The 144179-nt window shown below is 45.9% G+C and overlaps 2 protein-coding genes across 3 annotated transcripts; one reads left to right on the forward strand and one right to left on the reverse strand.

Annotated features, from left to right (window-relative positions):
• Positions 1-32302: 32302 nt before the first annotated feature.
• KRCC1 (lysine rich coiled-coil 1) lies at positions 32303-97720 on the reverse strand. Of its 2 annotated transcripts, XM_082258505.1 has the most exons (8): positions 97523-97720; positions 50594-50700; positions 47669-47776; positions 45569-45601; positions 41074-41266; positions 40433-40699; positions 36429-36522; positions 32303-33400 (listed from the first exon to the last, which is right to left on the reverse strand). In XM_082258505.1, the coding sequence occupies exons 1-8, from the start codon at positions 97662-97664 to the stop codon at positions 32692-32694; spliced, it is 1653 nt and encodes a 550-aa protein (XP_082114631.1). In that variant the 5' UTR covers positions 97665-97720; the 3' UTR covers positions 32303-32691. The 2 variants fall into 2 exon arrangements, with proteins under 2 accessions (XP_082114631.1, XP_082114632.1); XM_082258506.1 differs by lacking the exon at positions 45569-45601.
• On the forward strand, positions 58784-70312 carry LOC309551542 (putative inactive tRNA-specific adenosine deaminase-like protein 3; the record flags this gene model as incomplete). The annotated part of the gene is made up of 2 exons (XM_082252167.1): positions 58784-58944; positions 69685-70312. 2 exons carry the CDS (start codon positions 58784-58786, stop codon positions 70310-70312), a joined length of 789 nt encoding a protein of 262 aa, XP_082108293.1.
• Positions 97721-144179: the final 46459 nt, after the last annotated feature.

Consider the following 144179-nt stretch of genomic DNA (forward strand, 5'->3'; position numbering starts at 1 on the left):
AAGGCTCACCAAAATTGGAAAAATGTAGCCTAGTCTGATTACTCTCGATTCCTGCTGAGGCCAATTACCAGATCATAAGTTAAATAAAACATCTTTGGGATGTGGTAGAAGGGGAGACTGGCAGCATGAATGTGCTATCAAGTCAACGCAGATGCCACAAAGAAGCTGTGGCAATTTTGTAAGCAAAGGGAGGCCCAACCCATTTTAATTGTTCATGATTAATTTCAGTGAATGTCAATTGGTCAAACTGTATGTTTATTGCTCTAATGTTTCAAAAAAGTGTTTAATGGGAAATTGCCCATGCTTTTTTGCTATCATATTCACCAATTTAACAAGTTCGAACGAAGTGAGAATAAATGCAATTGAATAAAGATTTTTGAATACATTTTAATCTGCATGGTATACGGAGCAATTGATTGTGGAGATAACCTTTGATTTTTGTTTACCTTCTCCAATACATTTTTGATATTTAAAGTGATTGGATAGATGTAGGTGTAGTTGCTACCTGTGCTCAGTTCAGAAACTTGATCAATTATCGGATCAATTGCACCAAAAAAAAAAAAAAAAGAATGATGCAAACCCAATACATGTATGCTCATCATATGTCTGTAGCGTGTCCATCAGACTAAATGTTTCTGGGTCATAGAATGATGTGAATGGTTCATTGCTCTTCATGAACTGTTGCTATATAAATTAAACAAATGGTAACATTAAAAAAAAAAATGATTATTGGCTTCAGAAACTGAATTTTTGCGAAAACATGTGGTAGTATTTCTCTCTATTAAACAAATTGCAGTACAATCCAACAACACATTGCGCTAAGGTTTAAATATTTATAGTCAATTGTGCTTTCAAATATATTTTTCATATACAGTACATGTATTGATTATCAGCCAGTGCTTAAAAGAGTCACATAACTGTCCTCGTTCCCAGCAGCATATAATATATTCACCTTTTTTCACTTCCATGCTGCTCTTTTCTGCCGCTGGTAACCAGAAAAGAAAGCCCTGTATAAGCTCTAAACTAAAAATGTACAAACAACTGATAACTATTAGATTTATTTTTTAAATTAGAAAATATGCCTTTTGAAAATAATATACCAAATGTATGTTTCCAGAGAATATAGTTAGGTAATTTAATTATAAAAATACCACTTGGATCCTACGAAAAATGTTCTGTCTTTGTATATAAGAAGAAAAAAAGTGTATTGTGAAATGTTCATCTGTGCATGACCAGCATACAAATGATGTAAATCAACAATAATGTATGTATGTAACTTAGACAATTCTTTTTTCTTATTTTAAGTAAAAAAGGAACAACTTTTTAACATTCATCTGTAAACCTTTTTTAAAATAAAATATTTTTTTAACAGAGTGATACACATTTTTTCCTTAGGCGCTGTACGTCACTGTTAAAAAAGGCAAATGTACATTATTTTTGTAATTTTTTAACTAAAAAATTATGAACTTCGGCACAAAAAAATTACCACAATCTTCAAAAGTTCTTGTACAAGTCCACGTTAAAACCACAGTGGTAAGTTGTTTGGCGTTAAATAAAAAATAAAAAAAAAGTAGTTTGTTAAGAGTGAAAACTTTTTTAAAAATCTTGCTCAGGGTAAACTTTTATCTTCACGGGCGAATATGCATAAAAAAATATATAATCATGAATTTAAAAAACTACAATAGTTAGAATATCTATGTTTTGTTCATGACACAAGGTTTAGCAAGCACAACCTCACCACAAGACATACCGCATATGCATCCTATTCAGCGTACATGCAGGCAGCCGATTTTTTTTAGATGCCCACACATGTTACATGTTGTAAATTAGTGAATCCATTTTATGTGTTAGTTTTCACCTTTTTGCATATATGTGCTGGTTTGTAGTATTTTGCATGCATGCTACTAAGCACAAATATGATAAACATATGTCAAATACACTGCTAAAAAAAAAAGAACACTTTGAAAACACATTAGATCTCAATGGGGAAAAATATCATGCTGGATATCTATACTGGTATGGACTGGGTAATGTGTTAGGAACGAAAGGATGCCACATTGTTTGATGGAAATAAAATTATCAACCTAAAGAGGGCTGAATTCAACGACACCCCGAAAATCAAAGTAAAAACATGGTGCAGCAGTCTAGTTCATTTTGCTGAAATGTCATTGCAGCAACTCAAAATGGTCCTCAGTAGTTTGTATGGCCCCCACGTGCTTGTATGCGTGCCTGACAATGTAGGGACATGCTGCTAATGGGAAGACAGATGGTGTCCTGGGGTATTTCCTCCCAGATCTGGACCAGGGCAACACTGAGCTCCTGAACAGACTGAAGTGCAACCTGGCAGCATCAGATGGACCAAAACATAATGTCCCAGAGGTTTTCTATTGGATTTAGGGTCAGGCGAGCATAGGGGCCATTCAATAGTATCAATTCCTTCATCCTCCAGGAACTGGCTGCATACTCTCGCCACATGAGGCCAGGCATTGTCGTGCACCAGGAGGAACCCAGGACACACTGCACCAGTGTAGGGTCTGACAAAGGGTCCAAGGATTTCATCCCCATACCTAATGGCAGTCAGGGTGCCATTGTCTAGCCTGTAGAGGTCTGTCCGTCCCTCCATGGATATGACTCCCCAGACCATCACTGACCCACCACTAAACCTGTCATGTTAATGATGTTACAGGCAGCATAACGTTCTCCATGGCTTCTCCAGATCCTTTCACGTCTGTCGTATGTGCTCAGGGTGAACCTGCTCTCATCTTTGAAAAGCACAGGGTGCCAGTGGCGGATCTGTCAAATCTGGTGTTTAATGGCAAATGCCAATCGAGCTCAACGATGTCGGTCAGTGAGCACAGGGCCCACTAGAGGACCTCGGGCCCTCAGCCACCCTCATGAAGTCTATTTCTGATTGTTCTGTCAGACATTCACACCAGTGGCCTGCTGGAGGTCATTTTGTAGGGCTCTGGCAGTGCTCATCCTGTTCCTCCTTGCACAAAGGAGCATATACCGGTCCTGCTGATGGGTTAAGGACCTTCTACAGCCTGTCCAGCTCTCCTAGAGCAACTGCCTGACTCCTGGAATCTCCTCCATGCTCTTGAGACTGTGCTGGGAGACGCAGCAAACCTTCTGTCAATGGCACGTATTGATGTGCCATCCTGGAGGAGTTGGACTGCCTGTGCAACCTCTATAGGGTCCAGGTATCGCCCTATGCTACCAGTAGTGACACTGACCCTAGCCAAATGCAAAATTAGTGAAAAATAGTCAAAAAGATTAAGTAGGGGGTGAAAATGTTAGTTGCCTCCACCTGTAAAACCCTTCCTGTTTTGAGGTTGTCTCATTGTTGCCCATATAGTGCACCTGCTAATTATATTAACATCAAAGCAGCTGAAACTGATTAACAACCTCCTCTACTGCTTAACTGACCAGATCAGTATCCCAGAAGTTTAATTAACTTGATGTTGTACTCTGATTACCTAGTGTTCCTTTGATTTTTTTGAGCACTGTATGTCAAATTTGCATTAACACAATCAATTGTTTTGTGTGATAGTGATCTGACCAATTTAACTGCTTGCCGACCATATAACTTACATATACGGCAGCAAGGTGGCTTTGCTGCACAGAATCACGTACCTAGTACATGATCCTGCACTTCCAGGTTTGGGGCGCTCATACTCACCGCTGGCTACCTGCTTTTGCTGTGATTATACTTGTCTTTGCTTAGTAAAAGCAGTTCCCACACAGAGCACAAACACTGGCTTGGCACACAGTTAACCCTTTGATCGCCCCTGATGTTAACCTCTTCCCAGCCAGTGTCATTAGTACAGACACAGTTCATATTTTTAGCACTGATCACTGTATTAGTGTCACTCGTCCCCAAAAAGTGTCAAAAGTGTCAGTTCGCCACCATTACTAGTGAAAAAAAAAATTTAAATATTCCCATAGTTTGTAGATACTATACCTTTTGCGCAAACCAATCAATATACGCTTTTTGAGGTTTTTTTTACCAAAAATATGTAGCAGAATACATATTGGCCTAACTTTATGAAGAAATTTGATTGTTTTAATTTTTTTTATTGTTGGATGCGTTTTATAGCAGCAAATAAATAATGTTGTTCTTTTTTTCAAAATTGACAGTTTGTTTATAGCGCAAAAATGTATGTTCAATCAGTTTTTATTTTCAGATATCCAAACAGAATCATGAACAATACATGGAGGAAAATAAGAAAAAAGAAAAATACATAGATGGTAAATAAATGGCTGTCAGTGAAATCCTGACAGCTAAGGTACTTGTCAGGCAGTTATAAGGAATTTACAGTAATATATCCTGTGTGATTATTAATCAAGTAATAAATGCAAAGTGTGGCATCCTCGAGTCTCGAGTGTGCCATCCCAACGCCCCAACAACCCCACAGGGTACTAGCTGTGTCGAGATCACATGGCTACACACAAGCCCCGATCTAAATGAGACGCCCAACCTAATCTAGATCGTAGAGCAACTGGCACACAGGGGAACCATCAACCGTAATATAGTAATAAAGTTCTCGGTAAACCAAGATATCAGAGTCTGAATTAGAGCAATGTCATGAGTACCTAAAGCAAACTAGGTATGGAAGAAGTAGATATGGAAATCGGATGATAATTATATATAGTAAAGTTAAGACATAGATAAGAGGATAAGAAAAGAGACATAGAAGGGATAAAGAAGAGAAAAAAAAGGGGGGGGGGGGACAAGGTTAAAGGAAGACTCTACCCTTGAGGATGGTCCGGGCCCTCTGCTATAAAGTCAGCAAAGGCTGAGGAGAATCGGAAATTAAGCTATACAGTCCACATAATGGAGTGGGCTTCATCGGAAACCTGTGTCCCATGAGAGCATGCGTTCCAGATGTTCGATGCTGTCAATTTCAAAAGGACAATCTGCCATTGAGGGTGTCAGTGGTTGCCTCCAGCATCTAGCAATTACAGAGCAGGCAGATGTCAGGAAATGTCAAATTAGGCTTTTTTTTTTTATTTGTTTAAAGGAGCCGGGCAACATGGACAGTATGGTTATACAAGGATCATTCCGGAACTTGTACCCCGTGTGTTTGTCATAAAGGCAAAGAATTTTATCCCAGAAAGGAATGATCCTTGGACAGGAGCTCCATATGTGTAACATGGTGCCAGGTGCCTGCAAAAATCTCCAGCATGTATCTGGTATGGTATGGTCAATTTTATGGAGGACACTGGGGCAACGATACCACCTAGATAGGATTTGGTAATTGCGTTCTTGAGCTATAGAGCTGAGGAGGGTCAGGGTGGGTTTCTTGTAACAAGAGCTGATATAGTTGGGATAACAAGTGGCCTGGTCTATCAGTTTGGGATAGTATTAATCCAAAGGATGTTTTGGTCTAGCGTTTGGTATCTTGCCCAAGAAATTAGCTAATTGGGTGTGTTCAGGCCAAGCTCCAGGTGGGTTCTGGCAGTCGGGAAGCAGTTGAAGCAAGGGGATTATTTTATCTTTACGAAGCGTGTGTCCCATTAAAGCATTGTCAGATTTCTGCCAAGACAGGAATTTAGTGCTGATATAAGTAGGGGAAAAGGATGCAACGCCGAACAAAGGGATCAGGGCACTAGGTTTAGAGGATAACAATCCCTTAGCCAGATATGTGTCCCATATATAAAGTGTGTTGGATTTTGCAAAAGGCAATAGGGCAGAAGGGGGTCTATGTGGCGGGTCCGTCCATGGAAGAGATGTGAGATCTGGGAGTATCAGATCATTCTCCAATATAAACAGAAGAAAGAAAAGAGGATGTACAGGAGGCAAGGAGAAAAAGAAAGAGAAACTTAGGAGCAGGAATATTTAATCTAAGTAGTATGGAATTCAATGAGGAAGGATTAAGAATTCTTGACCTGGGATTAAAATTTGCACCACCCAAAAATATTAATACATTTCAAGCTTTCATAGACTTAGACAAATTCGCTTGGTGGTAGTGCATCTTCAGAATTACATCATGGGGAACCTCTTGTGGTAGGAATAATGGTTTGGAGATTCTGTGGATTCTATCCATTGTGAGGTCAGCAGGAGTTAGTGGGGTTGCTGCGGCTGGAAAAGGTCACGTACATAGTGAGGAAGCTGAGAGGACGACACTGATTCTGGGATGCCTCTGACCTTTAAGTTGTTACGCCTTGAGCGGTCCTCCAGGTCTGCTACTTTATATTTTAGCCATGGGATTTCTTTGGCGTGAGCTGCATTTACATCTACCATGTCATTATAGGAATCAGTGCACGTTCCCATGGTGTCCTCTAAGTTGCTCACTCTGTCCCCCAGTTCTTGAACCTCTGCCACATACTTTTTGAAGCAGGCAAACATATCAGCTTGAAGTGATGACCAGAGGTACTGAAGCATATATCTTTCATCATGACATCAGATATGAGGCAATTGGATCTGTTGTTGTGAAGAGGGGTCACATACCTCCATACATGGACCATCCTGGGAATCAGGCTGTGAGTCTCGCCATGGGTGCGATTTGACAGGGCTCTGTGAATCAGATGAAGGGGCCGGCTCATTATCATTGTCTATTTGTTTCCCCCTCTCCTTCTGCAGCCTGTGGGAACACAAGGTGGCTGCCATTAGAGGTCCGTCTTCGTTCAAGCCTGAGCAGCTTCTGCCACCATTTTGGTGAAGACCTTTCCTGAGCGGGGTGAAAAAAGCTGAGAAAAGTTTCTGCAGCTGCATCTCTTCCCGGTGTCTGCGGGACATCCCCAGGCAGTAAGGAAGGCAGCGAGGTGTCGGATGGCCGTGGATGTGTCGCTGGGACTCGTGGATGGGCCGTTTATCATGTGGAGCATTGGAGTTATGCAGCCATCTCAGTCAGCGGGCGTCACAACCCCCCCCCCCCCCCGTATATATACTTTTTAATGTTCCAATAAGCCGTTTTACATGGAAGTTGCGCAATGATGGCAATCGTTTACTCTATACACATATGGAAGGAGATCTAACAGGAACAGATTGGGACTTAATGGAGCATTGCCATAGCAGCTGCAATGGGGGGGGGGGGGGCTATATGCAAATGCACACCACACTTTTTAGATATTTATTTGTAAAACATTTTGAAAACCGTTTAAAAATGTTTTATCATTTTCCTTCCACTTCACAATTATGTGCCACTTTGTGTTGGTCTATCACATAAAATCCCAATAAAATACATGTACATTTGACAAAATGTGGAAAATTTCAAGGAGTATGGTACTTTTTCAAGGCACTTTATCTTCTCCAAACACCAAATATGAAAAGGTGTAGATCAGAGATGCTATAGGGAACACTAACAGCAGAAATGCTGGTTCTTAAGCACAATAAGGAAACTTACAGAAGTTTTTTTATATTTTTATTGATTAACTAGATGGACTTGTTTCTTTTTTCAACCTAACTATGTAACTATGTTCAAGATTGAAGAACCAGGCCGGATCTAGCAGAGCAGGTCAGTGCGGAGCTGGATGGAGACATATAGGATTACTTGTGTATATTCTAAGACAAATCTACAGATAAGGAAGTATCATTTATCAGTTTACATTACTGGTGGAGGTAAACATTGTCTTGACACATGTCATTTGGGTAACTTTGCCAGCACCTGGAAGTCCTGCCTGGATCTCACTAAGAACAATGGCTTGGGTGAGGTGAGTTTTTTTTTAATCTATTATATGAAACATATGTGCCCACAATAATACAGACCTCCTGGTTGCTATTGGCTTGTTTTTCCCAGTTGGATATAATAAACATATGGCTCGCAAAACCCAGGACACACCCCTTTCGTCCGAGAAAGGCTATATTTTATTATTAGCCACTACATCAATGTAAACCTTCTGGTTAATGTCAGGAAAGTAGTGGACAGGCTGTTATACATGAAAGAAGGCATAATGGTTGACTGGATACAAGCCATAGGCTGGAAATAATGGTGATAAAGAGGTCAAATTCAACCACCTGGGCCTTGTTCCTTCCAAACTGGTGGCTACTGAAAATCTAAAGGATGACAGATCAGAAGTGTAGATGCGCATAATAATGTTGTCAGGACCCAGACTTGAACCTGAGACCTCCATGATGTCTGGTAATGACTCTACTCACTGAGCTACCTGGAATGCTGGACAGCTCCCTGGACAAATCCTTGAATGATCCTGCTGTGAATCTTTATTGCCTTGAACCTTGAACCCTTTGCTCCTCCCATGAACTTCCTGTTATAAGCCATGTCTTTTCACTTCCTGGTCGCCAGAATATTGTGCCTTCAACAGCCGATATCTCGCTTGTCTCTCCTGCTGCCGTCTGTATCTTTGCTTCCATCCGTTATCGACACTTGGCTTGTTCCTCGACTGCTCTTCTGTTTGATCCCAACCTGCAACTACTGGTTACCGACCTTTGGCTACTCCTTGACTATGCTTCAGCTTAATCCCTATCTGCTACTGGACTCTGACTTGCTCACCTCCTGGTGGGGCGATCTTGAGGACCGTGACCTGGTGCTAACACGCAGCAAAATCCATCTCCACCTTCAGGAGCGCTGGTGAAGACCGGTTAGTACTTAGACTCCGCACCTCAGGTGAGCCTGCGTCATCTGCCTGGGTGACCTGTCAGTGTTCCTATCCTGCTGGTTCCTGTGTGACCAGTGACTGCTATAGCTACTGGTCTTCGAGCCTGACCCCGGATCTTGACAACTGTACATTTGCAGACCACAGTAGCTGAGGGCATTCAGTATTTAGCAATGTCTCACTTGTCAACCAGATGATCTTTCTCTGATCGTCCAGGAGCAGAAAACATCTAGTTCTACATCATGGAAGTCATGCCAGCCATGACCTCCTGAAAGACAGAGCAGAAGTAAATGGAGGCTGGGCAAAATCTTTCCCTAATAAACAGCCTTGCCTGTATTCTGGAAAATTTGGAGGCCTGTAAGGAGGCTCTTGACAAACTGAGGTACCGTACATCAGAGGTTAGAGTGGCTAAAGAGGATTACTACCTGAAGATATTGAAGAATGTGTGCATTGAGAAAAACAGAGCAGAATTAGTCCAACACTTTTTTTTAAGGTTTAGCTGGTTTCTATGTTTTCTTTAACTAGTTCCCAATTCTCTCTCATGCAGGTCACTTCAGAGTTAAACTTACTACTGGTCAAATGAAGAACCTATCGATTGAGGTAGCAGGTGAAGAGGATAGTGAAGACCAAAATGTAAAGTCCTACTTCTGTTCTATTATTGGACTACAATATGAAAAAAATGGAAAATTCCTATCAGATACTTACCGTAATTTCCCTTTCCTGAAGGTATTTCAGCTTGCAGGCACAGCCAGTGTTCCATATCTTAGCCGAATCCAAGACCAGAGGGTGGGAACTCCGGCTGCCATGGAGACCATCAGGAAAGGAAAATTACGGTAAGTATCTGATAGGAATTTTCCGTTTTCCCGACAGTCTCCATGGCAGCCTACGTGTGGGAAATAACTAGCCCAAGCCACACGGGTGGGAATGCTTTAACAAAAAATTGACTTAAAATTATTAACAGACAGAACAGTCAAGCCAAAATTAACTGAAGATAAGGAGGCTGGCTCCACACAACAATGTGTCATAAACGTATTTACAGAAGACCAGGAAGCCGCTCTGCAGACTACTTCTGGCGCAACGTGATGTGAAGCCGCCCAGGATGTTGAGATGCTTCTCGTTGAGTGGGCTGTCACCGCCTCTGGAGGAGCCAAACCCTCTACACAGTAACCTCGTTGAATAGCAGACACAATCCAGGCTGCAATAGACCTTGACGAGGCCTGCTTTCCTCTATTTCTGCCTGAGAAGAGGACGAAGAAGTTATCTGATTTCCTGAAGGAAGATGTTGACTGGAGATATTCCGATAGAGTCTTCCCTACATCCAAGGGATGAGGTTCATTGTCCTCAGAAGATCGAAAGGTAGGAAGAACAATCTCCTTGTTTTCGTGAAAAACCAATGTTACTTTCGGATTGGAATTGAGCATCAGAATTAGGACCTATCGATCCGGAAAGAATGTAAGGAAAGGTTCTTTATGACCAAGGGAACTGATCTCAGAGACTCTCTTGGCTGAAGTGATTGCCACCAGAAAGGCTATCTTAATGGTAAGTTCTCTGATAGAGATGGAATCCGATGAACTAGTTCTTGAAAGGACGTTAAGGACAAGAGGAAGGTCCCATTTTGGAAACCTTGGTTTCCTCTGAGGTCGGAGTCTGACCGCACCCTTGAAAAATTGCTATACGAGTACATGCTTGGCCCAGGGGAACCCTGAAAACACAGATAAGGCTGATATTTGCACCCTGACAGTCCCAACCGAGAGAGATTTATCCAGTCCTGCTTGAAGGAACTTCAAAACTTCTTGAACTCCGATGAAGAATTTCCCTCTGGGTACGTGAATTCTAAGAACCTAGACCAGACTCTGCAGTAAACTCTGTTCGTGCTAGGTCTCTTGGAGTTCATTAAGGTAGGAATTGCCCCAGGAGGGCATCTGAGTGATTCCAACCCCTCCCTCTCAAGAACCAGACCGTTAACCGGAGCAGAGCAGGGCAGGGGTGTAGTGTTGTTCCCTGCGAGAGAAGGTCTGGTCTGAGAGGCAGGGGAATCGGGCTCCGATAACTGAGCTGCAGGAGAAGTGGGAACCAGGCTCTGTTTGGCCAATGAGGGGCCACCATGACGATCTCCACATCTTCTGCTTGGAGTCTTTGAAGAAATCTGAGGATGATGGGAAACGGAGGAAAAGCATATGCCCTGCTGAATTCCCATCTGTCGGTCAGAGCATCTGTCCCGCAGGATTGGTGACACCTGCTGCGTGTGAAGTACTGGTCCAGTTTGTGGTTGCATGGAGATGCAAACAGGTCTACTTCGGGTGAGACCCCTAGTGACAAAATCCACTTGAATGAGTCGATGTGGAGAGACCACTCGTTGTGATTCAACTGGACTTTGGAAAAAACCTGGACATTCTGTGGCCCTGGAATGTAGGCCGCTGAGATGTTGGACAGATGAGCTTGAGCCCGTGTCATGATTGGGTCTACCTCTTGAAGAAGGGAGAGACTTCTGCTTCCGCCCTGTCTCTTCACATAAGCCACTACCGTGGTGTTGTCCATTCGGAGAAGCACAAATTTGCCTTCTATCAGATGATGGAAAGCTTGAAGAGCTAGAAAAGCCGCACGGAGCTCCAGGATATTGGAAACCAGGGAGTGGGCTTGTGGAGGCCATTTCCCTTGAGCCACATCCGCCATGCAATGGGCTCCCCCAACCAGAGTTGCTGGCGTCAGTTGTAATGACCCAAGAGGTGGGAACTAGGGAATGGCAATTGAACAGGTTCTTGCGTTGGAGCCACCATAACAGGCTGCTTCTCATGCTGTGGGAAATAAAGATACGCTGCTCACGTTCCTCCGGATTCCACTGCAGAAGGAAGCCCCTTTGAAAGGGCCGCATTCGCCACAGTGCCCACTTGACCATAGGGGCCATTGAGACCATAGTGCCGATGATCTTGAGACACTGGGATGCCGTCAGAAAAGAGGAGGAGAGGGCTGGAAGGATCCTCTCCCGAACCACCGGGATTTTCTCTAGAGGCAGAGAAAGTGTATTCTGAACGGTGTTGAATTGAGCCCCTAGATAGACCAGATGTTGAGAGGGCTCCAGATGACTTTTTTGTAGATTCAACAACCATCCGAACTCCATGAGAGTTGTGGTGACCAGGTCCCTGTGGGACAGAAGTTGATCCTTGTTTTGTGATAACAGTAGAAGATCGTCTAAGTAGTGGTGAAGACGTACACGTTTTGTTCTGATTAGAGCTACCACAGCCAAAAGGACCTTGGAAAAACACCCTCGGGGATGTGGACAGGCCAAAAGGAAGGCAGATGAACTGGAAGTGCTGATGATCTATCGCGAAACGAAGGTACTTGTGGAAATTCACTGCTATAGGCACGTGGAAATGCGCATCTTTGAGATCTATTGATACCAGCCAGTCTCCTGGAAGCACTGCTTTCTAAATGGTAGATAAGGTTTCCATTTTGAAATTTTAGTTCTTTATGAATCTGTTGAGATAGGTAAGATCTATCACAGGATGCCATGATCCATTCTTTTTCTGTACTAGAAAGAGGGGCAAATATATGCCTTGGAATCTTTCTTGCACAGGCACCGGAACGATTGCGCCCTCAGCCACCCAAGTGCTTACATAGTCAAGAAAAACACTTCTTTTCTCGTCCTGAGAAGGCAAGCGAGTGGGAATGAACCTGGAAATGGGATCTGTCGAGAAAGTCCATGTGTGTCCTATGGACACTGTCTTGATGGTCCAGAAGTCTGAGATTGAGGCCACCCAGACACACAACGAAAGTGGAGCAGGCGCGCCCCCACCTGGCATGCCTGAATGGGCCCAATCTCAAAAAGACTTTGAGGATTCTGGTCCGGAAGTAGCTGAGCCTCTGACCGTCTTACGGGAAGATGTTTGACCTCCTTTCCAGTTTCTCCTGTAGTCTCGCCCAGGCCTGTATGAGCGGGCATCTCTTGAACGCTCTGCAAACTGTTTTCTTGGTTGCTGTTTCTTAGAGCCAAAAAGGCGCCTATCTTGGGGAAGAAACCCTGACTTTCCACCCGTCGCTCTGGTAATAGCGCTATCCAATTTGTTTCCAAACAAAGAAGAACCTTTAAAAGGGATCTTGCACCAAGCCTGCTTGGAGGCTGGGTCTGCCAGCCAGGGGCGCAGCCATAGAGCCCGTTTGGCTGTGACAGAAGACAACATGGTTCTGGATAGGAGACGTAGCACATCGATGGATGCTTCTCTAAGAAACACAGAGGCTAGCTTGAGTTCTTGAACAGGGGAACTCTCCACTGCATCTTCAGACACACTTCTCAGCTTCAGTTCGACATCAGAAACCCAGGTTTCCATGGCCTTAGACATAGCAGCTAATGCTAGCACAGGCTTACAAGCCGCACCGGCCGTGATATAGATTCTTTTTAAATCTAGATCCATCTTCCTGTCCAGAGGGTCTTTAAAGGAAACCGCATCGTCCAGCGGTAGGGTAACAGGCTTCGCCAGTCTGGTGACTGCGGCATCCACTAGAGGAGCCGATTCCAGATGACTGACCTCCTCTGATTTAAAGGGATACAGTTTTGCTAGTTTAGAAGATAGAGAGGCCTTGCCATCGCCTCTGCTCCATTCTTCCAAAATGATATCCTTTAACTCAGAAAGGAGTGGAAAATTTAGCCGCTCTTTCCCCAAATGTTTGAAAAACCTTCGCTGTTTCGTTTGTGGGGTAATGGGATCTTCCCATTTCAGAGCCTCCTTGAGCGCTCTGATGAGACGTGGAACGAGAGCAAAATCAAAGCCTCCAACTGCACCTTCCTCTTCTTCCGAATCCCTTTCTGAAGATTTCCCGGAAGTGAAGCTTGGTTGAGAGGGTCCTTGTTCTTCAGGAGCCTCAGCAGGAGAGCTGGAAGTAGCAGGCCCAGGTACCCCAATCTTCCAGGGATTGTTGAACAACCCGTTTCACCAGGGATTCCAATCTCTGATCTTCAGACTCCCTCTCACCAGAAGCACGAGCAAAACAGGGCTCACATAGGGACTTGTCCTCCGGGACATGCGCCCCACAACCCCAACAGGCTCTCTGGGCCGTATGGCTACTGTGGCAGTGTGTGCGGTGTCTGGAGGAGGAATGTGAGCGTCTCCTTTCATGTCTGCTCCCTGAAGGAGACTCACGGCATCTTGACCTTGAAGAAGATTCTCTTCATGGCCTGAAAGGGCCTCTTTCTTGACCAGACCTGGAGGAGCTGGAAGAAAGAGAAATCCAGGGAGACACAGGATTTAGCCATGAATCATGAGCCAGCATCTCCCCCTTCATATACCCCTAAAATGTACCAGCACTCACCTGTTGTGAGAGAGCTGGCCCCAAGGGGGCGGTGAAGCAGGATCCATGTTTCAGGCAAAACCACAGCTGACAAGGGAAATAGAGAGCATACAGCGGATCACTATAAGGAAAGGAACACTCAGGTGTCATCTCTAATATGCATCCAACCGCTCCCCCCCCCCCCTTGCACACCGCCAAAAGGTATACAGCATCCGGCCCCACATACCTGGATTCTCAAAGCATAATGCACCAGGAAGATGTCGCTATGCCCACAGTACTTCCCACTCGCACTGGGGCTGACAGGCTTAAATTTCACGCCAGGATGACGGCAGCGATGAACGGCCGCGATCGCGAGTGCGCATGCGCGGACCAGGCCTCGTTTCCGATCGCGGCGAAGTGCGCATGCAGAGAAGGGAGCTCCAGTCCCACACTGCACAGGTGTCCGCCGGACTGTGCGGGAGAGCAGGAAGGAGATGGCTGGAACTCAAGGAGCGTTCCAGCCGCCATTGGGCCACCAGGGATAGCAAAGAAAGTACTTTAAGACACACAAACATAACAAATACGCTGCCATAGAGGAAGACAAATCTTCAGACCCTGTCAGGATATCCGTCGGCCATCCGAAGCACCGCACAGTTATCAGCCAAAGGGGATTTTGAATGTCACTCACCCACCCGTGGCTGGGCCCTGGACATAGACACCGTCTTTCATTCCGAGGTAAGCCGACCAAAATTCAACAGGAAATAATCCAAATAGGGTCCTTGGAGGAGGACAAAAAAGGAACACTGGCTGTGCCTGCAAGCTGAAATTTATAGAGGGGGGTCCTATACCATTGGAGAGGAGGCAGGGTTAACCCACACGTAGGCTGCCATGGAGACTGTCAGGAAAGGGAATATTTCCCAATTATCATGTTTTATCAATTGTGTCACACATATATATAATGGGCCACAATATTACAATGTCTTAGGAAGTGTCCACGCTGCCCTAAAATCATCAAATTCCTTTAGGTCTGAAAGTACATAGGACAGGGTCACTTTAAAGCAATAGAGGGTTTTTCTTCCAGATAAACATTGGAATTAATATCTCCTTTTCCGTTACAGGTCCCCAGCTAATCTATGGGAGGTATGTGGGTAACATACAGGATCTTCACAAAGGAGAGATACACGGCTATCAATCAAAAAATGTCCCAACACAGTTCTAGCCAGAAAAAATACCAAAACTGACAATGTCTCAACAATTCACATCAAAATCTAGTTCACACCACATGCAGTCCAGTGCGATTTTTTTTTATGCATCAAAAAAGCATGGATAGTAGGTTATATGGTTTTCAAGAGCATAGTTCACACCAGTGCAGTCAGTTTCAGTGTATTCCAGTTCCAGAAAAAAAAGTAGAACATGTTGCATTTTTCTTATGCACTGAACTGTACTGAAAAGTGGTAACATGCATCAAAAACACACCAGAACGCACCTAAACGAACTAAAAAGGCACTGAAACACACGTCCTTATTTAAGGTGAGAAAAAAACAGGGGAAAAATGCAAAGAATGCATCAAAAATGCACCAGAATGCAACTAAAACACCCATACAAAAAAGCATCTGAAACACATTGGGATTGCATTTCTCTTGTGTGAACTGGCCCTAAAAACATGGGGTTTAGTTGCAAATACTGTATATGTAAAAGCCACAGTGCTGTATACTGCGTCCTGACTCTTTATTGCCCTCCATGCGCAATGAAAAAAGTGTACTTAATTGAGTTCCACTAACTTTAGGCTAGATTCACACCTGTGATTCTGTTCAAGAGTTTTTGTGCATTTTTAGGTGCGTCTAAGTGTGTTTTTGATGCATTGCAATGTTTTTCTTTTGCATTTTAATGCTTGGTTCTTTTTTGGTTTTGACAATAGGCAAGCTATAAATGTTTTGCTTAGTGACAGTAGAGTAAGAATGTATGCAGAAGTGCCATTTTAAAAATATACATAGCATATACATCAATCACCCGTAACATTATGACCGCCCACCTAATATTGAGTAGGACCCCCCCCCTCCAAAACAGCCCTGATCCATCGAGTCATGAACTCCACTAGACAAAGCATCAAACTGATTCTGCTGGTTTGCTGGCTTTCCATAGTGCATCCTGGTACATCTCTTCCCCAGGTAAGCAACGCATACACACTCAGCCATCCACATGATGTAAAAGAAAAAAACGTTACTCATCAGCCACCTTCTTCCATTGCTTTGTGGTGCAGTTCTGATGCCTTTGAGCCCATTGTAGATGATTTTAGCTGTGGACACAGATCAGCATGGGCACCCGGTCTGTAGCTACATGGCCCCATACACAACACTGCAATGCACTGTGTGTTCTGACATCCTCTATTGGAACCAGCATTAAATTCTTAAGCAATTTGAGCTAATGTAGCACTATTATTGCTTAGGACTACACGGGTCAGCCTTCGCTCCCCACATGCATCAATGAGCCTTGGCCACCCATGACCTTGTCACCGGTTCACTACTTTTTCCTTCCATGGACCACTTTTGGTAGGTGCTGGCCCAAGACATTGTGCTGCCTAGGTCCAAGAATAAAATGCCCCTCACCTGGCCAAAAAAAATAAATCACGCCCAACAAAAGGACCCCACATCCATTATTTTACATAAATGTAACATTTAGAAAATATTAGGTATACTGTTATCTTCTTCCATAACTCACCCCCGGACTGGTCCACCAAACACCGGCTGTCTGTCCGCAGTCCTCCTGTCACTCTTGCGTCTGCCGTGCCCACCCCCCTAGAAGATCCAGCCTGCTCTGCGTGAGATGGAGTGCGCTGATGTCTGAGGTCATTGCGCACACCACAATCACGTGATGTAGGTTCCCCGGAGGAGACACTCTGCCTCCTCATTCTCATCAGTTTGACACACAAAACTGCTGTAAAATCTTGGGAGTCAATTTGCTGCCCCTCTCCAATGTCTGCCTGGGTCCAATGGACCCAGTGGGAGCTATAGTAGGGCCGGCCCTGTACTGACCACTGCAGACCCAGACCAGGGACACCTCACAAGAGGTGCAGTTGTGGAGTTGCTCTGATCCAGTCATCTAGCCATTAAAAATTTGGCCCTTGTCAAAGTCGCTCATATCCTTGCACTTTAGAGCAGGGATTCCCAAACTACAGCCCTGCAGCTGTTGCAGAACTGCACATCCCATGAGGCATTGTAAAACTCTGACATTCACATACATGACTAGGCATGATGGGAATTGTAGTTCCTGAACAACTGGAGGGTCGTTGTTTGGGAATGGAAGAAAACAGCAGGAACTGATTTATATCAACCTTGTAGGTCAAGAAGTCTCTCTAGAGTAGATAGGTTTTTAGAGAGATGAACATAACAAGGTACTCAAAGATCCTAATAGTAACAGACTCCATGCAAAAAAGAAGAAAGAAAAATGGGTGGGGGAGGGGTGGGGGAGTATTCCACAAATAGGCTGCAAGCAACCTAGGATGTGGGGGACCCAAACATTCTGTATTATGTACTATATCCTTTACCTAATGGACTCAGAACACACAGGTCTGAGAAGCACTATAACATGGACCACAACATGCAAAGGTAACATACCAGGATACCTTCAAAATTTCTGGCGATAAATTTACACAAGAAATCATCAGAGAATGGGATAACCTGGAGCTCTACCACTGCTCTGCAGTTAACTGACTAGTACACACAGGTCAGAAAAGTGCCACATGCACAGTCGATTGCACAGATATTACCTACTCACATTGGGCGGTATACTTACAGAAAGACAGTAGTGCCTGTACTAGTGCTCTAAAACTGCTCTGCGGTTAACTAACAACGTACAAAAGGTCTGGAAAGTACTAAATGCAAAGTCCAGTGCCCAAAGGTCACATTCCAGGAAACCTTTGCCGCATCCATAGGCAAACTCACAGAGTGGTTCTTCTAGAAAGAAAAAAAAAAAAGAAAAAAAGAAAAAAAAAAAAGAAAAAAAAAAAAAAAAGAAAAAAAAAAAAAAAGAAAAAGAAAAAAAAAAAAAAGAAAAAAAAAAAAGAAAAAAAAAAAAAAAGACTTACTGGCTCGATTACCAGGGGAAAATAAAGGAAAAAGAAAAAAGGAAACAAATGCAACCACCGCACCCAAGAATCGGTTAGTTGCAATATAATACATTTTGTTTCTTGGTTAAATACTGCTTTAACCTTTTTTTTTTTTTCATTTTGAGAGTAAGGGCTGGCTCGCACTAGGAATCCGCTGCACGTTCCTGTGCAATTCACATGTGGTTCAGTGCGGTGGGAATTGAGAACATTTATTTTGAATGGGATCACATTGCACTGCACTGTATAGCACCAAAAGTAGTGCATGCACTACTTTAGGAAACACACTGCACTATGTGTGTGGTATTGTTATGTTAACATTGACACCCGCTGCAGATCACAACTGCAGTGCGTTTTAAACACAGTATGGAAAATGCGTATGGAACAGTAGGTGTCCTGCACTGCATTCTGGTTGAACAGGGCCTAAACATTCCTGTAGCTTTTAAATTTTTCGTGGCAGCTACTTCCATCTGTTAATTAAAGCCTTACACTACTCGATAAATAAACACTTAAAAAAAATAGTAAGGTGTCACAGCCGAAACTGCCAAAAAGGGGGAGCTTTGATTTGCCTGTAAATTCCATATCTTGGGAGTACAGTACAGGACACAGGCAAAGTATTCATAGACCCTGGGATATTGGCTTAAACCTTCAGGCGATTGGATACTGCTAAAGCTTTTGAGGACACGCCCCTGCATAACTCCCCTATCCAACTCTGAGAATCCTCAGTTTTGTAGCAAGCAATGCAGAGGTAACACCACCTCTCTCGTGGGACTACGTTCAGTTTCAAAGTTGGACCTTTCAAAAGGTCATACACGCATGGGCCCCTTTAAAGTCGGGACAAGCTTAATCTCCCTGGCGGTCTGATTATGTCAGTGTTTTCAAATGCCAAAGCGGTACATTGTTTTGCATGAAAATCGGTTTTATATTGTAGGCCTGTAATTCTTAGGAAAACAGTAAAAGTGAAATTATTTTAAAATAAATTAAAAATATTAATAAAAATAAAAAGGAATAAAACAGTAAAAGTGAAGGCAGGGCACTGGACAAATCACTAGGGACAAAACTGAGGTGAAATGGTTTGATACAGAAATGTAATCCTAACAGATTTTAAATGTATCAGGTCATGTTTTGTGTACTTTTTTTTTTTTAATTTTCCTCCCGGTTCCACCCTCCTGCATCGCGGCGCTTGCAGGGAAAGGAACCCCGGAAGATGGATGCCGGCATTGGCCGGAGGACACAGCGGGAGGACATCAGGGGATCGTAGGAACAAGGTTCAACTACAGGGTAACCTCAAACACAAAGTGATTAACTACAGGGTAACCCCGAGTGTGGCTCAGGGTTACCGCTTTTGGTACTGAAAATTAACCCCGAGCCACACTCGGGATTACCACCAGGGAGGTTAATGCAAGAATGCCAACAAAATTCCACTAGGTTATCCGCACTGGTAATTCACAAATCAAGTTTAAAGAAAAAAAAAATGCTCTCTATATACACAGTGCCTTGCAAAAGTATTCGGCCCCCTTGAACTTTGCGACCTTTTGCCATATTTCAGGCTTCAAACATAAAGATATGAGACTGTAATTTTTTGTGAAGAATCAACAAGTGGGACACAATCATGAAGTGGAACGACATTTATTGGATATTTCAAACTTTGTTAACAAATAAAAAACTGAAAAATTGGGCGTGCAAAATTATTCAGCCCCTTTACTCTCAGTGCAGCAAACTCTCTCCAGAAGTTCAGTGAGGATCTCTGAATGATCCAATGTTGACCTAAATGACTAATGATGATAAATAGAATCCACCTGTGTGTAATCAAGTCTCCATATAAATGCACCTGCACTGTGATAGTCTCAGAGGTCCGTTTAAAGGGCAGAGAGCATCATGAAGAACAAGGAACACACCAGGCAGGTCCGAGATACTGTTGTGGAGAAGTTTAAAGCCGGATTTGGATACAAAAAGATTTCCCAAGCTTTAAACATCCCAAGGAGCACTGTGCAAGTGATAATATTGAAATGGAAGGAGTATCAGACCACTGTAAATCTACAAAGACCTGGCCGTCCCTCTAAACTTTCAGCTCATACAAGGAGAAGACTGATCAGAAATGCAGCCAAGAGGCTCATGATCACTCTGGATGAACTGCAGAGATCTACAGCTGAGGTGGGAGACTCTGTCCATAGGACAACAATCAGTCGTATACTGCACAAATCTGGCCTTTATGGAAGAGTGGCAAGAAGAAAGCCATTTCTTAAAGATATCCATAAAAAACTGAATTTTTGTAAAATCTTACCTGTAAAATTCCTTTCTCTGAGTCCTCCGACAGTCGCCGCCTCTTCATATTCGTCACAATGGGGTATTAGACTTTGCTCCGAAGGAGTAGCTAGGCAACAGAATATGTTAACATTAAAGCTTTTAACATATCCCACCCACAGGGGGTGGTCCCCTCAGTCAATACCCTCCTACTTCCTGCAACCATATCTCAGTTTCAGTGGAATAGCAGTAGAGTATACAACCAAACCCCAAAAGAGGGGCGCGGGCGGCGACTGTCGGAGGACTCAGAGAAAGGAATTTTACAGGTAAGATTTTACAAAAATTCCGTTTTCTCTTACATCCTCCGACAGTCGCCGCCTCTTCATATTCATCACAATGGGGACGTCCCAAAGCAGTGCAAACATGAGGGGTGGGAAACGCAGCCGCGCCGTAAGGCAACGCAGTCTCCACATCAAAGAAAGGAACCTTACCAAAGGAAGGACACCAGCTGGGCAACAGGAAAAAAACTTGCTCAACAGGAGCAACAACCCAGGAAAAACAAATAACCCAGGGATAAAAACGTATCCCAACAGCCAGGGGTCCAAAACAAAGGACCCTAAGGAACTGCCGCACTAAGAACCTTGCGGCCAAAGGAAGCATCTGCTGATGCCTGAACATCTACTCTGTGGAATTTTGTGAAAGTGTGTACGGTCGACCAGGTCGCCGCCTGGGCCACAGAAGCCCCATGACGACAGGCCCAAGACGTACTCAGACATCTAGTAGAGTGCGCCTTCACAGGCACAGGAGGAACTTTTCCCTGCAAAGCATATGCCTGTTCAATGGTCTGTCTGATCCATTTGGCGATGGTAGAAGCCGACCCCGCCATACCCTTCCGAGGACCCTCCGGAAGGACAAACAAAGAATCCGTCCTGCGAAAAGACTCAGTAGATTTAAGGTAAACCCTTATCGCCCGAACAACATCCAAAGAGTGCAACCTCACCTCCTTCGGATGTTTAGGCTTCGTGCACAGCGAAGGTAAGACAATATCCTCATTGAGATGGAATGCCGAAACTCGCTTCGGAAGAAAAGAAGGATTAGGTCGCAAGACCACCTTATCCAAGTGAATGACCAGATACGGAGACTTGCAGGACAAAGCCGCCAGCTCCGACACTCTGCGAGCCGAAGTGATCGCCACCAAAAATGCGACCTTTTTGGACAACATGGACAACGAGATCTCCCTGATCTGTTCAAAAGGAGCACGTTGTAACACAGATAGAACGAGATTCAAGTCCCAAGGAGGCAGAGGTTCCCTCCTAGGAGGGACCAGATGCCGCACTCCTTAAACAAAAGTGGCAACCAAGGAGTTAGAAGCCACAGGACGTTGAAAAAGAACGGCCAGCGCAGACACCTGACCCTTGACCGTAGCCAGCGCCAAACGCTGGTCGACACCCGTTTGAAGGAAGGACAACACTCGAGAAACCGAGTACGTGCGAGGTGAAAACCCCCTGGACTCACACCAGGCAAAATAGGCCTTCCAAGTACGGTAATAGACCTTCCCTGAGGAAGGTTTCCTCACGTTGATCAAAGTGTGAATGACCTCAGGGGAGAGACCCCTATCCTTCAGGACCTCGGTCTCAACAGCCAGGCCATCAAAGCCAGCGACTGTAAAGCAGGATGGAATATCGGGCCCTGAGACAGGAGATCGTCTCGAAGAGGTGGACGCCATGGGGCATCGACCGCCAGATTCACGAGGTCTGCGTACCTGGACCGGCGAGGCCAGTCCGGTGCCACAAGAATCACCGTGCTGCGTTCCGAGTGCAACCTGCGGAGGAACCTGGACAGCAATTGAAGCGGTGGAAACGCATACATCAGTCTGTACTGATGCCACGGGGCCATCAACGCGTCTGATGCGTCTGCCCGAGGGTCGCGCGTCCTTGCCACGAACCTTCTCACCTTGTTGTTCAAACGAGACACGAACAGGTCCACATCTGGAAGACCCCACTTCGCGCACAACATCTGGAAGACAGCCGGGTGGAGAGACCATTCCCCCTGATCCAGGGTCTGGCGACTCAGATAGTCCGCCTGCCAGTTCTCCACCCCCGGAATGTGAACTGCCGTTATCGCCGGGACATGAGTCTCGGCCCAAAACAGAATGTCGGCCACTTCCCGAGCCGCTCGGGCACTCCTGGTGCCCCCTTGGTGGTTGATGTAGGCCACCGCCGTGGCATTGTCCGTCTGCACCCGAACCGGACAGCCCTGCAGTCGGTCCGTCCAGCGACGAAGGCAGAGATTTATCGCACGCAATTCCAGAATGTTGATCGGAAGGGAGGACTCCCCCTCCGACCAAGTTCCCTGGGCGGACAGAACGCCCAGAACACCACCCCAGCCCGACAGGCTGGCATCCGTGGTGATCACTGTCCATGAGATAGGACGAAAGGACTTGCCCCCCGATATCAACGGGGACTGGAGCCACCACAGAAGATCCCTTCTGGTGCGAAGGCTCAACGAAATTAGAAGATCCAGAGATTGGGGTCGCCCGTCCCACATGGACAGGATCTCCGCTTGGAGACCCCGCGTGTGAAACTGGGCGAAGGGAATCGCCTCGATAGCCGAGACCATCAATCCCAGACATCTCATGCACGTCCGGAGGGACGAGCACGGACTGTCCCTGAGGGACCTGACTTCCTCCTGAAGAGTCCTGAGCTTGTCTTCCGGCAGGAAGACCTTCGCCTGGATCGAGTCCAGGAGCATTCCCAGGTAGGGAAGACGAACCGACGGACTCAGCGTCGACTTTGGAAAATTTATCGTCCAACCAAACTCCTGTAGAGTTTGCATCGTGATGGACAGGTCCTTTCCCAGACCCTGGCTGGACGCAGACCGAACCAGAATGTCGTCCAGATACCCCAGGACAGAGATGCCCTGAGCTCTCAACAAAGCCAGAACGGGTGCAAGCACCGTGGTGAAAACCCGAGGAGCCGAGGCGAGACCAAAAGGCAACGCCACGAATTGGTAATGATCCTCCGCAATGGCGAATCGAAGGAACCTCTGGTGACCCTCGAGAATCGGGATGTGAAGGTACGCATCCTTCAGATCGATGGAGGCCATGAATTCCCCCGGAACCAGGGCAGCCACCACCGACTGCAGGGACTCCATGCGGAACTTGCGAACCCGCACAAAGCGGTTCAAAGCCTTTAAGTCCAGAATTGGACGAACCTTGCCCTCCTTTCTGGGCACAGTGAACAGATTGGAATAAAACCCCCGAAATCTGTCCCGATGAGGCACCGGAACCACCACTCCCTGAGCCCTCAGGTCCCGCACCGCTAAGTGCAGGTCCCGCAAACGCTCCGGAGACAGTTGAAGATTTGAGGGAAAGAATCTGCTCTCCGGCCGAGAGAGAAACTCGATCTTGTAGCCAGATCGAACGATTTCCTGAACCCACCGGTCCCGCACGCGGGCCAGCCAGGGCTGAAGAAAACCGAGCAAGCGTCCCCCCACCCCAGAACTGGGTGAGGGCGCCCCTTCAGGCCGCACTGTTATGGGCAGCGGGTCCGGACTTCTGTTTACCAGACCACGGCTTCTTTTGGGAGCCTTGACCCTTGAACGGTTTGCCCTTGTAGTGCGACCGAAAAGCACGAAAGGACCCATGAGGAGGCCGAAAATGAGTATGCTTCTTACCAGGAGCCCCCTTAGCCTTGGGGAAGTGGGGCAAGAGCATGCTCTTACCGCCTGTGATCCCCTTTATCAACGTATCCAAGGACTCCCCAAAAAGGCGAGATCCATCATAAGGCAGATTGGCTAAGGTCTTGCGCGAAGATTGGTCCACCGACCAACACTTCAACCAAACCAGGCGGCGAGACAACACCGCCACGCTTTGTACACGTGCAGCCAACGGCACTAAGTCCAAGTCCGCATCACACAGGTACATGACACCCTGATGGATTTGATCCACCATATCCAATGTCGCCGGCGAGGCCGAATCAGCCACTAGGACGCGCCTAAGCACCTGCGTCCAACTTGCGACAGCCTGGGCTGCCATAAGAGAGGCAAACAGAGCTTTAAGCATCGAACCCGTAACAGAATAAGTATGACGGGCAAGAGACTCCATTCTCCTATCCGTGGCATCTAGGAACACCGGGGTATCCTCTGCAGGAATCGCAGTGGATTTGTTCAAAACCGCAATTGCGTGATCCACCGGGGGTGGCACACACCACCGTTCATCAGTGGCAGGCGTGAAAGGATAACGCAGCCTGAACCTACTTGGCACAGCAAAAAGGTTTGCGTAAATTGCGCCATTGTTCCTTAACAGCGCGCTGAAAATCATCAGTGCAGGGAAAGACCTGCGATGTCTTGCGTCTTTTCTGCGTCCCATAAGCCGCCAAGGCAGCGGGAGGACACAGTTCATCCTGCAAACGCAGCGTTTGTTTTATAGAAGCAACCAATTCATCCATGATTGCAAGCTCTTCAGGCGAGCCAGGGGGAGAATCATCAACCCCTTCAACCTCAGCCTCCACCTCGGACCCCACGAGATCCAGGGAGGAACGGGACCCTGATAAGGAGACCCCAGCCATAGCAGCCCCATCACCTTCACCCTCAGAATCAGAGGAAATAGAAACTCTGGGTCTTTTAGTGGATTGAGCAGCCACCAGCATCTGCACCTGAGCAGCAAGGTTAGCCACCACTTCGGCTAAATCCCCCCCTGGGGGTGAAACAGCAGTCCCCTGGCTTCCCACCAAGGTGGCAGGAAATTTGCCCTCCTGAGAATCCATTTGCCCCAAAAAAATATGCCGGAGAATAAAGGGTTAACTGCCCCTTTAACAAGCGCGGCGAGCGCAGCCCACCGCACACACACACTAGCACAATGAGGCCCCCACAGGGAGAAAACTGAACACAGGCAATGGATATAGGAAGAAACAGAAGGATAAAACCTGAGGAGACCCCTGCTGCCGCCTCGATCGGTGCACCCAGGAAAGAGGAAGTGATGAAATCAGGGCGCTCTATTAAAGCCTATGGAAGGCTACAAGGAAATGGCTGCCCGCAGTGAAAACATGTGGCTGGAGCGAGCGCAGGCAAAATGGCGCCGTTTGGCGCCGAAACCGCCGCTCCCCCACTACTGTGATGCAGATAACACCACCCATGCAAAAAAAACATGGCGGATCGCCGCAGCGATCGCTGTATCGTGCCCCAAACATGACAAAAACATGCCCCACAGCACACAGCCCTTCACACTGTACACAGGCTGACACAGACAGTGCCACACAGCCCCCCCCTGCAGCCCACAGCATGCAGCCAGAGCGATAGGGAGACAAACAGTGTGAACAGAGGCAGGTTACACAGTCCCAGACTGACACCCCCCCCCCCCCCCCCCCGACAGACAGGTCCCCACATAGATACACTTACCTCTTAATGGCGTGGGGAACCCGCACAGGCGAACAAGCCGCTGCACATGAGGCAGGGAGTGTCGCATCCAGGACGCACAAAATCGGGGTTAAGAAACCGCACAGCGTCCAGTGAGGTAGCCACCTCACCAATCATCCCTGCACCGAACAGGGATGGGTCGTTCACTGCGCCAGGAGCGTTACCTGGCTGAACGCTCGACGGCAGGCTGGGAAGCCACTGACCCACGACCTGCGACCAGGGGGATCAGCCAGAGACCCAGCCCGCACGAATCCTCTTCATCAGAAGAACTAACTAATGCTGACAAAAAGAACAGCTAAATAAAGAGAGAAAAAACTCAAACAAAAAATCAAAAAAGAAGAGAAAGGCTGAGGCAAAAAGCCCCAGCATAGAGAGATCCAGCTACTCCTGACAAGCTAGACATTGAAACTGAGATATGGTTGCAGGAAGTAGGAGGGTATTGACTGAGGGGACCACCCCCTGTGGGTGGGATATGTTAAAAGCTTTAATGTTAACATATTCTGTTGCCTAGCTACTCCTTCCGAGCAAAGTCTAATACCCCATTGTGATGAATATGAAGAGGCGGCGACTGTCGGAGGACGTAAGAGAAAGTGTTGTTTAAAGTTTGCCACAAGCCACCTGGGAGACACACCAAACATGTGGAAGAAGGTGCTCTGGTCAGGTGAAACCAAAATCGAACTTTTTGGCAACAATGCAAAACGTTATGTTTGGCGTAAAAGCAACACAGCTCATCACCCTGAACACACCATCCCCACTGTCAAACATGGTGGTGGCAGCATCATGGTTTGGGCCTGCTTTTCTTCAGCAGAGACAGGGAAGATGGTTAAAATTGATGGGAAGATGGATGGAGCCAAATACAGGACCATTCTGGAAGAAAACCTGATGGAGTCTGCAAAAGACCTGAGACTGGGACGGAGATTTGTCTTCCAACAAGACAATGATCCAAAACATAAAGCAAAATCTACAATGGAATGGTTCACAAATAAACATATCCAAGTGTTAGAATGGCCAAGTCAAAGTCCAGACCTGAATCCAAATCGAGAATCTGTGGAAAGAACTGAAAACTGCTGTTCACAAACGCTCTCCATCCAACCTCACTGAGCTCGAGCTGTTTTGCAAGGAGGAATGGGCAAAAATTTGTCTCTCAATGTGCAAAACTGATAGAGACATACCCCAAGCGACTTACAGCTGTAATCACAGCAAAAGGTGGCGCTGCAAAGTATTAACTTAAGGGGGCTGAATAATTTTGCATGCCCAATTTTTCAGTTTTTTTATTGGTTAACAAAGTTTGAAATATCCAATAAATTTCATTACACTTGATGATTGTGCCCCACTTGTTGTTGATTCTTCACAAAAAATTAGTTTTCCATCTTTACGTTTGAAGCCTGAAATGTGGCAAAAGGTCGAAAAGTTCAAGGGGGGCGAAAACTTTCGCAAGGCACTGTATGTAAAATCATGTATTAAAACTTTATAAAGATGCACTCGTTTTAAAAGCAAATTATTTCACTTGTCAGACAAAGCTCAGGTACGGGAATAGCTTACAGCTCTCATCGCTACACTGCAGACACTGTCCAAGATATCATGGCAAGGAACCAGCCACTGCTTCTCTCGCTCTGTTTGATGTGCATGAATGGACTGACAGGTCTCAGCGCTCTGAGATAAAACTATGGAGTTTAATTATTGTTTGAAGGTGAGCGTAGACCCACAAGATCAGTGGTAGTAGGGTTTCACGCAATTTTACTGTTGAAGCACTTTTGGGGAAAATACTGAAGCAGGAAGAACACAGTTTATTTTGGACACGTAGACTGCAGAGATTACTGAACAGTGAGTTCCCATCCATGAGATTATCTGGCTTGCTTCCATAAAGGCTGCACGATGCCTGGAGCCCCCTTGGGGGCTGATGTAGGCCACAGCCCTGGCATTGTCTGACTGCACCCAGATTGGCTGCCCTTGCAGGAGGGTCCAGTGTTGAAGAGTTATTTGTATTGCTTAGAACTGTAGGATGTTGATGGGGAGTTTGCCTACTGTTTCATGTGTGACTATGTTCCCTGGACCGTAAGAGCTTGAAATTTTCCTCCCTAGCCTGAATGACTGGCATCTGTTTTTATTGCTTTCCAATAAGAGAAGATTTGCCTACTGTTAAAGTAATTGTAAATGTGTTTTTTTTTTTATAAACATGTTCTACTTAACATGCTCTGTGCAATAGTTTTGCACAGAGGGGCCTCAAACCTTCTTCTCGTGTCTCCCAACGGCGCTATGGGCTCCTCTTCTTCTACCAACATAGGAAGCCAATTCCTATGGTGGCACATGTGCAGGTTCAATTCCCAGCCGGGCTGTGTATTTATTTTTTTTGAGCCTGTAAAGCATTGCACCCATGATAAGCAGATTGAGGGTGCAATGCAAGGCTCCTGCAGACCGTCAGTGTAGCAGTCTGCCTGTACTTAGGGGGCAGGTGGTTACTGAATGACAGGAAGGATCAGTGAACTACTAGAGCACTCACCAATGCCCTGATAGTTCGAGAACTAGAAGCTGTCAGCTGCAAAGGCTGTCTGTACTTGTAGCTCATTCAAAGAGTTGTTCTGCACATACAGTATCTCACAAAAGTGAGTACACCCCTCACATTTTTGTAAATATCTTATATCTTTTCATGTGACAACACTGAAGAGATGAAACTTTGCTACAATGTAAAGTAGTGAGTGTACAGCTTGTATAACAGTGTAAATTTGCTGTCCCCTCAAAATAACTCAACACACAGCCATTAATGTCTAAACCGCTGGCAACAAAAGTACACCCCTAAGTGAAAATGTCCAAATTGGGCCCAAAAGTGTCAATATTTTGTGTGACCACCATTATTGTCCAATACTGCATTAACCCTCTTAGGAATGGAGTTCACCAGCGCTTCACAGGTTGCTACTGGAGTCCTCTTCCACTCCTCCATGACAACATTACGGAACTACTCCCTGGGACAAGAGAGGGTTAAAGGCATTCTGCAAATCTGACTGTCCTTGGGCATTTTTGGGTTGGTTTGACAGAAGAAAGTATTAAAGGAGGTAATATTTTGAACCCTACTTTGTACCCCTTTGAAACCACAGGTCTGGGATGTCTGTGACTCAGAGAGAGAAAAACTGTAACAGATGTCCCCTGACTCTTAGGAGTGAGGGTCTTAGAATGCCAAATTTTGCACTGAAAGAAAGGGCTGAACTTTTGAAGTTGAAGCCTGGGTAAAGCAGTTAGGTGCTCCACATTTTGAGGAGGCAGAGACTCCTGAGGAGGAGGGGGAGGTTGGAATTTTCTTCTGTAGAAGTAAAGCCTTCCTTTCTTTGAAATCTTGATGACTTAGTCAAGTGACTGCCAAAAGAAGACATCTGTCTTGAAAGGTCATACACGTGGAGGTGCTTTTTGCAGGCAGCTACAGCTGTCCAGGCTTTAAGCCACGTGATTCTGTGCATGTGAATGGAGATTTGAGCCATTCTGGAAATTTGTCTCATGACATTCTAGAGCACGTCAAACACAAGGCACGTGGCCGCCAGGCATTTTTTGGGGCCCTAACACCTCTCCTGCAGCTGCGGTAACCCCCTAGTTTCTGCCCCCACCTGGTCTCACCAGCCGGCAGCAAAAAGAACAGAATTCCTCCGCCAGATCCTAGGCTTTTACGTGCTGCTGCAAAGAGGCTCGTCTCCGCCTTCCCCCATCTCAGCAGTCAGCAGCAGAGAGGAGGACAAGACTCATCCTACAGATCCTGAGGCACCTCCTGGTTCCTGCTTCCCCTGTTCTCATCCTTTTGCTGACTCCAGTCCTCCTCCAGACCCTGCACTTTCTGCTTCCCAACTTCTTCCCAGCAGCAGAACAATGTAAGGGGGTGTACAGTCATGTAAGAGAGGGTAGAGGTCTTTTGACATCTGATTTAAGGAAGTGGTGTGGTGTTCCGGACATCTAGTCTGACAGATACAACCGCCCCTTTGAGGGCAACAATAATAATGATGCGGCCTGCGATGAAATTTAGTTTGACACCCCTGTTTTAGAGCATCCACAAAAGATGAGAGCAAAATGTTATTGCTCAATTAAAGTTGTTTATTGCCCTAGTCGAGTTAGCTGCAGTTCAACATACCGAAATTGCAGCATGGGCGTCCCATGCTTTCAATTTGCAAAATCCTTAAATGAAGAAACATCTTCTATAGGTACAGTGAGATGTCTAAGACCATGACTGCAGGATTAGCTACAGAAACAGATCACTATTTAGTGAACTCTTTTTCCACTGGATAGACCTGGGCAGAGATTTTTGGAGGAGTGAAAGACTTATCGTATTGGCGTTTTTACACGTGTTCATTACCTACTGCTTATAATATATAAACATTCATTATTATTTTTAATATATTACAATATTTATATTATTTATTTCTAATTATTTCAAATTGTATTCTTTTTGAACAGAACACGTGTCTATATAAAGGGTTCTAATCACTTTTTCACCAACTATCCCGGATCAGGCGTATACCCACTAAGTGCATCCCTACAACGGATAAATTCCTCATGCTTTATACTGTATCCCAGAGTTTTCCTAGTAACCTTCTGGTTGATACTTGATAATAATAATTTTTTCTATTTTGCTATGCAAGTATTCGACTTTTAGATTTGTCGTTACAATTTTTGGACAGTATCGGTGCAATTGTCATTTCAAGTTTTTGGATTAATTAGTTTTTATTCTTAGTCTATTCTATAAAGCTCCTAAGAGTGGATGCGACTTCCACGAAATGCGTACAGCTACACAGTACTCATATGGATCTGGACACGGACCAGGAATTATGCATTATGTGTACAATATGTATATTTGTGCCACTGTATATGTTTTAATAATAATATATTTATATCTATGCATTGTATTCATACATGATTTGTTATATATTTTGCGTTTCTGACCCGTGTCCAAACCTATTGTCATTTATTCATTTTATATCCAATTATTTATATACATGCTGCGTGACTGCCTTTCATCAAGTTAGCATCAATAAATCCATATTTATATTTTTTATATACCATCTCCTCTATTTAATATATGCAGCATCGACCTCACTCAAAGTCCCCATTTTTTCCCCTTCCCCCTTCTCTCTTTTTTGACTCGATATAGATATAAGGGACGGAGGTCCCTGCTGCGATGCCGCAGATCAACTTTTAATTTTTACTTTTCAAACTTATCTGGAGAGATCCAATCGTTATCGATTTCCCATTCTATTTGTTCATGGAGAGTGGAAAACCTTTCACAGCCTTCCGTGTCTGCCTCATTTAGGTCAGGCATATTGGGATCTGACTCGGGTAGAGACAGAGGAGCTGGAGAAGGGGCATGGCAAGTTGTAGCCTTGGACAAAGATGGCTGTATTAAAACAGTTATCCAAGGAATTGTGACTAAGAGGCAGAAAATTCTGCTTTTGTCAGGTAAGCTGCTTGTTGGGTGCCTGAAATAGAGCTAAAATGAGATGCAAAGACCGGTGTTAGAAATTGGTTCCTGCTCCAGTGCAAGGGAAGCATCATCACTGAGGTTGAGTGTTGTGTGGGCCTTCAGCATAGCGAATGTTCACCTGGTTTCCACCATAGCCATGGGTGAGGGTATTCCTCTATGGGGGTACTCAGAGTAGGTTATATGTGTCTGGAATGGATACGCAGCAATTTGGGTGTAGACCAGTGGTTCTCAACTCCTGTCCTCAGGACCCACTAACAGGCCAGGTGTGCAAGATAACAAATACCTCACAGGTGATCTCTTTTGCTGCTCAGTCATTGCAGGATTCTAGTCTGTATCTCCCCAAAGTAATACTTAAAATCGAGCCTGTTCGTGGGTCCTGAGGACAGGAGTTGAAAACCACTTGTGTAGAACCTCCTGTAAAAATCCCCATGGTTAAAGGGCAGTAGGAAGCACCTGAGTACCTTATAAGTGCTCTAGATGGAAATAGTGGTAAAGTGTGCAAACTGTGATGGCATGTCACACCTGGTAAGCCACCTTAAATGAAGCTCCATCAAGTCTGAAAAGTTTACAGTGTTACGTGAATATATGCCAAACATAGCCCCACTCTTACAGTAATGGTCTCTTTACCTGTCCATGACACTGGACTGTATAGTCTTGGCTTTGTCCGTTTTGATGGGCATACTCTCAAAGGGGTCTTTAGGATTTAGGTCCCAAAATGTTGACCAGAGCCCTGGACCTGTATAGTTCCCTGCGACTGACTACAATGCACAAGTGACAGAGTGAGCACCTTTGCAGTATCCAGTGCCTGAAGCAACATTACAGGCTGTCCCTACGGCATGGGGTCGTGTGAAGCTCCCTAGGTTTTACCAAGGTTGTGCAGATCTGGGTGCACTGCTTCTATTGTTGTATTAGAAGACAGTGAAGAAGATGATTCAAATGAATCCAAAGATAAAACAATAACATTTGTTGGGAAATTGGGAAAGCTCCCAGGGAACGTGACCTCAAAAGCTTTGATAGCATATGATAGGAGATCACACCTAAACACTTTAACTTTGCATGCAGTCAGGCAGGCCCTTGCACTACATAGTTGAAGTTAAATCATAAAGGAACCGAATAAGAAAACTGTATAATGTATGGCCAGCTTAACTACTACCAGCTATACCATGATCAGGATACATGATAACCTTCAACGAAACAGTATAACCTTCAAAAGCAGCAGACAGAGTTCACCCCAGGCAATAAAAAAAAACAAACAAAAAAGGGACACAATTTCTAGATGGCTCTTTTTACTGATAGAAAAAGTTGCTAACTTACTCATAAGAACATCACAAATTCATAAATTCTCTGTATAGCAGCTGAGAGACTTTGGAGCCTAACTTAAGTATAAAGTGTAAAAGAAAAATAATCAATCAGTTCGCTAAGAGAAAAAAAAAAAAAAAAAAAAGTTAAAAAAAAGTAAAATAAATTAGACGGCATTCTAGGGGAGACAAAAACCTGCCATATATGCCAGACGGTGGACTACTTTCTCTTGCTGACCTGATTCATATTCAGAGAAGCGAAAGATTGAATAATAAAGTTGTCCACTCCCAAGTTCCTCAACCTATGATTCTCTGAAGGATATTTAACATATTTTTTAATATAGTAATTACTCTAGAGGTGTTTAGAAACCCAAGATGGATTCGTCCCATAACAGCTCCTCCTCTGTTCGTTGGTCTGTCGGTTTTTTGGACTTTTTGTGTTTTTTACTCTCTTTATCAGTAGACGGCTTATCTTTCTTTTCTTTTTTGTGTTTGGGTTTGTCTCCAGAAGCCGCTGTTTTCTTTTCCTTTTCGCTGTCTTCTTTGCCTGAGTCCGTTTCCTCGATTTTTCTTTTCTTTCTCTCGCTGCTCCCATTTTCTCGCTTTGATTTGCTGTGGTGTTTCCGCACTTTGCTTCGGTGTTCCCCTTTATGGTGCTTCTTTTTTTGGGAGTCGCTGCTGTCATCTGAGGAAGAGTAGTCACTGGAGTCGGGGCTGGAGGGAGGAGGTTTTCTAGGTGGGGCTGTTTTCATGGGTATCCTTGACGGCTTTGGTGGCCAGTAAGCCAGCTCCCAGCTAGCCATTCTAGGATCACTGACAGGATGGGGATTAAAGGGCATGTACGGTCTGGCCTTATGAGCCATGTATTTGTAACCAGCAGGATTTGGGGTTGGATGAGTTGGTGCAGGTTCTGTTTCCTCAGCACTGTCTTGCTGATCTTTTTCTGGTCTAAACTGAGTTTTTGGTGCCAAGCCTCGAGCCTTCTGGACTTTTATATAATCTTCCAATTCATTCTCAAAAGAGTCATAGTTTTTCTTGGTTGTCTTCATTAAATGAGCCACGAGGTTTTCTCTAAAAAAATAGGACAAGACCATTTTTTTTATTACAATAATCATCTTAGCATTGTTTAAACCAGTGTTTCTCAACCTTTTTATCAGTCAAGGAACCCTTTAAAATTATGCACAAATCTTGAGGCACCGCATTCTAAAATGTACGACTAAATTAATAGTTCCACATATTGCAGCATCAATCACACATGGGGGCCACTCAACGTTAGAGGGGATTTCTTCCTCCACCTGACATGTATTCTAGCATTTCTCTTCTCCCTCAGTCTCTTTCACCCTTTCTACTAACATGACCCCAGTGCTAACAGAGAGGGGAAAACAAAGATGATGTGCAGGCACCCAGTGTCCTCTTCCTCAACCCATATTTATTATTGGTTGTTGGGATGCCATTGGCTGACCCACATGGTGCCCAAGATTGTAATGCTGCACAATAAAAACCTGTGTTTTTTAGTAACAAAAAGGTAGGTTTGATCCATTTGCTGGCTTGTTGGCAATTTTTAGGCTTTTTGCTAAGGTACCCTTGAAAAATCCAGAAGGCACCTCAGGATGCCAAGGTGCCCTGGTTGAAAAAGGATAGTTTAAAGAATGTTTTTTAACCAAGCATCCATACAATATATTGTATCCTCTATGCTGGGAGCCTTGAATTTCCTGGAGAAAGAAAATACTCAGGGAGCATTCTATGCTTCAATTATGTGGGAATAAGGGTGTCAGGACACCTGCCAAGCACAAGCTTTTTTCCCCAAGTCCATGATCCACAAAGTTTTATTGGCAGACAACCCTGGAGTCTGCACCTTCAAATGCAAAGATTGAATACTAAAACAACACAGGTGTTTAGACATTCAATAATAAATATAGATTTTCCTTACAAGGGACATTCAAATAAGGAGAAGTTAGTTTTTGGCTATTTATATCTTAAAATATTACTTTTCCAGTATTTGGATATGTTTACCTATGAAGAAGCAACTACTAGCATGACAGTTTGAGTCAAAACCTTTTCAAAGTTTATTGCAAAACAATCACATTATTATTTTTGGTTTACTCGGTTAATTAATGCAAAATCTAAAAAGCTATCTCTGTTTAGTATAAATTCAGGATTTTATTCACAAATCCAATGTTTAGGACTTCTAAATATTAACCAGTTGCCAACCGCTTACGTTATATTTACGGCGGCAAGCTGGCTCCTACAGACAGAACTACATAGGGCTACGTCGCTCGCCTGACGGCAGCTAGGGGGGGCGTGCTCCCGCCCCCGATCATCAGCGGGGAAGCCGATGCATGTGTCAGGCGGCTCCGATTGCCGCCTGACTTCCTCGATCTTTCCCCGCTGAGAGAGGACGACGGTCAGCTGTTGTAAACACAGCCGACCGTCCTTCTCCCTGCAATGATCACAGAGCTCATGTGACCCTGCTATATAGGATTGCATGTCTCTGATCATTTTACAAGTCCAACCCCCATACAGTTAGTATAGGTGATCAAGGGGTTAAATGTGACCCTAGGGGAGTGATCCTGTTAACCCCTTCCCTGCCAGTGTCATTATTACATTAACAGTGCATATTTATAGCACTGATTACTGTAGTAATGTCACTGGTACCCCCAAAAGTGTCAAAAATGCCAGTTAGGGGTGCGATCTGTGCGCCGCAATGTTGCAGTCCCACAAAAATCGCACAGGTGATCAAATATCACCAAAAGAAAGCTCTATTTGTGGGGAAAAAAAGGACATACATTTCGTTTGGGTACAGCGTCACACGACCACGCAATTGTCCATTAAAATAACGCAGTGCCGAAGCGCAAAATAGAGCCTGGTTATTAAGGGGGCAAATCCTTCCGGTCTTAAAGTGGTTAAACCTAGGCAGCACGCTAATGATTTTGTTAAGCAAAATTTGGCACAAAATGTCTTAGGAAGCAAATTAAAAAAGGTCAGCATCCAATTCTTTCAAATTTTTAATCCAAAGTGTATGAACAGCTCCAGATTATCATGCTAATACAATTACTGGATGTAAACCCTTTTTTTTTCTGTGCAACAGAGATTTCTTGTAGCCCTAATGGGGCATGGAGCAGTTTCTACCTTGCTACTGGTGTCCGTGATTAACAAATATAGAAAATTATCAGCAAAAGCTGGTGACAAATGATTCCGTGTGCCCTCCTTTTTTAAAAACGTTAAAGGGGGTTTTGTCTTTTTAAAAATGTCTATTGCCAGCATTGGTAGGTGTTCTGTAGTCCAGCAGATGAGAACTGGTGCAGGACTGACAACACTTCAGTGTTTTTACAAGACAAAAGATATGAGAATGGTGCATGTTTCGGAGAAATGTACTCTCTAGGTTTTTATTTAGCCCTGACATATACTAACATAATTCCACTGTATTTACAAAGTAAGTTTATAGCATACTACTTCATAAAATAATCATACACTAGACATGTTGCTGTTGGAAGAAAGGCTAATGCAAACTACCATAACGGAAAAGAAAATAGTTGCAGTAAAAATGTGAAAATTAAAATCCAAAAATAAAAAGCCAAATTCAAGTCTGACCTGCCACCTGCTGGCGACTGCTATTCTAGTAAGATGTAATTTAGGACTATATGTAACCAAGTAATTTTTATTTGGTTTTAAACTGGGAAATCTGAACTTGCAGGGGCTGCGAGGTCCTTTGTTGACTAATCCAAATGGCCACTGCCCACACCTATAATCCGGCCTTTACAGCAAGGAGCACATGGAAGGGTGATGGATGTCAAACAAAACCAAAGAAAATTTCCAGCTCAACTCCCTGACCAGCCTGCCAGGAATTTTAGCGTTTTTCTCCTTAGAGAAGGATAGATTCACCCTGCAGCTGTAAGTTCTGTTTCCCACCTGTTGTGAAATTGGAAAAGGCCAACTTCTCTAACATTGCACAAAATGTCTCCAAGAAAAAAGCCCATTCAGTGGAGAGGGACATTGATGAAAGCAAGTACTTAGCATTCTAAATTCCAGCTACCAAGCAGTGAGGAGCACCGTTTATTTCATTTAAAGCATTTCCTATAAGTGGTGTGAAATTACTTACTTGATTTGATGCTTGTTTCCTTGCATGTGGGATTGGTACATCTCTATGGAGGTGAGGGTAATGCTGCAGATTGGACACACATACATCCCATCTCCTGTTTGAGGGGAGAGAAACAAAAAGAAAAAAAGGGTAAGAAACATGCTGACCCTGAGTGGCTACACCACTCCACCACTGTATCTATAGAGGGAGCCATGGTTGTAAACCATACTAGACTTCAAACATATCAGCCTTTCTTTGCCTCCACACCTACAAGGGTTAAATGCTAATTTTTTCCTATAATATAAGCAAAAAAGTGCATTTACTTAAAAGTGGCATTTTACCCATAAAAACTTGATACAAATGTTCTTTAGCAAGGAACACACATTGCACATTAATAATTAGGCTATCAAAATTAGTGTGTGCTGTAAATTGCCTCCAGCATCACTCCTGTTTCTACTTGCTGGAGGCTGCCATTCCAAGTCTCATGCGAGGTGCGGAAGTCTCCCTCCATTGAGCTGTGGCTCCCTGACACTCGTAAGTGCCACGCAATATCCCGGCTGTCAGCTGTCAGAACAGAGCCGATGCTTCCTGTATGGTCCTGGCTCCGTCCTGTCACAGGCAGAGTGATATCGAATGCACCCCGCCTGTTTTACATAGCTATACCTACATAAAGAGGCCAGCCTGAAGTGATGTGTGGGGGAAGCCCAACTGCAGAGGTCGTGTTTTCAAATACTTCCAGAGATCAGCTATAAAGAAGGCCTCAGAAAGGGCAGAAACTGGCAATCAAGGAGTATTAAACATTTACTTGCCAATAAAATAAAAGGGCAAATACATTTACAAGGCAAAAAAAAAACAAATAAAACAATTTTAGTACGCTGTATCCCTGTTAGGGAAATGCATCCTATTTGTTATGTTTATTGTTATCATTGAAATTAAAAGAAAATCCCAAATTTTGGGTTGTCCCAAAATTAAGAATGAAACCCAAATCTTGTAGCTGGACCATATGACTTAGTGGACCCACTTGTCTTGCACCAGGGAAGGTCACAGGTATGGAAACCAGTGAAGACGTCCCCCCACACCCCAGGTACAGGTGAGGGCGCACCTTCAAGCTGAAGGGGCCTTGTCCTCGAGTCTGGAGATGCCCGCTCTTGACTTGCCAGACCAAGTTCGCTTGGATCCTCCTGAGGGACGAAAAAAACTTCTTATAAGCCAAAAAGGAGGTCCCACGTCTATGACGAGGGTCCTTGCCCTTAGTAGCCTGGGTAAGAAGGGTACTCTTCCCCCCCCCCCTGCGAGACCATTAATGATGGCATCCGGGGTAGCACCAAACAGGCGATCTCCTTAAACGGGAAGATCAGTCAAGGCCTTTTTAGAAGTATGGTCTGCTGACCAGCATTTGAGCCACAAAAAAAGACTAAGGACCACTGATGAAACAGAAAGCAGAGCCACTAGGGGAGCCGCATCCAAAGAGGCATCACAGATAAACTGCAGCCCCTGGACCAGCTGGTCCGCCAGCTCAGCAAAGGCAGGGAGGAGCAGTTCTCCCTCCAGGTCACAGTGTAAAAGCTTAGCCCACTCGGTCAGAGTCTGTGACACCAGGGCAATGGTGAATATCGGCCTCAGTGCTGAACCAGCCAGGGTGTAAATATTGCGGGCCACAGCCACTGCCTTCCTGTCAGCCGGGTCCTTAAAGGCCGGGGACTCTTCAACCGGAATCATGGTTGCCTTGTTTAATCTGGAAAACAGAGGGTCCACCACCAGTGGAACAGTCCACTTCTTAAAAAGGGACTCCTTATAGGAGTATTCCTGTGTCCTCCACCTTTAAGGTCTCACGCACAGATACAATCTGTACGTCCCCCAGCGCTTTTTCTTGTACGGTTGCAGAAGTGGAGGAATCGTCCTCACTATCTGTGGATTCAGGGTGCGTGGTCGCAGACCGATGCAGCGTGACCACGTTCGTGTAGGCAAAATCAGATTCAGGATTTGAGGGGACAGATGAAGCAGAAGGTGCAGGGGGGGGTGCGCTTTTTTTGCCAGCCCGTTGCCGGAAAGCCACCTCCACCCTGGACACAAGGACTTCAGGACCGCCATCAGTGCATCGATGGATGGATGAGACCCGGAGGGCCCTGCAGCCTCAGAGAGGGGATCAGGTGGGGAGATGTGCTCTAAAAGACTGAGTCACCAGGGGGACCCCACAAAAAAAAAGTGTAAAAGACTAATGGACACCCGGTTGCCAGTCACAGAACCCCAATCAATCCTCAGCAGAGAGGGAGAGGACCCCACCAGACTCACCACCCCACAGAAACCAGGCACCGCAGCCACCAGGGAAATCTGCACAGCACGTACAGTGATCAGGAAAAGAAAGGATCCAGGAGTCAGCACCGGGGATGAGGAGGGGTTCCCCCCGCCGAAATCGCCGCCTACGGTCCTCCACAGTCATTGCTGTCGCTGTTTTCAATGGAAAACCACCGCCGGACTACACGAACATGGCCGCTGTGCATTGCAGCACAAAGGTTACAAGAAAATGGCAGCCCCGAGCGGCACCACGACCCAGGAGGGATTCCTAGGCCTCAGGACAGGCACAGGAAGGATGGAGCTCTGGAAAGAGCCCCCACCAGGTACAACCCCCGACCGCACAGCCGATCGTTCAGTCCCCAGCGGTGCCCCCCCCCCCCAATCGCCAGAATAGCGCCCTGCCCCTGAGGGGATGCCTAACAGGAAAGAGGGGAATCTGGGGGTCCGACCGTCCCATGGAGGGGCCCGCATCCCCCCCAAAACTCTCCAGGGGTAGAGGGGGGGGACAGCTACTCAACATACCAAGAACAAGGCAGGCACTGCTCCAGACAGAACCCCTTGCCATCTTAGTGGGGGGGGGGGTTGCGGTCGGCCAGGAGGAACGCTGCGACTCGGGCTGAGACCCAGTCGTATGCGACCTGGTGAGGCTTTCAACTCACATGGTCAGCACCCGTCCAGTGGGGCTAAGTCACGGCCAACCTAGCGCCGAGCTGAGGTCTGTGCGCGCTCGCTGGCCAGACTGGGGTGACCACTGCATCTAGATTATCCAGCCCATCTCCCAGCCCGGCAGTTGATTGCAGATCTCATAGGAAAAAGCCAGGAGAAAAAATTCTATCTAAAAAGAAAAGATTGCCAGGACCATAGATCCCAGCAAGGAACTAGTTCCTTACTCCTGACTAGGCAGAAAAAAAAAACTGAGTAACTATATCAGAGAGAGGGCAGTATAACCCAATGGTCATGAAGATATTGAGCTGTGTCCCTCAATGAACGAAAGAGAAACTGCATTTTGTTTTACAAATTTTTTTACTGTTATCTTTGTGTAATATTAAAATGATCTGAAACATTTAAGTAACAAATATGCAAAAAAAAACAAAACAAAACAAAAAAAAAAAAAAAACAAAAAGTAGCAAATACTTCTTCACAGCACTGTACATGTATTGAGGACTGCCTGATCTGTGATGTTTGACGCACATCTCGAATTCCGATGGTCAAACATTACAGATTTGCAGACACAACCTGTGAATTAACTGACTGATCTTTAATATTTAGCGAACTAAAAAAAATGCAAGGAGGTACAGTTTTTTGAGTCTGTTCTGCCAAAAAACTCTTCCTTCTCTTAGCATTTTTTGTTTGTGTACATTCTCTTGTACAGTGCAATTACATATGCATCTATAAAATATAAAATGTAGCCAGGTGCTGGGACAACGCACACAAATTACATCAGTGACCCCTGAATGGCCAAGTGGGAAGGCTGCAAACCCAAAAGATATGCCGGAGAAAATGTTCATAGAAACCAACAAAATGGCATAGGAAAAGCACACAAACTGTTGGGGGGTAGAGGAGGGTAAAAGGCGAGTCCTCCATAATGTGCAAGTATGTTATGGCAAAAATTCCCTCTGCAAATAGTGGTTTAATTTGGATGAGTGCAAGTCTGTGCAATGTTTTATCAAACCCAAGTAATAGGTGTTTATGTAGAACATTGAAAGTCTTGTGGGTCCTTCCAATCTTACCCCCCGAGTCTACAGAGAGCCCCGTATCTTCCATCTCCTCCACCATTTTCCGTCGTAACTCATTGCGAGCATGTTTCTTGCCGTTGTAGTGCTGCTGGGCCACCGATGGGTTGTTGAACGAGGCACAGCAGAGCTTGCAGTACTTGTTTGGGTCACTGAGATCAATCTCAGTATCGGCAGGGGATGGCTCGGTGCTGGCTTCCTGCTGGTTGGATTTCTCTGGTGGAGGGGACGTGACATCGTCCTGCTCACTGACAGGTGGAACAGCTGGAATAATGCAGAGAAAGGCAAAGTAAACAGCTGAAAAGCAACTGGCACTACAGACCGTGTGATGTATACACAAGTAGGGTTACCTAAACAAGTCAACAGAGCTGGGAATCAACAAATGATTTAATTGCTTTCCAAAAATGTTCTCTATTGTAAAATACCATCAGTATTTGATGCACCCAGGTACCATCTGGCAAACCCCATACATCCTCTTCTTCAGTGCATACTTTTTGTCTCTCAATAATAAAATTATAAAACCTTGGAATATAAACTCATAAATGGCACTAATACATTCTCAGAAAAATACATTATGATTACTAACTTTTCTATGCAGTTAAATAAACCAAAATTTCCTCTTTAGTACACATTCTCACCTGCTTCATCCGGACCGATCACTGAGGACTCACTGACCTCAGCTGTCCACTCACTCGTTTCCCCGGACAACTGCCTCAGCTTTTTGCTGTGAATTTTCCCCACATAATGTGACTGGGCGACAACTGGAGAACTGAACACCATGTTGCACAAGCTACAAAACTTGTTCTTATCCTGGGCTAATTGTTGATCTGCCTGAAATCAGAAACTAGCGTTAGACACCTGTAATAAAGGGTTCCTATAGAAGAACAGTCAGAGTATAGATTCTCAAGCAGTTCTAAAGACTACCAGTCTGCAGTTTTCATTCTGTATAAAAAGGATTCTTGATTCTCTATCAGTCCCCCCCATGGCTGCTTTACCTTAAAAAAGCTGGTTTAACGAAGTTTAAATAGTTAATTTGGACCAAGCGGATATGAACAAACCTTCGCTAGCAGATGCAGCAGCTGGGAGCACTGTATGAACTACAGCTCTATGTTCCAGCAGTAGGATAGGAACTTCCTGTTCCACTTCTGGAACAAAATCGAGTCAGGCTGAGGAAAGTCTTACACAAGTAGGTTTGTATTCGATGAATAAATATAAAGCTTCCTTGATTGGCTGAGCCAAAGATCATGATGTAATTCACCCACCTCAGCCAATCAGAGGAAGCTTTGTATTTGGTACATAGAGTGCAAAGATCCCTGTGAATGGCTGAGCAGCACTCAGCCTGACTCTATCTTGATTGGGGAGTGGGATGGGAAGTTCCCATCCCACTAATGGAACACAGCGCTATATAGTGTATGTAGCTGAGGCTTCTTAAATTTAATACAGTGCTCCCAGCCGCACCATCTATTAGTGAAGGTAACAGTTCTTTGTACCACCTTGGACCAAACCAACTACTTAAACTTCACTAAAATCTGGAGAACAGCTTTAAATATGTTTTGTTCCTTCTGTATAGTAGGTGCTCCACCTCCTGACAATGATTAAAGTATAGTTTTTCCAGTCGAAGAACATTTTCAGCAAGTACAGAAAATACTTGTTGATTTTGCCGTCACTTCCTGCACAGTCAATTAGTTAGTATACAGTCAAGTCCATAAATATTGGGACATCGAAACAATTCTAATTTTTTTTTGGCCCTTTACACCACCAAGATGGAAACAAACAAGATGTGCTTTAACTGCAGACTTTCAGCTTTAATTTGAGGGTATTTACATCCAAATCAGGTGAAAGGTGTAGGAATTACAACAGTTTGTATATGTGCCTCCCACTTTTTAAGAGACCAAAATTAATGGGACAATTGGCTGCTCAGCTGTTCCATGACCAGGTGCGTTTTATTCCCTCATTATCCCATTTACAAGGAGCAGATAAAAGGTCCAGAGTTAATTTCAAGTGTGCTATTTGCATTTGGAATCTGTTGCTGTCAACTCTCAATATGAGATCCAAAGAGCTGTCACTATCAGTAAAGCAAGCCATCATTAGGCTGAAAAAACAAAACAAACCCATCAGAGAGATTACAAAAACATTAGGTGGGGCCAAATCAACTGTTTGGAACATCCTTAAAAAGAAAGAACTCACCGGTGAGCTCCGCAACACCAAAAGACCTGGAAGACCACATAAAACAACTGTGGTGGATGACCGAAGAATTCTTTCCCTGGTGAAGAAAACACCCTTCACAACAGTTGGCCAGATCAAGAACACTCTCCAGGAGGTAGGTGTATGTGTGTCAAAGTCAACAATCAAGAGAAGACTTCACCAGAGTGAATACAGAGGGTTCACCACGACCTTAGGAAGGAACGACTGACAGGGTCGCAACACAACTTTTGTCCCTGTGAACCACCAGGTAAGGTGACCGCCAGGACAATGCAGCTACATCCGACACCCTACGCGCAGAAGCAATAGCCACCAAAAAGGCCACCTTCTGTGACAGAGTGATCAGAGGAAGTTACGAATATTTTCAAAAGGAGGTTTCTGAAGTACCGACAGTACCAAATTGAGATCCCACGGAGGTACTAGGGATCGCACTGGAGAAGCCAAATGGCAAACCCACTGCACGAAAGTGTGAACCAAGGAATTTGTGACCAACGGCCGTTGGAAAAATATTCCCAAGGCGGAAATCTGGCTCTTGATGGTGCCCAGAGCTAAACGCTGATCTACACCTTGAAGAAATTTCAGCAGGCGGGACACGGAAAAGGCACGGGGAGAAACGCCCTCCAAACTCGATGATAGATCTTCCTTGAAGTAGATTTTCTAGCTTTTAACAGCGTAGGAATCAGTGAATCCGACAGCCCTCTGTCCTTCAACACCTGGCTTTCAATAGCTATGCCATTAAAGCTAGCGACCGCAAGATGGAAAATCCGTCCTTGAGACAAGAGATCATCTCTCAGAGGAAGTCTCCAAGAAGCGTCAGCTACCAGCCTTACTAGGCCTGCGTACCAAGACCAGCGAGGCCAGTCTGGTGCCACCAGAATGACCAACTCCTTCCACCTTGATTCTGCGCAGCAGTCTCGGCAAAAGTTGTAGTGAAGGAAAATCGTAAATTAGGCGATACTAACCCCAAGGGGCCAGCAGAGCGTCCGGGGCATCAGCCAGAGGATCCCGAGACCTTGCCACAAACCTCTGCACCTTCCCAGTTGAAGCAAGAGGCCAACAGGTCTACATCAGGGGTTCCCCACCATAGACACAGTTGTTGAAACACTTTCGGGTGAAAAGACCATTTGCCCGGCTGCAACACCTTCCAACTGAGGTAGTCCGCCTGCCAATTTTCCACCCCTGGAATGTGCACCGCAGAGAGGGCTGGAACATATCGTTCTGCCCACTGACACCCCATATACCACAACAGCCGTGCATCTGGAGGGGGGGACAGGTGAGGGCGACCAGTACAGGAGAACCCCGCTAGTGAGGGGGAGAAACCATGAGGGAAGGAAGGTCACAGAAGGGGCCTACCAACCCAAGTAAGAGGAGAGGGGGGACACTGCTCACCACACCTGGAAACCGAGGGAACACCACTCCTGGCAGTCCACCGCTCCATCTTGAATGGTTGTGCTGTGGGCCAGAGGTACGCTGCGACTCTGGCTGTGACCATTATCGTGACCAGGTGTTTCACTCGCCAGCCAGCCCCAGCCAGTGGGGCTATGTCGTGGCCAACCCAGTGCAGAGCTAATAGTTGGGTCGCGCTCGCAGGCCAGACTGGGAAAACTTAAGTATCTAGGATATCCAGTGCGTCACCTAGTCCGGCAGTTGACTGTAGTTCTCACAGGAACAGAAAGTAATAAAAGAAGAAAAAATTCCATTTAAAAAAGAAAAATCAACGCCAGGACCGCAGACCTCAGCAGGGAACCAGGTCCTTACTCCCGACTAGGCAGAAAAAAACTGAAGTCCTAGAGCAGAAAACAGATTTTAACTTGTAAACACTGAGTGTTAAAAACAGGCCTGGGGCTTAAGTGGTTAACATGCTTTAAAAGGAACAGGAGATATATATATATATATATATATATATATATATATATTTTTTTTTTTAGGGTTACAAATGCTTTAACTCCGCTTTTCAAAAAATATGTCAAAGTTCACACATGATTTAGCAACAAAGCGTTCCGCCCACTGTAGAATGCCAGAAACTTCCTGGACCGTTAAGACACTTTGAGCCCCCTTGGTGACTGACATATGCCACAGCCGTGGCATTGTCCGATTGAAACCTGACGGAGGGCCCCTGAAGACAATCCACCCAATGGATTAAGCAAAGTCTGATCACCTGAAGTTCCAGGTTATTGATCGCCAGTCTGGACTCCACCAGAGTCCAAGTCCCCTGAGCACTCCGTGCCCCAGACTCCTCCCCACCCGGACAGGCTGGCATCCATGGTGACCACCATCCAGTACAGGGAAAGAAAGGATTTTCCCCGTCGAAGAGCCCGAGAACAAAGCCACCAGATCAGGGATCCTCTCTCAACAGGATCAGATTGTCCAAAGACTTCGGATTCTTGTCCCATTTGGCAAGAATCTCCCTTTGCAGAGGTCTCGTGTGAAACTGTGCAAACGGAACCGCCTCGAAGGTAGACACCATCAGGCCCAGCAATCGCATACAAGTCCTGAGAGATGACCGACTGTTGAACAACAAGATCTGAATAGCCACCTGCAGCTTTTGGAGCTTGTTCCTTGGGAGAAACACCTTGGCTGAGGCCAAGTCCAGAGTCAGACCCAGATAGTCCAACCTGGTGGACAGAACCAGAACAGATTTCTGTACATTCAAATTCTGCACCAAATTCTGGGTGCACCACTTTTAGTATATTTCCCCCATTGTGCTCTAAAAAGATAAACATATAGATTGCAGATTCAGATTCATTACACACCAAGATTTAATACGGACAACACTAACAGATAGCATCTTATTATAGGAAATTTAATATTACTGAAGCACTTTACAATTTGGTAAACAAGCTATACACGATTTATTACATTGTAAAAAAAAAAAAAAAAAAACACAACAAAAGCAATTTTTATATCTCAGTTTAATGCATTTATACTTACTGAACTGCTGTTCTGTGATAGAGACCTTGCAATCTAAAGAAATATGGACAAACATGAGGGTCAAGAGCTAATCTGTAGAAAAGACTGGATAAGTCTAATTAAAAAAAAATATTAATAATAAACAATGTTTTATAAACTGGACACTTAGCTGAATACTGTAAGAATGATGTAAAAGTGCAGAGCACTGGCAGAAAGAATGTCCCGCTGTGGCTATACACACAACTTCACTGTATCTAAGGAGGGGGGTAATGGTTGAAATCCAGGCTGACCTTCAAACATGTCTGCCTTTGTTCATCAACATCAGGGGTCTTCAAACTGTGGCCCTCCAGTCGTTCAGGAACTACAATTCCCATCATGCCTAGCCATGTCTGAATGTCAGAATTTTTCAATGCCTCATGGGACTTGTAGTTCTGCAACAGCTGAAGGGCTGTAGTTTGAAGATTCCTGATCTACATTATATGGCAGTTGGTGGATTTAGTGGTTACACAAGATAGTAAAGTAAAGTTTTTGCTGTCTTTCAAGCACACAAGAAGTTGATTTCCTGCAAGATCAGCTGGTATTTTCTATATTTTTTGAAAATGTGTTTAACTTGAAAAAAGAAAATGAATGCAGCCCCCCCATCTGAGGAATGGAAAACTTCAATACAAGGTTTTTGTGTTTAGATATACATTAAACATTGTGTCTGAAGGCGGAGCACAGGCTATACACAAAAGTGAAAAAAAAATGGATCTGTTTAAACTAAAGCAACTGGGAAGGGGGTGCACTGTCATGGAACAAACAATTGGTAGTCACCTCCACTCAAATAACCTTGCAGTGCAACTTTGGTTGGGTGCAACTTGGATACGACTGACCAGTAATAATGGACAACTGTTGCATTGTATAACATTCAGGTAAGACGTTCATGCAAGTTTTGAGGGTTACCATTGAAGTCTATGGCCCTCAATTTGTACGAAAGTCGGACCAAAGAAGTACATGAACTACTTTGAATTCGCTGCAACTTTAAGTCGCCCATAAATGAATGGTTATCATTGGAAAACATGGAGAACGACTTGTCTCGCAACTTTGATGTCCAAAGTTGCATGACAAGTCGCGCAAGCCTCAATGGAGCCTAAAGGCCCGTACACACGCACAGATTGCTGGCCGACCGATCGGCCGTCTTTTGTCCAGTGTTATTTGTTGGTTGAAATGTGCTCTAGACTGCACTGGACTTTTGTTGGCCAACAAAAGCCAACTTCAGAAGTGATGTCATGTGCTGGTTTACTTTCCATGTGTTTTTTCTTCTCTGAGCATGCCCAGTCTTGCTCATCTGATTTTTGTCTGCCGAAATCTGTACTGACTGAGGAACAATCGGCCGTTCTGTTGTTGGCCAACAAAAATTTTATAGCATGCACACCAGATTTTTTTCGGCCGAAAATTTGCAGTTGGTTGTCGGAAGCATCATACTAACAAGCCTACAATCGGCCAATCGGACGTTGGCCGACAATTTACAGCCAACAATCTGTGCGTGTGTACGGGGCTTTACTTTGAATTACTGTTTTTCCACTTCTTGGTTGAGTGGGGCATTGGTGATGTAGCCCTAGCCTCAGATGCATCCTGTGAAGGCTATATCACCGGTGCCTCCCCCTTCTTACGATGTGCACTGTCACATGTTCTAGGAAGCAGATCCTGAGTTCCAGATAGTAAAGGGAGATGGATTTGATTTCCTTTCGTGAAATTTCAAAAGTGTCTTTGCTGTAATTTTTAACATAAGGTTGAGGCTAATTTTTTAGGACTTTCTTGCCTTCCACAAATGACAGTGTTTGGACCAAAACACAGCATCCTGAGAAGAAAGCCACATGTACCATTTCCAAGAGCACCAGCAGAGGGACGGAGTACAGCGGGAATGCATGAGGGTCTCAAAGCAAGGTAATTCTGCAGCTGCATTGCATGCCACACAGTGCTCCTACCCCAAACCCCTCCCCCTCTACAGCCCCAAAGATGCCACACAAATACCAACTTTTCTGAACTTAATATTCCCATAAAGCTAGATGCCGTGGCTCTCTTCATTGGAATACTAAATGAAACTCAAAATATGGAAAAACTGGAGAAAGAAAATCTTACACGAGAATGAATGCGCTCTGCTTTCTGATCGGCTTTCTTCTTAAATGCCATTTCTTCCAGTTCTTTATTTAGGAAGTAAAGGCGAACTTTTTGAGCATGTCTCTTACCCTGCAAAAAGAGTAAATCAAAACATTAAAGGAGTATTTCATTAATTAGATTATTCGTATCTAAAATTGACTACATAACATAACCCTGCTCGAATCCCAGAAAGCTTCTAGATGAGGGGAGCTCTGAGGCAGACGCATGTCCTATTGGGGGGGGGGGGGGGGGGGTTGGAAAGACGACAAACGTTGAATAATTCCTACTAAGCAGGTTTGGCCAAGGGGCATGGGATCAGGTTTGTTGATATAGAATCTCTTCCTGATCCGACAGGAAATATCTATATTGGAAAATGTTCTCTTACTCATGTAGCAACATTTAGGATATGTGTAGGCAGATGGAGGCTGCCTAAGCAACATTTGCATCAAGATGTGCTCAGATCATCATGTCATTTAGCAAAGTTATTTTGCAGTACAATGTACTTCAGTAGGAACAGGTCATTGTCCTGTTGGAAGATGAACTTTCACTCCAGTCTAGAGGTCCTGAGTGCTCTGGAGCAGGTTTTCATTAAGGGTGTCTCTGTACATTGCTGCATTCATCTTTCCCTTGAACCTGACTACCCAGTCTCCCTTGATCCTGTCTTGCAGTTCCTGCTGCTGAAAAAACATCCCCTCAGCATGATGCTGCCACCACCATGCTTCACTGTAGTGATGGTATTGTCCAGGTGATGAGTGGTGCCTGGTTTCCTCCAGATATGACGCTTGCCATTCAGGCCAAAGAGTTCAATGTTTGTTTCATGACACCAAAGAATTTTGTTTCTCATGGCCTGGGAGTCCTTCAGGTGCCTTTTGGCAAAATCCAGGCAGGCTGTTCTGTGCCTTTTACCTAGGAGTAGCTTTCGTCTGGCCACTCTACCACACAGGCCTGATTGGTGGAGTGCTGTAGAGATGGTTGTTCTTCTGGAAGGTTCTCCTCTCTCCACAGAGAAACGCTGGAGCTCTAACAGAGTGACCATCGGGTTCTTGGTCACTCCCCTGACTAAGGCCCTTCTCCTCCGATCGCTCTGTTTGGCTGGGCGGCCTGCTCTAGGAAGAGTCCTGGTGAATCCAAACTTCTTCCTTTATGGATGATGGAGGCCACTGTGCTCATTGAGACCTTCAATGCTGCAGAAATGTTTCTGTACCCTTCCCCAGATTTGTGCCTCAATACAATCCTGAGGTCCACAGACAATTCTTGGACTTCATGGCTTGGTTTGTGCTCTGACATGCACTGTTAACTGTGTGACCTTGTATAGACAGGTGTGTGCCTTTCCAAACCATTTCCAATCAACTGAATTTACTACAGGTGGACTCCAATCAAGTTGTAGAAACATCTAAAGGATGATCAGTGGAAACAGGATCAACCTGAGCTCAATTATGAGTATCATGACAAAGGCTGTGAATACTTATGTACATAGGATTTTTTTTTTCTCCATTTTTTGTTTGTAATAAATTTGCAAAGATTTCAAACAAACTTCTTCACGTTGTCATTATGCGGTATAGTTTGTACAATATTTAGGAAAATAATGAATTTAATCCATTTTGGAATAAGGCTGTAACATAACAAAATGTGGAAAAAGTGAAGCACAGTGAATACGTTCCGAATGCACTGTAGGCCATGGTTTCTAAACCAAGGTTCCATGGAACCCTAAGGTTCCTCCTGAGGTTGCTAGGGGTTCCTTGATGAACAATGAAAATGTCTGCCTCTCACACTGACACCATTGATCTTTTTAGCTATCTGTGAGGGAGTAAATCTTCCCAATGTCCACAAGTGTAAAACAGCATTCTCACAGTCCATCACACTAATGTATCATGAGTTGTAGATCTAGTCATTGTTAGCAGGGGTTCCCTGTGACAAGAAAGTCATTTCAAGGGTTCCTCTGTGCTGAAAAGGTTGCTATAGGATAGATAGTCAATTTAGTGACAGCTCCGAGTCTGCTAGAGCTTCTGACATCACATCTAAGATGGCCGCACCCAGCAGCAGTTTCAGAGGTTTTAAAGAGGAAGTAAACCCTCATAAAAAAAAATGAAAAAAAAAACCTGTAAAGACAAAGGCATAATGAGCTAGTATGTATCGCATACTAGCTCATTATGAAATACTTACCTTAAAGCGAAGCCCCCGCAGTGCCGCCCGCTCAGTGACAGGGCGGCCGACATGTCTGGCTGTCCTGCTTCCTCCGGCCATCTGATTGGCCGGGGGCGCGATTACATCACTCCTGCGCATGCGCGCAGGAGCCGCCGTTCACGGCATAGGGCTCTGAAGGAACGGCACGGGTGGCCGTTCCTTCAGAGCGCATGCGCCGATGACGTCATCGGCTGCATGCAATGTAAATATCTCCTAAACGGTGCAAGTTTAGGAGATATTTATAGCACCTATAGGTAAGCCTTAATATAGGCTTACTTATAGGTTAAAGACTTTAAGGTGAGTTTACAACCTCTTTGAATGTCTACACAAAGGAGGATTTTACAGGTAAATAAGCATAACATACCTTACATGCACATATAATCTATTGGGATGATTTTTGTTGAAATAAATGGTCATGAAATGAATGGTTTCGATGACGAGGCCTAAATTTAGTTAGCACTGCAGCGTCCAAAAAGAATGCAGAAAATACTGAGATACTCCATATGACAGTGCTCAGGCCTGGTGACTGGCTGAGCTAGTCCAGAGCACTGTCCTCCAGAAGCACAAGTAGAGTATCAATGCCATAGAATACCGTCATGTTTAGGATTACATTTTGGAAGACTACTGGGTGCCAGCCAAACTATTTTCCATTGTCATCCACTAAAAAGATCATCCTGGTAAATAATTAATGACCTGAATCAACCTTATTAACTAGTAACATACCTCATAATGTGCATTTCTGTGGGATTCAAATTGTAGGACTGCTCCACACACTCTACAGAAGGTGTCTGTGAAGAGTTCCTTTCTGGTTTTCTCATCCAAAACTATTTCTGTGAAGCAAGAAAGGAAATCAATTAGGAAAAAAAAAAAAACAAACAAAGCATAGCGCTATAGGGACTCATTTATTTAATTTTTATTGCCCCATGGGTGAAGAAGAAACAGAACAACGTGACAAGCTTATGCAAGAGACGGCACTGGTAGTGCAGCTGTGCATTGGCAAGGGAGAGTGTGGCGCTGTCATCCCAGGAGAAGAATAAGCCCAGATTTGCACATTATTGCAAGTGCTCCCCCTTGACAACCCACCCATCAGTTCCACTATAATTAATCTATCTCAAAGTGACTGAAAAGCTTTTTAAAAAAAAAAAAATTAAAGCAAACATGTTATACTTACCTGCTCCATGCAATAACTCACAGGAGCGGCCCTGAACCTCCTCTCCTGGGGTCACCTGCCGACGATCTAGGCTCCTCCTCTTCTCTTAAGTACCCCCATAGCAAGCAGTTTAGGCGGTGGGGGGGATGTGGGGCAGATTTTTTATTTTTTTTTAACCTTAAACTGAATGTAAAGTCTCGTTATTAAAAACAAACATGTTATACTTATCTCCTCTGTGCAGTTGGTTTTGCAAAGAGTGGCCCAGATCCTCCTCTTCTCGGGTCCCTCTTCGGCTTCCCTGGCCCCTCCCTCCTGTTGACCGCCCCCACAGCAAGCAGCTTGCTATGGGGGCACCCAAGCTGAGTCACAGCTCCCTGTGTCCATTCAGGTTTGCGGGGATGCCGATCCACAGGCCTGGCAGCTGCGATTGCCGTCCGGCACCCGTGATCGCTCCCCGCTGAGAGAGGACGATCAGCTGTTGTAAACACAGCCGACCGTTCTTCTCTTTGAAATGATCACGGAGCCCCTGTGATACTCCTATATAGGATCACAGTTCTCTGATCATTTCACAAGTCCCTCCCCCCCAAAGTTAGAAAACACTCCCCTAGGCTTACAATTAACCCTTTGATCACCCCTGGGTTAACCCCATCCCTGCCAGTGTCATTATTACAGTAACAGTGCATATTTTTAGCACTGATTACTGTGGTAATGTCACTGGTCCCCCTAAAAGTGGCAAAAATGTCAGTCAGGGGTCCGATCTGTCCGTCACAATGTCGCAGTCCCGCTAAAAATTGCAGATCGCCACTATTACTAGTAAAAAAAAAAAAAAAAAAAAAAAAGAAAGACATAAATTTTTCCCCTGGCTTGTAGACGCGATAACTTTTGCGCAAAATACGCTTTTTGCGATTTTTTTTATCAAAAATATGTAGCAGAATACAAACTGGCCTAAAAGGCAGAAAAAATTTGATTTTTACATTTTTTTTTGGGGGGGGGGGGGGATGTTATATAGCAGAATGTGAAAAATGTTTTTTTTTTTTTTTTTCAGAATTGTCGCTCTATTTTTGTTTGAAGCGCAACAAATACAAATTGCACAGGTGATCAAATACCACCAAAAGAAAGCTCTATTTGTGGGGAAAAAGGACATCAATTTTATTTCGGTACAGGATCGCACGACCGCGCAATTGTCAGTTAAAGTGACACAATGCGGAATCGCAAAAAATGGCCTGGTCATTAAGGGGGGGGCAAATCCTTCCGGTCCAGAACTGGTTAAAATAGGGATTGGGATGATCTTGGATCTTACACCTTCAAATCAACAGCACCTTTTAATGTTTCTAGTGTTGATAGTAAAGTCAAAGTAAAAGTATGAACTCCCAATTTGCATACATTTCTGGGATCAGGGACTTCGAAAAGTATTAAAGCCATCCAACTAGTAAAACAGCAAATCTAGGAGTTTTAGAAAAGGTCAGAACTGTAGCATCTGTATCTTTGTCAGAAAAGATGGTTCCTGTTAGATAGGCCCCAAGGATAGTGGTGGAGCCCATTGTGTTTACTAGGCAGCCCTCCTTTGTCCCATGTTCACTGCTACCAAATATCTGCCAGAACTTCTGAAATCCATAAAATGTGCATGACAGGGAATCCCAAACTTCCCTACAGCACCATCCCAAAATAAACATGCAGTATAGATCTACATCTAAAATTAGATTTCAGAAGAAATTCATATGGATTTCTAATCTTGTATTCTACAAAACACATTTAAGTGTGACTAACCCCCCCCCCAAAAAAAGTAATGTATTACAGCTTACCAGTCCTTAGATTTTATAGCTGCCTTATTTATTCATGCTTTTATCCTACGTTTTTTTTTTTTAATGGTGATCCTGCTTTGTAATACACTGCCTGTCCAATGGTGACAACACTCGCTCATTGCACCGCATCAGTGGAGAAGCAGATTTGTCCTACTAGGCTGCTAGCTCTTGATTTGGACTACAGAACTCCTTCCTCTCTCCTTACCTCCATAACACAGAAGCGTTTGTTTTGCAGCTCACATAGGTGAACTGGACAGGGCTGATAATAATTGAGATTTAAAGTGATATTAAAGGGCACAGATTTATTTTTTTAATAAACTAAAAAAGGTTACATTTACCTGCTCTGTGCAATGGTTTTGCACAAAGCAATCTCTTACAGGAGTCCCCCACCAGCGTTGTCTTTTTCTTATCTTCTCCCAGTGCCCCAAGCCAAGCTGTGTGCATCTGTAGATGTAAGTAAATACATATTCGCCAGCACAACGTGGCTCTTGCAAAAGCAGTCCAAAACTTTATTGAAGTTACGATCACATCAAAAAATAGTGCAACGTTTCGGAGCCGCACAGGACCCCTTCGTCAGGCAGCCAGGAAGGTGTGCGATAGGAATATGAACTATATGTCATCTGTAGATGTAGACAGCTCGGCCATGTCCCCCGCTCATTACTCACAGTATTTGACTGACTGCAGCAGGAAGCATAAAAAATTATATTATATATATATATATATATACACACACACACACACACACACACACACATGTACACACACACATTGTCAAAAGTATTGGGACATCTGCCTTTACATGCACATGAACTTTAATAGCATCCCAGGCTTATGGGAATGTTTGACCATTCTTCCAGAAGCGCATTTGTGTGGTCAGTTCCAAATCATTTGGTGGAGGGGGGATTATGGTGTGGGGTTGTTTTTCAGGGGATGGGCTTGGCCCCTTAATTCCAGAAGGGAACTCTTAAGCCGTCAGCATACCAAGACATTTTGGACAATTTCATGCTCCCAACTTTTGGGGATGGCCCCTTCCTGTTCCAACATGACTGCGCACCAGTGCACAAAGCAAGGTCCATAAAGACATGGATGAGCGAGTTTGGGGTGGAGAAACTTGACTGGCATGTGCAGAGTCCTTACATCAACCCACTAAGAACACATTAGAGATTAGAGTGGAGACTGCGAGCCAGCCAGGCCTTCTAATCCAACATCAGTACCTGACCTCACAAATGTGCTTTTGGAAGAATGGTCAAACATTTCCATAGACACACTCCTAAACCTTGTGGGCAGCCTTCCCAGAAGAGTTGAAGCTGTTATAGATGCAAAGGGTGGGCCAACTCAATATTGAACCCTATGGGACTAAGATGGAAAGCCATTAAAGTTCATGAAAAAGCAGGTGTCCCAATACTTTTGACAATAACAGCCCATTCAGACTGGCACGACACGACTTGATGGGGCGACCTGTGAAGCACTGCGACTTCGGCACGACTTGCACGGACGTCATAATTGAAGTCAGTGCAAGTCGCCCCAAAGTAGTACAGGACCCTTTTTCTAAGTCGGAGCGACTTGTGTCGCTCCTATTAGAACGGGTCCTGTACTATTCAATGGCGAGCGAACTACCGCGACTTATCAGGCGACCAAGTCGCCTGACAAGTCGCGCTAGTCTGAATGGACCCTTTAGTGCGTACGTACATATATATATATATATATATATATATATATATATATATATATATATATACATATACACACACACACACACATACACACACACACACACACACACATACACACACACTGTATACTCTGATTTACTGACTGCCCATCTAATTTCTTGACACCCTAAAATGCCAGGACAATACAAATACCCCACAAATTACCCCTTTTTGGAAATTTAGACAGTACAAGGTATTTTGTAAGGGGCTTGGTGATTTTTTTTTTTTAAGAAGTCTTTATTTTGATTTTCCCAAACATGAAGCAAACATGCTTAATGTTTGTGAGTTTACGTTATATATTTTTTTTTAGAAAATTTACTTTTTACAAAGTTGCCATTTTATCAAGTTACGTCTCGCACACAGCATTGGCATAGTTATACCAATACCCCAAAACACATTCTGCTACTTATAGTGGTATAGTGATACCACATGTGTGAAACTTGCACAGCCTGGCCACACAAAGGGGCCCAAAATCCAAGGAGCACCTTCAAGTTTTTTTTAGGGGGATAAATTATGCAACTAATTCCCTGCCTATTACATTTATGGGGGCCCTGGAGCACCAGGGCAGTGGAAATACCCACAAAATGACCACATTTTGGAAAGCAAACACCCTATGGTATTTTCTAAGAGGCATGGGGAGTCTTTTTGCCAAAAGTTTTTGGAAAATGCATCTTGTGTATCACACAAATCAACCAATGTACTTTAATGGTCACCTCTATACAAGTAGTTAGGGAGTATAGCTTTGTGTAGCATCACCTATAGCAGTCCCTGTTCCAATAAACCAAGAAAGTTAAGCCTACTGGGACGTGGCTGCGCCCAGGAATGCTATGTTCACTGGCTAGGAAGTACAGGTGGCTGAAGAAAGGAAGAACAAGAGTTTCTGTGGCTCCAGGAGTGCAGATGTCCTTAGGGGATGGCTGGGGCTGCTGTCTCGCAGGAACATAGACAGTCGAACGTGGAGATGGGTCCGTTCAGGCCGCAGGCAGAGACATGGTCAGCAAACAGGCAAAGGATCGGTCCAGGCAACAGACAGAAATGTGGTCAATAAACCGGCCAATCAGGAACACAGATTCTAGCTACACTGTGGCTGGTGATCAGAGAACTGTGAATGGCTGCACTATTAGGGCTCGTTCACTTGCGAGGTTAGGGGGCAGTAAAACCTCACAGTTGAACCGTGGTTTAAGCACCCTTCAACTGCTACCCCCTTTGGCTGCAGAAGCAGCGGCTGGGGGTGTCAACATGCCGTGGCTGTGATGCTTTGTTTCGCAGCTATTATACCCTCTGTACACCCGCTGAACATGACCCAATTCAAATAAAAGGGGTTGCTTGTGCGGGGTCCAAGGCGTTAAAGCAGGTGGTGAGGAGGCAGTACAATGACTCCTAACTGCCTGTCAAATGCTCTCTGAATAGTGATCTGAACATGGGTGGAAGTGCTTATGGTGATACAATGGGGTTGATTTACTAAAACTGGAGAGTAAAAAATCTGATACAGCTGTGCATGGCAGCCAGCTTCTAACTTCAGCTTGCTCAATTAAGCAAAGCCGAGTGGCTTACTATGCAGATCTGCACCAGATATTGCACTCTCCAGTTCTAGTAAACCAACCCCAATGACTGCTGAGGCAGTGATCAGGGACACTGGTGACAGTATGTTAACCCCTTGGAGCCTAAGCCTTTTTCTGACATATGTTGCTTACAAGTTAAAAATCTGTATTTTTTTTCAAAAAAATTCCTTAGAACCTCCAAACATTATATATATATATATATATATTTTTTTTTTTAGCAGAGACTCTACAGAATAAAATGGCGATCGTTGCATTATTTTATGTCACACGGTATGTGCGCAGCAGTCTTTTAAAATGCAATTTTTTGGGAAGAAATACCCTGAATTTAAAAAAAAAAAAATTAACAGTAAAGTTAACCCAATTTTTTTGTAGAATGTAAGAGATGATGTTACGCCGAGTAAATAGATACTCAAGATGTCATGCTTTAAAACTGCACGCACTCGTGGAATGTCGACAAACTACGTTACTTAAAAATCTCCATAGGCGACGTTTTAAAACATTTTAACGACTACCAGCTTAGAGTTACAGAGGAGGTTTTGTGCTAGAATTATTGTTCTCGCTCTAATGATAACAGCGATACCTCACATATTTTTATTATTATTATTTTATACCTCACATATGTGGGCGCGACTTACATATGCATTCTCTTCTGGGTGTGAAGCACAGAGGAACAGGGTGCTTCAATTTCTTTTCTTTTAATTATTTTATTTTTACGCTGTCCCTTAAAAAAATTTTGATCACTTTTATTGCTGTCACAAGGAATGTAAACATCCCTTGTGAAAGTAATAGGCAGTGACAAGTACTCTTTATGGAGGGATCTGGGGTCTGAAAAGCCCCAAATCCCACCTTTGCACTTAAAAGCATTCAAAACGCCAAGTTTGGCTGTTTTAAATGCCATCTTTTTTTATTTTTAAATATGGCGCCTTTAAAGGCCCGTACACATGATAAGAAAATCTGAAGGGAAATTTTGTCCGACGACCGATCTGCCGATTTTCGGATTGTTAGTATGGTGCTTTCGACAGCCGACTCCAACTTTTCGGCCGAAAAAATCCTGATGTGCAGGCTATAAAGTTTTTATCGTCCGTCAACACAACATCCAATTTTCGGCGGAAAAAAATCTTAAGAGCAAGACTAGGCACGCTCAGAGACGAAAGAACACATGCAAAAAAAATCCAACACATGACATCACTTCTGAAGTAGAATTCTGTTGTACGGGAAAATTTGTATGAAAATAACGTCTTCACTTTCCACATCAGACTAGCATGCCACAAAAAACGGACGACAAATCGTTCGATAATCTGATCGTGTGCACGGGGCTTAAGGCTCCAGGACTCGGAAATGACCCGATCAAAGCCCAAATCCAGTGGGATGGGAGACCCAGGTGAGCCGTGGAAGGAGGGAGGGGAAGTCTCCTCCTGCTCCTTGTAATGACAACCGTGTGGCTGCTTGGCCTCATCGGTTGTTATTACAAGAAAGCCGATCGTTGGCTCTTAACGGTACCGAAGTGATGCCTAGAGCTGCAGGAGTCAGCCCGGTACAACCCTCAGAAGCCGAGGCCATATATTTGCGTTCCGTTGGCGTGAATGGGGTAAAAAAAAAAAAAATGTATATTATATACACACATGTTTTTCTTACATACTGTCACCATAGTGCAGTGCCACCCTAGTGACACTGTACTATAAAGAGGTGATCTTGATTTCTTTACCACTTGCTTATTACAGTGATGACCACTGAAAAAGCAATGGCTTTAACTGTCAAGAATGGCTTACATTCATGATGCATTGTTTATTATTGTGATTGGCCACAGCCATCACGTGGTACATGGCCACTGAGATTGGTCTTGTACAATGTGATCACTGTGACCAATCACATAGGTCCCAATAGTAAACAATGCTTTCATAAATGGCTGCCAGAAAAGGTGGAGCACTCATGAGAGCATTCAAAGCAAAGTAATTGAGTCTTTTAAGGTTCTAAATAGCCTGTAAAATGCAGCTCAGTTTCTTCTCTGCTTCAAATGCTGCTCCCTCTCTCTTCTGCAAGGATTGCAACCATGTCCACAGACGCTGAAGCATAATAGGGATGTTGCACTGCATGTGACAACAGGGGGGGATGCCCACTCAGAAGCAGTGAGCCTATTGAATCTGGCTTTGAATGAATTACATTATAGAATTTCCATCCAGTAATGATCAGCTCATACTGTTTAAAATGGAGCAGTTTAAATTGCTGCGACTCAAGTCGCAGTGACTTTGAAAAAGATTTCTGCACAACTTGTATTGACATCTGTTAAATGTAGTCACACAGATATCAGCAAGCTGCACATGAAATCGCACTGCTTTGAAGTCATGAAACTTCAAAATCGCACTGGTGATAACCAGGGTGAAGCTTTATATATGGGTAAGCACACGTACCCATTTATAATAAATCGTTACATAATTTTTCTGTGCTGCGTCCCAACCGCAAACAAAGTAATGTTCTGAAAAGTGTTTAGTTGTCGCACACTCCACATTAATTTTACTAGGACACCGGTAAGTAGATGCAGACAAGCCAAGGTTAAATATCTGAAAGTTTCCAGGTGGTTGAATTTCCCACTGATCATAACCAAACTGCAGAGCCATATTTCATTTTCTTCCACCCTAGGCCAGCTATCTGGGGCCATAATTTCCCCCTACTATCAGTTTGCAGTTAAGATGAACTCGAAGTCTACACATGCTAACATTTGCTCCAGCTATGTGATGTCCACAAGCTCCATTGTCATTACTTCCATTGTCATTACTGGCAAATTCTCCCTTGCCTCTTCTGAGTGCCGTGTCTTTGACTCAGTGTTCATTCTAAAGAGAATTGCAAACAGGCAAGTTGGTTTTAATACAGAAAAGATGTAGCGGTCTCTGCTGCAATAAAGAGACTGCCTGCAATTTGTACATTTTAACTGTAGTCCCACTTGTGGCGCTTTTCCACTGCATGGTACGGATCGGTTTGGCGCTTTTCCACTGCATGGTACGGGTTAGAAGGGTTTGGTAGAGCGGCGCTTTTCCACTACATGGTACAGCGTCGGTACAGCTCGCTTAAACAGTACCACCTCAGTTGGGGTTCCAAGCAGGCCATACCGATACCATATCCCACAATCCTTTGCATGCAGCATTGTTTGTCACTACTAGCCACTGATTGGTCAGAGAATCGTTGTAATCCCACCCACTTACTACTAAGTACTACAACAGTGGAAAAGCAAACCGAGCCGAGTAGAGCCTATACAGTGCTGAAAGGTGCCGACTCGTACCACGCAGTGGAAAAGCAAACTGAGCCGAGCTGGGCCAAGCAGTGCCGAGCCAATACTTGCAGTGGAAAAGTGCCATTAGTAACCCAAGCAACACAACAAGATCAGACGTCATATCCACAACAGGGCAAGGAGTGGACAGGCTTGAAGATAGATTGGTCATTTTGCATTAGTACCCCTAGAACTAAAGACTAAAAAACATGATTTCTGGGTGATTGTGTGCTGCCCCTGGGGTCTCCAAACTTTGTGAACAAAGTGCGAGTTTACTGGTCTTCGGGCTTTAGGGGGTCCGGATTGTGACCAATAGGAATGGAATATGCTGCAGAAATAGTGCCTCATCTTTGGTGCTAGTGGAAGGATTGGTGCCGCATTGATTGCATCAGTGGGAGGATTTTTGTTCTACAGTTTGTATCAGTGGGAGGAATTATGCCCCAATGTTGGTGTTGGTGAAAGGATTAGTGCCTTATATCACTGGGATCAATGCTGCCCCGCAGGCCAGATAAAGGCAAGCAAAGGGCCGCATTTCGCCCATGGGCCACAGTTTGGAGGCCACTGCCCTGGACTATGGCCTATATTCGCCAAGGAGATATCCAGCCCTTCTTGTGGACAGTCTTCCCACCATTCCCACGCAGGTTATTAATCCTTAGAGAAGAAAAAAATATAGTGGGACTTTGTGTATAACCCCAGAGGTAAATACACATATATTCTATAAAAATCAAATTTTATTCTAGCATCAAAAGGACAACAAATACACAGACATTTTTTTACAACCCAGCTGTTAGTCACGTCATATGCAAAATGTAAGAAAAGACAAAGAGGTCCCGAGGAAGCGGTATTCCAGCAAATTGTGTCGGCCTCGCCTTTTATGCATCTGTGACACCTTCAGTGGAAAATTCTAGGAAGGTTCTCTAGACTATTGTGATTGAATTCACACGTGATATGTGACTAACAGTCGCTTTTTTTTTTTTTTTTTTTTAAAACAATGTATTTGTGTATTTGTTGTCCTTTTGATAATAGAGTAAAATACTATTATAAAATCTTTGATAGAATATGTGTTCTTACTTCTGGGGGTATACAATCTACCTATTTATTCTATACTGAATTTGGAAATAGGTCCGATACCTCCTTAAAGAGGTTGTAAACCTCCAAAAAAATTATTAAAAAGAAAAACCTAAAAGACACAAAAAACCAATAATGAGCTAGCCGACATGTTCACCCGTCTTCCTTCCGGGTTCGCATACTCCGGCCATCTGATTGGCCAGAGTTCCGATGATGTCACTCCCGTGCATGCACGCGGGAGCGGCCGTTCACGAAAGAGGGCTCTGAAGGACCGGTACTGGCGGCCGTTCCTTCAGAGCGCATGCGCCAGTGAGGTCACTGGCTGCATGCAAAGTAAATAGCTCATAAAATGCATGTTTAGGAGATATTTACAGTACCTATAGGTAAGCCTTATTATATACCTACCTATAGGTACAAGTTAGAGGAAGCTTTACTTTCTCTTTAAGTAAAAGTCAAACTAATAGGAAGTCACCAGTTCATCTGTTTTTGACAATCCTTGGAGAAGGGGGTTGCATTAATTATCTTCTGTCAAGCTTTATTCCTTTATTTTCACATGGTGATCGTGCTAGTAACACGTCATGTCCTACGGTGACAAGGCTCACTTACTCCAGTCTATTAAGACAATAGAAAAAGGATAGAGCAACAGAAACAGCACCTCTCTTTTCTTCATAACAAAGGGGTGTGGTTCTGTAGTCGTCAGCTAGCTGAAAATGTATTCGATAACAGTCAGTACAGGCAGGGAGTACACAGTAGGTTGGTGCAGTAAGATCCCCTTCTATTCCTCCAGAGCCCCACTTGGAGGTGAATCTTTGACAAACTAGTTTCATCCACATACAGATAAGGAGCAGGCTGCACCAGTATACACAGTGCACTAAGGTCTGCGTACTGTTGGGATTAATACGCGGTAAAATGGTTATTATTATTGGACAAGTCCCATAAGGCAAGATTTCTAGATGACATGTAATGGACTATAGGGCACTTACCACTGTGCTGAAGATCCAGAGATCTGCCATTATAAAAAGTGTCTAGTCCAGTCTCCCATGTGTCTTATAATGCTTACAATTCTGCATTGTCCCAGTTGTTAAGATTGATTAACACCTCTTTAGAGCTGAAAACAACTAAGCAACATAATCGATTAGAATAATAGTTGTCAACTACTTTCATAATCGATTAGTTGGCCTGCATACAGAATGCGTCAATTGTTTACATATCAGAAAATACAGTACAGCACACACACAGCTCATTACACTGTCCATGCATGTCAGTATACACAGTACAGCACACATACAGCCCAGTACACTGTCCATGCATGTCAGTATACACAGTACAGCACCCATACAGCCCAGTACACTGTCCATGCATGTCAGTATACACAGTACAGCACCCATACAGCCCAGTACACTGTCCATGCATGTCAGTATACACAGTGCAGAACACATACAGCCCAGTACACTGTCCATGCATGTCAGTATACACAGTGCAGCACACATACAGCCCAGTACACTGTCCATGCATGTCAGTATACACAGTACAGCACACATACAGCTCAGTACACTGTCCATGCTTGTCAGTATACACAGTGCAGCACACATACAGCTCAGTACACTGTCCATGCATGTCAGTATACACAGTGCAGCACACATACAGCCCAGTACACTGTCCATGCATGTCAGTATACACAGTACAGCACACAGTCCATGCATGTCAGTATACACAGTACAGCACACTGTCCATGCATGTCAGTATACACAGTGCAGCACACATACAGCTCAGTACACCACCCATGCATGTCAGTATACACAGTGCAGCACACATACAGCTCAGTACACTGCCCATGCATGTCAGTATACACAGTACAACACACTGTCCATGCATGTCAGTATACACAGTGCAGCACACATACAGCCCAGTACACTGTCCATGCATGTCAGTATACACAGTACAACACATACTGCTCAGTACACTGTCCATGCTTGTCAGTATACAAAGTGCAGCACACATACAGCTCAGTACACTGTCCATGCATGTCAGTATACACAGTACAGCACACTGTCCATGCTTGTCAGTATACACAGTGCAGCACACATACAGCTCAGTACACTGCCCATGCATGTCAGTATACACAGTGCAGCACACACACAGCTCAGTACATTGTCCATGCATGTCAGTATACACAGTACAGGACACTGTCCATGCTTGTCAGTATACACAGTACAGCACACAGTCCATGCATGTCAGTATACACAGTACAGCACACTGTCCATGCATGTCAGTAGACACAGTGCAGCACACATACAGCTCAGTACACCACCCATGCATGTCAGTATACACAGTGCAGCACACATACAGCTCAGTACACTGTCCATGCTTGTCAGTATACACAGTACAGCACGCATACAGCTCAGTACATTGTCCATGCTTGTCAGTATACACAGTGCAGCACACATACAGCTCAGTACACTGTCCATGCATGTCAGTATACACAGTACAGCACACATACAGCTCAGTACATCATCCATACATTTTAGTAAGTGCCTGAGAACTTGTGAATGTGTGAGGAGCAATACCTCATGGGACATGTAGTCCTGGCCAGGAGAAAGAAGCGAGTGATTGTAAAAAGGCAGAAGTTTTTTTTACATTGTTATAAGAGCAGTCTGAAGGCAGGAGGAGCCAGAAACACTGGTGGGGGACCCCAGAAGAGGAGGACCAGGCCTGCTCACTACAAAAACCACTGCACAGGGCAGGCAAGTATGACAAGTTTGTAGTTTAACCCCTTACCGACCGCATATCTTACATATACGGTGGCAGAGAGGCTCTTCTGCGCTGGATCATGTACCTAGTACATGAGCAGCGCTTCACTGTAGGGGGTGTGTGCCTGCCCACCCGGCTGTGCTGAGATTCCTTTCAGCAGGTCCTGGTCAATGATTGACCGCCTTGACCTGCTGATCGGCTCAAAGATTCAGACAGAGCTCTGTAAGGACAAGCGAGCTTGTTTTTTTTTTTTTTTTTTTATTCCCTGCTAAGCATTACTAGCATAAAAAAAATTAAATATTTCCAGTATATATACACCATTTGCTCTCATGTAAACCAATATACACTTATTAGGATAAGTTTTTATCAAAGACATGAAGCTGAATACATTTTGGCCTAAATTCATAAGAAACGTTATTTTTTTTTTTATTTATGGTTTATGTTTTATAGCAAAAAATAAATAAAATCCTTTCAAAACTTTTGGTCTTTTTTTTTTATCAATAAAATGAGTGTCATACAGCCACAACGCTTGGGTCATCCAACTAAGTGTTCAGCATCACTTCAAAAAGGAGTGCAAATGTAAAAATGCTGCAGAAAAATCAGTGCTCAAATCACAGCAGCTTTTTATGTTAAGCAGGTTAGAAAGAAAAAATAAAAAAAAAGTACTGTACACATCTCCTAATTCCTAGTGTTTTATTTAAAACAATGAGCCCTACACCATTTCCATGTTTTGTGTTTGTCATCTTGGGAGTAGATGGCACCAGAGCAAGCTCATGTACTGCTGTCTGGAGACAGGGCCGGTGCTAGACTATTTTACGCCCTAGGCAAGACCAGCTACTTGCGCCCCGCCCCCCCTCCCCCAAAAAAATAACATAAAAAGGGAAGGGGTTAAAAACTCATCGATGTCATACACCGTGACCCTGATCTGATGGCTCCTCTATGTTATGCTGTCATACACAGTGACCCCCATATTCCTCCATGTCACACCTGGGGACCCTAATGTCCCTCTATGCCACACCAAGGGACCCGATGATCCTCCATGTCACACCAGGGGCACCTGATGTTCCTCCATGTCATACCTAGAGACCCTGATGTTTTTCCATGTCACACCTGGGGACCTCAGTCCCCCATGACACACCCAGGGACCCCTATCCCCCATGGCACACCTGGTGACCCTGATTCACTTTCACACCAAGGAACCTCCATGTCACACCCAGGGACCCTGATCCCCTTTTCTGGGGACACTCACTGGGCGGTATGAAGAGAGTGGCCCGCAGTCTGCCCTCCTTCACAGTGATCCTGCGGATTCCTTCTCCTAGGATGCTCCTCTTCTGGACCACAGTGCTCACCACAGCTCCAACCGACTCCTGGTGAAGGGAGAAGCAGTCCGAGGATTCCGCACGCCCCTAATCCCCAACCTCCTCAGACCATTCCGGTGCCAAGTCATTTCTGCTCCAGTAAAGGTGCCGCCCTCCAGTGCCAAGCTTGGGGTCAGGTTCAGCTCTCCTCCGCTCCCTGCTTAATACCGACCCAGGGGAATGAACGGCTGCCCACCAGCTCAGTGCAGAGAGTCACTTCCTGCCCAGGGTTTACACCACTCAGCTCCAGCCAGAGGATTAGCATGCAGACAGCACTTCTGTGGGCTCCCCTTCTTGCCTCTTGCCCCCCCCCCCCCCCAACAGTGGTGGAAAGCCAGGGCCTGGTAGTTCAGCCACTGCCCCAGACACCTGGCATCTTCCTCTGTCCATTCTTCTTCCCCCACTGCCGCCCCCTCCCCTCAGCTCACAAGGATCATTCATGATGGACAGGACAGAGAGTGCCGACTCATGGCTGCGCCCCTAGGTTGCAATGCGCCCTAGGCGGCTGCCTAGTTTGCCTAGTGGAAGCACCGGCCCTGTCTGGAGACTTGACTTACTTCATATTCTTGGCAGCACAGTACAGGTTAAGCAGAGTCAACTTCAGCTTCTTTCCAAAGATTACACATATCCGAGGAAATGGGAAGAGACTGCAATATTCTAAGCCTGCAATAACACCTGAGCAGAGTGTATTCCTGGTGATTTTGAAGCTTTGATTATATCATTTAAAAGGTGTTTTACAAGTTTTATGTAGGCGTTTCCTGGGCTGAGCAAAGAGAGGAGAGCAGTTGTAGTGGAGTTTTAGAGACGTAAAACCGCACGAAATTGCGTGGGTCATGCATTTACAGTCACTTCCATTGACCGGCCCAATTACAAATAGGATTCTACTTGCTGAACAGAAACGTTTGGGTGTGAATGGGTATAAAACTTTTTAAAAGGACCTCTTAGAACAGCTTCTCTCATGCTTTTTACCCAAGAAAACCCCCATCTAAAAGTGAGGAAATCCACATTGGTGGTCAGGGAAGAATGTGCCCACCCAACAGACAGCTGTAAAATGGCATTGACCTAAAACTGTGCAGGCACCATCAGATAGGTGGTCAATTAGCCACAGCTTGAGGAAACCTAGGGTTCCACAGAACTCTCCTTGATAATGGCTGCCTTAAAATGATTCTACAGGTATCCCCCCCTATTGTGCCAGTTACCAAGTGGTGTCATTGGAACTTGTTATCAGCCTCTAGGCAAAACTTAAAATGCTAAATATTTGCCTCCATGTTGGTTTGAACTTTCAAGTCAGCAAGCAATGATAACCGTAACTAAAGAACAATAAATCTATAGCGTTCCACACCTCAAACAAAGGGTGAAACATTTGAATTCAAATACGTAGTTAGTCTGGTTGAAAAAAGACAAGTCCATCTAGTTCAACTAATAAAAGGGGGGGGGGGGGGACACAATCCTATACCCACAGCTGATGCAGAGGAAGGAAAAAACCCAGCAAAGCATGATCCAATTTGCTCCAGCAGGGAAAAAATTCCTTCCTGATTTCCCAAGAGTCAGTAAGTCCCTGGATCAACTTTACCTATAAATATTAGTATCCAGTTATATTATGCGTATCTATGAAATAATCCAGGCCTTTTTTAAAGCAACCCACAGAGCTGGCCAGCTCAAGCTCTTGATGGTGTCTATTCCACATTTTCAAAAATGTGTTACTGTGAAGAAACCGTTCCGTATCCTCCAGATGTAAAAAGTGCCTTCTTGCCCTCGGAGGGGATCTTAAAGTGAATATCTCAACACCAAGTTCACTATATGTATTGTGCATGTTGATTATATCCCCTTTAATCTCTTCTCAAGAGAGAATACATTAAGTTCCTCATAATTGAGCTCCTCTATGCCTTGCCCTTGTCTGCACTTTCTCCAGTTCCCGGATATCCTTCTAGTGAACTAATGCCCAAAACCCAACTGCATATTTCAGATGAGGTATTACTTAGGATTTGTACAGGGGCAAAATGATCTCTCTCTCTCTCTTTCTGGAGTCTATATCTCTCCTAATACAGAAAGGACCTTGTTTGCTTTGGAAACTGCAGCTTGGCATTGCATGCTATTATAAGGCTTATGATCCACCAGAGCACCCAGATCCGTCTCCACCATTGACTCCCAGTTGTATTCCCCCTAGTATGTATGATGTATGCATATTCTTAGCCCCCAAGTGCATAACTTTACATCAATATTAAACCTCATTTGCCACATAGTTGCCCAATTAAACAGTGCATTGAGGTCAGTTTGTAAATTGGCGACATCCTTTAAGGACGTTATTCCAATGCATAGCTTGGTGTCATCTGCAAAGACTAATCCCAGACCCAATAACATTTATAAATATATTAAAAAGTAAGGGTCCCAATACTGAACCTTGGGGTACACCATTGATACCCTTAAACCATTCACAGTATGAATCATTACCACTATTCTCTGAAATTTGGTCTTTTAGCCAGTTTTCTACCCATTAACAAATGTATTTTTCCAAGCCTAAAGAGTTTACCTTACACATTAGCCGTGTGTGGGGAACTGTGTCATACATGGCTGCATTTCTGCAAAACGGTGCAATAACTACTCAACCCCCAGGCCAGCATAAAAAATGTTTATTATTTTAATTTTAAAAAATGACCTATACTAACACTTTAATAAGGTGTAATTTGATAGAAGAGAAAAAGCAAACTGCCGTATACTAATTATTGAAGCTAGCAACCACTGTAACAGTCCCAACCCATGAGAACTCCCTGATGACGCGTTTCACCCAACAAGGCTTACTCAGAGACATATAGGGACAGGCTCCTATCTCTATGTGCAATGTGTTGGAGCACGGACAGCTCAGTATACCACCTGCTCCCAGCGCTGAAAAGAGAGCAGGAGGAATTTGGCTTGAAAAACGAGAAGGAAACCAATACAGCTAGCAACCACTGTAACAGTCCCAACCCATGAGAACTCCCTGATGACGCGTTTCACCCAACAAGGCTTACTCAGAGACATATAGGGACAGGCTCCTATCTCTATGTGCAATGTGTTGGAGCACGGACAGCTCAGTATACCACCTGCTCCCAGCGCTGAAAAGAGAGCAGGAGGAATTTGGCTTGAAAAACGAGAAGGAAACCAATACACAAAGAATTGATTTAAAGCCCAACTTTACCTTCTTAAAAAAAAATTCTGAATCTGACAGCTGCCACCCAGTAGACGCTCAGAAGTCAACAGTCATAGCTTTGTTTGGCTATAGTGTGGGCGGCAACAGGTTAAAACAAGGTCTTCATCCACCCACTTTCTATCATTACACTCCTATGCCCCCCCTTTTTTTTTTATATATACACAAAAACGTAAAACCGCTGTATAAAAAAAAAAAAAAAAAAAAAAAAAAAAAAAAAAGCTTCTGTTCCTTTAAAGCATGAATAACAGCACCGTGCTGTTGCACTGTAATTTGTCCCTTTCTATGTTCTAAAATACCTGGCTGATCCTGCCAGTTCCTGTGTCCCCCCCCCCCCCCCCATGTGAACTGACCATGGTAATCATGGCTGCTGATCCATGATACTGTGGTCAATTTACACGTCTCTCCCCCTCCCTCCCTGTCAGCTCAGTCTGTGTGTGTGTGTGTGTGTGTGAGAGAGATGATCTGTTTCCTGCCCATACCCTTCTGTCGCTAATTCTGCTGCAATACATAACCCCATTACTTGTATCCTCTGTTTTGTGAAGATGTAAAGTACGGTGTGTCTTTTTTTTAAAATTCTAAATAACTCCTTTCACAGCCCCGCTCTGCGGTCACCTGACCTCCCTCTGCTGTCTGGCGATCAGAGGGGGATCTCAGCTCCTCCCGCTGCTCTCCTTAGAAGAGGGAAAGAAGAGCGGAGGGTAATCATGTGATCGCAGAGCAGCGGTGTGAGAAAAAGGTATTTAGGATTGTAATTTTTAAAAAACACACAGTACTTTAGATCTGCATAAAACAAGAGGATACATGTAATGGGGTATGTGATTTAACCACTTTAAAGGGGTTGTAAAGTCAGAAGGTTTTTTTATCTTAATGCATTCTATGCATTAAAATAAAAAGCCTTCTGTGTGCAGCAGCCCCCGCATACTTACCTGAGCCCCCTCTCTATCCAGCGATGTCCACGAGTGCTTCAGCCATCCAGCACTCTCTCTCCTGATTGGCTGAGACACAGCAGTGGCATCATTGGATCCTGCTGCTGTCAATTAAACTCAGTTAGCCAATCCGGAGAGAGAGGGGGCTCGGCTGATCGGCAGATACACGGAGCTGCAGCTCGGCTGCCCCAACAAGCTGCTTGCTGTGGGGGTACTCAACAAGAGGGAGGGTATAGGAGCACTGAAGAGGGACCCGAGAAGAGGAATATCCGAGCTGCCCTGTGCAAAACCACTACACAGAGGGGGTAAGTATGACATGCTTGTTATTTTTATAGAAAAAAAAATAACAAGACTTTACAATCCCTTTTAACTTTTGATATTATTTAAATCACTTTGCAGGTTTTCGTTTTCACTTTGAATTGAAAGTTTATTACTGTCGATCAATGTCAAAAACAATTAAAACCGCTGCAATTCAATATTCTACAATAAAAAAAAGAAAAAAAAGGAAAACTTCCAAGATAGTGAGTACTTCTTATAGAAGCTGTACACGAATGTGTGTAGTAGGGCTGGGCGATTTTGCCTAAAAAAAAAAAAAAAAAATCTTCGATTTTTAAAGAAAAATTTGAGTTTTGATTCTATTTTCTTTTCCAATGCACTTAAAAAATTACTGCAGAGTCTGGAGGGAGGACTGAGGAGAAGGAGAAGCGCTGTATATGTGTGTCTGACTCTTGACGGACCACCGCCGCTCCTGGATGTGACATCAGCTGCGGGCGGTGCGTCTGTACAGGGGCTGCACTGTGATAGGTACAGAGAACAGAACTCCCCAGTAACCGGCCACCTTTTTTAGTTTGAAACTATTTTTTTTTTTTCAAACTCGAGTTTTTTGTACAATTGTTTTTTTTCGCCTTTTTCCGCTTTGTGCAGCCAGCCCCCGCGTAACTACACACACCCTGGGGCTCCAGCCAGCTCTTAGTTCGCCGCACAGGAACTGAACTCCCCAGTAACGGACCACCGCCGCGCCTGGATGTGACGTCAGCTGCGGGCGGTGCGTCTGTGACCCTATCGACTTAACTGGATTGGGAGAACCATTTGTGGTTTCAGTCCCATCGCGTGCAGCAAGGAATTGCAAGGAGCAGCAAGTGTGGGCAGGAATTTGGCCTAGCACCTACCATGCGAAGCCTAAGACCGTGAACCTGGAGCAAGGCAGTCATGGAGGAGTGTCTGATGAGGAGAAGTTAAGAATTGGCAGTTACATGTGCAGGGCTGTGGAAGCTGCACAGTTGAACCAGGCTAGAGGAGGGAAGGGTGTTGGCGCTGTTGTGGTTGATCGAGAAAGTGGCAAAGTTTTGGCAGTGGGGACTGATCAAACTGGAGAAAAGGGAGAACCATTGCTTCATGCTTGTATGGTGGCAATAGACATGGTGGCACGCCAACAAGGAGGAGGTGCATATGAATGCCTCGTTGGACTGGAAATTGAGCAACAACCCAAAAAGCACAGTGTAACCAAAAAGGATGGGGAACAAATAGGGGATGAGGGGGAGAGCCGGAAGCGCACACAAGAGAACAGTGGACAGTGTACTGGAGAGCTGCCATACCTATGTACTGGGTATGAGGGGTTGCGGCGCACTGTGATAGGTACAGAGAACTCCCCGGCCTGGATGTGACGTCAGCTGCCGGGAGAGGAAGCGGGCGGTGCGTCTGTACAGGCCAGGGGCTGTGATAGGCTAGGTACCTATCCTATCACAGCCCCTGGCCTGTACAGACGCACCACCCAGCGCCCGCTTCCTCTCCCGGCAGCTGACGTCACATCCAGGCCGGGGAGACTTTACCTATCACAGCGCGCCGCAGCCCCAGCCTGTACAAACGCCTCCCGCCCCTGACGTCACATCCAGGCGTGGCGGTGGTTCGTTACTGGGGAGTTCGGTGGCTGCATAAGGCAGAAAAAAGTATTGTAGAAAAAACTCGAGTTTAAAAAAAAAAAAAAAACGTTTCAAACTAAAAAAATCGATAAGTCGATTTATCGCCCAGCCCTAGTGTGTAGTAAAGAATGTAAAATGCCAAGTTCACTTTATCACTAAAATAGACTATGCAGTCCAGGGGCCCAGGGTGTTAAATGCAGTACACCATTGTCTTTAGTTTAAAAGCCTTTCCATTAGGCCACGAGGGACATCACAAAAAGCCTGCCAGAAAAACTGTCAAGGAGGATTAGCCTGTCCTACTCAGGTTCACTTGAAGAATCTCTCCGTCACCCTGTAGCAGCAGGAGCTGGTGAAGAGCGCATATGGGTATGAAACACGGAAGTGCGCTCACACCTGGGATGCTGGGAGTGAGTTCCTAACGGTGGAAGAGAACTTGTGCATGATGACATGATTTTAACGGTGGGAGTTTTTATGGCAGGCTTTGAAGGATGTCCTTTATGGGCTAATGGTAAAGGTTTTAAACACAGTACAATACTGCACTGCATATTTCAATACACTAGGTCCAGTAGACTGCATAGCAGGGTGGAAAAAAAAATAATGATTTTTTTTTTTTTTTTAATTTAAACCTGATTTCTTTTTTCGATCAAATTTATTATAACATGCTTTTTAAGTTGCTCTTTAAAATTATGAATTATATTGAGCCTTTTTACTAGTGATTTAAAACAAATCCACCCTGCTGCATAGTCCGTTTTCCCAAAAGGTTGAACGTGAACTTTAATTCATTGTGAAAGTGTGGTAAGCACTCTTGCCTTGCAGTTCGAGGATCAGGGAACACTATCTGTATGAAGTTTGTATGCCCTATGGTTTGTTTAATCCCCTCCCACAATCCAAAGACCTTATAGTAGGTTACTGGCTTCCTCCTTAAGCCCCTTTCACACTAGCGGACCGTTCAGATCCGCCTGCAAGTTTTTCAGGCGGATCTGAACGGATGCCCCATGCATCTCTATAGGACATCGGATGTCAGTGGAGACATGTCCACTGACATCCGATCCAGTCTGTCAAATCTGGATGGATGGAAACCCTATTTTCCATCCGTCCAGCGGATATGATGAGAACTGACAGGCGGTCTGTTCTCTTCCGATTACCCCATAGAGAACAGCGAGGACCTGACCGCTCCGTCTCCGCACACAACGCGGAGACAGAGTTGCCATCCGCCTGCTCAGCGGGGGGATCGGTGAATCAATCCCCCGCTGAGAAAAACGGAGTCCGCCGACAGACTCCCGTGTGTGAAAGGGGCCTAAAGCTGTCCTGATTGTGTTAGGTATGTTTGTGAGCTCCTTTGAGAAGCAACGACAAACATGAGTGGTTCTCTTGCAATGCTTAACCATGTCACTACAGTTATACATTTTAAAACACCAGAGTGGAAGACATGATGCTCTGGAGCACGGTTTCAAAAAAGACACTCTTATATCTTGTTTGTGCTTAGTGCACAATGCCTATGATCGCACTAGACATTAGACAGCTAAATTCACAGGTTAAACAGAGCCAAACAGAGAGGCTCTATACCTTGTGATCACTGACTGCCAATCTATCTAATCTGTTTTACATTTGAGAGCTCTCACCTTCCTCTTACAATACAGTATTAAGGAATCTATATGGAATTTATGAATATATATGCAACCACCTCCGCTCTGGAGGGTCTTAGCCCCCTTCATGACGAGGGCATTTTTTTTTTTGCTATGCATCACTGCCCTACTTTAAAAAAATGGCAGTCATGAGACACTGTAGGCAAGTGAACATTTTTATCACACAAACATTTATTTTGGTAGTATTTGATCACCATTGTGTTTTTGATTTTTTGAAACAAAAAAAAAAGCCCATAATTTTGAGTAATAAAAAAAAAAAAGAGAAATATTTTCTACTTTGTTATAAAATATATTCAATAAAATCAAATGTCTTCATAAACTTAGGCCAAAATGTATTCTGCTACACAACTTTGGAGAAAACAAATCATTTCTGATGTACTGCTGGCCCATCTCACTTTTTGAGGCCTTTAAAATGCTAGGACAGTACAAATCCCCTCCAAATTCCCCCTTTTTGGAAAGTAGACAGCCTGCAACATTTAGTAAGAGGCATGGCAAGTTTTTTGAAGTTGTAATTTTTGTCACATTTTTTGAAAATGAAGAAACTGAATACATTTTTTTTCTTCACTTTCTTTTTTACATACTGTCACTCGTGCAGTACAGCATTATATATGACTGGTGTGGCGGTGATCAGGGACACCAAGATTTAATTAATATAAATATATATATATATATATATATATATATATATATATATACACACATATACACACACACACACACACACATTATATTTTTTTTTTTTTTTAAGGGCACCACATGAAGTCCAGTGCATTTTTTTTTTCGGCATCAAAAACGCATGGAAATTTGGTTATATAGTTTCAAATATAGTTCAAATTAGTGCGGTCAGTTCCATGGCTTTCCAGTTCCAGGAAAAAAAAAGTAGCACATGCTGTATTTTTCCTGCACTATAACGTGGTAAAACGCATCAAAAATGCACCGGAATGCGGCACAAACATGCATGCAGAAACGTACCTGGAACGGATCTGGTGTGCATTTTTTGCAGTGTAAACCAGCCCTTAAGCTTTTTTTTTTTTTTTTACAGTAGTAGTTCAGTGTTACCATAGCAACACTACTACTCTAGATTGGGAGGGGGGGGTTATCAGGGTTTTTTTTTTTTTTTTCATTTAACACTTTGCTGTTACAATGACGATCATTGTAACAGCAACGTATTTAAGGTAATGATGGGTTACATTCATAACAGCTGGGATTGCTAGTGATCTGTGATTGGCTACAGCTAATCACATGGTATAGTGTGCAGTGTTTATCCCAGGTACCACGTGATAGCTGTGGGCCAATCACAGCATAGTAAACACAGGTGTTATGAATGAATTTACAGCAGCTTTGCTAACATTGTGGGTACCGGGATCTGCAATCCGCTGTGTCCTTGCTGGAACAGCGAGCTAAGCGCCACTAACCTGGTACAGGCTGGATGACGCGCATGTACATAATCTAACGTGCCTGTGCCGCCTGCAGAAAAGTACTGTGGGTGGTTTGGAAAGTGTCTAATGAATGAAAGGTACCTCGATCATATTCAAAAGGTAAGCGGTTTTAATTTGTGGGATTTTTATTTTTCAACTCTTTCACCCCCCTCTTTTTCTCTGAGTATGAACTGTACATCTTATCTTAATCCTGTCTCTAACCTGTATCCTTCACCTCCCTCATCCTACACATTACCTTCTTATCGCTATCCTCCCACTGTATGTGGCCTGTACCTTAAAAGGTTAAAGAGGTTCTTCGTCCTGTTTGAAAATAATAGTCAGCAGCTACAAATACTGTGTCTGCTGACAAAAAAATAAAAAACGTGGGGTGTGCTCATGGGAACCCGTTCTTCACCGGTCTTTGTGGCCCCCAGCGCCAGAAGGTTTACTGTGGACAGCCAGCAGTAATTCCTTGCAGCCTACTGCACGTGCGCGATATGTGCTTTGCGAATGGTCCTGCAGCATTCTGTGACGTGTCCCAGGTGGTTGCTGGTGGGGGGTACAAGGAAAAGGTTGCGGAGATTAGAGCTCCTTTGGCCCTTCTATGAATTACAGCAGTGCACTTAGATTTGCACTCCTGTAACTCGTTTTCCGCCGGTAGTGGACTAAATCCTGCTGTCGGCTGACGTCACTTAGCCAGTCCACGCTCTGTAAAGATCCCACTTTAATGTTGGGATCCACCAAGATCCCTGACTGGCTACTGGTTTAGCCTCTTAGCATGCCACTGAGAGCCTAAGCCTGCTGCTCCTGCCCCCTCCACAACTCCATTCCAGGGAGCAGCAGAGGGGAAGGGCAGAGAGCAGGTGACTGACTGTCAATGCTCACTGAAGACTGAACTGAGCGATTAGTGGTCTTTGATGGTTCAGTTCTAGGTCTTGGAGACAGCAGGGGAGCGATGCATCTGCCCAGGTGAGCCCAGGTTTTTCTTAACCAAACGTCTGTTTTAAGAAGCTGGTATATCACAGCTCTCTCTACAGCCCAATTCTACAAATGGCCTTCAAAGAGTGTCAGCTCATACTTGTATTAAAAAGGCCACTTATGTGTGCCAGTCTGACAACGATCCTCTATGATTAAGTCAACTGGGCGAAGAACGTCAGAGTGGTCCAGGGGGTAGGACCATGGGCTGAAGCATGTAGGCTGAATAAAGTTTTGCCTGTGAAGGCATTGATGTGTGGCTTTTCCTTTTTTATTATATTATTCATTGTGAATTGACCTCTAACACACTAAGCCTAAAGAAAATGTATCCTGAGGTATGAACACTGCCATCGTGGATCTCACTTTTTAAAAAGGCTAGCTGCCTGGTTTTCATGTTGAGTTAGAGCTTTCAGTAGGACCTATCTGCATATCTGAAATTAAAATCAGTTGCTCTGTTCCAATATATCCAAATTCCATATTTTCTGAAAGCTAAGTTGAAACATAGTGCCCATCCCATATTTCTAACAATGTGTGTGTTTTCATGCAAAACTAGAAACTCTACAAAGGGCCATATTTCAATATCAGATCTCAATTTCAAGTTAGACCTATCGGAATGGCAGTATGCAGCTAATGGCCTATCTAAAATTTCAATCAACACAATCCTAGTGAAGTCAAACTATAAAAAACTTTGTTAAGGTGGTACTTGGCTCCTTACTAGGGTAGCCAAACTACATCCACATTAATCTTCTGACTGGCTTAGGCGCTATGGTCAAACAGGAACAATGTTCCATATGTGGTGACAATATCCCAAGGTAACCAGATTCTGGAAAGACTATTTAATCAAATTTGTTCAATAACAGGAATAATTATCCTCAAATTGCTCTTTTCGACAAACTAGACAGAGAAATTCTAAAAAAAAAAAAAAAGAAAACAAGTACTAAAGACTGGCCTCTAACATCGTCCTTTCCACTAGAATTGCAATTTTGAGACGTTGGAACCAGTGGATGGTGCAATTTGATTATGTTAAACAAAAATGAATTATGATTAGCGATAAACTCACGTGTACTTTTAAAAATAAGTTCAACAAAATGCGGGACCCTTGGATTCACTATATGTTGGTGGACTAGCAAGGCCTCAGGAGCACCTTTCCTTTCGCTCTTCTCACTTTCTAATCTTTTTTCTCCCTTCTTATATGCGTAGCAGTAATATGTGTTACGCTGATTATGTATTGAAACTTCTAACAATCTTCGATCTTTAAATTAGGTTTACTGAAAGCAAATTATATTAGATTTCTGCATAAAAACCTTTTGATTTATCATGGTTTGGAACTTCTATTATAACAATACAGATATTTTGTATGTTGACCTTGCATTTCTATTTATTCTGTCTACACTCATTGTTACATTCCTTTATAAATGGTGCCTAACAGTAACTTTTTTTTCCCCCCCTGAATGACGGACACTTCCTATTGGCTGTCCAGCAGCAAAGTCCTATTTAAATCCAGAAGAGGATCAGCATTGGCAGAGAGAACAGGCAGTCTTGGGTGCATCTGTAGAGCTGGTTAGTGGCCTCACACCTGGAAACATCAGCAAGGGACCTACAATAAGTATAACTTTCTTCAGCAGATAAGAGAAGAGGAAAACCTTTCAGCATGGAACAGAGGAAAGGGGTAAGAAGTGGAGGGAAGGGTCATATTGTGCACATGGCATAAAAAAAAGAAAACAAAGAACAAATACTTACTAGTCCATTAAATCCAGTACTTTTCCTCCTTGCATCCCAAGTTTTTGCAGTATATTGTTAGTTCAAATCAAGTGAGCACTCTAGGGTGACACCGCTGCTTCTACATACAGTTAGGGTCCATTCACACTAGCGCGACTTGTCAGGCGACTTGGTCGCCTGCCATTGATTAGCACAGGACCCGTTCTAATAGGAGCGACACAAGTCGCTCCGACTTAGAAAAAGGGTCCTGTACTACTTTGGGGCGACCTGGAGGCGACTTGCATTGACTTCAATTATATGAAGTCCGTGCATGTCGCGCCGAGACACCGCGACTTCACAGGTCACCCCAGCAAGTCGTGTCGCCCCTGTCTGAATGGGCTCTTAAAGTTTGTTCACACGGGTGACCAGGGGGTGGTAAAAGCAGACAGTAAAGCTACAGTTTTACCGCCCCTCAGCTGACCTATAAGACAAGGGCATGCTGTGCACATACCGTGGCAAAAATCAAATGTTACATTCAGCAGGTGGTACTGCCAAATACTTTTAGGGTTAAAACAAGCAGCAAAGAAGAATATTGCCTCCAATTGCCAGTCAAGAGGACCCTGAAAAGCAATACAAAGCAGATAACTTTTCAGAGAGGTGGCAAGGCTTCCGCACATAAACAAGTGCTAAGAGGAAGATTTATAAAGCAGGGGAAAGGACTTTCAAACATGCACTAGTGGAGAATTAATCGCTGTAAAAAACAAAAATTTATCAGAAAAGAACATTGGTAAATTTCAGATTAACTGCTTTAGAAAAATGACCCTAATGCTGGGTTTACACATGTGAATTTGAGGTCGGTTTCACCGCATCCAATTCACATGACAGGCGAGTGTGCCCTGCTGTCAATAGAGCCGGTTCACATGTCTGGGGCGGCTGCATTTCTGATTAAAAAGGGTCTGGTGCGTGTTTGGGTCCAGTTGCAAATCCAGGCAAAAATTTGGACCCGAAACCACAGGAACCGGTGAACAGACCCCAGGCACGATCCCATAGTCGCAAATGTGTGAACCCAGCCCTAGTGTGCTTTGTCACCCTAGGAAAGGAAATGTGTTACTGGTAGATTTGTAAAGTAAAAAAAAAAAGCCTGAAAAACATCCAAGAACTGCTAAGCTACAATATATTAAAATATTTTTTAAGATGCACTCTAAAGTATAACTGAAGGCAACATTTTTTTGTTTAGTTTTGGATAGAGTGGAGAGGGATTATAACCTGTCAGGTTTTTTATTTCTGCCTGTATCCCGTCTGTATTTAACATTTTCATTGAAAGTGGAAGAAAAAAAAAAAAATTTAAAATTTTAGGTTGTCCCCAGAAAAGTAATAGAGGGGAAATCTTCCAATGGGGACACTTGGGATCCCCAAGAAATTCCCAGAATTTGCAGGGATTTCCTCTCACTTCCTGTTTGGTTATAGGACAGGAAGTGAAGGGAAATATCCGCAATGGAACACAGATGGCGAAAACAAATCCAATAGGGGTTATATTTTTGACTTACCGTAAAATCCATTTCTCTGATGTTTGACAGACACAGCTCCTGGTCTTCTTAACCATTAGGTTATACTGCCCCCTACAGGATTAGGACACTAGGCAGAAAAAAAAAAAAAAAAAAAAAAAAAGTCTGGCTACACCTATGGGCAGTCCCAGGGGGTATACTGCCTCTCTGCTATAGGTACTCTTGTTACAAGCAGTGTCAGAAGAATAACACCACAGAGGGGTGGGTGCTGTGTCTCTCAATGCACATCAGAGATGGATTTTATGGTAAGGCAAAAATCCTATTTCCTCTTTCGTTCATTGACGGACACAGCTCCTGATCTTCTTAATCACTGGGACATCCCAAAGCAGTGTTAAACATGAGGGGTGGGACAGCAAAAAAAAAAACCCAAGGCAAACTACAGCCAACCAGGTAAACAGGAGCTCAACCAAAACTGAAGCTTACTTGAAAACAACAATACACCCTCAAAGGAGGAACAGGTCCTCTAAACAGCAACCTGAAAAACAAAAAACTAGCAGCCAAAAAAGGAAGCATCCGTGGATGCCAACACATCCACTTTATAGAACTTTGTGAAAATGTGCACAGACTACCAGGAGGCCACCTTGCAAACCTGCGTCACTGACACCTAATGACTTATGGCCCAGGTGGCACTGAACGCCAGAGTAGAATGCACCTTGACAGGTAAAGGAGGAACCAGACCCTTAATGGAACAGACCTGAACCACCGTCTGTCTGATCCATTTGGAAATGGTCGCAGAGGAAGTGGACAACCCTTTGAGGCCCATCCTTGAGCACAAATAGTGAGTCTGACTTCCTAAAAGACTCTGTAGCTGCCAGGTACACCCCAATTGCCCGGACCACATTCAAGGTATGCAAAGCAATTTCCTTTGGATGTTTTGGCCTGGGACACAGGGAAGACTGCACAATGTCTTAATTCAAATGAAAATCAGAGAAAAGCAGAGGAAGGAATGATGGACAGAGGCGAAAAACCACCGAGTATGGTAGACGACAGGATAACCCTGCCAATTCCGACACCCTGCGTGCAGAGGTGATAGCCACAAAATAGGGCACTTTCTGGGACACCATAAGCAGGGGAACCTTCCGAAGATTCTCAAAAGGAGGCTTCTGGAAGACAGAGCACCAAATTGAAGGTCCCAAGACGGCAACGTAGACCGCACTGGCGGGTTCAAAGGGCCTTACTCCCTGAAGAAAAGTACATACCAGGCAGTATGTGGCCAAGGGCCATTGAAAGAAGACCGCTAAGGCCGACACCTGACCCTGAATCCCAAGAAACTCAACACGCAACGTACGTCTTTCACGTACAATGGTAGATCTTCCTAGATGTAGATTGCCTAGCATTTAACAGCGTTGGAAACACTGACTCAGACAAAACCTTTATCCATTAGCACCTGGCGTTAAACAGTCAAGCCGTCAAAGCCAGCAACTGCAAAGCAAAGGATGGAAGGTTGGCCCTTGGCACAGCAGATCCTCCCTGAGAGGAAGCTTCCATGGAACGTCAGCGACCAGCCGTACCAAGCCCAGCGAGGCTAGTCCGGGGCCACCAAGATGACCGGAACCCTTCTTCCTTGATCCTGCGTAGAAGCCTGAGAGGAGGGAAGGCATAAATCATACGATACTAACCCCATGGGGTCACCAGCACATCTGTGGTGTCCACAGGAGGATCCCGTGACCGAGCCACAAACCTCTGCACCTTTCTGTTGGGCAGAGATGCCAACAGATCCACCTCAGGGACGCCCAACCGGAGACGCCTCCCGACTGAGTTAATACGCCTGCCAGTTTTCCACCCCGGGAATGTGTATGGCAGAGAGGGCTGGAACGAACCGTTCTGCCCACCTTAGAATGCCAGCTACCTCCAGAGCCGCTATGACACTTCTTGTGGCCCCCTTGTGATTGACATAAGCCACGGCCGTGGCATTGTCCGATTGAATGTGCACTGGACTTTCCTGAAGATGATCTGTCCAATGTTCCAGGCACAGTCTGATCACTAGGAGTTCCAAGACATTGATCGGTAGTCTGGACTCTTCCAGTGTCCAGATCCCCATAGCAGAATGTTTTCCGGGGATGCCTCCCCAGCCGGGCAGGCTGAAATCCATGGTGATCACTGTCCAATATAGGGGGGGGGGGGGGGGGAAAGAAAAATTTTGCACAGCTGGAGAAAGAAGCCATCATATCAGGGACTCCTTCGTTCCCTGGCTCAGCCGGATCCGATTGTCCAGAGACTGCTGATTCTTGTCCCATTTGGCCAGAATCTCCCTTGCAGAAACCATGTATGGAACATACGATGTCCGGAGGGATGACCATCAGCTGGACAGCAGGAGACGAATTGCAGCCTGCAATTTCTAGCGTTTGTCCAGAGGAAGGAGCACTCTGGCTAAGGCCGAGTTCAGACTCAGACAAAGATAGTCCAGCTTTGTGGACAGAACCAGAGCAGACTTCTGAAAAATATGTATGGTGAATTTTGGGTTTTCCACAAGAGCAGTAGGGGACTACGCTTGCAGAAGGAGGTCATTCAAGTAGCCCAGTACTGCGATCCCCCACTGGCGTAACAATGCTAGCACCAGGGCCAACGCTTTTGTGAAGACCAGACGCGAGACCAAAGGGTAACGCCACAAACAGAGAATGCTCCTCTTCCACGGCAAAGCAGGGGAAGCACTGGTGATTGACACATATTGGAATGTGAAGGTAAGCGTCCTTGATGTTGATTGAGGCAAGAAAAATCCGATGCAGGGAAGCCACCACCGTGCGAATGGACTCCACTCAACTTCCACACCCGCACAAAGCAGTTTAACGCCTTGAGGTCCAGAATTGGACGCACCTTGCCTTCTTTGCTAGGGACTGTAAACAGGTTTGCATAAAACCCCTGAAAACGTTCCAAAATCGGAACCGGGACAATCACCCTTTGAAGTAAAAGGTCTTGCACCGCCATAAAAAGAGCCTGTAAGCGGACCGGGGACAGTCGCACGTTAAAAGAAAGAACCTTACCAGAAGGTAAGAACGAAACTCAATCTTGTAGCCGGTCCTTATGACCTTGTGGACCCATTTGTCTTGTACCAGGGAAGTCCATGGGTCCGGGAACTAGCGAAGACGTATCCCCACCCCAGATTTGTGTGAAGTCGCACCTTCATGCTGAAGGGGCCTTGTCCACGGGTCTGGAGAAGCCCGCTCTTAACTAACCAGACCAAGTTCACTTGGATCCTACAGAGGAGGCCCCAAAGGGCTTTGATCCCTTGTCAGTCGACCCTGAGGGACAAAAAAAAAAAAACAAAAACATCTTAGCTGAGGAGGAGGGCCCATGTCTATAACAAGGGTCCTTGCCCTTAGTAGCCTGCGGAAGAAAGGTACTCTCCCCCCCCTGTGAGACCTTTAAAGAGGTCATCAAGTGTAGCACCAAACAGGCGATCTCCTTGAATAGGAAGATCAGTCAGGCCTTTTCAGAAGTCTGGTCTGCAGACCAGCATTTGATCCGAAAAGACACGCCGAAGGACCACTGCCGAAACAGAGCCGAGCCACTAGGGGAGCTGAATCCAAAGAGGCATCACAGATAAACTGCAGCCCCTGAAACAGCTGGTCCGCCAGCTCAGCAAAGGCAGGGGGGATCTTTTCCCCCCTCAAGATCAAGACGCAAAAGCTTAGCCTATTCGGTCAGACTCTGCGACACGAGGGTAATGGGGAATATCGGCCTAGGTGCCGAACCAGCCAGGGTGTACAAATTGCGGTCCAATGCCTCTGCCTTCCTGTCAGCTGGGTCCTTAAATGCCAGGGACTCTTCAACCAGGAATCATGGTTGCCTTGTTTAATCTGGAAACTGGAGGGTCCACTTGAGAAGGAACTCCTAATAGGGGTATCGCCTAGCAACTCGCTTAGGGACCCCAAGAGGACGCTTTGGTTGTCCCCACTAGTGACAATTCTGTCAAAATAGGAGGGGAAAGGGTACACCTTTGCCGCTCTGGATGGCTTGTAAGTGCCAAAGGGAACCTGCGCCTCCGTTGCAGCCGCAGCCTCCAACTTTAAGTCTCAAGCACAGATACAATCAGTGTGTCCATCAGCACCTTTTTGTATGTGGTTGCAGAAGTGGAGGAATCCTCACTGAGGATTCAGGGTGCGTGGTTGCAGACCCAGAAGGGTGACCCATGTTCTAGGTGGCCGAATCAGATTCAGGATCTGAGGAGACAGATGAGACGGGGGGAAGGCAGGGGGGCGCTTTAGGCCAGCCCATCGCCCAAAAGCCACCTCCACCCGGGACACAAAGGACTCCAGGACCGCCATCAGTGCATCAATGGATGGATGGGACCCAAAGGGCCCCTCAGCCTCAGAAAGGGATCAGGCGGGGAGATGTGCTCCAAAGAGTCACCAGGTGGACCCCACAAAAAAAGTGTAAAAACACTGGTAAGGGACAATCCCCCCCCCCCCGCTCTGGCAGCACCACCTGGTTGCCAGTTACAGAGCACCAATTAATCCTCAGCAGAGAGGGAGAGGACCCCACCAGACTCACCACCTCCAGAAACCAGGCACCGCAGCTACCAGGAGAATCTGCACTGCACAAGCGGCGATCAGGAAATGAAAAGGATACAGGAGTCAGCACCAAGGGATGAGGAAGGGCTCCCACCGCCGAAATCGCTGCCCAGAGGGCTCCACTGTCATGGCCGCTGCTGCTATTTTCATATGCAAACCACCGCAAATTGGCCGCCAGACTACACAAACATGGCCCTCGTGCATTGCGAACACAGGCGACAAGAAAATGGCGGCACCACGAGGCTCCCAGGGAGGGATCCCTAGAAGTCAATGACAGGCACAGGCAGGACGGGGGGCCCTGGCAGGAACCCCAACCAGGTACAGCCCCCCGCATAGCGGATCGTCTAGTCGCCGGCGGCGCACCCCCCGCCCCTATTGCTAGCATAGCACCCTGCCCTCACCCCAGAAGGTGGACCAGACTACCCACACAGCCCCAGCATAAGTGGAAGGGGGGCAGATGAAGGTGGGTGCCCGATGGGAAGGAGGGGAACCCGGGGGGGGGGGGTCTGACTGTCCCATGGAGGGGTCACGTCCACACCAAAATCCTTGAGGGGGAGAGGGGAGACAGCTACTCACCATACCAGGAACCAGGTGAGCACCGCTCCGGACAGAACCCCTTGCCATCGAAATGGGGGGCTGTTGGCCAGGAGGAGCGCTGCGACTCGGGCCAAGACCCTGTCATACGCGCCCTCGTGAAGCTTTTAACTCGCAATCCAGCCCCCGTCCGGTGGGGCTATGTCGCAGCTGACCTAGGGTGGAGCTGAGGTTTGTGCGTGCTAGCTGGCATTTGATTGTAGATCTCACAGGACAAAAACATCTAAAAAGAAAAAAAATTGCCAGGACCAGAGTTTCCAGCAAGTAACTAGGTCCTTACTCCCTGAGTAAGTACCTATAGCAGAGAGAGAGGGAGTATACCCCCTGGGACTGCCCATAGGCGTAGTTAAACTATCTGCCTAGTGTCCTACTCCTGTAGGGGTCAATATAACCCAACGGTTAAGATCAGGGGGATGTGTCCGTCGATGAACGAAAGAGAAAAACATTTTAGCCCATAGTTCTACTTTAAAGTAGAATTTTAGAAACATTTAAAAACACAAAAAAACTTTTGATAGAAGTACTTCTAGATCTCTTCACCTCCAAATGTTTGTGTACACTTGCCTGCAACGCATGATTAGTGCAGTGTACACTCCTAGCTTCTGCAATACACTGAGAATTGAACCAGGTGTCAGGACAACGCCAGTGCAGCAGGTACACACTGGAGTTACATCATCACTGAGCCCACAATGGCTGAAGAGAGATGTCAGCAGAATGAGCAATGAGGATAAGCAGAGAGCAGACCTATACAGGGAAGGCCAAACTATCAGGGAAGTCCCTGGCTCCTGATGACGTCAATTCTGACAAAAGACATAGGGGTGGAGCATACAGTGACATCACTATGCATGCATGCAGAGTAGTGTAGCTTTTTAAAGATGTCTGTTTTTAAGCTTTGTGAGCATTGACAATTTATTAAATCCAAGATTTGTTTTACAGTATCATGCTATGTGGAGTGCTTTCTGGCATTATTTAATTGGGTGCTGTGGAGGTCTTGGACTAGAGGAACCCTCCCATAGATGCTATACATATTAAGCCATTGTTTGGGAAGGCGCAATAGATTACCTATAAATAAGGGGTCTCATCCTCTGGAAAGAGGTGTGGTTTTCATGTTGGTGAAGGTGTGTGTCACTCAGCTGTTGGATTCTTTTAAAAGTGGACATTTGCAATATTGCTGGGAGTTTAATACACATATTCACTGGTCACTTTGTAGCATTGATTAGCACATTTATGAATTACATGATTTCCTTCGATTTATTGATCTTTTAAAAAGGGACAGTCATACCTTATGTTAAAAAGTTTTTGATGTTATGTTTTGCATATAGAAGAATTTACTATATTTATTGATTTTAAAGTGATTGCACAACATATATTTATTATTAATATCCGTTTATAGATATTGGTGGATGTTGCTATATTTTTCACACAGTTATAAAGTTTTAAACTCGACTGGTATTTGCACTAAGCGCAGAGATATAGTAAGCTTTCCAATAAGCCAAATAGAGCACTGCAAAACTGGACCTAGAAGAAGTGGACCACAGACCCAACACCATTCCAGTCAGGAGGAAAAGAAGAAGTATCAGTGCTCTCTTAGATGGTAGAAAAAAAAAAAAAAAAATGTAGGTATGAGGGAGAGGTAGGGTTTTTTTTATCTGCTTAGGTTTGCTGTAGAGGGTAGGACTTATTTCTAATATTGTCCCCCCCATCTAGTGAAGCACACATTTACAGGGTATCCAGGGGTACACCGTGTGCAGTTTGTGGTATGCTGTAGATCACACGTGTCAAACACAAGGCCCTGGGGCTGAATCCGGCCCTTCAGGCCATTTCATGTGGCCCTCGCACCTCTCCTGCAGCAACCCCTTCATTGTTTCTCGCACCTTGTCTCAGCAGTTAGCAGCAGAGGACGACAGAACTCTTTCACCAGATCATGCATTTCTCCATGCAGCCACAGAAAGACTTGCATTCCCCCCCTTCCGCATCTCAGCAGTCCGCAACAGAGAGAAAGACCGAACTCCTCCTACAGATCCTGCACCTCTCTGTACAGTCACAGCACCCCCTCCTCTCCACTTCCCCTAGTCTTAGCATTCAGCAGACTCTAGCCCTCCTCTGGTCCTCCTCCAGTCTCTTCACTTTCTGCTTCCCAGCTCCGCCCCAGCTTCTTCCTGGTAGCAGCACAAGGTAAGGGGGTGCCCTGTGATGTAATAGAGGGTGGGGGGGGGGGGGGACTCTTGACTTCTGATGGTGGGGGTTCTTCGGACATCTGATGTAAGGGGGGAGGGGGTGCTCTGGACATCTAGTCTTACAGATACAACTGGCCCTTTGAGGGCAACCATAATGCTGATTCGGCCCGATCAGTAATCTCGGCCCGATCAGAGCGCTGACTGGGGTGTTCTTTGGGGGGGGGGGGGGCGGTGTACCCATCAGAACACAATAGCTCAGCAAGGGAGATCGCTGTACTAGCATCACAGTTAGTACCGCGGCTCCTCCCGGGAGCTTTACTTTTGTTTCATTCAGCCCACTGGGTTGAATGAAAGAAAAAAGTAATGGTGTGTACCAGGCTTTACAATCAGCGGACATAAAAATAAACACTACCACTTAAGACTGCGGTCTAAACTTAGCTTCCATTTGTGCATGGAACACAACATTACAGCATGTATAGTGAGGCCACTGCTGACCACCTTCTAAAAAATAGAACATTCTGACTTTTCAATTAAATCTGATTCTTGGAGTACAGTACACAGGATCCTTGGTTTTTAACCGTGGGTGAAATGCAGCTACCTTCAGCTGATTGGACACTGGCAAAAAAAAAAAAAAGTGTACGGACATCCTCTATATAACCCCTGCCAAACAACCAGCTAGCCCCAGTTTGGTAGCAAACTATAGGGATATCATAAAGAAAAGAGGGGAGAGACCAGTGTCCTGTACTGTACTTTAAATGGATTTTATGTAAAAAATCTTACTTTTAGACGTATATAGTACAGTACACAGGAGCTTTGGTCTTTAACCATGAGACTTCAAGAAGCAGTCCAATTGAGGGATGGGCAACACAGCAAATAAACGCCAACAGGCCCACATACCAGGTGAAGAAGGGCTTGCCAGAATTTAGAGAGCAGCTTGTAGCATCTTACGCCCAAAACTGGCATCAAAAGTGGCTTGAATATCCACTTGGTAAAATATAAATGTGCAGAAGTGATAGCAACGAGAAAGGCCACCTTGCAAGTGAGTTCAGATAAGGGAGTATTACTAATACATTCCAAGGGCAGCCCCTGAAAGCCTGAAATAACCAGGTTAAGGTCCCTTGAAGTCACAGGGTTGCAAAATGCATGCAACACTCTGAACAAAGGCCCTAAGGAATGAGAGGCCTACAGTCTCTAAAAACAGAATGGCCAAGGCTGAGATTTGCCCTTTGATGGTACTCAACTCCAATGTCTTTACTAAACCAGGACTAGAGAAAAAAAGACTAGATGCATCCCACAGAGTATTTCCTGGGATGACATTTCCTGGCTTGGCAGCACACAAAATAGTCCTTCCAGGTGTGATGACAGACTTTGAGAGTCCTGGCCTTCAACAGCGGAATCAGAGCCAGAAACCAAAAAGCGGGACTGAGGCTTCGAAGTAGGCTACCATTAAGCCCAAGACCCTCATGAAGGCACAAATCAAAGGCCATCCCTGAAACCAAAGGGCCCAGGCTGGAGAGCAGAGGGACGAAAGTTAGTCCCGGGGCAGAAATATATTGGACTGTGCCAGATCTAACCTCAGAGCCCAGGTACTCTAATTAGGGAGTCAAATCCAGCAACAATGTCTGAAGGTGGAGGATCCAGCTTGCACTGTACATTAAACATTTGCTGGCAGGTGTAGAGGAGGACTGCCCCTTTAGCAGGAGATCCAAGTAACCCACAACATACCCTAAAAACAGAGCAAAGCTAGGACTGGGGCAAGTGTCTGGGAGCTATGAAAGGCCCAGGTGATAGTGAGGAGGAAAATGGGAATGTGCAAGCATCCCAGATGTCTACTGAGGACAGAAAAGCCCTGGAAGGGAAGGAGAAAAACATGTACTTGTCCAAGGAGGGACCAAACAGGCGTCCTACTACAAACTGCAGCTGCTTGGGGTGTTGCACAGGAGTGCCACTGACCATCACTTGAGCCAAAAGATCCTTCACACGGAGAGGAGGCTCATTATGGAGAGCTGGAGAATAGTAGCTGCATATAACTCACGGTTAAAGACTAAAGATCCTATGTCCTGTACTATAAGACTAAGAATCACTGGTTGTCTTGCTGTCATGTGGAACCAATGATTTAAAGAGGAGCTTCAGTTACTTGTTCAAAAATTAAACGTCAGCAGCTACAAAAACTGTAGATGCTGACTTTAATATTCCGACACTCACCTGTAAAAAGATCTAGCGCCATCAGGTTCCTGGTGCTGGCATGTTAACTGTGGGCAGCCAGCTTCCAGCTACGCTTTGTGAATGGTCCGGCAGCCTTCTCGGACCTGACGTGTCCCAGAAGGTTGCGGGCAGGGAGGGGGGGGGGGGGGGGGAGGAGAACTTCTAGTAGATCTGCCACAGCAATCCAACTGGAAGTAGAAACTGGCACTTGTCAAAACTAGTTACCCACTCGTTCCAAAATAAAAGAAAAAAAAAAATTGGAGAAAGTGTAGAACTTCCTCTTTTTGGTGAAGTTCCACTTCATTTATTCTGACTCACAGAACTTTAAGTAAACAGATTGTGAGTTCATTTGCAATGCTCTTAATCCGGTTAAATGACTCACTGTACTGAATGCCAAAATAGCCAGGCAACTGGCATTTCAGAAAGAAACTTCACCAATGGCAACCTACATATTTCTCCACAAGCTTCCTTTAAAGTGGGTTTTAAATGACATGTCCCCATTGGTGCACTTTCCCCTTACTGTTATGGTAGCAGGATGTCCTAGAAACATTGTATCAGGATGTCCTAGACACAGCAAGTGCCGGTGAATCTCTCCAGTGGGCACACTGACACAATAAAAACCACTTAGTAGATTGGGCAAGGTAACCTTTCTTAAACCTATTACCCCAAAGGAACCCTTGAAGAAATTTCCAAGTCTCAAAACCCCTGCTCCATCGTCGGACTCCGTGCTGCTCAGCAGGGGATCGATACACTGATTCCCGCTGAGCAGGCAGGTGACAGCTCCCTCACCACTCTGTGTGTGGAGAGGGAGGTGTCAGAGCCCCGCTGCTCTCTATGGGGAATCGGATGAGAGCAGACCGCCTGTCCCCTCTCATCCGATCCCCTGGACGGATGGGAAATAGGGATGCGGATGACAGCGGACATGTCTCCGCTGACATCCGCTGCCCCATAGGGATGCATGGAGGATCGGATCAGATCCGCCTAAAAACTGACAGGTGGATCTGATCGAATCATTCATGTGAAAGGACCCTTATAGATAGCTAAAAATGCAATTGGTGTCATACTGCTGGCTCTGCCAAGTGGCATTAGACCCAGAACTATGCAGATGTCCAATAAGTCAATCAACCACAACTTGAGGAACCCCTAGAGGAACCCTGTTCAATAAAGGCTGGGGTAACAGTTAGAAACTGTCTGGCTTTTATTGCGGTCTCTCCTTGTTCTGGTGACACTAATAGCTTGTCTTAATGTCACAAGAACAATAAAAAGGGAAATCTCTCTAGTGGGGTGAAAGGAATAAGAACACAAGAAAAATTACATTTCCCCACTGGTCTAAACTTAAAAGAAAATAAAACTTAGCTGGACGGTTGAATGCTGGAAATAGCACATACAACAAGGCAAGTGTGCCAATTGAAAAGTAGCAAACTTTGCATTTAAAGGCCTTGCCTTACGTGTTACCATATGTAGTTAGTATGAGCGGGTGTTATAGGCCTCATGTACATTGGGCGTTTAGCGTAAGATCCCAGGGCTTTTGTGCAGGAGAAAGACACAGGTGCAGTTGTTCAACCCCGCTGCCAGCAGCCTGTGTAAAGGATAAGTCCACTTTTTGGAAAAAAATAAATGCACATTTTTTTTGCAGTTAAAAGTAATTTGCATTTATTTTTTGGAGCAGTGATCAGCAGATCGTTGGTGCAATGCAGGTCTCCAGCAGATCTGCCAGTGTATTTGTGTGCCCATACATCCAAATACAATCACACAGGAAGAGATAATGCCATGGTAGTTCACTGAAAAAGCAGACAGCCGCTAAGGCTGCCTGACCTTGTAGTTTTCTATTCACAGAACACTGAGGGTGGGTTCACACTGTGTGCAGAGTGGGTTCGCATCACGGGGTCCGGTGGGTCCCTGTTCACCGTTTCAGGTCTGAATATGGGTGTAACATGTTACAAAAAGGTGAATTTAGTCTTTAAGCTCTTTGAGGCCCTTAAAGCTTGGGATCAACCAATATCGTTTTTTCACGGCCGATACTGATTTTCCAACCACCCTTCAGGCTGATATTAGATGCTGATATTCTGTACATTTAAAGTTGTTCTTTTTACACTGTCCTTTTAAATGTATTTTTTTTTCGGATCACATTTATTGCTGTTACAATGAATATAAACATCCCATGTGACAGTAATAGGCAGTGACAGGTACTCTTTATGAAAGGATCTGGGGTCTATAGAACCCCAAACTTCTCCTCTGCACTTAAAAGCATTCAAAACAGCCAAACTTGGTGTTTTTAAAATCTGGCTTCTTTAAGGCTCCATCCAGTAACCGGAAGTGATGTCATGACATCGCTTCCAGGTTTCTACATCTGAGACCCGATCAGAGCCAATTCCGGCTTTGTTTGGGTTTTGGCCAGCCAGCGAAGGTGCCGGCTGGCTGCTCGGGCCTCCCAGTGGGACGGGAGACTCGGGCAAAGCGGTGGAAGGAGAGGGAGGGGGTCCTCTTCCTATGCTTGTAATAACAACCGAGTGGCTGTTTAGCCACAACAGTTCTTACAAGAAAACCGACTATCGGCTCTAAAAAACAGTACCGGGGAGATGCCTCTAGCTGCAGGCATCGCTCCGGTACAACCACTTGAAGCAATATCGTTCATATCAAGAAGTTGGTGACCGATACTTCAAAAAAAGTGAATATCAGCCACCGATAATTGATTGACCCCTACTAAAAGCTCCTGTGGCTGGATAGTAGGGATGCACCGAAATTTCCGGCCGAAAATGGGCCTATCCCATTTCCGGCCGAAAATGGGTTAAAAATGCCAAAATTAACGATCTGTGCATTAATGAACTAACAGACCAGGCGGGAGGGCGGGCGAGCGGCCGCTAATAGCTGTAACTATGTGAGCCTTAACTTCACTTCAATTCCCTGTCAGCGGTACGATGTACATGAATGAACTGACACTCCGGGCGGGGGGAGCGGCCGCTAATAACTATAACTATGTGAGCCTTCACTTCCCTATCATGCGGGTATGTCCTCTGACAGGGAAGTGAAGGCTCACATAGTTACAGTTATTAGCGGCTGCTCCCCCCGCCCGGAGTGTCAGTTCATTCATGTACATCGTGCCGCTGACAGGGAATTGAAGTGAAGGCTCACATAGTTACAGCTATTAGCAGCCGCTCACCCGCCCTCCCGCCCGGTGAGTCAGTTCATTCATGCACAGATCGTAGTAGTAGTGACATTACCGGGAGGCGGGCGGCCAGCCAGAGGCACGTCTTTTGAATAATGGACACCGGAGGAGCTGAGTGAGTAGGAGAGGGATGCTGCATAATACAAATACCATTGGTAATTAAATTAACCACTTGCCAACCCGTCACAGTACATATACTGTGACAGGTGTACGTCGCTGCCTGCTTTTGGTGTATGCCCCTGTTCTATCTAATTTAAAATTTGGGGGGAAAAAGTCATTTTTGGTTTTCGGCCAAGGGCATCCTGCATTTTCGGTTTCGGTCCAAATTTTTCATTTCGTGCATCCCTACTGGATAGTGCACCAAGTGGTAATTGCTAGGGTAGTATGCACCCAGGGATGATTGCCCAGAATGCAAGTAGTCTGCGTTTGAGGAGTTTGTCCCTGGGCACATACTGCCGAAATGTTTGTACCACTCTGTGTACCATCCAACTGGAGCAGCTTTCAGCCTCAAGTTTACAGGGTGCCAGTAGCAGGGCTGGACGTTGCACCGGTGCCTTCTGCCACACAAAAACACAGATCTTAAGCACACGGGTAAACCGCCCAGTCTGCCTGAGGCCATGGTGCTGGAAAAAACAAGTTAAACTACAGGTCTGCATTGATCAGCTGACATAAAAACAGCCAAACTAGTGATTACAAAACCAAAAGAAAAGATCTTGGCTCAGCTGACAGAAGCAAAACTAAAATTCCACAAGTTTCTGGAGTCGTCCAGAATCACTGGCCTACATGTATTAAGAATGTACTAAATAATGCTGGAGGTGGGCAAACTATTGCAGAAATCAGACAGTAGGTCCAGTCTCAATTTTAAGGAGCCAGGGAACATCTTCCTCTGACATCAAATGATGCTCCAAAATTTGGTTGCAATGAGGTTTATTAGCTACGAAGTTGTATCCAGCCCTATTTCCAATAACACAGAACGCACAGAAGGTATGGTCATCTTAAAACATAAAAATTCCAAGGATGCAAAAACACAAAGCAAAAAAAACACTGTATATATTAAAATCATATTACATGGAGAGGCTGTCAAGGTGGGTGTGGTTAACTTTATTATTCCATATATAGAAATGATAAAGGGGCTCCCCAGTTCCATCATGCATCATAGACCAGATCCAGGGGGCTCCCAATCACATCATATATGAAAGCAAAATAGTAGGGTGCAAACTTCAGCCATGTAAGAAAAATAAAAAAAACATGAAATTGTGTTTAATGAAGTCCCACTTAAACTTAGGAACTTCCAAATAAAAATTTGGGGAATTTATTTCCAGGGGAGTTCCATGGCCTTTTGAATCCATTACAAAACGTTGGCAAGAATAGACAAATATGAGGAACAGGACGTCTCACAATATATTATACACTTACTAGTCCAGGGACACCGGTGTTGACTGCTGTGATTATACTTGCACTGAGGATATTGGTTACATCCCTAGATGCATATTAGGCATTTTGGAACCTTTAAGAGATTCCCATCAGCATACTACAAACAGAAGATATTTTTTTAATAGAATCTCTTACTCACATACTGTGCATCCAGGAGAACTGGAAAGAGCACTACTCCCAAATCACACTGCGCGGTAAATCCCACTCCCATAACATACATTAATGAGACTATCATTTCTCCCAGGACATCAATTACGGGAGATCGGAGGCTTCTACTGGGGATTCTTGTCTTTTCAATAAAGATTTCCACAAAGTCCCAAACTGTACACTGGATCAAGGAGAGTGTATGGTGTCACTTAAATGCAGGCTAGAAATCCCCCCTATTGCTGCTAATTGGAAGAATCTTCCCACTCAGAACTTCTAATAATCAGCTGTTTTATTGCAGAAAATGAGCAGTGGAAGGGGGGGGGGTACAACATCATGCATTGCTAAGGCTGGACTTGCATTGCTGCGGGTTTGTAAACTTGCATTATGTTAAAGTATATCTAAGGGCAAGACATTGTTTGTTTCTGATGTAAAGTGCAGGGGTTAAAAGTCGTCCCCCCCCCCCCCCCCCCGTGTCCCTATTAGGAATATTCACTGTCTCTATGGGGGAGATTTATTAAAGCTGGAGCACTAAGAATCTGGTGCAGCTGTGCATGGTAACCAATCAGCTTCTAACTTCAGCTTGTTCAATTAAGCTTTGACAATGATCTGCCGCTCACATTGGGCTGATTTGACATGCGATTTGATGTCAATGGCATGCTAAGGCTCGGTTCACACATGTGATGCGGGAACCCTGCAAATCCACTGCGGGTTTGCATCCAGGCAGTGCACATGCGATTCGCTGGGGTTGTCTATACAAAGTCAAAGTAAAATTTTGCAGTGCGAACTGACAGTTCGGACATGAATCGGATTGCATAGGTGTGAACCACCATGCGATCCGATTCAACTGCAGACCCAAAAAAGGGTCCTGTGCATGTTCAACCCGAATCAGATGCGAATTCAGCCATACAATCTGTATAGCTGAATTCGCATTGCACAGACATCGCATGTGATTTTCAGAGCAGTACGCTCCGAATCACGTGCAATGTCTGTCATCGCTATAGTGTGAACCGGGGCTCAATGGGAGCCTATTACCTGCAACGGCACCATCCAAATCGGTGCGACGCCACACTGATTCCCAAAAGTGGTTTCTGCACTACTTTCGGCGACTTCAGGGGTGATTTCAATAGACATCTGTGCTGGAACATGCACAGATATCTATCAAGTCACCCCCGAACTCACACTGACATGTGGGGTTGAAATTATGATTTGAATACCACCCTCAGGGTCCTGTGCGAGTTGTGTCCGAATACGATGCAAATTCAGCCTTACAATCTGTGTATCTGTATGGTTGAATTTACATTGCATGTGATTCGCAGAGAGCAGTCCGCTACATATCACATGCGATGTCTGTCATCGCATATATGTGGACCGGCACTAAGGCACCTTACTGATTTTGAAAGTGCAATCAACACAAGTTATAACACACCTGCTCTCAGGTGTAACTAAAAATTACAGGGCCCCAGAGCCACCAACTTAGCGAATATCATCCGATTCATCCAGCTGAAATTTGAAGTTTGGCTGTACTTCTCCTGCTGATCACAGGTGTGCAGTTCATTCTGCATTCCTGTGACCCGTTTTCAGCAGACAGTGGGCCGAAGTCCGCCGTCGGCTGACTTCCCAGAGTCGGTTCAGGCTTGGGCAAGATAGCGACTAAGGAGTCAAGATCTTCCCACATACTTGGATTAGTACCTAGCTCAGCGGCATAAGGCATAGAACGCTTACATCTGAGCATGGTGGGGGGGGGGGGGGGGGTGATTCATAAGGAAGGCACACCATCACAGCTTACATCGGAGCATTGTGAGGTGGGGATTCATAAGGAAGGCACCCCATCACAGCTTACATCTGAGCATGGGGGGGGGGGGATTCATAAGGAAGGCACCCCATCACAGCTTACATCTGAGCATTGGGGGGGGGGGGGGGATTCATAAGGAAGGCACCCCATCACAGCTTACATCTGAGCATGGGGGGGGGGGGGATTCATAAGGAAGGCACCCCATCACAGCTTACATCGGAGCATTGTGAAGTGGGGATTCATAAGGAAGGCACCCCGTCACAGCTTACATCCGAGCATGGGGGGGGATTCATAAGGAAGGTACCCCGTCACAGCTTACATCTGAGCATGGGGGGGATTCATAAGGAAGGCACCCCGTCACAGCTTACATCTGAGCATATGGGGGGGGGGGATTCATAAGGAAGGCACCCCATCACAGCTTACATCTGAGCATGGGGGGGGGGGGGGGATTCATAAGGAAGGCACCCCATCACAGCTTACATCGGAGCATTGTGAAGTGGGGATTCATAAGGAAGGCACCCCATCACAGCTTACATCTGAGCATGGGGGGGATTCATAAGGAAGGCACCCCGTCACAGCTTACATCTGAGCATGGGGGGGATTCATAAGGAAGGCACCCCATCACAGCTTACATCGGAGCATTGTGAAGTGGGGATTCATAAGGAAGGCACCCCATCACAGCTTACATCTGAGCATGGGGGGGATTCATAAGGAAGGCACCCCGTCACAGCTTACATCTGAGCATGGGGGGGGGGGGGGGATTCATAAGGAAGGCACCCCATCACAGCTTACATCGGAGCATTGTGAAGTGGGGATTCATAAGGAAGGCACCCCATCACAGCTTACATCTGAGCATGGGGGGGATTCATAAGGAAGGCACCCCGTCACAGCTTACATCTGAGCATGGGGGGGGGGATTCATAAGGAAGGCACCCCATCACAGCTTACATCGGAGCATTGTGAAGTGGGGATTCATAAGGAAGGCACCCCATCACAGCTTACATCTGAGCATGGGGGGGATTCATAAGGAAGGCACCCCGTCACAGCTTACATCTGAGCATGGGGGGGGGGGGGATTCATAAGGAAGGCACCCCATCACAGCTTACATGGAATGGATTTCTGAAGCCAGGCTGTAAGGTGTGAGAAAGCCTAGCACTAGGTGCTCAGGACCTGCTTGTAGTCGACAGGTGATTGGTAAAGCTCTTTATGGGAACAAATGTAAAGGATTCCCTTGTTCAGAAAGAACGGGGGAAACACCCAGCCCACTGGAGAAGAAAGAAAAATAATGAGTTTGGGTTGGAGATAAGTTTGGAGGTTTCCTAAGCTCATCCCTAGCTGCCAATATTAAACTTACCCAATTGCCTACCTATCGGGGCCCCCTCCTACCCCAAGCACCAAACAAGCTGCATGAGCTGCTATGACCATTGTTACCCCCTCCCAAAGCAGTATACAGAGTGCTTACATCTATGTGTTGGGGGGCCATTCAAAATAAAGGCACCTAACCTCATCTTATGGCAAACCACGAAGCCAGGCTGTAAGGTATGAGAAAGCCTAGCACTAGGTGCTCAGGACCTGCTTGTACTGCACAGCTGATTGGTAAAGCTCTTTATGGGAACAAATGTAAAGGATTCCCTTGTTCAGAAAGAACAGGGGAAACACCCAGCCGACTGGAGAATAAAGAAAAAGCAAGAGTTTGGGTTGGAGATAAGTTTGGAGGATTCCTAAGCTCATCCCTAACTGCCAATATTGAACTTACCTAACGGCCTACCTACCGGGGCCCCCCTCCTACCCACAAACAAGCTGCATGAGCTGCTTTGACCATTGTTCCCCTCCCAAAGCAGTATACAGAGTGCTTACATCTGTGTGTTTGGGGGGGGCATTCAAAATGAAGGCACCCAACCTCATCCTATGGCAAACCATGAAGACAGGCTGTGTAAGCCGGTGTGAGGAAGCCTAGCACTAGGTGCTCTTGGCCTGTCTGTACAGGACAGCTGATTGCTGAGGTTCTTAGGGCTCATTTACACCTGGCTTTGCTATAGGCCGAGTCCACAGCGTGCGCTGCGGTTTGGCAATAGCGCAATTGTATCTGTGTTTTACGCACGGTTCCCATGGACTTCTATTGAACTGTGCGTTTTCTGGAAGTAAATCAAAGGACTTTAATGCACTTTCATGGCAACGCACAGTTTAACAGAAGTCCATGGGATAAATTGCGCTGCGCCCAAACGTCTGTGCACCGGTGTGAGCCGCTCTCAGACAAGGCGGTGAGGTGGTTGCATCGCCTCCTCGCCACCTTCTTTAAGGTATAACTAAAAGGCAAAACTTTTTTATTTTAGTTTTGGATAGAGTGGAGAGGGATTAGAGCAGTGGTCCTCAACTCTGGTCCTCAGGGCCCACTAACAGGCCAGATTTTAAGTATTACCTTGGGGAGATGCAGACTAGAGTACTGCAATCACTGAGCAGCAAATGATATCACCTGGGATGTATTTCAGTTATCTTGCAAACCTGGCCTGTTAGTGGGCCCTGTAGGCCAGGGTTGAGGACCACTGGATTAGAACCCCTGTCAGTTTGTATTGCTCTCTGGGATATTCGCTCTATCTGTCCTGTTTACTATTATCACTGAAAGTAAAATAAAATCCCAAATTTTGGGTTGTCCCCAGAAAAGTAATAAAGGGGAAATCTTCCAATGGGGACCAGGGGGTCCCCAAAGAATTCCCTCCAATTGCAGGGATTTCCTGTCACTTCCTGTTTGGCTATGGAGACAGGAAGTGAATGGAAATCTCTGCAATGGGACACAGATGGCAGAAATGAATCTGACAAAGGGTTATAACCCTCCCTTGCTCTATCCAAACTGAAAAACAAAAAAAAAAGTTTTGCCCATAGTTCTACTTTAACCCCCTAAATACCACACAACCCCACAGCTGCGGCATGGCCCCAGTCACTTGAATGGGTCATGCTCAGTAGGCGGTGGCGCTCGCCAAGCGAGATAGGGGGTATAGTCCCAAAGCTTTGCAAAGTGTGTACACCCTCGGCTGCTGCAGCAAAATAGGAAGGGGGTTAAAAAATCAGCCCAACCATGTAGTTTTACCCCCCAATTGTAAGTGTAAACAAGCCCTGTAGAGGATTACGGCATCCAGACGCGATGCCACCCCAATATCTTTACAGGCCGAGCCTACAGATGGGGGTTCAGAAAGGTGTACAGTGGACACCATACACCGGCTGAGCCTACAGATGGGGGTTCAGAGAGATGGACACCATACACCGGCCTTGCTGCAACCCACAGATCAGGACTTTGTGGCTGAAGTGGTTGGGGACATTGGGGGTGCCATAGCAACCCAGGACAGGCAACCCCCCTCCCCCACTACAGGTACTAATGGGCCTACAGGGACCAAAGGGAGTCCCACAACATAAACAAACATGGGCAGTCTAGGCAACCAAGCCCCATAGTAATAGTGACTAATGTAATTACATAACAAAACATAGTCAGGAGGACGGGGCAACCTGGAGGAACTACAAGTCCCAGCATGCCCCCCCACCCATAGAAGGCGAAGAGGGCCGTATGGGGCAGCCTGAGTCCCTCCTCCCCTCCCCCCATGTTTGGGGCCTGTCCCTGGCTGGGCTCACTCACACTCACCTGTCTGGCAGGGGATGGTGGGTTGGGGACTATTACTAATGTCACCCCCCGCCATGGGCACGCTACAAGTGGCTGCGGAGGGGCTGCTGCCCTGTGTTATACTCTCCACTAGCTGCGGGATGATGGCACCCTCCGACGCCATGTCTCACTCTCCTACTTCCCCCACCCCTCCGGAGGGACTGGTCTAGCAACAGGGTGTGGGCCGCTGACGTCATCCGTGACGCAGCTCAGATCCCGTCGGCAGGGTGAGTCCCGTGACCGGAAGTTGATTGAGATTCGTGCGCGGCGTGGTATAGCGCCATCTTTGTTGTGGTCAAGAGCCCTTTGGCTTCCTGTGGACGTGCTACGTGCAACAAGCGTTCTTTTTTTTTTTTTTGCTTTTAAAAACTAGCAATAAACATTGTGATAACATTTTATTAGAAAACATTTTGGTCAACGTAAGTTGGCATTGTTTATTTTAGCAGTGTGTGAGCATGCTTGGAAACGTGTAATCCCCCAATGAGCTGAAGACAACACTTTTATTTTCATTTTGAATAGAGTGAGGGAGGATTATAACCCCTGCCTTTTTTTTTTTAATTTGACGTTTTCCATTAGGGAGATTTCCCTTCCTGGAAATGGGTGCGGTGTGGCGTTGCACCGATTGGAACAGTGCCATTCCCGGTAGGGTGACCACATTTCCTAACTGCCATTCAGGGACACTTACTTTCTTAGGCCTCCCGGACTAAATAAAATGCCAGGATTGGATGCAGTGCTTGTGAATAGCGATATGATCGTGTATTACACGGGACGATTTTGGTTCCACAGACCCACAACACGCATGCAGAATTGCAGATAAGGAAGTCAGAGAAAAGTCAGAACAGTTCTGACAGAACTCCCGATCTGCATGCTTGTTTACCTCAGACAACACAGAATCAGCATGAGAGCCAGGCAACCAGCATTTCCACAGCTCAGCAATATGTTTTGTTGGTGTATGTGTTTTATATGACCAGCCTGGGACTTTCCTCCCTGCATATATGGGACTGTTCCTTGTCATTCACCCTGCAGGACTTGGCAGCTTTATTTCCTAACACATTATGTGACATTATGCACCCTGTACCCCGCCACTGCTGTGTAAGCGCCCTGCGGACATGCCAGGAGGACTGGTGTCAGACATTTTATTGAGAATTGGGTCAGTGTGTGGCAGCAGACATCCATTAAAATGTTAAACTTACATTTTTTGTCCTCCTCTTAAATGCTGATAACGGCCGGCCGTTGGAGACAGTTACAGGAGCAGGCTGAGTTGAGCTGAGGCGGTGCAGCACAGTAGATGATCCCGGGCCGGCTCCGGCTGACGTCATCGTCGTCACGTGACTCTCACTCGGCCGCGCACTGCGTGCAGCAAGGCAGGGGAGGAGCCAGTGAGCCACACACACTGACTGGACAGACACAGCACAGCAGAGAGCAGACATTCTATTCATCCTCTGCTCACTGCTCTCGTATTGGCTCGAATTGCAGCCCGCCCTCTTACCTCCTCTCCTTACTGAAAACTTCCAGCCGCCGACAAGTCTACTAGTTATCACCGCCACAGCTGCCATTACATCACTCCTGAGGGGGCCAATCACCTCGCTGCCTCACGCACTTCCTCTTCCTTTCTATTCTGCCAGTTCGGTGGGGGAGCGGAGGGGCAGTGCGGCAGCAGCGGCACGTGTTCTCACGGTCGGCGGACATTCCGGGACACTGCATTGTTCCGTAATGAGGGTGACCGGGACCAGGGACAGACTCTCCAAATGCGGGACTGTCCCGGGCGATCCGGGACACGTGGTCACCCTAATTCCCGGAGTTCTAAAATTTAGTCGGACCCGTGAAAATTCCGGACCCTCGTCACTTCCGGGGGACGCTCTGTCACCACCAGCTGCTGCGAGCCCCGGTGCGCATGCGCACAAGGTATTTTCAAGGTCCGAAGAAATTCTAAGACTTATGAACAGCTGACTGAGAGGAGGAGGGGCTGAGGTGGGACGCACACACCGCTGCGGGAAAATGTTACAACAGCGCCGCGCAGAGCTGACATAGAGGAGGCGGAAGGAAGTGAATACTCATACTAAATAGTCATGATAAAAAATGTTTAGTATTTCTTATTATTTTTTGTATCATTACTATTTAGTATGAGTATTCACTTCCTTCTCGCCTCCTCTAAGTCAGCTCTGCAACATGTTCCTTGCTCGATGACGCGGCGATGTTGTAACATTATCCCGCAGCGATGTGTGCGTCCCACCTCAGCCCCTCCTCCTCTCAGCTGTTCGTAAGTCTTAGAATTTAATCGGACCTTGAAAATGCCTTGTGCGCATGCGCACCGGGGCTCGCATCAGCTGGGTTATGATGTAGCGTCACCGGAAGTGACGAGGGTCCGGAATTTTCATAGGTCCGACTAAATTTTAGAACACCGGTGTTCCGTGAAAAAACCATACCCGTGAAAATTCCATACCCTCGTCACTTCCGGTGCACCTACGTCATGGAACAGCTGAGCAGCTTACCACTGCGCATGCTCAGAGCTCCGGAAGGTAGGGAATTGTCACTGGGTAGTGTTATGTAATGTTAGAGTGCATCAGCTGTTGCCGCTGCAACATGAAATCATCTCCGCTCCTACCCCTGTCAGTTCCCTGATCTCGGCTACTAAATGTAAAAGCGGCGGCGGGTCTATGTAACTATACATCACGGAGCCGAGATCTCCGTGATTTATATTTTCATACACCCTCCGCTTTTACATTTAGTAGCCGAGATCAGGGAACTGACAGGGGTAGGAGCGGAGATGATTTCATGTTGCAGCAGAGCTGTTTTAACCGGTTGCCGACCGCCGCACGACTATATACTGCGGCGGTCAGCCCCGGCCAGGCAGAGTGACGTATCGGTACGTCACTCGCCTGTCACTGACTTGCGAGCCTATCGCGGGCGGGCGCGCGCCCGCCGAGGCTGCGCGCCCGCCGCGGCTCATTCACAGGCAAGTCAGTGCGTGTGACCGGCGGACTCGATGTCCGCCAGTCACACTGCGATCGCTCCTGTGAAGGGAGAAAGACAGAGCGGCTTGTGTAAACAAGCTGCCTGTCAGTTCTCCCTGTGTAAAAGTAAAGATCTGACCGTTCTACTATGTAGAACGGTTGATCTTTGCTTTTACACCAATAGGAATGTCCCTACACAGTAGAAAGCACGCCCCTAGGACACACTTAACCCCTCCCTGTCCAATAAAGTTAACCCCTTCCCTGCCAGTGTCATTTTTGCAGTAACAGTGCATATGTATAGCACTGATTACTGCAGTAATGTCACTGGTACCCCCAAAAGTGTCAAAAATGTCAGTCAAGGGTCCGATCTGTCCGCCGCAATGTCGCAGTACCGAAAAAAAAATCGCAGATCGCCGCCATTACGCGTTAAAAAAAAAAACACCAAAAATGACAAAAATCTTTCTCTTTGTTAGTAAACGCGATAACTTTTGCGCAAACCAATCAAAATACGCTTTTTGCAATTTTTTTTACCAAACATAGGTAGCATAAAACAAATTGGCTGAAAAATGTTAAAAAATTTTGATTTTTACTTTTTTTTTTGGGGAATTTCATATAAAAAAATGTGAAAAATATTGTTATTTTTGCAAAATATACGCTCTTTTTTTGTTTATAGCGCGTGATCAAAAAATCGCACAGGTGATCAAATACCACCAAAAGAAAGCTCTGTTTGTGGGAAAAAAAGGACGTCAAATTCGTTTAGGTACAGCGTCGCACGACCGCGCAATTGTCCGTTAAAGTCACGCAGTAAAAAATCGCAAAAAAACCCCTGGTCCTTTAGCAGCCAAATCCTCCGGGGCTTAAGTGGTTAATGTTACCGCAGCAACAGCTGATGCGCTCTAACGTTACATAACACTACCCCGTGACAATTCCCTACCTTCCGGAGCTGTGGGCATGCGCACTGCTATGCTGCTCAGCTGTTCAATGATGTATGTAAACAGGAAGTGACGAGGGTATGGAATTCTCACGAGGTAGGGTTTTCTAACATTACACCGGCAATAGGCTGCAAATTGTCATGCGATTTGAGGTCAAATCGCATTCAAATCGCTTCAGTGTGAACGAGGGCTCAGTGAGAGGGGCTGTCCATGTCACATTAACCGATTCTGGACCGGAAGATTTTCCCCCTTAATGACCAGGCCATTTTTTGCGATTCGGCACTCCATTATTTAACGGACAATTGCGCGGTTGTTGCGACGCTGTACCCCAATAAAATTGATGTCCTCTTTTTCACACAAATAGAGCTTTCTTTTGGTGGTATTTGATCACCTGTGCAATTTTTATTTTTTGCGTTATAAACAAAAATAAAGCGACAATTCTGAAAAAAAATAATAATTTTCACATTCTGCTATATGACATTACCAAAAAAAAAAAAAAAAATGTAAAAATCTAATTTTTTATTAACATTTTAGGCCAATTTGTTTTCTGCTAAATATTTTTGGTAAAAAAAAAAAAAAATCTCAAAAAGCGTATTTTGATTGGTTTGCGCAAAAGTTATCGCATCTACTAACTACAGGATAGAGTTATGTCATTTTTATTGTTTTTTTTTTTTTTTTTACTAGTAATGGCGGCGATTTTTAGCTTGACTGCAACATTGCGGCGGACAGATCGGAACCCTAACTGACTTTTTTTTTACACTTTTGAGGGGACCAATGACATTACTACAGTAATCAGTGCTAAATATATGCACTGTCACTGTACTAATGACACTGGCAGGTAAGGGGCGATCAAAGGGTTACGTGTGAGCCTAGGGGGTGTTTTCTAACTGTGAGGGGGTGGGCTTGTGTAGTCAATACAGAGACCTGTGATCCTAGGAGGAACACTGGTGCTCTGTACTGTTTACAACAGCAGACCGCTGTTCTCTCTCCACGGGGAGCGATCGCAGGTGCCCGGCAGCAATGGTGGCCGCCGGCCCCGTGAATCAGCTCCCCCGCTGGCTAATGGGGGCGCACGTGCCCCAGGATCGCTCCCGCGGATCGCCGTACAGGTAACGCGATTTGCACAGTCGAGCCAGCCTGCTGCAGTATATATGCGGCAGGCGGTCGGCAAGCGGTTAAGGAACAGTGATGTTATGAACAAAAGTTTAATTAGCAAAGGGTTAACATTTAACTTCTATCAGGATCAAGAAATGCTGATACAGACACGAGTACGATATCGCTCGTCTATGGCAGTGAAATCGCACTGAAGTCCTAAAAAAGTAATATATGAACTAATTCCCAAATTGCACTACTTGAAATCGTATCTATTAGGCTGCATTCACATGTCAGCTTATAATCGCGGACAGAACCGCCGCGGTTCCGCCCGCGATTCGGAGATTTATTGCAAATCGCGGGACGCCTAGCGTTGCCCGTTGATTTGCAATAGCCCCCCAAACGCCGAGCGATGTTGCCGCGATTTACGCCCGCCGAATCGCGGCAACATCGCGCAAACAAAATCGCGGGACGCAATACGCTCCAAAAAAGTACAAGAGCTTCTTTGGAGCGTATTGCGTCCTGCGATTTTGTTTGCGCGATGTTGCCGCGATTCGGCAGGCGTAAATCGCGGCAACATCGCTCGGCGTTTGGGGGGCTATTGCAAATCAACGGGCAACGCTAGGCGTCCCGCGATTTGCAATAAATCTCCGAATCGCGGGCGGAACCGCGGCGGTTCTGCCCGCGATTATAAGCTGACATGTGAATGCAGCCTTAAGACACTGCCAAAGAAACACATTAGCTGCTACTTCGGGTACTATTTTGTAAATCGCACGTCGTGCCTGAAGTCATAATGTGAACTTTTGTTCATAACATCACTGTTCCTCAATGTGACACGGACAGCCCCTCTCACTGAGCCCTCATTCACACTGAAGCGATTTGTCATGTGATTTGACAGGTCAAATCGCATGACAAGTTGCAGCCTATTGTCGGCAATGGCTTTGTTCCAATCAGTGCGATGCCCACTTTGCGACGCCACACTGATTTACAAAAGTAGTTCCTGCACTACTTTTGCCAATTTCTGGTGCGACTTCAATAGACATCTGTTCATGAAGCCGTATAGATGTCTTTCAAGGCGCATCCGAAGTCACCGCTTTGAAATCCTGCAATTTCAGTTGAAGTGTTCAGTGTGAGTGAGGGCTGAAGACGGGCTTAGGCTCCGTTTCCACTACCGCGGCTACGAAGTCGTGCTACTTCTACCGCGACTTTGTAGTGAAAGTTGTTTGCGGCTCTCAGTGAGACTTGTCCCTCATTTTAGAGGGAAGTCGCACTGAAGTCGGCCCAAAAGTAGTGCACAAACTACTTTTGAAGTCGCCGCAACTCAAGTCGCGGCAGTGAAAACGGGCCGAATTGAAATCAATGGCTTCTGACTTGCTGTGCGACTTGACATGTGTCAAGTCGCACAGCAAGTCGCAATAGTGGTAATGAAGCCTAAATCGCACTACTACAAAATCGTACCCCGTGTGACCGCAGGATTAAGCCCATTCAGAATGAATCAGATTGCACTGCACTGAGCCGCATGTTAATTGAATAGGAATGCTGTGCGGTTCCTGTGTGATTCATATGCGATTCATAATGTGAACTGAGGCTAAAACTGTTGTTTTATATATATATAAATTTATATATATATATTTACAGTATCTCACAAAAGTGAGTACATCCCTCACATTTTTGTAAATATTTTATTATATCTTTTCATGTGACAACACTGAAGAAATGACACTTTGCTACAATGTAAAGTAGTGAGTGTACAGCTTGTATAACAGTGTAAGTTTGCTGTCCCCTCAAAATAACTCAACACACAGCCATTAATGGCAACAAAAGTGAGTACACCCCTAAGTGAAAATGTCCAAATTTGGTCCAAAGTGTCAATATTTTGTGTGGCCACCATTATTTTCCAGCACTGCCTTAAACCTCTTGGTCATGGAGTTCACCAGAGCTTCACAGGTTGCCACTGGAGTCCTCTTCCACTCCTCCATGATGGCATCTTGGAGGTGTGTTTTGGGGTCGTTATCATGTTGGAATAATGCCCCGCGGCCCAGTCTTCGAAAGGAGAGGATCATGCTCTGCTTCAGTATGTCACAGTACATGTTGGCATTCATGGTTCCCTCAATGAACTGTAGCTCCTCAGTGCTGCCAGCACTCATGCAGCCCCAGACCATGGCACTCAGGGCCGGCGTTAGGGGGGGCAACCTGGGCAACTGCCCAGGGCCCCGGATGTCCAGGGGCCCCGGGCTCCATGCAGGGCCGGACTGGCCAATCGGCAGGGGTCGGCAAGGTGTCCGCACACGGACACTGGTGTCCGTGAGTGGTCCTTGCAGTGTCCGCCGCGCCGCAAGTGTCACTCTGCCCATCTGCCGAGAAGAATCTCAGTTCAATCCCTGATGCGATGCGAATGCTCGGGGGCGGAGCCTCGGGCCTCCCTCGGATTGTCCGCTCCCGCCTCCCGCTTGGCTCTACCTCTTGGCACCGCCCACAAAGTCGAGTGGTGGTGGAGACTGGAGAGAGACCTGCGTGCGCGGCTGCGCAGTGATCTCTCTCTCTGTGACTGACTCTCGGCTGGCTGGGGGAGGGACTGTCTGACTGACCAGGAGAAGAAAAGGAGGATGGTAACGGTAGGTTGTGTGGACTCACTGAACTGGAGGTCTGGGAAGGGAACCCTGCTTGGCCTGCTCTAAGGGGGATCTATGGGGGACCTGGGATGGCTGACCTGCCTGCTCTAAAGGGGGATTTATAAATATGGGGGACCCTCACCCTGGCCTAGGCCTGGTCTAAAGGGGGATCTATGGGGGACCTGGGATGGCTGACCTGCCTGCCCTTGCCTGCTCTAAAGAGGGATTTATAAATATGGGGGACCCTCACCCTGGCCTAGGCCTGCTCTAAAGGGGGATCTAGGGGGTTCCCCTAGATCCCCCTTTAGAGCAGGCCTAGGCCAGGGTGAGGGTCCCCCATATTTATAAATCCCCCTTTAGAGCAGGCAGATAAGCCATCCCAGGTCCCCCACAGATCCCCCTTTAGAGCAGGCCAGGGGGAGGGTCCCCCATATTTATACATCCCCCTTAAGAGCAGGCAAGGGAGTCCCTTGCCTGCTCTAAAGGGGGATGTATAAATATGGGAGACCCTCACCCTGGCCTATGCCTGCTCTAAAGGGGGAACTATGGGGGACCTGCCTGTCCTTGCCTGCACTAAAGGGGGATCTATGGGGGATGGTGGACCTGCCTGCCCTTGTCTTCTCTAAAAGGGGATCTATGGGCGGCCTGCCTGCCCTTGCCTGCTCTAAAGGGGGATGTATAATTATGGGGCACCCTCACTCTGGCCTGCTCTAAAGGGGGATCTATGGGGGACCTGCCTCCCTTACCTGCTCTAAAGAGGGATGTATAAATATGGGGGACCCTCACCCTGGTCAGGCCTGCTCTAAAGGGGGATCTATGGGGGACCGGCCTGTATGGGGCACGCTGTGGTCACTCTGCATTGAAATGGGGCACGCTGTGGTCAGTCTGCATTGAAAGGGGGCACACTGTGGTCAGTCTGCATTGAAATGGGGCACGCTGTGGTCTCTCTGCATTGAAAGGGGGCACGCTGGGGTCAGTCTGCATTGAAAGGGGGCACGCTGTGGTCAGTCTGCATTGAAAGGGGGCACGCTGTGGCCAGTCTGCATTGAAAGGGGGCACGCTGTGGTCAGTCTGCATTGAAAGGGGGCACGCTGTGGTCACTCTGCATTGAAAGGGGGCACGCTGTGGTCAGTCTGCATTGAAAGGGGGCACGCTGTGGTCAGTCTGCATTAAAAGGGGGCACGCTGTGGTCAGTCTGCATTGACAGGGGGGCACGCTGTGGTCAGTCTGTATTGACGGGGCACGCACTGCATGATTTTACCTTTTATGAACAAGAAATCAACGTTGTGCTGGTATGACGACGCAATGCTATGGGGCTGGTATGTAATTTTTTCCAGGGCTGGTTTTCATACCCAGTCCGGCCCTGGCCCCGTGTCACTGTCAGCAGCGGGCTCCATTTTACAAAGGGGCCCGTCACTGTCAGGAGCCGGCTTCATCTTCCAAAGGGCCCCCAGCCGCCCCCTGTCAGTGTCACGCTGCCTCCGCTCCGCTATGTGCCGGCGGGCGGATACAATGCGCTGCGCAGCGCTGTGCTGCCTGTGGCCTTAAAGCCTTGTCTACACTGGATTTTTTCTCGATGAAAAATTCATAGTTGCATTGATTTTGTTATATTTTATTTATTCTATTTAATGTTATTTAATTAAAGCATATTTTCATGTACTTGTATGTTTTATTTGGCTAAATTGATTAAATGTGCCTATATTTTTGGTAGAATATAAAAAAATTTGGGGCCCCACTTTTAGGTTTGCCCAGGGCCACACTTTGTCTAAAACCGGCCCTGATGGCACTCCCACCACCATGCTTGACTGTAGGCAAGACACACTTGTCTTTGTACTCCTCACCTGGTGCCGCCACACGCGCTTGACACCATCTAAACCAAATAAGTTTATCTTGGTCTAATCAGACCACAGGAAATGGTTCTAGTAATCCATGTCCTTAGTCTGTTTGTCTTCAGCAAGCTGTTTGCGGGCTTTCTTGTGCATCATCTTTAGAAGAGGCTTTCTTCTGGGACGACAGCCAATTTTGATGCAGTGTGCAGCGTATGGTCTGAGCACTGACAGGCTGACCCCCCACTCCATCAACCTATGCAGCAATGCTGGCAGCACTCATATGTTTATTTCCCAAAGACAACCTCTGGATATGACGCCGAGCACGTGCACTCAACTTCTTTGGTCGACCATGGCGAGGCCTGTTCTGAGTGGAACCTGTCCTATTAAACCGCTGTATGGTCTAAGCCACCGTGCTGCAGCTCAATTTCAGGGTCTTGGCAATCTTCTTATAGCCTAGGCCATCTTTATGTAGAGTAACAATTCTTTTTTCAGATCCTCAGAGAGTTCTTTGCCATGAAGTGCCATGTTGAACTTCCAGTGACCAGTATGAGAGAGTGAAAGTTATAACACCAAATTAAACACACCTGCTCCCCATTCACACTTGAGACCTTGTAACACTAACGAGTCACATGACAGCATGGAGGGAAAATGGCTAGTTGGGCCCAGTTTGGACATTTTCTCTTAGGGATGTACTCACTTTTGTTGCCAGCAGTTTTGACATAGCTGTGTGTTGAGTTGTTTTGAGTGGACAGCAAACTTACACTGGTATACAAGCTGTACACTCACTAATTTACATTGTGGGAAAGTGTCATTTCTTCAGTGTTGTCACATGAAAAGATATAATAAAATATTTACAAAAATGTGAGGGGTGTACTCACTTTTGTAAGATACTGTAATTTTTTTTTTTTTTTACAGGCTTTGTTTTACAAATAAACATTTAATACATATCAATGATTTCCAGAACATTATACATTAGCAAAATAGCATAGTAGAACAGCTATGCTCTGTCTGAATAAAGCCTTCTACTGAGCGGTCACAAAATGGAGTCCTTCCTGTGTGACGAGTCATGACAGTTCTGTAAATAACCAACTTCTGTAAGCACGGCTGAAAGCTGAAATAGCTGAATATTTGAGAAGAAATCCATAGCGCCATCTGCTGGCTGGAGAAATGGCATAATGTTAAAGTGGATCTTCACTGCATTTGAGCACCACAAACCAAAAACACAATTTAATTCATTTTTAATCTTCAGAGCAAATTCACCCATCCATTCTTGTCTCCGTGCTTTAACCACTTGCCGACCGCCGCACGACTATCTACGGCGGCGGTCAGCCCCTCACAGGCAAAGTGACGTAGGTCTACGTCGCTCGCCTGTGAGGGTTTAGGGAGCGAGCGCGCGCCGCCGGAGGCGCGCTCCCGCTCCCGCGTGGTCACGGACCCCCCCGCGCGTGTGACCGGCGGACCCGATCGCCGCCGGCCACTCTGCGATCGGCGGGGGAGAGGGAGAAAGTCAGGCAGCTTGTGTAAACAAGCTGCCTGTCATTCTCCTCTCTGTATGAGAGATGATCACATGGATCTACTATGTAGATCCATTGATCACTCTGCATACAGTTGAAGCCACAGCCAATCACAGTTAGAATCACGCCCCTAGGGACACACACAGCCCCTCCCTCTCAAATAAAGTTAACCCCTTCACTACCAGTGTATTTTTACAGTAACAGTGCATATATATAGCACTGATTACTGTAGAAATGTCACTGGTAACCCCAAAAGTGTCAAAAATGTCAGTCAAGGGTCCGATCTGTCCGCCGCAATGTCGCAGTACCGCAAAAAAAATCGCAGATCGCCGCCATTATGCGTTAAAAAAAAAACAACAAAAATGACAAAAATCTTTCCCTTTGTTAGTAAACGCAATAACTTTTGCGCAAACCAATCAAAATACGCTTTTTGCGATTTTTTTTACCAAACATAGGTAGCATAAAACAAATTGGCCGAAAATATTAAAAAATTTGGATTTTTACATTTTTTTTGGGGGAATTTCATATAAAAAAAAGGGAAAAATATTGCTATTTTTGCAAAATTTACGCTCTTTTTTTGTTTATAGCGCGTGATCAAAAAATCGCACAGGTGATCAAATACCGCCAAAAGAAAGCTCTGTTTGTGGGAAAAAAAGGACGCCAAATTCGTTTAGGTACAGCGTCGCACGACCGCGCAATTGTCCGTTAAAGTCACGCAGTGCCGAATCGCAAAATACCCTCTGGTCATTTAGCAGCCAAATCCTCCGGGGCTTAAGTGGTTAATATGTTGAGAAATCACTTTGGAAACCAACCCCCTAGCATTTCTGGCCGTGGCCGTCTTAAATAAGGGCAAAAAATTTACATAGCATTTACATTGGAATCCATCTGCCATTAGCTCTAGTATGTGTAGCACCCTCCTAGGTAGGTGCTAGTGAGAGAGTATAGTTTTTGGCTCTGTCTGCCTATCAGAGGAGCAGCAGGTAAATTCTATATTCACTCTGCTTAACAGAGAGCAGGATCTGTGAGTTAGGTCTGCTCAATGTGCTCAGTGTTTGATTCATGTGGTCTGAGGGAGTGTCCCCACTGGTCCAATGGGGAGGCACATTGCACAGTGGAGGAAACCTGACCAATGGGCACACATTCTTTGATACAGCTCCAGGGATTGGCACAGACTGCTGTCTCTGTGCATTGTGGGTGTAGTATAAAAAGCCAGGAGCACATGTGCTCAAGGTCTTTGGCTGGTGAGCAGAGTCCCGGAAGTAGGGTGGCGGCTGCCTCCTCTTCTGCAGTGGTTGGATTACGGTCACCGGCAGTGGTAAGCCAGAAGTGGAGAGCTGAAGCCAGAGGTCCAGGAGAGCTGACTGAAGGAGGCACTGGAGAACCTGGAAAGCATTATCGTGAGTACAGAGGACCATGCCTAAGGGCCTGACCAGGAAGGGGGCCACTCCGGAGTAGAGTAGTCAGTGGACAGGTGTCAGCTGGTGCCTAGAAAGTGGGTACTAGGTGAGTACCCTGCAGATAAGTACTAAAAGGAACATTACCTCAGATTCATCTAGTGGCAGGATGAAGCTGTGGTCTTGCCGCATTCTCAGATAGAAGTCCTCAGCATTGTGAATAGTTTAAGTTTTGGAGTATCCCACTTTTCCCTTCTCCCATCCCTATGTCAAATAAAACAACAAAAACAACAACCCCTAGACTGATCACTGACTGAGCCAAGAAAGTAAAGTTTTAAGATTCTGCATGCAGTTGATACGGGTAACCCAGGGGAACCTAAAAGTGTGAAAATCCAGCAGCCCTCAAGAGGGCAGTGCTACATATGCATGCAGGAGAGTGTACTTAGCTGACAAAAACTCCTCCTCTTCTTTCCTCCTGAAGACTCCTGGGATGTATGACATCATTTGCCTGGGCAGAAAACTAGAAAGTAACTGAAGAAATGTAAAAAAAAAAAAAAAAATTAAAACAAGTAAATATGATACACTTTCCTATCTATTTACTAATGCTAGCAGCATGAGGATTACAAATAATCAATGTTGACTGGAAGAGTGAAATTACACTTCAACCACTTCACCTCTGAAAGATGTACCCCCCTTCATGACCATGAAATTCTGAACAGTAACTCTCCACTTTAACTTCGGGCTCTCAACCCCTCTCTTTCTTCAACAAGTTTTTGCACCCAATCTCTGAAGAAGGGTAACATCCTGCATCCTCAGCAGTAGTAGTCGGGATGCGGAATCTGGACAACCTTCCCCTCAGAGTCTCGGACATGGATGGACCAAGCCTAGCCAGATCCGTTTTGGGCGGCGGACCTCCACACGGTCAATGTAGATAGCCCGCCCAAAGTTCCAATTGTCCTTAACAGACTGAAAGGTTTTCCACAGCTCAGGCTTAGACTGTTTGGGATGGGGTTTCAGGATGTAGAGAAAGTCCCACACAGCCTCGTCACACCAAGCCTCTCTCCAGGCCTCTATCTCCAGCATTATCTCCCTAGGAGCATAAGGATAGTCATATACGTATTCCAAAGCCACCTTTCTCTGTATCAGTTTTCTTTTTTTTTTTTTTTTCAGAAAGAAAAATATAATACTTTATTGAAAATTAAACATTACACGGCAAAAATGATACAATGCAAAAGAGAGCATTCAGCAGCAACAGTAGTACATAACCCAGGTAGAAGCAACAGTATTCCCGAATACAACTGAAGGCTGCAATAACAAGCCATGTCAAAGTAAACAACAGGAACATCACATATCAAGAGAGGAAGTAGTGTGAAGCAATGCGGAATTGGGTAATAGGGGAGGAGGGAATTATTAGGATGTTCACGAGCTGAGTGCGTGAAAAGGAGGGCTCCGGCGAGGAGCGAATCCGCGCCGCTAAGGGCTCCAATGCCATAGCAAACAACAGTGGGGAAAGAGGGCATCCCGGCCTAGTACCCCTATGGAGGCTAAAAGCCTCAGACAGATCCCCATTGATTCTCAACCTAGCTGTCGGATTTGCATAGAGCACCTGCACCCATGTCAGAAAGTTCATACCTACCCCAAATCTTTTTAGGACTGCCCACAAATATATCCATTCGACACTGTCAAATGCCTTAGCGGCATCCAGCGAAACGACAGCCCGGTTGCCCGGGTTATCCACAGGGACTTGGAGGTTAAGGTAAAGGCGCCTGAGATTCAGGGCAGTTGAGCGGGTAGGAATAAATCCCAATTGGTCACGATGTATAACTGTCTGAATTACTTGGGAAAGCCGTGTGGCCAGAATTTTAGCTAGGATTTTAACATCAGCAGTAAGGAGGGAGATGGGCCGATAAGAATCCGCCAGTAAGGGGTCTTTGCCAGGTTTAAGTATCAGGACCACAATCGCCTTGGACATAGAAGCCGGCAGGCCTCCAGTACGGAACGATTCGTTGTAGACCCTGAGCAAGACTGGAACCAGTTGCTCAGCGTACCTCCTATACACCTCCGAAGGCAGACCATCTGCCCCCGGTGACTTACCATTCTGCATGGATTTCAAAGCAGTAAAGATATCATCCTCTGAAAGAGGAGCATCCAGCATAGCCACATCTGAAGCTGAGAACGTGGGCAACTCGCAAGCATCCAGGAAATCCTCAATCTCCTGGCTACCAGCTGTGATTTTTGAGGAATAGAGGTCTGCAAAGAAATCGCGCAACACCCTCCCTACGTCAGGCGCTGCAGTCCATTGTACCCCCTGGGGATCCCTGATCATAGGTATAAACGCCGCGGGTTGTTGCGCCCTGACTAACATAGCAAGCATATGCCCCGTGTTTTCCCCTTCTTCAAAGTACCGCTGCTGCAGAAAGAAACGCTTATTTTCAGCTCGCTGAATTGACACAGTAGTGGCCAAATTCTGGGCAGCTAACCATGACCTTTGAGTGACATCTGATGGATCCGCGATATAGGCTCCCTCCGCCCTAGATACCTCCTCCAGCACCGTGTTTTCCCAGGCTTTAGTGGCAGTCTTAATACCATTAATGATGTATATGAATTCACCCCTGAGGAACGCCTTAGCAGCATCCCAGACCACCCCCAGTCCAGCTGTACGTAAATTACGTGCAAAAAAATTAGACAACAAAGCAGGCACAGGGTCAGGATCAAGGAAAAGAGATAACTAGAATGAATTAAGTTTCCAGAGGGGTCTACTCCGTCCTACCGGGAGGGTCAGGCGAACCCAAAGCGGGGAATGATCAGAGACCAGTCTCGGCTCGTAGTCCGCCCCGACCACCAGCGGCAGGAGAGAGCCATTACCCAGTGCCAAATCTATCCTAGAGAGACCGGAGTGAGCAGCTGAGTAACAGGAGTACTTCCGTTCCCCCGGATGCCCCATCCGCCACAGATCCGTCAAGCCGATTTCCCCCACCAGCCGGCTGAAAGGCGTAGGCCCACCAGCCGCATGAGGACCACTGGAGTGAGGGGAGAACCTGTCCCATTGAACATCCAGCACCGCATTGAAGTCTCCCATCCTGAGGAGAGGCACATCAGGAAACCTTACCACATGATCAATAATAAGTTTGATGACCCCAGAGGAGTATGGCGGAGGCACATACACTGCAATTAGCCCACAGGTAAGACCCGCTATTTGGCACAGTAGAATAATAAATCGCCCCTCTGAGTCGATCACAGTTTGCAAGCAAGTAAATTTGACCTCCCTTCTAATGAGAATACTGACTCCCCTGGAATAACTAGAAAACACTGAGTGATATTGATGACTAAACATTTTAGGATGTAAGTTAGGCACAGTATTCGGAGGGAAATGAGTCTCCTGCAGACAGACAATATCTGCCCGCATACGCTTAATATGCCGGAGAACCGCTGTCCGCTTGACCGGGTCCCCCAGGCCCCGAACGTTCCAGGACACTAAACAGACAGTCTCAGCCATAGTCATGGAGCAAACATACAAGCAGGAGAAGCACCCGATGCCCGCACTGGCGCGCATCCGCAAGACCAGGTACCCACATTAACATCCGTGAGACTACCCCAGGACAGAGGACATCCAGGCAACCATAGTAGGCAATCATACAAAAATGGGAGAGAAGAGACAAGGCACAGCAGGAAGTCCGAGCATAAAAGATCCATACCAATGATAGTGTAGCAGGCCACAACTGTAGACAGAAGGAATAGACGAACAAAGTCACAGTCCAGGGAATACGTGTAGGAAGGGAGAGGAAGGGAACCACGTCTGCCACGTGAGGGAACAGGGGTAGGACAACAGGGTATGTCCAACTAGGACAACGAGGGGGAATCCGGGGAGGGACTGCAGATGCCACAGCAATCTCCTCAGGAACTGCGAACATGGTAGGGTCAGTCACAGGCGTTCCACTCGGACAGCATCCGCCAATATCCAACAGTCTAGTATAGCATCCGGATATCAGGACAAAAGATAGCTAGGGACCTCCCCAGACAAATAGGCAAGAGATCCAAAGGACCGTAGGATCCAACTGGGTTGTCACGGGGCTCCACGTCCGGGAGGTGCGGCAGCGCGCAGCGCCCCGCCATGGGTATCCAACCATTGGGCGGCGGCAGCCGGCTTATCAAAAAATAGGACCTCATCTCTGGCGACCACACGCAGCTTGGAAGGGAACAGCATAGCGTAGGGGATGTTAAGGTCCCGCATCCTCCTTTTAACATCCACAAACTTCGCTCTCTGTTTTTGGACGTCAGCAGAGTAGTCAGGAAACAGCGATATTCTCGAGTTGTCAATCTTCAATTCCCCTTGCATTTCTCTGGCTTTAGCCAAGATGATGTCTCTGTCCTTATAATTAAGGAGTTTGAATATAAACGTACGAGGAGGGGCCCCTGGAGGGAGAGGGCGCATAGGGACTCGGTGCGCACGTTCCACCGAGAACATGGCAGTAAAAGCATCTTGCCCAAACGTAGTTGTTAACCAGCGTTCGATAAAGCCCACAGGGTTCTTACCCTCAGCTCTTTCTGGAATCCCAATGGCCCTGATGTTATTTCGGCGAAGCCTGTTCTCCAAATCGTCTAACTTGGCTGCATGTTGAGCTGTGAGCAATGCAGTGTGTTTTACCTCTCTCTGCATGGGCGCCATGTCATCCTCTAGGGAGCTCACACGTCCTTCCACTGCAGACGTGCGCTCCCTGAGTTTCTGCATGTCGTGTCGCATGAATGACAGCTCGGCCTTAACCCCCTTCAGTTCAGCAGTCAGGGCCGTGATGGAGGTAGTGCAGGTAGTTACAGCCGCCATAATGTCCCGCAACGTGGGTTCCGTATCAGGAGAGGGGGATGAATGCATTGGGGTTTGCTCCAGGCCGGCTGTCTCCCAATCCCCTAGCTGGTGCGAGATGTCACCCAGCGGCACTGTGTCATCTGCATCGGAGTGTGAGTCCGGGGAGACCGTCAGTACCGACCCGCTATCCACAGGAGTATCCCGAGGCACAGACTTGGCGAAGAGCTTGTGTGCAGCCTCCATGTACCTCTCCTTCTGAGAGGCACGCTGCTGGGAGCCGCCATCTTGGGCCGCCACGGCCGGAGCCGCCTTGCCATCCTTACCCCGCTTAGACATGGAGAAGGAGGTGTCGGAATCGCTCGTCAGCTGTGCCCCGATGTGCAGAGTACCGCAGGGTCTCCCCAAAGGTGGGTAGGATACCGGATCCGGTGCTACAAAGGATCTTTAACAGGATGAACGGCGGAGCTAGTGTCACTTGCATCCTCTCACATCCGTAGCTCGGCCACGCCCCCACAGGGTCTCTTTTCTGATGATGAGGGAGGCATAGGCCTCGTTTTGCTCCCGAGCCCGGGTGTAGGTTCAAGGTGGGGATAGGTCTGGGAACCGTGTAGCGTAGACTTTGCAGAACCCCAGATTCTTGGCCCCTGATGGCTTTCGGATCCTCTGGTGTCCATTAGTACCTGTGAAGTGTTCATGATGTATTGCAAATTTTTACTGTATTGCACTGTATTTCTTTTGGAAGGTTCAACATAAATGGCTGTGAGATGTATATATTTTTATAAACAGTGTTCGTGATGTTGACATATGTGCTATAGATATCTTTTTATACATTCAAATAAATCAATTTATTTTTATATGGAATGGTGTCTGAGTTGCCGTTTTAAAGTCCAAACCCAAGGGGGATATTTTTTGTCTTAGATCTTGTACTAGGTATGTGATACGGCACAGGAGAGCCGCTCTGCTGCTGTAAAACTAAGTAATGCGGTCGGCAAGCGACTAATGCAGACCTTTCATGAAAAACGGAAAGTCAGCGTCACAGCTAGCCCTCTGCTGCCCAAACAAAATTGAGAGCAAAACATGTAGAAAATAAGGACTTGAAGTAGAAGTCCAGGCTAAAACTAAACTATAAATCTACTTGCATCCACAATCTAAGACTAACTTATCTAGCCCTGTAAAGAAGAAATCGCTATACGGTATATACCTTTTCTGAAGCCGCTCTGGGCCGGTCGCACGCTAAGCTGTAAGCGGCGGTTGCTCTGTGTGGGAATGTGCAGAAGAGGCAGCTGACAACAGAAGCCCCATAGTAAGTCTATGGGTGACGTCACTTCCCAGCCATTGTCGGCTGTCTCCTGCTCAGAGCTTCTGCCGCTGGAGACCGGACTGGAGTGGCTTCAGAAAAGGCATGTATAAGGATTTTTAGCTTTACAGGGTTAGATAGGTTAGTCTTAAATTGCGGATGCATGTAGATTTAGAGATTTTAGTTTTAGGGTGAACGTTCACTTTAAAAAAAAAAAAAAATAATAATACCTCTGTCTGGGCTTCTGGAAGGAATGAATGACATCACCATGTCTTACAGCTGCCTCCTTGGACAGCTAGGCACTCAAAATCCTGCAACGATGCCCCCCAGTCCATTGCATGAATCAATTCTTGCAGGATTTTAAGTGCACAGAAGGGCAGTGATGTCATATGCAGATCCTAGAAGCCAGGACCAAAGTGGGTAGTTTTTAATCACTTGCCGACCTCCCTATTATTTTAACGTTTTATTTACAATTTATTTGTATTGACGGTGAGGGCTGGCAGTGAATCTGACTCTTTGTTTGTATGGAAAGTAATGCTTTCTTATGCAACGTTTTATATTTAACTGTGCTAAGCGCCCATTCAGACTGGCGCGACATGACTTGCTGGGGCTACCTGTTAATTGAAGTCAATGCAAGTCGCCTCCAGGTCGCCCCAAAGTAGTACAGGACCCTTTTTCTAAGTCGGAGCGACTTGTGTCACTCCTATTAGAACCGGTCCTGTACTATTCAATGGCGAGTGACCGACCGCGACTTGTCAGGCGACCAAGTCGCCTGACAAGTCGCGCTAGTGTGAATGGACCCTAAATAAATAAATTAACTAATTATTTTTAGTTATGACCATAATAAAAAAAAGAAAATATACCGTATTCAAGCCAAGTTGTAGTTTCACCCTATAATTAGTCGAAAGCTGAAAAGCCTCACAACTAGGTATTTTAGTGTTATGTGACATTCTAATACATTGTAATATACTGGTAATTATTTTAAAAATCATGTGAGTATGTTTTACAACCAGCTTAGAGCGAAGTTAGCAGGAAAATCAAGTCAGTGCCGGCTGTACTGGTCTAATTCTAGCAGCTGTCACCTAGGCTTGTTGTCCTGGGAGCCTGGATTAAGTAAAAATACATATATCTATTGTCAGCTATTTTTAGATATTACATCTGTGTTCAAGAGTCTGGAATTGGGTATTGCTGAGCTTCAGATAAAGGAGGAATTTGGCATTGCATTTTCCACTTAGGACTGATGCTATTTATATTTTCTTCCTATAATCTCTCCGTATTGGAATACTATCTATTATCAGATGTTGAGTTGTTGACACTTTGCATAAATTTATGTTAAGAAAACTTACTCAGTCCTGTATGCTTGTTGAATGTGTTTTTTTACTTAGCTGTTTGAAGATATACCCGGTCATCCAATCACAGGGCTGCTGTTAGAAATCACGGGGCCCCGTACAGCCTACATGACAGGGCCCCCCCCCCCCCCCCGAATTTATCAAGACAATATTTTCACTAAAAATACACTAAAATCATTATTAGCAGACACAACATAACAGAGAATTTAAAGAAAAAATTTGTATAATGTATAATGTAATAAATAATGTTAACAATTTTTAAAATTTTTTTAAAATTATTTATTACGTTTAATGATTATCTTTTTTTTTCTTTTTACAGGACAGGGAAGCCTGCAGCGCTGCAAGGAAGGGGGCATCACAGTAAAACAGGGGCACACTGGGAGGGGGGGGGGGCATCACAGTAAAACAGGGGCACACGGGGAGGGGGGGGTCAGAAGCAGACAGAACAGGGAGTGGGATCGGTATCGGAGAAGCAATTACAGGAATGATGCCCTGTGTCTGTGTATCTCCCTGCAGCAGCTGAAAGCTGTCAGAAGGAGAAACTGGCTTTCAGCTGCTGCAGAGAGCCACACAGGGCTTCCTTCTGTAATTGCCCCTCCGTCCGACCGCACTGATTCCCCATGCTGTTCGGGCCACCTGTATGCCCGGGCCCCCTACACGAGGACTGGTGGTCCCCCCCTATCAGCGGCCCTGTCCAATTATACGCCAAAGAAAAAAAACATTTTTATTCCGTTCCTTTGCATGTGATCAGAGGTTCAAAATGAAAACTGGTTGTCAATGACAGGTGGTGGCTGTATGCAAATATATTCAATTATATGCAAATCCAAGTGGCTACATGCATACAGGGCTGTATAAGACTTCCCAAAGGCAGCCTGTCTGTTCAGGTAGGCAGGTATAGCGTATACACATATACTGTAGTCAATCTGTTTTGCATCTTTTATATACACTATATTGTCAAAAGTATTGGGACGCCTGCCTTTACACACATATGAACATTAATAGCATTACAGTCTTAGTCCATAGGGTTCAATATTGAGCTGGCCCACCCTTTGCAGCTACAGCAGCTTCAACTCTTCTGGGAAGGCTGTCCACAAAGTTTGTCTATGGGAATGTTTGACTATTCTTCCAGAAGCGCATTTGCGGGATCAGGCACTGATGTTGGACAAGAAGGCCTGGCTCACAGTCTCCACTCTAATTCATCCTAGAGATGTTCTATCAGATTGAGGTCAGTACTCTGTGCAGGCCAGTCAAGTTCCTCCACCCCAAACTCACTCATCCATGTCTTTATGGACCTTGCTTTGTGCACTGGTGTGCAGTCATGCTGGAAGAGGAAGGGGCCACCCCCAAACTGTTCCCACAAATTTGGGAGCATAAAATTGTCCAAAATGTCTTGGTATGCTGATGCCTTAAGAGTTCCCTTCACTGGAACTAAGGGGCCAAGCCCAACCCCTGAAAAACAACCCCACACCATAATCCCTCCTCCACAAAATGATTTGGACCAGTGCACAAAGCAAGGTCCATAAAAACATGGATGAGGGAGTTTGCGGTGGAGGAACTTGACTGGCCTGCACAAAGTCCTGATATAAGGATTCCCGGCAGTCATTAGTAAGACCTCATCTGGAATATGCAGTTCAGTTTTGGGCACCAGTTAATTAAAAGGATATCGGGGAACTGGAGAAAGTGCAGAGAAGAGCAACCAAAGAGGCATGGAGGAGCTCAGCTATGGGCTAATAATATAAGAACTTAATTTATTCTCTTTTGAGAAGAGGAGATTAAGGGGGAATATGATCAACATGTACAAATACATAAGTGGTCCATATAGTGAACTTAGTATTCAGTTATTCACTTTAAGGTCATCAGAGAGGACAAGGGGGCATGCTTTACGTCTGGAGGAAAAGAGATTTAATCTCCAGATACAGAAAGGTTTTTCACAGTAAGAGCTGTGAAATGGTGGAATAGACTCCCTCATGAGCTGGTTCAGGACATCTCAGTAGATTGCTTTAAAAAAGGACTGGATTTTTTTCCAAATGTACATAATATAACTGGATACTAACATTTATAGGTAGAGTTGCTCCAGGGAATATCCGATTGCCTTTTAGGGGATCAGGAAGGAATTGTTTCACCTGCTGTAGCAAATTGGATCATGCTTTGCAGGTTTTTCTGCCTTGCTCTGGATCAACTGTGGGTATAGGATTGTGTATATAGGATTGTATTATATTTTTTATCTTTTATTAGTTGAACTAAATGGACTTGTGTCTTTTTTTCAACCAGACTAACTATGTAACTTTGCAAAAAATACAGCCGCATTGTATGATATACAGCCATTTACGACCTTGTGCGAGAAGACTTAAAGTATATGTAAAGCCGATTTTTTTTCCAGTGTTGAACAGAGTATATAGTGTTAGAAATAGTGATCGACCGATATCGCTTTTTTCGTTGCTGATACCGATATTTTAGCCAATGCATATAGGTATCGGCCGATATTGGCCAATATTTTTATACATTTAAAAAAAACATTTTTTGTTTTTTTTTGTTTTGACAGATACTTTTGTGGAGGGATCTGGGGTCTAAAAGATCCCAAACCCCTCCTCTGCACTTAAAAGTATTCAAAACGCCAAGTTTGGCTGTTTTGAATGCTGTCAGAGCCGAATGCGGCTTTGATTGGGTCTTCGGTGGCCGTGCAGGCTGGTTACCTGGGTCTTCCGGTGGGATGGGAGACTTGTGGCCCTAACATTCCTACCTTTCCTTTATAGTAGGAGTCTCCAAACTTTTTAAGCAAGGGGCCAGATTACTGTCCTTCCGACTTTAGGGGGCTAGACTGTGGCCAGAGGGAGTAGAAATTTCCCTGGCATCAGTGGGATTAAATAATGTCTCAGGTTTGGTGGTCAGAGGGAGTAAAAACATATAGTGCCTGTGGTCAGTAGGAGGAGCAATAGTGTCCCATCGTTGGTGTCAGTGGAAAGAATAGTGCCCCATTGATGATGTCAGTGGAAGGAATAGTGCCCCATTGATGATGCCAATGGAAGGAATAGTGCCCCATTGATGATGTCAGTGGAAGGAATAGTGCCCCATTGATGATGCCAATGGAAGGAATAGTGCCCCATTGATGATGTCAGTGGAAGGAATAGTGCCCCATTGATGATGCCAATGGAAGGAATAGTGCCCCATTGATGATGTCAGTGGAAGGAATAGTGCCCCATTGATGATGTCAATGGAAGGAATAGTGCCCCATTGATGATGTCAGTGAGAGGAATAGTGCCCCATTGATGATGTCAATGGAAGGAATAGTGTCCCATTGTTGGTGTCAGTGAGAGGAATAGTACCCCATTGATGATGTCAATGGAAGGAATAGTGCCCCATTGATGATGTCAGTGAGAGGAATAGTGCCCCATTGATGATGTCAATGGAAGGAATTGTGCCCCATTGATGATGTCAGTGGAAGGAATAGTGCCCCATTGATGATGTCAGTGGAAGGTATAGTGCCCCATTGATAATGTCAGTGGAAGGAATAGTGCCCCATTGATGATGTCAGTGAGAGGAATAGTGCCCCATTGATGATGTCAATGGAAGGAATAGTGCCCCATTGATGATGTCAGTGGAAGGAATAGTGCCCCATTGATGATGTCAATGGAAGGAATAGTGTCCCATTGATGATGTCAGTGGAAGGAATAGTGCCCCATTGATGATGTCAGTGGAAGGAATAGTGCCCCACTGATGATGTCAGTGGAAGGAATAGTGCCCCACTGATGATGTCAGTGGAAGGAATAGTGCCCCATTGATGATGTCAGTGGAAGGAATTGTGCCCCATTGATGATGTCAGTGGAAGGAATAGTGCCCCACTGATGATGTCAGTGGAAGGAATAGTGCCCCATTGATGATGTCAATGGAAGGAATAGTGTCCCATTGATGATGTCAGTGGAAGGAATAGTGCCCCATTGATGATGTCAGTGGAAGGAATAGTGCCCCACTGATGATGTCAGTGGAAGGAATAGTGCCCCACTGATGATGTCAGTGGAAGGAATAGTGCCCCATTGATGATGTCAGTGGAAGGAATAGTGCCCCATTGATGTCAGTGGAAGGAATAGTGCCCCATTGATGTCAGTGGAAGGAATAGTGCCCCAATTGATGATGTCAGTGGAAGGAATTGTGCCTCATCATTGGTGTCAGTGGAAGGAATAGTGTCCTTTTTCACAATTATTGATAAACATTTAACCTTTACAAAATGAAATCATTAATAAGTTCACTTCGCTTTTCCCCAGGCACTGATGAATTAGCACCTGCCTCCCAGCTGCCTCCTGGGAAGGCTATGTTACCAGCCTCTGCCAGGCTAATCTTGGAGCTGAAGAGTGAGATATTGTGAGATATTTTGGGATCTCAAAATAAATGTTAAGCTGTTTATTGATGATGTAAGAATTTTAAATGGTTGAGCACAGGGTAGACAGATCTGTGGGATCTTGAATACCATAAAAGTGTGACTATGACTATGTTGCTATTTATCCAGTAGTAAATGTGTTTACGTTGCCATTAGATAAAAGGTGGAGGGAGGGGGTTTGCTTTAATAAAGCAGTGCAGTAATCTATAGTAGGCAATCAAAAAAACATCTCCCATTGATCTGGCTAATGGTGGCCAAGCACGCTTCGATAAATGATCGGTTGCTTTTTAGTTGACAACCCATTCCATCTAAATCACACACAAGGGGAAGTGGATTTTAGTTGATCTTTTGCCACCATGTAATTTGATAATCTGACTGAGCAAACTACTATCACATTCATGAGCAAAGTATAATGATGCTGTGAATGATGCAAATCGATAATCAAGTGAGTGTGTGTGAGGAATAGTGCCCAATAGTTGGTGGCTCAACCAATAAAAAAAAAAACTGTAAAAAAAAACCACAACCATACAATCCCATATACAGTACACAATCCTATACCCGCAGTTGATCCAGAGGAAGGAGAAAAAACCCAGCAAAGCATGATCCAATTTGCTGCAGCAGGGGAAAAAAATTACTTCCTGATCCCCCAAGAGGCAATCGGATATTCCCTGTTCAACTTTACCTATAAATATTAGTACCCAGCTATATTATTTACACCTAGGAAAGAATCCAGGCCTTTTTTTTTTTTTTTTAAAACTCTTTTTATTAACGGAGAAAAAACACAAAGTACATACAACAAGGCACTCAACATGAATGCCAACGTATCAGATAAAAAATAAACAGAAACGGTACATCAACTTATGTAAGCATACAGTAAAGATAGTTTCCATGGTATACATTGTATCTCAATCATGTGAACTTAGAAATCAGACAGTACACTGCAGTCCAACACGGCATAAAGTAAAACCATCAGGCATAACATGAGAGCAATGTGGAGAAAGGCATATGCAAAAGGGGACCAACTCCACACAGCCAAAGTTAGACAGCAGAGTTGGTAAGATTAGAGGCACACCAGACCTTATCATACTTAGCCGGGCATCCTCTAACCAGGCCTTTTTTAAAGCAATCTACTGAGTTGGCCAGAACCACCTCTGAAGGGAGCCTATTCCACAAATAGTGGAATCACTAGTGGTGTCAGTGGAAGGAATAGTGCCCTATCTTTGGTGTCAATAGAAGGAATAGTGACTCATCATTAGTGTTAGTGGAAGGTAGAGTGCCCCATTGTTGGTGTCAATAGAAGGATTAGTGCCCCATCCTTGGTGTCAGTGGAAGGAACAGTGACCAATCATTGATGTCAATGGAAGGAATGGTGACCCACCATTGGTTTCAGTGGAAGGAACAGTGACCCATCATTGATGTCAATGGAGGGAATGGTGACCCACCATTGGTGTCAGTGGAAGGAATAGTGCCCCATCATTGGTGTCAGTGGAAGGAATAGTGATCCATCATTGGTGTCAATGAAAGGAATAGCGCCCCATCATTGGTGTCAGTGGAAGGAATAGTGACCCATCATTTGTGTCACTGGAAGGAATTGTGATCCATCATTGGTGTCAGTGGAAGGAATAGTGCTCCATCATTGGTATCAGTGGGAGGAATAGTGTCCCATCATTGCTGTCAGTGGGAGGAGTCGTTTCCCATCATTCAGCTTCGGGTGTGGCTGCAGGAAGGTTCTCTGGCTGTGTGTCTGGAGCTGCTCCAGGTGATCTGTTTGAGAGGGGAGTCTGGTAAAATCTCTCCCAGCTCTGCTGGCCCCTATCTGGGGAGGCCATGCAGGCCAGCAGGGCCTCTCCTGCTGGAAGCTCTCAGCCATCCCCTGGGCAGATGGATGACATACCTGCTCCTGGACAAGCCATGGCTGGGGATCTCTCTGCCCCTGGTGAGGATGAGGATACCGAGTCCATTCGGGAGCGAGTGGTGGCCGGGATCAAGGTCCTGAATAGGGAGAGAGACCAGCTCTACAAACTGAGAGCGGAGTTGAAGCGTCTGCGAAAGCAACGTGAAGGTTTGTACAGCCGCAACCGTGGATCTATGGATCCGGAAATCCAGTTGGCAAAGGTCCGGGTTCAACACCAGGAAACCATTGTGGCCATGATGGAAGGTAAAGAGGGGCCCTTTAAGGAAAAGTTTTGCAATGACCGCAGATTTGCAAGGATGGCAAAGATGGAGGTGGACGAGGAGACCCCCAGTTCTGACCCCCTGCCCCCCCCAAGGTGAGGTAAGCAACCCGTTGCCTTCTCAGGGCTCAGGAGGCATGCTGACAGTGATCCAGGCAGTGGAGTCTCCATTACGGGCGGATCAGCTGGTGTTTGGTGAGGAGAACTTTCCTGACAATGTGCCTGATAAGGTAAAGCCTAGCAAGTCCCAAGTGACTGATAAAACTATTTTTGTGCCATTTAACACCTTGGCTAATACTGATGTTTTGCCCAATGACACCCAGGCTGGTAATTCCATATCCAGCAATATTTCAGCTGCTGATGTTTCCACTGAGGAAAAATTGCGTTTAAAAAATGACATTGCAGCAAAGGAACTACAAGTGCCAGAACAACCCGTTAACCCCCCTTTTGCTGAGTCAAAGGCTGTTTGTCCAGTCACAGCTGCTGTCTCTATACTGCAGCATCAGGACACCTGTGGTACTACAGCAGAAACTGTGATAGTGAATACTGATTGTTCTGACATTACTTCCAACACAGGTGTTCTGAATAATCCTACTAATGTTTGTGTAATAGACAATCCTGCTGGCTCAGTACAAGCAGTTAATAATAAGGATAATAATAATAATGTACCAGCTAAAGTTACATCGGTGTGGGGTCTTGTCCCTGATAAGCCCTCTTTTGCTCAGGTGGTACGCTCTGCTCCTGGTAATATTATTAAGCCAGGGCTGCAGCCAATGAGGAACCCTGCTTCCAGGCAGAGATTTACACCACAAACTGCCACTTTGAGCACCCCTGGTTCCGGTCTTGGGTCTCTGGCTTCTGCTGGGGGTCCAAGACGTAATGTCGTTATACTTAAATGGGAAGGTGGTGCAGTCTCTCCAGCACGGCGTGTGGTGGTGGATATGATTTTGGAGATGGGCTTTGGGGCGAATGACCTTTATGCCCTAATACACGTAGCTGGGAGCCGGGAGTACACAATCAGCTTCACCAGGCCGGAGGGTCTTGACCTGTTCTGGGAACGATATGAAGCTCGGTGCAGGTCAAGACCCGAATGGGAAGATCTGGCACCAGTTGCTGTTTCGCAGAGATCAACGGTTAAGAAAATAACCATCATCCTCAATAATGAGAGTGTTCCTGCTCGGGACCTAGAGGTCTGGTTAAGGAACTATGGTGAGGTTTTGACAAGGCTAGAAAAAATCCTTGATGAACGTGACATCTGGACCGGGGGTTGGTCAGTAACGGTCAGGTTGGCCAGGGATGGGAATGTTGTCCGTCACCTGCCCTCCTCGGCTTTCATAGGGAGGGATAGGATGACTATTTTTTATCCTGGTCAGCCAAAGCTATGTCACCGCTGTGGAGAAAAGGGGCATTTTAGCTCCTCCTGTTCAGCCTTAATATGTTCAGTATGTCGGGGACAGGGTCATGTGGCCAGGGACTGTACCCAGGCGATAAGGTGCAACCTGTGCCTGCGCCTTGGCCACCCCTACAGCCGATGTCCGGAGGCCTGGCACAACATGGAGAAGGAGGTAGTAGATGAACTGTTGAGGCTGGACAGGATGGAGGATGAGGCCCCTGGTGTACCATCCTCCTCAGCGGTGACTGACCCCCCAGGTCCTGTTCAGGATCCCTCCCCAGTTTCTGTGGCCAACCCTCCTGTGTCTGTAGGTATTCCTTCTGTGACTGTCTCTGTGTCCCCCCAGCCTACTGTACCCGCTCCTCTTGTGTCAGAACCTTCTAAGTCTGTGCCCCCCGAGTCAGTCTTGCCCCATGAGTCATCCCCTCCTAGGTCTGACTTAAGGGAAGGCCCCCCCCACCAGGAGTGGTAGAGGGTACCAAAAAGGGTGCTGCGGTTTCCTCTGTAAAGAAGTCTTCTGTGAAGACTTCAAAAAAGAAGAAAACAAGAGATAACGTCTCTGAATCTGACCTGCAGTACCTGGAGGAGAGAAGGAGGGTTGTGAGGCGGAAGAGACAGGCGGTGAGGACGGAACAGGGACAGGATGCCCCAGTGTCTGTCCCCAACCGTTCTAGGGCTTCTGCATGGGATATCTCCACATCTGGAGCTTCTTCTGAGCAAAATTCTGATTCAGAAATGGAATTGGAGGAGGCCTCAAGAAAGAGAGAGGCTTCTGGTGATGAGCAGCAGAGGGGAGCTAAGAAGCAATCCACCCAATAACCCAAATGGCGGTTCCCCCTCCGTTAAAAGTGGTGACAATAAATGTCGCCAGCATTAAGTCGGTAAGAGCTCGTTCTATGGCCTTCTTTTTGTTCAGCCAATTAGATGCTGAAATTTTATTTTTGCAGGAGACTAGGCTCACCTCCTTGGCAGATATTCATATGGCCAAGAGAGAGTGGAGGTATGGTCCATCTTACTGGTCTCTTGCGGCCGAGCCTTACGGCGGGGTGGCGGTGTTGTTTAAAACCGGCATGGTAACTGTCCGGCGGGTTATTGAGGTGGAGATTGGGAGATGTATGGTCTTAGACGTTCTTGTGGGAGGGCAGGACCTGCGCCTAATTAATATTTATGGGCCACACACAAAGTGGGACAGGAAATGCCTTTTTACAAGGATCAAGCCATTTCTTTTTACATCCCGGCAAGTGGTTTTTGGAGGTGACTTTAATACTGTGACTAGGCCCAAGGACAGGAAGGACTTCAATGACAGGCTGGGATATGATAGCGTTTTTTTAAATAGTATGGTTAGGGATGCTGGTCTTGTGGATGTGCACATTAAGCACCTTCCGGATGACACAGGGTTCACCTTTCATCGAGGTAATAGTCAGAGTAGGATAGATATGTTTTTTTTGAAGGAGGCCTCTGCTTTCTCACCCCCAGTGGTGCAGGCAGTGGAGTTCTCTGATCACTGTATGCTATCTGTGGTCTTGAATGCTTCAGACTTCCCTCAGAGGGGCAAAGGCATCTGGAGATTAAATTCGACTCTCCTTGAGGAAGAACATGTTAGACAATCCTTTGAGGAATTTTTTCAGACGCAGGTGACCATCCTGGACTTTTGTAGCAGCAAGGCTGAGTGGTGGGAGCTGACCAAAAAGAGGATTGCTGGATTCTTCAGGGGCCTAGCCAATAAAAAACAGTTTAATAGATACATGACCTACCAACGTTTGCGGAGGAAGCTGGATATTCTTGTCTCGAGAGGAGGAGATCCTGGGGCAATCTCTGAAGTGAAAATCCTCCTCAGGAAGTGTCAATATGACCGGCATACCTCTTTGGTTCTGGAGAGGGACTATGGGAAATACCACTCGCCTGACCCTTACCAGAACTGCAAACAGGGTGTAGCTGTTAAGATGGTCGTTGGCCTTAAGGATAGTACAGGTTCCTTGACAAAGTCCAGGTCAGGGATCCTGGAGGTCGTGAGGTCTTTTTATGCTGAACTTCTTGGGAGGAAAGCGCTTGACCGAGACAAGATGGAAAGCTTTTTGGACTCTACTCCAGGTCTAAATGGTGGAGATGTCCCCTTGATGAATTTGACAGAAGAGATCACAGTTGAAGAGGTGACGAGGGCAATTGAACAGCTTGCCATCAAAAAGTCACCTGGAACGGATGGTCTGACGGCTGAGTTTTACAAAGCCTTTAAGTCTATTCTGGCCCCACATTTGGTAGAGATTTTTAACAGTTGTCTTGCTGAGGGGGTGCTTCCCCCTTCCAGACTCTCAGCTGTGATTCTTCTTTCAAAAGGTAAAGATCCTTCGATGATTGAGAATTGGCGCCCCATCAGCCTTCTCAATGTCGATAGAAAGGTGCTGGCGAAGATACTTTTCTGGCGCCTATCGGCAGTAGCAGAGTCTTTGCTTTCTCGCCATCAGCACTGTTCGATCCAGGGTAGGAGCACCTTCACAGCGGTTTTAGCTGTCCGGGAGGCCTTGGAGCAGTGCAGGGCTGCAGGCTGGGGAAAGCATTGGATCAGGCAAAGGCTTTCGATCGTGTCAACCATGAGTACCTGTGGTTGCTCTTTAGTAAGTACGGTCTGCCGGGTGGTTTTGTCGATTGGTTAAAAGTCTTGTATAAGGGGGCAGAAAGCTTCCCTCTTGTTAATGGTTGGGTTGGACAGTCCTTTGAGGTTGGTTCTGGGGTGCGCCAGGGTTGTCCCCTGAGTCCCCTGCTCTATGTGTTTGCAATCGACCCCTTCATCAGGAGGCTAGAGAGCAGCATGTTGTGTGGGGTACCAGTGGGAATCCCGGGTGAGCCGCCTTTGAGGGTTGTTGCCTATGTGGATGATGTGTCAGTGATTGTCACTGGGACAGATGAAGCGGAGGAGGTGGTCTCTCTGACATCACGGTACTCTGAAGCATCAGGCTCCAAGATCAATCAGGAAAAGAGTGAAGTTTTTTGGATGGGAAAGGAAGGTGAGGGGTTTGATCTCCCGGACACCTTTCCAGTGCCCCAGGAAAATATTAAGATATTAGGCATTGAATTTGGACCTGGCGATTATGGCCTCAAAAACTGGGAAGGCAGGCTGGAAGTTGCCAATACTAAGGTGGTCAACTGGAAGAGATGGAAGTTATCTCTGAGGGAAAGGGTTGATCTGATTAAGACTTACCTGATACCGATCTTCTTGTATGTCAGCCCTGTCTGCATCTTGCCAGTGTCTCTCTATGCTAGGATCTATAGTGTGTTCTTCCAGATGCTGTGGGGGAACAGACTGAACCCCATCAAGAGGAATGTCACCTATCTATCCAGGAGGGAGGGTGGCTTAGGTATGGTCAACCCCGTTCTTTTCTTTTCACTGCTATTTCTCAAGTTTAACATTGGTAGTATGCTTACAGTGGAACCTCCTGGATGGGCAGGCATGTTTAGATCTTGGTTTAGGCCTTTTCTGCGACTTTGGGAAGAAGGTGGCCAAGTGAAGAATCTCAGGGGTCATCGTGGTCAGCTTCCAGCCTATGTCGCTCCGTGTCTGAAGTTACTGCGGCAGTGGCGACTGTCGGCTGAAGATCTCAGATCCGCTCCGAGGAAAGTCCTTATGAGCCGAGTCTTGAGCGAAGTCTTTCATGACCCACTGGCCTTAAGGGATTGCCCAGGCCCAATTTTGAGGGAAGGGTTAAGACTGATTAATTTGGCTAGAGTCCCCCTTAAATTCAGGGATCTGGCCTGGTTGTGCTTCCACGGGAGGCTCTATGTTCGGGGCAATTTGAAATTCCGCAGTGGGATGGATCGTGGTTGTCCTCGGGAGGAATGTACAGGTGAGGAGGAGACTATGGACCATTTTTTGCTTCGTTGCCCTTTTAACATAGAGGTATACAAACAGGTTGGGCGGGCCCTCGGTGTTCCTTTCCTCTCCAGGCTGGGTTATGCTGAGTGGGTGTACGGAGCATTCAATACTGGTGGGGGCTTTTGTTTGGATACACTTTTTTTAGTTAGTTTAGTAGTCCGTTATTATACCTGGAACGCACGGTGTCAGGTCACCCTTCGGCGTAAAATCCTTCCTGTTCAGGTGGTGGTGTGTGACATTCTGCATGAGGTGGGGAAGATTCGGTCGCTTGAGAGAGACAAGTGGGGTCAGAGGGCTTGGCTGAAGGCGTGGAGGGGTTTCAAGCCTCCCTGACTGCCAGGAGTCTCTTTCCCGGGTGTGGCTTTCTGTCTCTTATCACCCTAGATTTTTTCTTAATGCTCAGTTTTTGATAAATGGCTGCATACATAGGTGATGGGTTGTGCCTCTTAGGCCCTCTCTGCTGCTTTATGTAAATAGTTTTCTAAAAATGTTGGAAGTGGATTATGTATATATTGTATATATTCTGCACATGGATGTGTATTCCTTTGTTTTCTGTTGGAATATTGTACTATAGTTATGTTTTTTACTTTTGTATAAAATATGTTGCTTGATTCTTTTCAATAAAAGATCAACAGTGACCCATCATTGATGTCAATGGAGGGAATGGTGACCCACCATTGGTGTCAGTGGAAGGAATAGTGCCCCATCATTGGTGTCAGTGGAAGGAATAGTGATCCATCATTGGTGTCAATGAAAGGAATAGCGCCCCATCATTGGTGTCAGTGGAAGGAATAGTGACCCATCATTTGTGTCACTGGAAGGAATTGTGATCCATCATTGGTGTCAGTGGAAGGAATAGTGCCCCATCATTGGTGTCAGTGGAAGGAATAGTGACCCATCATTTGTGTCACTGGAAGGAATTGTGATCCATCATTGGTGTCAGTGGAAGGAATAGTGCCCCATCATTGGTGTCAGTGGAAGGAATAGTGACCCATCATTTGTGTCACTGGAAGGAAAAGTGATCCATCATTGGTGTCAGTGGGAGGAATAGTGCCCCATCATTGGTGTCAGTGGAAGGAATAGTGACCCATCATTTGTGTCACTGGAAGGAAAAGTGATCCATCATTGGTGTCAGTGGGAGGAATAGTGCCTCATCATTGGTGTCAGTGGAAGGAATAGTGCTCCATCATTGCTGTCAGTGGGAGGAGTAGTGTCCCATCATTCAGCTTCGGGTGTGGCTGCTGCAAGGTTCTCTGGCTGTGTGTCTGTTGCTGCTGCAGGTGATCTGTTTGAGAGGGGAGTGAGGTGAAATCCCTCCCAGCCCTGCTGGCTCCTTCCTGGGGAGGCCATGCAGGCCAGCGGGGCCTCTCCTGCTGGAGGCTCTCAGCCATCCCCTGGTCGGATGGATGGCACCCCTGCTCCTGGACAAGCCGTGGTTGGTGATCTCTCTGCACCTGGTGAGGATGAAGATGCTGGATCCATTCGGGAGCGAGTGGTGGCCGGGATCAAAGTCCTCAATAAGGAAAGAGACAAGCTCTACAAGCTTAGAGCGGATTTAAAGCGCCTGAGAAAGCAGCGTGAAGGCTTGTTCAGCAAGAACCGCGGATCCATGGATTCAGAGGTCCAATTAGCTAAGGTCCGTGTGGAACATCAGGAAACCATCGTGGCCATGATGGAAGGCAGGGATGGTCCCTTCAGGGAGAAGTTTAGCAACGACCGAAGGTTTGCAAAGATGGAGGTGGAGGAGGAGACCCCATGTTCTGACCCCCTTCCCCCTCAAGGTGAGGTAAGCAGCCCATTGCCATCTCAGGGCTCAGGAGGCATGCTAAAGGTAATCCAGGTAATGGAGTCTCCAGTACAGGGAGATAAGCTGGTGTTTGGTGGTGTGGAGGACTTGCCAGATCATGTACCTGATAAGATAAAGGCTATCAAGTCTCAGGTAATAGACAAAACTGTTTTTGTGCCTTTTAGCACCTTGCCTAATAATGAGGGTTTTCCCAGTGACACCCAGGATGATACCCCTGTGCTCAGCAATGCTTTGCCTGCTGAGAAAATGTTACGTTTAAAAAATGACATTTCTGCTCAGGAACTACAAAACCCAGAAGAGCCGATTAACCCTGCTTCTGCTGAGCCCAAAACTGTCTCAGTAATAACTAACCAGGACTCTACAGCGCAGCAGCAGGAAGCATTTGGTACTGCATTAGAAACAGTAACTACACCTAATAACATTGCAGATGTGGTGGGACCCACCATTGTATGTTTAACTGATAATGCTGCTGATTTAGGCCAAGCTGAAAATAATAATAGAAATGTACCTGATAATGTGACATCAGTGTGGGGTCTTGGCCCTAATAAGCCTACATTTGCACAGGTGGTAAGCTGTGCTCCTGGCAATATCATCAAGCCAGGAATACAATCAAGGAGGAGCTCCGCTTCCAATCGGGGTTTTCCCTTGCAGGCTGCCACTATGAGCACCATTGGATCTGGTCTTGGGTCTATGGCTCCTGCTGGGGGTCCAAGGCGGAACGTAGTCCTCCTTAAATGGGAAGGTGGTGCAGTCCCTGTAGCACGGCGTATGGTTGTGGACCTGATCTTGGATATGGGTTTTGGGGCTAATGACCTATATGCCTTGATACATGTGGCTGGAAGTCGGGAGTACACGGTTAGTTTCACCAGACCAGAGGGTCTTGACCTGTTCTGGGAACGATATATGGCTCGGTGCAGGTCAAGACCCGAATGGGAAGGTCTGGTGCCAGTGGCAGTTTCCCAAAGGTCAACAGTAAAGAAAATCACTATTATCCTCACAAATGAGAGTGTTCCTGCTCGGGACTTAGAGGTCTGGTTGAGAAATTATGGGGATGTTTTGACCAGGCCAGATAAAATTTATGATGAGCGTGGCATCTGGACCGGGGGTTGGTCGGTAACGGTCAGGTTGGCTAGGGATGGGAATGTTGTCCGTCACCTGCCCTCCTCTGCCTTTATAGGGAGGGATAGGATGACCATTTTTTATCCCGGTCAGCCAAAACTGTGTCACCGCTGTGGAGAAAAGGGGCATTTTAGCTCCTCTTGTTCAGCTCTGATCTGTTCAGTGTGTCGGGGGCAGGGTCATGTGGCCAGGGACTGCACCCAGGCGATAAGGTGCAACCTGTGCCTGCGCCTTGGCCACCCCTACAGCCGATGTCCTGAAGCCTTGCATAATATGGATAGAGAGGTGATAGATGACCTCTTAAGGCTGGACAGGATGGAGGATGAGGCCCCTATTGTACCACCCTCCTCTGCGGTGACTGACCCCCCTGGTCTTGTTCAGGATCCCTCCCCAGTCCCTGTGCCCACCCCTCCTGTATCTGTAAGTATTCCTTCTGTGTCTGTCCCTGTGTCCCCCCAGCCTACTGTCCCTGCTCCTCTTGTGTCAGAACCTTCCAAGTCTGTGCCCCCCAAGTCAGTTATTCCCGATAAATCTTCCCTTCCTAAGTGTGACCTTAAAGAAGCCCCCCACCCACCAGGAGTGGTAGAGGGTACCAAAAAGGGTGCTGCTGCGGCTTCCTCTGTAAAGAAGTCTTCTGTGAATACTTCAAAGAAGAAGAAGAAAACAAGAGATGAAAGCATCTCTGAATCTGACCTGCAGTACCTGGAGGAGAGAAGGAAGGTTGTGAGGCGGAAGAGACAGACGGTGAGGACGGAACAGGGACAGGATGCCCCAGTGTCTGTCCCCAACCGTTCTAGGGCTTCTGCTTGGGATATCTCCTCATCTGGGGATTCTTCTGAGCAGAATTCAGAAATTGAAATGGAGTTGGAGGAGGCTTCAAGAAAGAGAGAGGCTTCTGGTGATGAGCAGCAGAGGGGAGCTAAGAAGCAATCCACTCAATAACCCAAATGGCGGTTCCCCCTCCGTTAAAAGTGGTGACAATAAATGTCGCCAGTATTAAGTCAGTAAGAGCTCGTTCTATGGCCTTCTTTTTGTTCAGCCAATTAGATGCTGAAATTTTATTTTTGCAGGAGACTAGGCTCACCTCCTTGGCAGATATTCATATGGCCAAGAGAGAGTGGAGGTATGGTCCATCTTACTGGTCTCTTGCGGCCGAGCCTTACGGCGGGGTGGCAGTGTTGTTTAAAACCGGCATGGTAACTGTCCGGCGGGTTATTGAGGTGGAGATTGGGAGATGTATGGTCTTAGACGTTCTTGTGGGAGGGCAGGACCTGCGCCTAATTAATATTTATGGGCCGCACACAAAGTGGGACAGGAAATGCCTTTTTACAAGGATCAAGCCATTTCTTTTTACATCCCGGCAAGTGGTTTTTGGAGGTGACTTTAATACTGTGACTAGGCCCAAGGACAGGAAGGACTTCAATGACCGGCTGGGATATGATAGCGTTTTTTTAAATAGTATGGTTAGGGATGCTGGTCTTGTGGATGTGCACATTAAGCACCTTCCGGATGACACAGGGTTCACATTTCATCGAGGTAATAGTCAGAGTAGAATAGATAGGTTTTTTTTGAAGGAGGCCTCTGCTTTCTCACCCCCAGTGGTGCAGGCAGTGGAGTTCTCTGATCACTGTATGCTATCTGTGGTCTTGAATGCTTCAGACTTCCCTCAGAAGGGCAAAGGCATTTGGAGATTAAATTCGACTCTCCTTGAGGAAGAACATGTTAGACAATCCTTTGAGGAATTCTTTCAGGCACAGGTGACCATCCTGGACTTTTGTAGCAGCAAGGCTGAGTGGTGGGAGCTGACCAAAAAGAGGATTGCTGGATTCTTCAGGGGCCTAGCCAATAAAAAACAGTTTAATAGATACATGACCTACCAACGTTTGCGGAGGAAGCTGGATATTCTTGTCTCGAGAGGAGGAGATCCTGGGGCAATCTCTGAAGTGAAAATCCTCCTCAGGAAGTGTCAATATGACCGGCATACCTCTTTGGTTCTGGAGCGGGACTATGGGAAATACCACTCGCCTGACCCTTACCAGAACTGCAAACAGGGTGTAGCTGTTAAGATGGTCGTTGGCCTTAAGGATAGTACAGGTTCCTTGACAAAGTCCAGGTCAGGGATCCTGGAGGTCGTGAGGTCTTTTTATGCTGAACTTCTTGGGAGGAAAGAGCTTGACCGAGACAAGATGGAAAGCTTTTTGGACTCTACTCCAGGTCTAAATGGTGGAGATGTCCCTTTGATGAATTTGACAGAAGAGATCACAGTTGAAGAGGTGACGAGGGCAATTGAACAGCTTGCCATCAAAAAGTCACCTGGACCGGATGGTCTGACGGCTGAGTTTTACAAAGCCTTTAAGTCTATTCTGGCCCCACATTTGGTAGAGGTTTTTAACAGTTGTCTTGCGGAGGGGGTGCTTCCCCCTTCCATGAGACACTCAGCTGTGATTCTTCTTTCAAAAGGTAAAGATCCTTCGATGATTGAGAATTGGCGCCCCATCAGCCTTCTCAATGTCGATAGAAAGGTGCTGGCGAAGATACTTTTCTGGCGCCTATCGGCAGTAGCAGAGTCTTTGCTTTCTCGCCATCAGCACTGTTCGATCCAGGGTAGGAGCACCTTCACAGCGGTTTTAGCTGTCCGGGAGGCCTTGGAGCAGTGCAGGGCTGCAGGCTGGGGAAAGTATCTACTGGCATTGGATCAGGCAAAGGCTTTCGATCGTGTCAACCATGAGTACCTGTGGTTGCTCTTTAGTAAGTACGGTCTGCCGGGTGGTTTTGTCGATTGGTTAAAAGTTTTGTATAAGGGGGCAGAAAGCTTCCCTCTTGTTAATGGTTGGGTTGGACAGTCCTTTGAGGTTGGTTCTGGGGTGCGCCAGGGTTGTCCGCTGAGTCCCCTGCTCTATGTGTTTGCAATCGACCCCTTCATCAGGAGGCTAGAGAGCAGCATGTTGTGTGGGGTACCAGTAGGAATCCCGGGTGAGCCGCCTTTGAGGGTTGTTGCCTATGCGGATGATGTGTCAGTGATTGTCACTGGGACAGATGAAGCGGAGGAGGTGGTCTCTCTGACATCACAGTACTCTGAAGCATCAGGCTCCAAGATCAATCAGGAAAAGAGTGAGGTTTTTTGGATGGGAAAGGAAGGTGAGGGGTTTGATCTCCCGGACACCTTTCCAGTGCCCCAGGAAAAAATTAAGATATTAGGCATTGAATTTGGACCTGGCGATTATGGCCTCAAAAACTGGGAAGGCAGGCTGGAAGTTGCCAATACTAAGGTGGTCAGCTGGAAGAGATGGAAGTTATCTCTGAGGGAAAGGGTTGATCTGATTAAGACTTACCTGATACCGATCTTCTTGTATGTCAGCCCTGTCTGCATCTTGCCAGTGTCTCTCTATGCTAGGATCTATAGTGTGTTCTTCCAGATGCTGTGGGGGAACAGACTGAACCCCATCAAGAGGAATGTCACCTATCTATCCAGGAGGGAGGGTGGCTTAGGTATGGTCAACCCCGTTCTTTTCTTTTCACTGCTATTTCTCAAGTTTAACATTGGTAGTATGCTTGCAGTGGAACCTCCTGGATGGGCAGGCATGTTTAGATCTTGGTTTAGGCCTTTTCTGCGACTTTGGGAAGAAGGTGGCCAAGTGAAGAATCTCAGGGGTCATCGTGGTCAGCTCCCAGCCTATGTCGCTCCGTGTCTGAAGTTGCTGCGGCAGTGGCGACTGTCGGCTGAAGATCTCAGATCCGCTCCGAGGAAAGTCCTTATGAGCCGAGTCTTGAGTGAAGTCTTTCATGACCCACTGGCCTTAAGGGATTGCCCAGGCCCAATTTTGAGGGAAGGGTTAAGATTGATTAATTTGGCTAGAGTCCCCCTTAAATTCAGGGATCTGGCCTGGTTGTGCTTCCACGGGAGGCTCTATGTTCGGGGCAATTTGAAATTCCGCAGTGGGATGGATCGTGGTTGTCCTCGGGAGGAATGTGCAGGTGAGGAGGAGACTATGGACCATTTTCTGCTTCGTTGCCCTTTTAACATAGAGGTATACAAACAGGTTGGGCGGGCCCTCTGTGTTCCTTTCCTCTCCAGGCTGGGTTATGCTGAGTGGGTGTACGGAGCATTCAATACTGGTGGGGGCTTTTGTTTGGATACACTTTTTTTAGTTAGTTTAGTAGTCCGTTATTACACATGGAACGCACGGTGTCAGGTCACCCTTCGGCGTAAAATCCTTCCTGTTCAGGTGGTGGTGTGTGACATTCTGCATGAGGTGGGGAAGATTCGGGCGCTTGAGAGAGACAAGTGGGGTCACAGGGCTTGGCTGAAGGCGTGGAGGGGTTTCAAGCCTCCCTGACTGCCAGGAGTCTCTTTCCCGGGTGTGGCTTTCTGTCTTTTATCACCCTAGATTTTTTCTTAATGTTCAGTTTTTGATAAATGGCTGCATACATAGGTGATGGGTTGTGCCTCTTAGGCCTTCTCTGCTGCTTTATGTAAATAGTTTTCTAAGAATGTTGGAAGTGGATTATGTATATATTGTATATATTCTACACATGGATGTGAATTCCTTTGTTTTTTTTCTGTTGGAATATTGTACTATAGTTCTGTTTTTTACTTTTGTATAAAATATGTTGCTTGATTCTTTTCAATAAAAGATCAATAGTGATCCATCATTGGTGTCAATGAAAGGAATAGCGCCCCATCATTGGTGTCAGTGGAAGGAATAGTGACCCATCATTTGTGTCACTGGAAGGAATTGTGATCCATCATTGGTGTCAGTGGAAGGAATAGTGCCCCATCATTGGTGTCAGTGGAAGGAATAGTGACCCATCATTTGTGTCACTGGAAGGAATTGTGATCCATCATTGGTGTCAGTGGAAGGAATAGTGCCCCATCATTGGTGTCAGTGGAAGGAATAGTGACCCATCATTTGTGTCACTGGAAGGAAAAGTGATCCATCATTGGTGTCAGTGGGAGGAATAGTGCCCCATCATTGGTGTCAGTGGAAGGAATAGTGACCCATCATTTGTGTCACTGGAAGGAAAAGTGATCCATCATTGGTGTCAGTGGGAGGAATAGTGCCTCATCATTGGTGTCAGTGGAAGGAATAGTGATCCATCATTTGTGTCAGTGGAAGAAGTAGTGGCTCGTTGATGGTGTCAGTGGAAGGAATAGTGCCCCATCATTGGTGTCAGTGGAAGGAATAGTGACCCATCATTTGTGTCACTGGAAGGAATTGTGATCCATCATTGGTGTCAGTGGAAGGAATAGTGACCCATCATTGGTGTCAGTGGAAGGAATAGTGACCCATCATTTGTGTCGCTGGAAGGAAAAGTGATCCATCATTGGTGTCAGTGGGAGGAATAGTGCCCCATCATTGGTGTCAGTGGAAGGAATAGTGACCCATCATTTGTGTCACTGGAAGGAAAAGTGATCCATCATTGGTGTCAGTGGGAGGAATAGTGCCTCATCATTGGTGTCAGTGGAAGGAATAGTGATCCATCATTTGTGTCAGTGGAAGAAGTAGTGGCTCGTTGATGGTGTCCGTGGAAAGAATAGTGCCCCATCATTGGTGTCAGTGGAAGAACTTTCTTTTTTGTCTAACTAAACAAAGTATAAGGAAAATGTATATAATGGAAGGAATAGTGACCCATCATTGGTGTCAATGGAAGAAATAGTGACCCATCGTTGGTGTTAGTGGAAGGACATCTTTTTTGTTCAACTGAACAAAGTATAAGGAAAATGTAAATAATGGAAGGCATACTGACCCGTCATTGGTATCAACGGAAGGAACAGCGACCCATCATTGGTGTCAGTGGAAGGTATAGTGCCCCATCGTTGGTGTCAGTGGAAGGAATAGTGGCCCTCGTTTGGTGTTAGTGGAAGGTAAAGTGCCCCATCATTGGTGTCAGTGGAAGGAATAGTGGCCCTGTTGGTGTTAATGGAAGAAATAGTGAGCTATCATTGGTGTCAGTGGAAGAAGTAGTGGCCCATTGATGGTGTCAGAGGAAGGAATAGTGCCCTATCATTGGTGTCAGTGGAAAAACATATTTTTTTGTCCAGCTGAACAAAGTATAATGATGCTGTGAATGATGCAAAACGGTAATCAACTCAGTATGAGTGAATCGAATCGAAATTGTCTAAATCCATCAGAAGGGAAATTATGACTATTTGATTATTTGAAGATTCGAACACTTTGATCAAATCACACATTGATTGGATAAAAAATTTGAAGTGTGCATTATGTCACTGCTATTTTGATTCGCGGACCAGTCCAGAAGAACATGTGAGCCGTCTCCGTGATTTAATTTCTTTGTCTGCTTAATCTCTACATCGCTAAACAGTGCTGCTTCAGAATAAACTCTGGAAAGAATGCATCAGCTACAATACTTTTCACCAACTCACAGCAGCTATCAAGTGTTTATATTCTGAACAGAAGCCATTTAGTGATCGCACTAATTTACAGCCGTCTCTCCTGGCCACTTGCTGCTGACACTGCAATTACAACACAGTCAACCAGTCGGGGAGAATTGCCTGTCAAAACCAGATTTTGAATACACGTGATAGAAATCAGACCAAAAGAGATTCTGCATAATAAATCTAAAAAAACCTGGTCTATAAATGTTGGATAAAAATTAACTTTGTAAATTCTTCCTGGAAAAAAAACATGGATGCTGCCAGGCATCTAGCATTTCCAGAAAAAGGTCAACAATGCATTGTTGCATATTTCTATTAGGAAAACTTTAAATTAACCGCTTGCCGACCGCCGCAAGTACATATACTGCGGCGGTCAGCCCCGGCCAGGCAAAGTGAGGTATATATACCTCACTAGCGGGCGAGCGCGCGCCCGCTGAGGCGCGCGCCTGCCCCGGCTCGTTCACTAAGGAGTCCGTGCGTGTGACCAGCGGACCCGATGTCCGCCGGTCACACTATGATCATCGGTAGAGAGGGAGAAAGGCAGGCAGCTAATGTAAACAAGCCGCCTGTCATTCCCCCCTGTGTAAAAATGGAGATCAGACGGTTCTACTATGTAGGACCGTTGATCTCTGTTTTTACAGTAGTAGCCATGTCCCATCACAGTTAGAAGCACACCCCTAGGACACACTTAACCCCTCCCTCTCCAATACAGTTAACCCCTTCCCTGCCATTGTCATTTTTACAGTAACAGTGCATATGTATAGCACTGATTACTGCAGTAATGTCACTGGTACCCCCAAAAGTGTCAAAAATGTCAGTCAAGGGTCCGATCTGTCCGCTGCAATGTCGCAGTCCCGCAAAAAAAATCGCAGATCGCCGCCATTACTCGTTAAAGCGGTAGTATCCCGCTTTTTGACACTTCTACCTACAGGTAAGCCTATAATAAGGCTTACCTGTAGGTACAAATAATATCTCCTAAACCGGCATGGTTTAGGAGATATTTACAGTGCATGCAGCCGCTCGCGCGAGCGGCGCATGCGCTCTGAAGGTCCGGGGGACCTTCAATTAAGTTGCCGGGAGCTTGCCGGAAAAATCACTCCCGCGCGCATGCGCGCGGGAGTGACGTCATGGCGGCTCCGGCCAATCATCGCGCCGGAGCCGTCTCTTCCGGCCAATCAGCGCGCCGGAGCCGCCGAACCCGGAAGAGACGACGAGGGACCATGGCAGCGCCCGCAGCGATGTCCGGGGGTCCGTGTCGGGGCTTCGTTTTAAGGTAAGTTACACATAATGGGCTAGTATGCGATGCATACTAGCTCATTATGCCTTTGTCTTGCAGGTTTTTTTTTTTTTTTTTTTTATAGAGTTTACAACCGCTTTAAAAAACAAAAAAACAAAAATGACAAAAATCTTTCCCTTAGTTAGTAAACGCGATAACTTTTGCGCAAACCAATCAAAATACGCTTTTTGCGATTTTTTTTTACCAAACATATGTAGCATAAAACAAATTGGCCGAAAATGTTAAAAAATTTAGATTTTTACATTTTTTTGGGGCATTTCATATAAAAAAATGTGAAAAATATTGTTATTTTTGTAAAATTTACGCTCTTTTTTTGTTTATAGCGCATGATCAAAAAATCGCACAGGTGATCAAATACCACCAAAAGAAAGCTCTGTTTGTGGGAAAAAAAGGACGTCAAATTTGTTTAGGTACAGCGTCGCACAACCGCGCAATTGTCCGTTAAAGTCACGCAGTAAAAAAATCGCAAAAACCCCCTGGTCAGGAAGGGGGTAAAATCTTCCGGGCTTAAGTGGTTAAAGGCTAAGTTCATCTTTGGAACATGTAACATCATTCACCCATTTTTAGGGTGGGACATGTAACATGTTCTAGCTCCTGCCTCTTCTCCCCCCCCCCCCCCCCGAACCCCTCTCCCTGTGACAGCAGACAGGGGATCTTCTCCATAGCCAGGAAGCCTATCGACTTACTTACATAACACTGAGGGTCATGAGAATTGATGTCCAGGAAAGCAGTCATTGAATGTGACTCATGGACCCTTTATACTACAGTTCCCAGAGGACACTGAGACAGAGGGGGAGCATTAAATCAGCTTTTACCTGACTTCTCTAAGAACTTCTTCCTCTTGATTCCACAGGAATCCATCTAAGCATGTCTTTCCTGTGCCCACATATCTGCAGGAGACCAAACCAGTGGGCACAGGAACCTGAGGGCGGTAACACTAGGGTAAGTGCTGCAGGGACAACAGCCATTACATCAGTACCGCTTTTGCTGTAGGGAGATCAGAGCATCATTTCACCCTCCTCTCCCACACTTCTGATCACCAGGGCCATCTGTGGAAAGACAAGGGCCCTTTTTACATAGCAGGAACTTTACAGTCATATCACAGGAACCAGTGGGAAGGTTAACTGCCCATTATTTGCATACTGATGTAGCACTGTCCCCCTAGGGGTCAAACACAAGGCCCGTGGGCCAAATGCAGCCCCCAAAGCCATTTCATGTGGCCCTCGCACCTCTCCTGCTGCTGCGGCACCCCCTTTGTCTCTACCCCCACTTTGTCTCAGTAGTCGGCAGCAGAGGGGACAGAACACCTTTCCAGATCCTGCTTTCCTTTGTGCAGCTGCAGAAAGGCTCGTCTTTGCCCCCCCCTTCTGAGCAGTCCGCAGCAGAGAGGAGGGCAGAACTCCTCCTACAGATCCTGCACCTCTCTGTGCAGCCGCAACACCACCTTGCCTCTGCCTCCCCTGGTGTCAGCATTCAGCAGTCTCTGGAAGCTGACTCCAGCCCTCCTTTGGTTCTCCTCCAGACCCTGCACTTTCTTCTTCCCAGATCCACCCGCATCTTCTTCCTGGCAGCAGCACAAGGTAAGGGGGTGCATTGTGATGTAAGGAAGGGTGGGTGACTCTTGACTCCTGATGGGGGGGGCTCTTGACATCTAATCTTACAGATATAACCGGCCCTTTGAGGGCAACCATAATGCTGATGCGGCCCACGATGAACTTGAGTTCGACACCCCTGCCCTAGGGCTTGCTGTGTGATGACTTCTTGGGCCTCCCTCTGATTACCTGCAGGGGATTTTTCACACATCCATCCTTACTCCTGTTTGCTCAATACTCAATAAACAGTCCAGGGTGTTTGGTTTTGTATTTATTGTGGAACTTGGATGGGAGAAGGGAATAGTGGGATACTCCAACTGAACTATTTCCAGTAGATAAGGAAAACTCTCACTTGGCCTCACCAGGTTATTTGTGGAAGCAGACACGCTGCTTGGACCATACTGCCACTTGTATGGAAGAATTAAGTCTTCTTGCTTTCTCTCTAGCAGCAGACCGGATGCAACTACTTTATCTTCAGGAAACTCTCTAGCATCCCCTTGACTCACACTCATCCACTGACTCTTCCACTGAAGGGATGGCCCCATGACACAGATCTGTACTCACTGTAGGCAGAATTAGACCCTTTCTAGTGTCTCCCTTCCAGTCATCTCTGCAGGGCCTCCGCGTTCAACTCCTATCTAACTTTCAGGCCCTCCGGTCGACTACCTGAGGCTGTATGGCAGCTTCTACAGAGGAGGGGCAGCTGCCCCCTCCCTTTGGGACCCTGCTCTCAAGCTGAAAACCCAGAGCACATGTCCCCATGACATTTATACAGTCACCCAGCATGCACTTAGCAATCTCTCTGGTAAGCAGATATACCCAAAAACTATACTCTCATCTAGCACCTACCTAGGAGGGTGCTACACTGATTAGCAGAGACTGAGTTGCTAGAAGCAGGACACTTAGTATATAGCACCTACACTGCATTTATACTGCATTCTGGTTTATTAAGACTGTCGTTAAAGCGGAGTTTCACCCGTTTTTGAAGGTCCAATTACTCGCATAACCATTGTGAATGCTGTAATAAATGGCAATTATTTTTTTATACCTTTTTTAACTTTTCTTCTGCAGCACTTACAGCTGCAAGGGCTTCAGGGATAGCAGTGTCATGTATCCCAGGAGTCCTTTCAAATCGCCTAGTGACAAAATCTTGCGTTATTTCCAGACTGGAAATGACGTGAATGGGAGAATCGGGATGTCATGATTGACAGGATGCTATAGCAATGGGGCGGAACTTCTGGAGACGTTGCCATTGTTATGGCAACCTGTCAGAAAGACAGAGAGCCGCTCAGTGCACAGGCGTGAGATCGGGAAGTGCATCCTGGGTAGCCAGCTGCACCAAATCCGGGAAATCAAGAGAAGAGGGCTTCAGATGCCCACAGATGACATGGAACCTGCCTGCTTCCGAAATCTGGTTAGTCTTCAAATTTGCTAAAAAAAACTACAGGGACTACACATAGGACGTTTTAAATGTTGTTAGATATGTTTAAACAAGTACTTAGGAGTATTTAAAAAAAAAGTATTTGGGGGACTGGAACTCCGCTTTAAGTGCACCAACACTTCTTAAAGGGCCCAAACTATAACCGGCAAAAGAACACAGTTATGCAACCCCCCCATTGCTAATACTTCTATAAAGGGTACCCCCATCCAGTTAGCCTAGGCCCAGCATAGTCACCAATAATGCAACTTGGCAGTATAGTTTCCTGAACGTAGTAAATTAAGCCACATTACTGTCCATTGCTGCACTTACAGTAGGTGACCTTGCTACTATTTACGCCGATCTAGGTGCAAAGTGTCAACTATTGCCTAGTGCTTGCTACTGATCACGCTCTATGCCATTTTGCTTTATCTCATTGCCATCCATATTGTGTGACAATATATTAGGACTTTCCTTTACTAACTTGTTTGGTACATGTTTCTTGACATAGTGCCACTACTGGGTGTCAAGTATTGCATTGTATTTCAGTGATTTTGCAATCATCTGAAATAAGTACCCTCAAATCTTTTTCCTCTGTAGTGGACCTACACTTTACCCCCAATCAGGGTCGTCTTTAAAAAGCAGGGCCTTGCACTCTGCACCTAGCTCACCCCTGCACTCTACACCTAGCACACCCCTGCACTCTGCACCTAGCGCACCCCTGCACTCTGCACCTAGCGCACCCCTGCACTCTGCATCTAGCGCACCCCTGCACACTGCACCTAGCCCACCCCTGCACTCTGCACCTAGCGCACCCCTGCACTCTGCATCTAGCGCACCCCTGCACTCTGCACCTAGCGCACCCCTGCACTCTGCATCTAGCACACCCCTGCACGCTGTACCTAGCCCACCCCTGTATTCTGCACCTAGCGCAACCCTGCACTCTGTACCTAGGCCACCACTGCACTCTGCACCTAGTGCACCCCTGTACTCTGTACATGGCACACCCCTGCACATGCTGCACCCCTGCACTCTGCACATAGCTAAACCCTGCACGCGGCGCACCCCTAAGCCCTGCACCTAGTGTATCCCTCAACTCTGCACTCTACATGTAGTGCACACCTCAACCCTGCACTCTGCACACAGAGTACCCCTTATCCCTGCACTCTGTACATAGCACACCTGCACTCTGTACCTAGTGTAACCCTAAACCGTGCACCCTGTATATAGCGCAACCTTCAACCCTACACTCTGTATGTAGCGCAACTTTCAACTATGCACTCTTTATGTAGTGCGCCCCTCAACCCTGCACTCTGTACATAGGGCACACCTTAATGTTAATGCAGTTTGGCCACACCCCCAATTTGTTGCAGAGGTAATGATATACAGTAACCTTGGGCAACCAATCAGAAAGCAATAATGATTT

The sequence above is a fragment of the Pelophylax lessonae genome (assembly GCF_965119305.1).
Source record: "Pelophylax lessonae genome assembly, chromosome: 1".
NCBI classification, from domain to species: domain Eukaryota; kingdom Metazoa; phylum Chordata; class Amphibia; order Anura; family Ranidae; genus Pelophylax; species Pelophylax lessonae.

Bases quoted from the DNA above. Each gene is read 5' to 3' on its own strand.
- KRCC1 (XM_082258505.1), bottom strand. From the start codon at position 97,664: ATGGCGTCGGAGGGTGCCATCATCCCGCAGCTAGTGGAGAGTATAACA. The intron at 45,602-47,668 runs GTAAGATTTTCT...ATATTTCTTTAG, and splicing joins CAGAGCGCATTCATTCTCGT to ATTGCAAGGTCTCTATCACA. The intron at 33,401-36,428 runs GTAAGTAATTTC...CTATTTTTTTAG, and splicing joins GGAAACAAGCATCAAATCAA to AGAAAACCTCGTGGCTCATT.